The sequence below is a fragment of the Oncorhynchus clarkii genome, chromosome 14 (genome assembly GCF_045791955.1).
Source record: "Oncorhynchus clarkii lewisi isolate Uvic-CL-2024 chromosome 14, UVic_Ocla_1.0, whole genome shotgun sequence".
Lineage (NCBI taxonomy): Eukaryota > Metazoa > Chordata > Actinopteri > Salmoniformes > Salmonidae > Oncorhynchus > Oncorhynchus clarkii.
Window position 1 is genome coordinate 19,388,196 of NC_092160.1, and position 144,179 is coordinate 19,532,374.

At 43.3% G+C, this 144,179-nt stretch overlaps 2 protein-coding genes across 4 annotated transcripts; one reads left to right on the top strand and one right to left on the bottom strand.

Annotated features, from left to right (window-relative positions):
• Positions 1 to 35,537: 35,537 nt before the first annotated feature.
• LOC139366381 (palmitoyltransferase ZDHHC9-like) lies at positions 35,538 to 81,124 on the top strand. Of its 2 annotated transcripts, none has more exons than XM_071103812.1 (9): positions 35,538 to 36,426; positions 52,738 to 52,898; positions 68,036 to 68,194; positions 69,652 to 69,789; positions 70,451 to 70,499; positions 71,042 to 71,144; positions 75,866 to 75,969; positions 77,067 to 77,163; positions 77,658 to 81,124. In XM_071103812.1, the coding sequence occupies exons 1-9, from the start codon at positions 36,263 to 36,265 to the stop codon at positions 77,880 to 77,882; spliced, it is 1,200 nt and encodes a 399-aa protein (XP_070959913.1). In that variant the 5' UTR covers positions 35,538 to 36,262; the 3' UTR covers positions 77,883 to 81,124. The 2 variants fall into 2 exon arrangements, with proteins under 2 accessions (XP_070959913.1, XP_070959914.1); XM_071103813.1 differs by having other exon boundaries at positions 35,572 to 36,426; positions 79,619 to 81,124.
• Positions 81,125 to 87,927: 6,803 nt separating this feature from the next.
• On the bottom strand, positions 87,928 to 105,915 carry LOC139366021 (SAM and SH3 domain-containing protein 3-like). 2 transcript variants are annotated; one of them, XM_071103100.1, is made up of 9 exons: positions 105,713 to 105,896; positions 103,054 to 103,143; positions 101,195 to 101,329; positions 99,221 to 99,328; positions 98,742 to 98,880; positions 98,284 to 98,441; positions 90,017 to 90,235; positions 89,593 to 89,737; positions 87,928 to 88,809 (listed from the first exon to the last, which is right to left on the bottom strand). In XM_071103100.1, the coding sequence occupies exons 1-9, from the start codon at positions 105,779 to 105,781 to the stop codon at positions 88,601 to 88,603; spliced, it is 1,272 nt and encodes a 423-aa protein (XP_070959201.1). In that variant the 5' UTR covers positions 105,782 to 105,896; the 3' UTR covers positions 87,928 to 88,600. The 2 variants fall into 2 exon arrangements, with proteins under 2 accessions (XP_070959201.1, XP_070959202.1); XM_071103101.1 differs by lacking the exon at positions 99,221 to 99,328 and having other exon boundaries at positions 105,713 to 105,915.
• Positions 105,916 to 144,179: the final 38,264 nt, after the last annotated feature.

The following is a 144,179-nucleotide window of genomic DNA, read 5'->3' on the forward strand; positions in this document are numbered from 1 at the left end:
ACAATGACGCACCAGGACCAGAGGGAAAACCGCTGGTAGGCTTGACGAAACAAAACGAACTGGCAACAGACAAACAGAGAACACATGTATAAATACACATGGGATAATGGGGAAGATGGTTGACACCTGGAGGGAGGTGGAGACAAGCACAAAGACAGGTGAAACAGATCAGGGCATGACAAGCACAACATGGTGCATGTAAAATGTTATTTATCATTTGCTACCTCATTTCTTATTACTTGTGTTCATTCACATATTTTTTAGAAATTGAAGTCTTAATTGCAAACAATAAAATCACATTAATGAATGAGTTGATTAGCTGATCTTGTGTGTCAGTTAAGTTTAATATTAAACAAAGGGAACTTCCCTGTTCTTTATTAAGCTTCCCAATAACCCATTAGATTTAGAAACAACCAAATCATACTGAAAATGAATTAAAAATAATTATGATGTCTATTAATTGAGAAGGGGGACTGAGGAATTTCTCCAAGTCTGTATGCTCTTTAATTATGTTAATTTAGCAGTAAAGTACATTTAATCCAACTGTGTTTTATTTTCTCTCTTTCCCCACTGAGACATCCGATTCGACCTACAACCACTAATCCCTCGATAGACCTCACAACCTCTGAAAACCAGGGACCCAGGGACCCAGTTCTGAGTTGCTCCCTGGAAAACAAGCATTAGTCTCCCAACGTGCTTGCTGGGAGTTAGTCCTAAAATGATCGATTAGTCCTTTGTTCCTCCCTACCGTGTGAATATTGTATGGACTTTCCTTTGTCATATCTCTCCCTTTTGAAAGAGACTCCCTTTCCCCTCCCCTCTCTCATCTGTATATGAATGACGAGTGAAGCGATGGGTCTGGCCTGCTGTGTGTGTGTTCATCTCCAGTGCTTCATAACGGCAGTAAATTGGAGAGTTTTGTGGGATGAGGGTGAGTGGAGGGGAGGTGGGATATAAAAGGCTAAGAGAATTTAAAGCTTTGGCAAGCTTTGTGCTAGGTAGTCAGTGTCTGTGTGAGTGCATGAGTGTGTTTGTTTTAGAGTTAATGAATACAATACATCGACAGTGCACTCACTGATTATTATGTCCTGTTAGGAAACCGATTAGCAACCCCATCTAAAATCCCACTCTGGCTCAATCTATGGAAGCGAGGATAAGCTTAAGCCTGTAACTCAGAGTGTGAATTTAATGTGAAAAGTCAGGTAAGGGAATGGGGTGTTGTATGTATATGGCCAAGCAGACAGCTAGAATACCCACCAGGGCCCAGGACTAGCTACATGTAGCCTGAGACACTGTAGTCGCCCATACAAGCAGTTCAGCAGGTCACTCCAAATAAGACAAAAAGCCAAACTTAAAGGATTCGAAGAAACACCAGGAGCACTGTGCTGAGTAGGGTACACCAGGAACATTATGCTGGGTAGAGGAAACCAGGAACACAATGCCAGGTAGGAAACATCAGGAACACTATGCTAGGTAGGAAACACCAGGAACACTATGCTGAGTAGGGTACACCAGGAACACTGTGCTGGGTAGAAGAAACCAGGAACACAATGCCAGGTAGGAAACATCAGGAACACTATGCTTGGTAGGAAACACCAGGAACACTATGCTAGGTAGGAAACACCAGGAACACTATGCTGAGTAGGGTACACCAGGAACACTGTGCTGAGTAGGGTACACCAGGAACATTATGCTGGGTAGAGGAAACCAGGAACACAATGCCAGGTAGGAAACATCAGGAACACTATGCTAGGTAGGAAACACCAGGAACACTATGCTGAGTAGGGTACACCAGGAACACTGTGCTGAGGAGGGTACACCAGGAACATTATGCTGGGTAGAGGAAACCAGGAACACAATGCCAGGTAGGAAACATCAGGAACACTATGCTGGATAGGAAACACCAGGAACACTATGCTAGGTAGGAAACACCAAGAACACTATGCTGAGTAGAGTACACCAGGAACACTGTGCTGAGTAGGGTACACCAGGAACATTATGCTGGGTAGGAAACACCAGGAACACTATGCTGGGTAGGAAACATCAGGAACACTATACTGGGCAGGTAACACCAGGAACACTATGCTGGGTATGGGAAACCAGGAACACTATTCTGGGCGGGAAAAGTCAGGAACACTATGCTGGGTGGGAAAAGTCAGGAACACTATGCTGGGTGGGAAACACCAGGGACACTATGCTGGGTAGGAAACACCAGGAACACTATGCTGGGTAGGAAATACCAGGAACACTATGCTGGGTAGGAAACACCAGGAACACTATGCTGGGTAGGAAACACTAGGAACACTATGCTGGGTAGGGAACACCAGGGACACTATGCTGGGTAGGGAACACCAGGAACACTATGCTGGGTAGGAAACACCAGGAACACTATGCTGGGTAGGATAACCAGGAACACTATGCCTGGTAGGAAACACCAGGAACACTATGCTGGGTAGGAAACACCAGGAACACTATGATGGGTAAGAAACACCAGGAACACTATGCTGGGTAGGAAACACCAGGAACACTATGCTGGGTAAGAAACACCAGGAACACTATGCTGGGTAGGAAACACCAGGAATACTATGCTGGGTAGGAAACACCAGAAACACTATGCTGGGTAGGAAACACAAGGAACACTAGCTACAGTGCCTTCAGAAAGTATTCACACCCCTTAACTTATTCCACATTTTGTTGTGTTACAGCCTGAATTAAAAATGTATTAAATATATTTATTTCCGCATCCATCTACACCTAATTCCCCAGAATGGCAAAGTGAAAATGTTTAGACATTTTTGGAAATGTATTGAAAATGAATTACAGAAATATGTCACACACCTGGCCATTTAGGCTCTTTGTGGATGGGATGTGTATAGTGTCTTACAACTAAAATATCTCTATCCGACCACTGTAGGCTATATTGAATGAGGTCTAATCTATGATTGATGACAAAGCCCATCACCTGTCACACGACACCTGCTCCAATGGTTTCCCTTCTCTATTTTATCAGAATCGCTTGATAGATGGCTGTGAGCATTTAATCACTATAATCTTACCTTAATTAGATCCATCTTTAGCAGCCAGTGAAGGAGTTTGCTGACTGTAGACAGTGAGGTCTCTGATCTTCTACATTTACATGTATATTTTAGTAATTTAGCAGATGCTCTTATCCAGAGTGACTTACTGGAGCAATTAGGATAATGAGTCATCCAGAATTAAGACACCTGAATGCTAATGAAGAGAAGTGCTTCTCCTAGCACCAAAAAATGACCTTCCATGTCCAGGATATCTCTAGGATGTAGGTTAAATTCCCTCATGTTTTTTATTTTACTCCTGATGACATTTATTAAAGATTGAAATATTTTCTCCCCCGTTTCAATTCATGATTGTTTACTGAATGTGTTCAAGGGTCTTGTAACCCAACTCCACATTACATGTCTTTCCTTACTTTTGCTCCATGGCACCTGCAGTGTGTTTAGTGTCAGTATGTTAGTACTCATCTGATGGGGTGTTCCGTATCTCCTATTTGAGAAGTCTCAGCTCCTGGATCTCTGGTTTAAAAACATTTGTGTGAGCCTTCAGCCAGCTTCCCCAAAGTATTATTCAATGTTTTTACCTGGGCTCATAAAATGCATTTTCAATTTGGGTCCCCACTCTGATGCTAAGATGACAGATGCTTCAATATCCTGAGAGGGTTGCAAACAAGGCTGAATGTAGCTCGAGGTCACACAACAGCATCACATTCACAACAGATATAGATAACCATCATTATAGGACAGTGTGTGTGTGTGTGTGTGTGTGTGTGTGTGTGTGTGTGTGTGTGTGTGTGTGTGTGTGTGTGTGTGTGTGTGTGTGTGTGTGTGTGTGTGTGTGTGTGTTGTGTCTGTGTGTCTGTGTGTGTCTGTGTCTGTGTTTCTCTCTCTGCGTCACATCATTTATGCTGCGGCCTGACACAATGATACCTGAATAGCAAGCAGCATCCTTTATGTCTGAGTTGTGGAGGGAAACATGTCATTAAGATCAAGGCGTCTTGTCAAACCTCTTAGCGTGTCTCAGACATTTTCCATAAAGCACCAGCCAGGTGTGTGTTATACAGTGTGTCTGACATTGTTTCTGACATTCTGTACTTCTGTACTTTGGAGTTCTGTACTTTGGATGATGAGCCTCCTCTTTCCTTGAGTTATCGTAGTCGCCCGAGTGTAGAAAGGGCTCGAGAAATTGAGAAAGAGTTGTTGAACGTTTATGGCTATGATATCTAGCTTTTGAAAGTATTATTCATACATCTAGGGTGGAAGTGGGCGACTTACTGTAATTATTTGGGTGTCCAGGGTGCCCACAATGGCTCATTATGGGAGTAGCGGGTGTCCACCATGGCTCCTCTTGGGAGGACAGGGTGTCCACCATGGCTCCTCTTGGGAGTACAGGGTGTCCACCATGACTCCTCTTGGGAGAAGAGGGTGTTCACCATGGCTTCTCCTGGGAGTACAGGGTGTCCACCATTGCACCTCTGGGAGTAGAGGGTGTCCATGGCTCTCCACCTCACCCTCTTCCATGAGCGGACATTTGCCTCTAGCCAGGAAATCCCCAAAGTTTTGTATTTTGGTATTTTTATTTCATCTTTATTTAACCAGGTAGGCCAGTTGAGAACAAGTTCTCATTTACAGTGCCTTGCGAAAGTATTCGGCCCCCTTGAACTTTGCGACCTTTTTCCACATTTCAGGCTTCAAACATAAAGATATAAAACTGTATTTTTTTGTGAAGAATCAACAAGTGGGACACAATCATGAAGTGGAACGACATTTATTGGATATTTCAAACTTTTTTAACAAATAAAAAACTGAAAAATTGGGCGTGCAAAATTATTCAGCCCCCTTAAGTTAATACTTTGTAGCGCCACCTTTTGCTGCGATTACAGCTGTAAGTCGCTTGGGGTATGTCTCTATCAGTTTTGCACATCGAGAGACTGACATTTTTTTCCCATTCCTCCTTGCAAAACAGCTCGAGCTCAGTGAGGTTGGATGGAGAGCATTTGTGAACAGCAGTTTTCAGTTCTTTCCACTGATTCTCGATTGGATTCAGGTCTGGACTTTGACTTGGCCATTCTAACACCTGGATATGTTTATTTTTGAACCATTCCATTGTAGATTTTGCTTTATGTTTTGGATCATTGTCTTGTTGGAAGACAAATCTCCGTCTTAGTCTCAGGTCTTTTGCAGACTCCATCAGGTTTTCTTCCAGAATGGTCCTGTATTTGGCTCCATCCATCTTCCCATCAATTTTAACCATCTTCCCTGTCCCTGCTGAAGAAAAGCAGGCCCAAACCATGATGCTGCCACCACCATGTTTGACAGTGGGGATGGTGTGTTCAGGGTGATGAGCTGTGTTGCTTTTACGCCAAACATAACGTCTTGCTTTGTTGCCAAAAAGTTCCATTTTGGTTTAATCTGACCAGAGCACCTTCTTCCACATGTTTGGTGTGTCTCCCAGGTGGCTTGTGGCAAACTTTAAACAACACTTTTTATGGATATCTTTAAGAAATGGCTTTCTTCTTGCCACTCTTCCATAAAGGCCAGATTTGTGCAATATACGACTGATTGTTGTCCTATGGACAGAGTCTCCCACCTCAGCTGTAGATCTCTGCAGTTCATCCAGAGTGATCATGGGCCTCTTGGCTGCATCTCTGATCAGTCTTCTCCTTGTATGAGCTGAAAGTTTAGAGGGACGGCCAGGTCTTGGTAGATTAGCAGTGGTCTGATACTCCTTCCATTTCAATATTATCGCTTGCACAGTGCTCCTTGGGATGTTTAAAGCTTGGGAAATCTTTTTGTATCCAAATCCGGCTTTAAACTTCTTCACAACAGTATCTCGGACCTGCCTGGTGTGTTCCTTGTTCTTCATGATGCTCTCTGTGCTTTTAACGGACCTCTGAGACTATCACAGTGCAGGTGCATTTATACGGAGACTTGATTACACACAGGTGGATTGTATTTATCATCATTAGTCATTTAGGTCAACATTGGATCATTCAGAGATCCTCACTGAACTTCTGGAGAGAGTTTGCTGCACTGAAAGTAAAGGGGCTGAATAATTTTGCACGCCCAATTTTTCAGTTTTTGATTTGTTAAAAAAGTTTGAAATATCCAATAAATGTCGTTCCACTTCATGATTGTGTCCCACTTGTTGTTGATTCTTCACAAAAAAATACAGTTTTATATCTTTATGTTTGAAGCCTGAAATGTGGCAAAAGGTCGCAAAGTTCAAGGGGGGCGAATACTTTCGCAAGGCACTGTACAGTGTGTGCAAATGAGGTAAGATTAGGGAGGCAAGGCAATAAATAGGTCGTAGTGGCGAAGTAATTACAATTTAGCAATTAAACACTGGAGTGATAGATGTGCAGAAGATGAATGTGCAAGTAGAGATACTGAGGTGGAAAGGAGCAAAAAAATAATAATAACAATATGGGGATGAGGTAGTTGGATGGGCTATTTACAGGTGGGCTATGTACAGGTGCAATGATCTGTATGCTGCTCTGACAGCTGATGCTTAAAGTTAGTGAGGGAGGTATGAGTCTCCAACTTCAGTGATTTTTGCAATTCCTTCCAGTCATTGGCAGCAGAGAACTGGAAGGAAAGACGGCCAAAAGAGGAATTGACTTTGGGGGTGACTAGTGAAATATACCTGCTGGAGCTCGTGCTAGGAGTGGGTGCTGATATGGTGACCAGTGAGCTGAGATAAAGTGGGTTTGGCGACGAATATGAAGTGAGGGCCAGTCAACGAGAACATACAGGTCACAGTGGTGGGTGGTATATGGTGCTTTGTTGACAAAACAGATGGCACTGTGATAGACTGCATCCAATTTGCTAGAGTAGTGTTGGAGGCTATTTTGTAAATGACATCGCCATAGTCAAGGCTCGGTAGGATGGTCAATTTTACGAGGGTATGTTTGGCAGCATGAGTGAAGGATGCTTTGTTTTGCGAAATAGGAAGCCAATTCTAGATTTAATTTTGGATTGGAGATGCTTAATGTGAGTCTGGAAGGAGAGTTTACAGTCTAACCCGACACCTAGGTATTTGTAGTTGTCCACACATTCTAAGTCAGAACCGTCCAGAGTAGTGATGCTAGACGGGCGGGCAGGTGCAGGCAGCAATCGGTTGAAGAGCATGCATTTAGTTTAACTTGCATTTAAGAGCAGTCAGGCGAGGCAGTCATTTGAGAAACCAATGCTGTTGAGTCTGCCGATAAGCATGTGGTGATTGACAGAGTCGAAAGCCTTGGCCAGGTCAATGAATTTCGGCTGCACAGTATTGTCTTTTATCGATGGCGGTTATGATATCGTTTAGGGCCTTGAGCGTGGCTGAAGTGCACCCATGACCAGCTCGGAAACCAGATTGCATAGCGGAGAAGGTACGGTGTGATTTGAAATGGTCGGTGATCTGTTCGTTAACTTGGCTGTCGAAGACCTTAGAAAGGTAGGGTAGGATGGATATAGGTTGGTAACAGTTGGGGTCTAGAGTGTCTCCCCCTTTGAAGAGGGGGATGACCGCGGCAGCTTTCCATTCTTTGGGGATCTCAGACGATACAAAAGTGAGGTTGAACAGGCTAGTAATAAGGGTTGCAACAATGGCGGCAGATAATTTTAGAAAGAGAGATTCCAGATTGTCTAGCCCAGCTGAATATGTCGGGTTCCAGATTTTGCAGCTCTTTCAGAACATCAGCTATCTGGATTTGGGTGAAGGAGAAATGGGGGAGGATTGGGCAAGTTGCTGTGGGGGGTGCAGAGCTGTTGACCAGGGTAGGGGTAGTCAGGTGGAAAGCACGGCCAGCCGTAGAAAAATGCTTATTGAAATTCTCAATTATCGTGGATTTATCGGTGGTGACCGTGTTTCCTATCCTCAGTGCAGTGGACAGCTGGGAGGAGGTGCTCTTATTCTCCATGGACTTTACAATGTCCCAGAACTTTTTGGAGTTTGTGCTACAGGAAACAAATTTCTGTTTGAAAAAGCTAGCCTTTGCTTTCCTAACTGCCTGTGTATATTGGTTCCTAACTTCCCTGAAAAATGAACCAAGGGCTATATCTGTTCCTGGTTCTACATTTTTTGAATGGGGCATGCTTATTTAAGATTGTGAGGAAACCACTTTTAAAGAATAACCACGCATCCTCTACTGACGGAATGAGATCAATGTCCTTCCAGGATACTCGGGCCAGGCTGATTAGAAAGGCCTGCTCACTGAAGTATTTTAGGGGGCATTTGACAGTGATGAGAGGTGGTCGTTTGACCGCAGACCCATTACGGACGCAGGCAATGAGGTAGTGATTGCTGAGATCCTGGTTGAAGACAGCAGAGGTGTATTTAGAGGGCAGGTTGGTCAAGATGATATCTTTGAGGGTGCCTGTGTTTACGGATTTGGGGTTGTACCTGCTGGGTTCATTGATAATTTGTATTAGATTGAGGGCATCTAGCTTAGATTGTATGGCGGCCAGAGTGTTAAGCATGTCCCAGTTTAGGTCACCTAACAGTACGAGTCCTGGAGATAGATGGGGGGAAATAAATTCACATATGGTATCCAGGGCACAGCTGGGGGCTGAAGGTGATCTTTTACAAGTGGCAACAGTGTTTCTGGAAAAGTGGATTTTAAAAAAAAGAAGCTTGAATTGTTTGGGCACAGACCTGGATAGTATGACAGAACTCTGCAGGCTATCTCTGCAGTAGATTGCAACTCCGCCCCCTTTGGCATTTCTATCTTTTCGGAAAATGTAAAAGATAGGGATGGAAATTTCAGGATTTTTTTTTATTTTTTTGTTTGAATTTTACCCCTTTTTCTCCCCAATTTCGTAGTATCCAATTGTTGTAGTAGTAGCTACTATCTTGTCTCATCGCTACAACTCCCGTACGGGCTCGGGAGAGACGAAGGTTGAAAGTCATGCGTCCTCCGATACACAACCAACCAAGCCGTTGCTTCTTTAACACAGCGCACATCCAACCCGGAAGCCAGCCGCACCAATGCGCCGGAGGAAACACCGTGCACCTGGCCACCTTGGCTAGCGTACACTGCGCCCAGCCCGCCACAGGAGTCGCTGGTGCGCGATGAGACAAGGACACCCCTACCGACCAAGCCCTCCCTAACCCGGGCGACGCTAGGCCAATTGTGCGTCGCCCCACGGACCTCCCGGTCGCGGCCGGTTACGACAGAGCCTGGGCGCGAACCCAGGACTCTGATGGCACAGCTGGCGCTGCGTACAGCGCCCTTAACCACTGCGCCACCCGGGAGGCCAATTTCAGGATTTTTGGTGGCCTTCCTAAACCAGGATTCAGACACAGCTAGGACATCTGGGTTGGCAGAGTGTGCTAAAGCAGTGAATAAAACAAACTTAGGGAGGAGGCTTCTAATGTTAACATGCATGAAACCAAGGCTTTTACGGTTACAGAAGTCGACAAATGAGAGCGCCTGGGGAATGGGAGTGGAGCTAGGTGCTACAGGGCCTGGATTAACCTCTACATCACCAGAGGAACAGGGGAGGAGTAGGATAAGGGCACGGCTAAAGGCTATAAGAACTGATCGTCTTGTGCGTTCGGAACAGAGAGTAAAAGGATCAGGTTTCTGGGCGCGGAAGAATAGATTCAAGGCATAATGTACAAACAAGGGTATGGTAAGATGTGAATACAGTGGAGGTAAACCTAGGTATTGAGTGACGATGAGAGAGGTTTTGTCTCTGGAGACACCATTGAAACCAGGTGAGGTCACCGCATGTGTGGGAGGTGGAACAAAAGGGCTAGCTGAGGCATATTGAGCAGGGCTGGAGGCTCTACAGTGAAATAAGACAATAATCACTAACCAAAACAGCCATGGACAAGGCATATTGACAATAGGGAGAGTCATGCGTAGCCGAATGATCATAGGGTCCAGTGAGTAGCCAGGCGAGCTGGAGACACGCCGATTCAGACAGCTAGCGGGCCGGGGCTAACAGGCTAGCAGAAGGGCATTAGCGGACGTCGTGGCGGAAGAGTCTGTTGAAGCCCCCTCGGACGGTTTCTTCGGCAGACCAGCCACGATGGATCGGTAGGGCTCTGTGTAGGCAGTAAAAGGGTCCAGGCCAATTTGCAAAATTGGTATTGTAGCCCAAGAAATTAGCTGATGGACCTCTTCAGCTAGCCAGGAGGTGGGCCTAGCTCAGGGCTAGCTCCAGGCTAACTGGTGCTTGCTTCGGGACAGAGACTTTAGCCAGGAGTTGCCACTCGGATAGCAGCTGCGATGATCCAGGTGAAAAGGTTCAGAGCTTGCGGTAGGAATCTGGAGTTGTGGTAGAGAAAAAGCAGTCCGATATGCTGTGGGTTGAATCGCGCTGTGCATACTGGCAGGAGTTGTCCGGGCTGAGGTTAGCTGATGACCGCTAGCAGTGGCTAACTGACTACTAGCTAGTAGCTAGTTAGCTGGCTAGCTTCTGTTGGGGGTTCCGGTTCTAAAATATAGAAAATAGCAGATCCATACCACGTTGGGTGAGGCGGGTTGCAGGAGAGTATGTTGAAATTGAAGTTAAAAATAATAAAAATAGATACAAAATATATACGAAGAAAATATATATATATACATGGGACACCACAAGACAAAGACAAAGACGTCTGACTGCTACGCCATCTTGGAAGTATAAGGAGTGACAGAAAGTGGAATCTGGTTGTTTTTTGGCCTTCCCTGCTTTATTTTCCCTTGTGGGTTTTAGTCCAGTGCTTGTCTTGTTTGATGTCTTTCCTGAGTGTGTCCCATCCATTACGCTGCTGATGGCCTCCCATTTTATTTTCTTCCACAGGCCATGATTTAGTTTTGTCACCATGTCCTCAGAATGTAATATGTGGAGTTGTTGATGAAGACTTGTAGTTTATTGATTAGGGGTTGTGTGGATTTCCATGTTTTGCAGATACTGTATAAAGAACAGATTTTACATGTGTGTTGAAGTTGTGAAAGTGGCTAAATATTATCAGGAAATATTTTATAACATATTTATGTAAGAAGTGAGACAGGATTTCCCTTAAAAAACACAATTTAGAATGAAACAAGATAACCATCATGTAGAAATATGACACTGTATGTTAGGACATTACAAACGTAATTTTTCCGTGTCATACCTCATAAGAATTTTTGGTTCATAGGTCTTATCAAATTCTCAAATTTGTAGTGATAGTTCTAGACAATGATTAATCTGTGTGTGTGTGTGTGTGTGTGTGTGTGTGTGTGTGTGTCATCTCTCAGTATGGCACAGGCCAGGGGCTCTGAACACACGTTCCTTCTCTCTTTCCCTCACAGCCTTGTCAGCGATGTCATGGCTGCCAATCCAAATGCCTCTCTCCTGCATCAGAGCGGTGGGATATCACTCATCAGCGTCGACGTGTGTTGGCAGACAGACTGCTTGCAAGAGACCCGGGTCACAGCAGGAAAAAGGGAGGAGGAGTGGAGAGAGGCGATGGATTGGTGGAGCAGAAGAGAGCTAAAATGAAGGGATGGAGTGGTGAAGAGGTGGAGGAGAGGGATGGAGGAGTGGAGAGATGGAGGGATGAGGAGTGGAGAGGTGGAGTAGAGGGATGGAGGGAAGGGATGGATCGAGGGTAGAGGAATGAGGAGTGGAGAGGTGGAGTAGAGGGATGTAGAGGTGGAAGGGTGAAGGAAAGGGAGGGCGGGTAGAGGGATGGAGGAGTGGAGAGGTGGAATAGAGAGGTGGAGGAAAGGGATGGAGGTGTGGAGGGGTGGAGTGGTAGAGGGATGAGGAGTAGGGAGGTGGAGTAGAGAGTTGGAGGAAAGGGATGGAGGGGTGGAGTGGTAGAGGGATGGAGGAGTGGAGAGGTGGAGTAGAAGGATGGAGGGTTGGAGAGGTGGAGTGGTAGAGTGATGGAGGAGTGGAGAGGTGGAAGAAAGTGTTGGAGGAGTGGAGAGATAGAGGACAGGGTGGGAAGGGTAGAGGGATCGAGGAGTGGAGAGGTGGAGTAGAGAGGTGGAGGAAAGGGATGAGGGGTAGAGGGATGGAGGAGAGGAGTGATGGAGGGGTAGAGAGGCTAATGGACTCCTGACAGGGCAGGATTATTGCAAAGTGGAGGTGGGTGACGACCTTCCACTAGGTGGGAGATCTATAGCCACGTGACCTCTTCATCTCCAGTCTTTAATTAAGCATGATTTAATCTACAGTACATGTATGTGGTCCATTTTAGCTATATGCATGAATAAACCAACTTAAAATAATTATGTAAAGCCTATTCAAAATACATACATTAGGCTCCACAATTAGAGTGAGCTACTCATAAAAGTAAACTGTTTTGACCACCTGTTTAGTAACAATGTTAATTGTATTTCCTAGAATGTCAACCCTTCTAGAGGAATGGTTATGGTTATCGGTTAGTAAAAGCCATGTCCCATACTACTCATTCACTGAGTATAAATATTCTACAACATGTAAAGTGTTGGTCCCATGTTTCATGAGCTGAAGTAAAAATCCCAGAAATGTTCCATTTGCATAAAAAACTTATTTCTCCCCTTTAGTGAGCATTTCTCCTTTGCCAAGATAATCCATCCACTGGTTGGTCGGGCCAATTTAGGTAGTATGTACATGAATGTATAGTTAAAGTGACTATGCATATAAGATCAACAAAGAGTAGCAGCAGCGTAAAAGAGGGGTTGGGGGAGGCACAAAATGCAAATAGTCCGGGTAACCATTTGGTTACCTGTTCAGGATGGCTTGGGGGTAAAAACTGTTGAGAATACTTTTTGTCCTAGACTTGGCACTCCGGTACCGCTTGCCATGCGGTAGTAGAGAGAACAGTCCATGACTGGGGTGGCTCGGGTCTTTGACCATTTTTAGGGCCTTCCTCTGACATCGCCTGGTGTAGAGGTCCTGGATGGCAGGCAGCTTAGCCCCAGTGATGTACTGGGCCGTACCTTCTGTAGTGCCTTGCGGTCGGAGGCCTAGCAATTGCCGTACAAGGCAGTGATGCAACCAGTCAGGATGCTCTGGATGTTGCAGCTGTATAACCTTTTGAGGATCTCAGGACCCATGCCAAATCTTTTTAGTTTCCTGAGGGGGAATAGGCTTTGTCGTGCCATCTTCACGACTGTCTTGGTGTGTTTGGACCAATCTAGTTTGTTGTTGATGTGGACACCAAGGAATTTGAAGCTCTCAACCTGCTCCACTACAGACCAGTCGATCAGAATGGGGACGTGCTCGGTGCTCCTTTTCCTGTAGTCCACAATGATCTCCTTAGTCTTGGTTACGTTGAGGGATAGGTTGTTATTCTGGCACCACCCGGCCAGGTCTCGGACCTCCTCCCTATAGGCTGTCTCGCCGTTGTCGGTGATCAGGCCGACCACTGTTGTGTCGTCAGCAAACTTAATGATGGTGTTGGAGTCGTGCCTGGCCATGCAGTCGTGGGTGAACAGGGAGTGCAGGAGGGGACTGAGCACGCACCCCTGTGGAGCTCCAGTGTTGAGGATCAGCAAGGCAGATGTGTTGCTATCTACCCTCACCACCTGGGGCCGGCCTGTCAGGAAGTCCAGGATCCAGTTGCAGAGGGAAGTGTTTAGTCCCAGGATCGTTTGCTTGGTGATGAGCTTTGAGGGTACTATGGTGTTGAACACTGAGCTGTAGTCAATGAACAGCATTCTCACATAGGTATTCCTTTTGTCCAGGTGGGAAAGGGCAGTGTGGAGTGCAATAGAGATTGCATCATCTGTGGATCTGTTTGGGCGGTATGCAAATTGGAGTGTGTCTAGGGTTTCTGGGATAATGGTGTTGATGTGAGTCATTACCAGACTTACAAAGCACTTCATGGCTATGGACGTGAGTGCTACGGGTCTGTAGTCACTTAGGCAGGTTGCCTTTGTGTTCTTGGGCACAGGGACTATGGTGGTCTAGAGACTTCCTTAGATTTCGTGCACCAGCTGTTGTTTACAAATATGCACAGACCACCCCCCCTCGTCTTACGGAGTGTGCTGTTGTATCCTGCCGGTGCAGCGTGTATCCCGTTGATGTCCCGTTGGTAGGATATTCGTGATCGTACCTCGTCTAGTTTATTGTCCAATGATTGCTCCTTGGCGGGTAATATTGATGGTAATGGCAGCTTTCCTAGTTGTCTTCTGCAGGTCCGGATGAGGCATTCGGCTCTTCGTCCTCTGAGTCGCTTCCTTTTGTAAACAATTGGGATGTCTGCCCTGTGGGGTGTTTGGAGAATATCGTGTGAGTCCAGCTTGTTGTTGTTGTTGTTGAAGAAATCTTCATCTAATCCGAGGTGAGTGATCGCTGTCCTAATATCCAGAAGCTCTTTTCTTCCGTAAGATACGGTTACAAAACATTATGTACAAAATAATTTACAAATATTGCGGGAAAAAAACACATAACAGCACAATTGGTTAGGAGACCGTAAGACCATTTGGTATGGGCAGGCTTAAGCTACGGACAACAAACACAACTGCATTTAATCGATGGGAATTTGAATGAACAGATACCGTAACGGGATCCTGAGGCCGACTGTCGGGCTAGTCATCCACCGATGTCACTTTGTGTTTCAGCACCATGTTGCAAGGATCTGTTCACAATTCCTGGAAGCTGAAAATATCCCTGTTCTTCCATGGCCTGCATACTCACCACACATGTCAACCATTGAGCATGTTTGGGTTGCTCTGGATCGACATGTACAACAGCATGTTCCAGTTCCAGCCAATATCTAGCAATTTCGCACACCCCATCTACAGACCACAATCAACCAGCCCGATGCAAAGGAAATGTGTCACGCTGCATGAGGCAAATGGTGGTCACACTAGATACTGACTGGTTTTCTAATCCACTCCACTACCTTTTTTTGTTAAGGTATCTGTGACCAACAGATGCATATCTGTATTCCCAGTCAAGTGAAATCCATAGCTTAGGGCCTAATGAAAGTATTTAAATTGATTGATTTCCTTATGAGAACCGTAAACTAAGTAAAATCTTTGAAATTGTTGCATGTTGCATTTATATTTTTGTTCAGTATATATATATATATATATATGTATATATATATATATATATATACACTGTCGCTGCAGTTTGTGTTCATCTGTTTCACACCATCTGTTCCTTCCTGCCTTTATTGCAGGTCATTGAGGGATACCATTGAATTTGAACTCGATTTTTATCCACCGTGACCTAACTGCGATATCGGCACACTGACTCAGTCATAATAAACATTCTAAAACATGGTTGTCAAACATGGCTGTTTGTTGAACGCGGTTATTAGTGTGGACAGGACTAGGCTATACAACTTTGCTGCACTGATCCAACACTTACACAGGCTGCATCGCAAATGGTACCTTATTCCCTATGGCCCATGGCCAACCAAGGTATCATCATGCTGTATGGTTGTGTGCAAGGACACACTGGGTGATTTAAAATGCTTATAGCTGCGATCCAGAAACAGCGAACCATTCATCAGCTACATCAGCATTTCTCATGCTGTTTTTACATTGGGTAATTACACTATCGATCGCCTGATAACATCAAGCAGTACATTATTTCCATAAAACCTCATCAACTATAGATGGTCTTTAAATTAAATTCATTATGAGGTGATGGGAGAGACTATTTAGTGCTGGTAGTCTTTATGATTTTTAACTCGTTGTGCTCTTTTCTTAATGAAAGTTATTTTTCAAAGCTTGTGTCTGGAAGCACAGGCTTGCATTCATCAGGTGAGCAGTATCAGAGATGTTTTCATTAGCCACCAAACGGAAGAAAACTGACTGAAAAAAATGGAGGGACTACCTGGACTTGTCCAATAAGAAACGTTCATTTTCGTTTTCCGTTGCAAAATATTTTGCTACAGTGTTCCCTAATGAACATGACCCAGAAGTGCCTCTGCATATCATAAAGAGAGCGCAGAGGGAGTAGACACAAACCTGTCATCTAAAATTGACAGGACAATCACACACGTTGACAAGACAATTGGAAAAATATGACTGAAGAACTAAAGCAATCGACAGGGTATGAGGCTATTAACTGCATAAGCCACAGAGATGATTCTTGTCTGTTGCTCTCACCTCTTTGCCATAAGGATACAAAAGAAGTGTCTAGAGACATCTAGTGGCCAACGTGAAGCGTGTTTCCAGAATTCATTGCACTAATGCCAAAGGTGTATTTGGATGAGGAAAGGCCATTTGCATTGTCAATACATACAATCCAATATTACTTATGTTCTCCTACTACTACTTTGTGATCTTGAGCTGATGACTATCAACAGAGATGTTAAAAAACACTGTCTGAAGATAGTGAGTTCTGCAGACAAGAGACAAACGGGGAGAGCAGTACGATCGGGTTCAAGTTCACTTTTGCATGAATAGACTGTTCTCTCTGCTTCCGCACGGCAAGCGGTAACGGTGCATCAAGTCTGACACGAACAGGCTGCTGAACAGCTTCTATTCCCAAGCCATAAGACTGCTAAATTGCTAACCGAATGGCTACACAGACAGTGTAGCCTTGTATTGAATTTTTGCGCTGTCTATATGCACACTCACAGGACTCTACACAAACACGCACACTGACACTCCATCACACACAAACATTTATCCTGACTCTACATACAAGTATACACTCACTCTATCATCATTTATGCTGCTGCTACTGTGTTGTATATCCTAGTCACCTTACATATCTACCTCCGTCACTCCAGTATCCCTGCCCATTTTTAAGATGATACTGACCATGTATATAGCTTCTTACTTACCTGTGTTTAAAAAAAAATTTTTTTTTTGCTGTTCTAACTTGTATTTTTGTTAGTACTACATCGATATAACGGCATTGTTGGGTCTGGAGCTGGAAATAAAGGCATTTCACGGTACTTGTGCACGTGACATTAAAACTTGAAACTTGAATTAATGATAGATTACTCATTCATGTATTAATCTTTTATGGATCAATGATCCAAAGAGCCATGTGCCCATTAATCAACACAATTTTTGTCCACTGTCAGTAAACAGATATGTACAGAAAAAGCATAGCCACGTTTGTTGCAAGATATGTTTCAGAGTGATCTGTTGTTTTCTTTCATTTGGTCATTAGTAGAGTCTAGGGAGAGCTGTAGCAGTAGACTCCAGGGAGGGCTGTAGCATTAGACTCCAGGGAGGACTGCAGCAGTAGACTCCAGGGAGGGCTGTAGCATTAGACTCCAGGGAGGACTGTAGCAGTAGACTCCAGGGAGGGCTATAGCATTAGACTCCAGGGAGGACTGTAGCATTAGACTCTAGGGAGAGCTGTAGCAGTAGACTCCAGGGAGGGCTGTAGCAGTAGACTCCAGGGAGGGCTTGACTGACCTTCATGTCTTAAAGTAATGACGGACTTGGTCTTTTACCAACTAGGGCTATCTTCTGTATACCCCTATATACCCCCCTACCTTGTCACAACACAGCTGATCGATTCAAATGCATTAAGAAGGAAATAAATTAACTTTTAACAAGGCACACCTGTTAACTGAAATTCATTCATTATGACGCTAGGTAGAGGATGCCTGGTTGCTCTTCAAAAGTGCTTTCCTCTCCATCTTAAATAAGCATGCCCCATTCATTCCTTGACCAGCACAAAAACATCCTGTGGCGTTCTGCATTAGCATCGAATAGCCCCCACGATATGCAACTCTTCAGGGAAGTCAGGAACCAATATAGTCAGTCAGTTAGGAAAGCTAAGGCTAGCTTTTTCTAACAGAAATTTGCATCCTGTAGCACTAATTTCAAAAAGTTTTGGGACACTGTAAAGTCCCCCCCCTCTTCTCCTTCACCCAAATCCAAACAGCTGATGTTCTGAAAGAGCTGAAAAATATGGATCGCTACAAATCAGCTGGGCTAGACAATCTGGACCCTCTCTTTCTAAAATGATCTGCCGAAATTGTTGCAACCCCTATGCAGAGGAAGATTGCAGAGGGCCTCAAAAGAGTCCGGACAACAGAAGTTTTGTGTTTTGAACTTCTCAGTGGAGCACCCTTCAAAGGAGTCATCTCAAGGGTGATGACGGGTGTTCAGGTTAAATACCTGAAGAGAATTCCTGGTGTGGGTGGTACCCGGTGTCCTAACCGCTGGGTGAATGGAGAAGAATAAGAAAGTCTGTTGGTGCTGTTGTTTTTTGATAAAGAGCAAATACCTACGCATGTGAAGCTTGGTTATGTAAGATACGCCTTAAGAGCTTTCGTCCCCAAACTACTGCAGTGTAAGAATTGTGAGGGATTTTGCCATATTTCAAGTGTGTGCAGACGAACAGCGTATACTGAAGAATGGTGTGTAGAAGGATGACAGTGATGTAATTGTGGTGAGGATCATGATTCTGAGTTTCTGGAGTGCCCTGTAAGTGTGAAGTAGATTGAGGTGACAAAAGTTAGTGGTCAATCGAATCTCATATGCGATTTTAAAATAATTGAGAAAACAAGTGAAGCTAGTGAAGACATTGCAGTGGATACACCACAGCCTGTAGTAAATGTTTGCTGCCAGACAAAAGATACCCGGTGTGTGAAAAAGGTGGATCTTGTTGCGTTCATTGCCACAGTTATAAATTGTACAGCACAAGTCTCAAAGAGGTCTAAGAAACAGGACATTATTGTGGCTGCGGCAGAAAACATTTTGGGACTTAAGAATTTGACTCTGAAGACTTGCAAGAGGTACTGCCACCGGAAGACCAGCCCTCCCAGGTTCCCCTTGAGCCTGTGTCAGATCTGTTTTACTTTTTTAACAAGAAAGTTGTTTGATTTAGTTTATTTTATACATTTCTTGGTCGTTTTTTGATAGTTTGTTCAGTTTTTTGGGGGAATCCTGTTTCCATCCCGCATTGTAGGTAACGGGATGCACATTAAATTATGTGATCGCCAATATTCCATAGAAGAAGATGGGATTGACAGGAAATCAGTTGAGAGATGGATTGAGTAGCCTAGCCTCCACTCTTTTGGCAGACCTATTTGTGTTTTCATATTGGTATAATATTTGTCACAATCAAATTAACATAATATAACCTGCTTGGGCTGGCCGACCCAGGAGTCGAAACAGAGCCTGGAACCCGGTAAGTAGCCTATCTACACTATTCCAACTTCAGAGGGTATATTAGTGGTCAGTGGTTCTGATAAATAATGTAATTTGCGTTGCTGAGCAGTGCCCAGGAAATAAATCAATCAAATTGTTAGATGCTATAGCACCCTGGGACTCCCTAGAAACACACCGCTTTGATACAGGTGACTCTTCGTAGATGGTTAGGAGAGAATTTGCTAACCCAAACCTTTTTCCTAACCTCAACCTAATTCTCCCAACCTGCTGCGTAAGTTATCCAAACCTACTACGAAAAAGTTGGAAGTGGCTTGTTTTTAAGGAATTCAATAGCACCCCCGCAACGAATCAAAAGCAAACATGGATGTCAATTTTTGCACATGCTCTGTTCTACTTCCGGTCTGCGGCAGCATTGGTCCCGTATTGCAAGGCTGATTAGCTAGGACAAACAGGTGTAAAACAGACAGGTGTGCACACAGGAAGAAAGGAGTGAAGTTGAAGAAGTAATGGTAGTAGGAGTAGAGACACAAGATGATGTTCCTTGTCAGAGGGATCCTGACGTGCTGCAGGTTAAGAAGGTGGACTTTCTAGCATTTATTATTTTGGTTAACTGCACAGAGCAAATGAAGAAGAAATTGAGAAAATAGGCAACGTTATGAGTGTTTTTTGTGACTCAGGAAGTTTCTGCAGAAGTCTTACAAGGAATCCTGTCGATGAATGCTCCGTCCTCACAGGCACCTGATCCTGTGTAGGGACGTGATTTGAACTGTGACTGAAGGAGTGGGATGTTTGATTTATTTTAGTATTTAGTATTTTCCTCCTTCCCGCAATGAAATGTATTATTTTTGTTTTGTTTCAAAAACGTTGGTCCGCTTACATGCTAAAAACAGACATTGAGGTTAGCCTACATACCAGTCAGGCAGCCCTCGGACCCACAGACAGTGATATTAGGTTCATCAGTAGGCTGGACAGTTAGATTTGTATTGAACTGTGATCAAATTGAACTCGATGTGCAGATTGATACTGTGACACAGAGATCAATCGTATTTTGGTCAGCATGCCTTCACAATTTGTCTTGCTGTTAGCAATACGTCAAAACAATTCTAACCTGTCATTAGGTTATTTGAAGCAATTACAAAATTGCCTGAATACTCTCCGATCTACAGTAGTTGCCTATATGACGTAATATGAAGTTAATTAGAATTGATTGTCCTTATGTGTAGTGCGTATTGTTATGTGTACATACAGTTAATTCGGAAAGTATTCAGACCCCTTGACCTTAACCTCATTTTGATACATTAGCCTTAATTCTAAAATTGATTAAGAAAAAATGATCCTCATCTACACACAATACCCCATAATGACAAAGCAAAAACAGGTTTTTCAATTTCTTTGCAAAACTATATATTTTTTTTATAGAAATGTAACATTTACATATAGTACCAGTCAAAACTTTCGACACCTATCAGGACACAAGGCGAGACCCAGATGCACACACATGAGGTAGATGGTTGGAGTCTTAGATGTGTATTGATCCAAAAAGGAGTAGAGCGACATCATTGATATATACAGAGAAAAGAGCCCTGTGGCACCCCCATAGAGACTGCCAGAGGTCCAAACAACAGGCCCTCCGATTTGAAACACTGAACGCTATCTGAGAAGTAGTTGGTGAACCAGGCGAGGCAGTCATTTGAGAAGCCAAGGCTATTGAGTCTGCCGATAAGAATGGGTGATTGACAGAGTCGAAAGCCTTGGCCAGGTCGATGATGACGGCGGCACAGAAATGTATTTTATCGATGGAGGTTATGATATCGTTTAGGACCTTGAGTGTGGCTGAGGTGCACCCATGACCAGCTAGCAAACCAGATTGCATAGTGGAGAAGGTACGGTGGGATTCGAAATGGTCGGTGTTCTGTTTATTAACTTGGCTTTCGAAGAGTGTCTCCCCCTTTGAAGAGGGGGGGATGACCGCAGCAGCTTTCCAATCTTTGGGGATCTCAGACGATACAAAGGAGAGGATGAATAGGCTAGTAATAGGGGAGGCCCTCTGCAATCTTCCTCTGCTCTTCAGAAATGCATTTCATCAAAATAAGATCATTCCGAGTCACTCTGACTCCACTTTTCCAAATGCATACTTCACCATTTTCAACACCTCAAGCGGGTGTCCCACATTTGCATCCTTACTCAACAAACAAATCCCAACAAGAAGCGATTCAGTATCATTCACACACTTATCCTCCACTCCAATTTTAGTGGAGGATACGTCCTCTGCCCTCTCTCTCTCCCCTGTCTTCCGTGACCCAGAAACCTGTAGGTGGTCGAGTGGTCGAGGAGAGTATGGCCTTTTCTCAACTGGATTTGCTCAACTCCTGCGTACTCTCCCCTCCGTTATCTCCGAACCTACTTTTTGAAAAAGATCAAAAGTAATCGATGAGAGAAGATGAGGAGAGGGGAAGTGGATTAAAATGCGCTTGTCTGAAATGAGGCCTTTTCTCATTTGGGCAAAAGCATGTCCTCCGTCCTCTCTCCTCTGTCCTCCATGACCCGGAAACTGATAAGTGGTCGAGGAGTGTGTCAATTCGTTAATAGGCAAATGAAAGACGGTCTTCCCCTCTGCCACACCCCCTTTGAATCAGATGTTGTATTGTCAGTTGAGAAAAGCACGCACACATTTAAAAACAATATGCTACTTATCCTTTTATCTATAAAATGTCCTGCACAACTAACTTAATTTTAAAAAATAATAATTTTACACATTTATTTTGGGATCCACCCCTGTAAAGGTTACCATATGCTTCCCGGTCGAAACAGTTTGCACATATATTTATGACAAAAATTTGTGACGTTTTGGTTTGTCTTGTCTTTGGCAACGTTCTGCAGTTTTTATTCCGGCTGTTTGCGGACAGGACATAATTTTATTGAGACTTGTCGAAGTTCAGTAGCCGAAGTCTACGCCCCTTCATTGTGATTAGTAGGGATTCTTCAATTAAGTGTTTGTTGTCATTCAACAACAGACAACTAGTTTTCATGCACAGCTAGATGTAAAATAATGCCTCCTTTGCAAAAACTTCACAAATAATTACACATTTCTTGAGTTGTCTGAGATGAATATAGACTATTTTGAGGAAGTGTACTTATCATGGCGTCGGAGAAGATGGCTGACGTATTACGTGCTCCTAACCGAATGTGTTTTTGTTAGTTTTTTTGCGTTGTTTGTAACTTGTTTTTTTACTTATTCTGTACATAATGTTGCTGCTACCGTCTCTAATGACCGAAAATTGCTTCTGGACATCAGAACAGCAATTACTCACCACAAACTGGCAGAGCTTTTTTTTCCTTTAACAAATCTTACGAGCCCGACATGAAGGACATACTGCTTTCCCAGGAACAAGCCCAAATCCCCGTCATTTGCGTGACGAGAAGACGGAGAAAAAGAGGACGGAGGTCGGGCTGCATTCTGAGAATTCGAAGGCGATCCCCACCCACTGCCTTCCATTATACTATCTAACATGCAATCATTGGACAATAAAATCAACGACCAACGAGGAAGATTAAACTACCAACTGGACATTAAAAACTGCAATATCTTATGCTTCACGGAGTTGTGGCTGAACGACAACATTATCAACATACAGCTGACTGGTTATATGCTGCATCGGCAGGATATACAGCGGCGTCTGATAAGACAAGGGGGGCGGAATATGTCTATTTTAAACAACAGCTGGTGCACGATATCTAAGGAAGTCTCAAGATTTTGCTCCCCTGAGGTAGAGTATCTCATGATAAACTGTAGACCACACTAACTACCTAGAGAGTTTTCATCTGCATTTTTTTGTAGCTGTCTACATACCAACACAGACCGATGCTGGCACTAAGACCGCACTCAATGAGCTGTATTCCGCCATAAGCAAACAGGAAAATGTTAATCCAGAGGCGGCACTCCTAGTGACCGGGGACTTTAATGAAAGGAAACTTAAATCTGTTTTACTACATTTCTATCAGCATGTTAAATGTGCAACCGGAGGGAAAAAAACTCTAGACCGCCTTTACTCCACACACAGAGACGCGTACAAAGCTCTCCCTCGCCGGAAGCACCAGTGACTCGGTCAATTAAAAAGTGCATTGATGATGTCGTCCCCACAGTGACCGTACGTACTGTACATACCTCAACCAGAGGCCATGGATTACAGGCAACATCCTGACTGAGCTATAGACTAGAGCTGCCACTTTCAAGGAGCGGGACTCTAACCTGGAAGCTTATAAGAAATCCCGATATGCCCTCTGATGAACCATCAAACAGGCAAAGCGTCAATACAGGACTAAGATCGAATCGTACTACACCGGCTCCGAAACTCATCGGATGTGGCAAGGCTTGCAAACCATTACAGACGACAAAGGGAAGCACAGCCGAGAGCTGCCCAGCGACCCGTAGCACTCATGTCTGTAACCATGAAGTGCTTTGGAAGGCTGGTCATGGCTCACATCAACACCATTATCCCAGAGAACCTAGACCCACTCCAATTTGCATTACGCCCAAACAGATCGACAGATGATGCCAACTCTATTGCACTCCACACGGCCCTTTCCCACCTGGACAAAAGGAACACCTACATGAGAATGCTATTCATTGACTACAGCTCAGCATTCAACACCATAGTGCCTTCAAAGCTCATCAATAAGCTGAGGACCCTGGGACTAAACACCTCCCTCTGCAACCGGATACTGGACATCCTGGTGCCCCGCCCCCAAGGGGTAAGGGTAGGCAACAACACATCCGCCACACTGATCCTCAACACAGGGACCCCTCAGGGGTGCGTGCTCCCTGTTCACTCATGACTGCACGGTCAGGCACAACTCCATCACCATCATTAAGTTTGCCACAACAGTGGTAGACCTGATCACCGACAATGACGAGACAGCCTATAGGGAGGTCAGAGACCTGGTCGTGTGGTGCCAGGACAACAACCTCTCCCTCAACGTGATCAAGACAAAGGAGATGATTGTGGACTACAGGAAAAGGAGGATCTAGCACGCCCCCATTCTCATCGACAGGGCTATAGTGGAGCAGGTTGAGAGCTTCAAGTTCCTTGGTGTCCACATCACCAACAAACTAACATGGTCCAAGCACACCAAGACACACTCCAGGACCTCTATTCCAGGCGGTGTCAGAGGAAGGCCCTAAAAATTGTCAAAGACTCCAGCCACCTTAGTCATAGACTGTTCTCTCTGCTACCGCACGGAAAGCGATACCAGAGCCCCAAGTCTAGGTCCAAGAGGCTTCTAAACAGCTTCTACCCCAAAGCCATAAGACTCTTGAACATCTAATCAAATGGCTACCCCGAGTATTTGCATTGCCCCCACCCCCTCTTTGACGCCGCTGCTACTCTCTGTTATTATCTATGCATAGTCACTTTAATAACTCTACGAGGCTTCTAAACAGCTTCTACCCCAAAGCCATAAGACTCTTGAACATCTAATCAAATGGCTACCCCGAGTATTTGCATTGCCCCCACCCCCTCTTTGACGCCGCTGCTACTCTCTGTTATTATCTATGCATAGTCACTTTAATAACTCTACCTACCTACATGTACATATTACCTCAATTACCTCAACTAACCGGCACATTGACTCTGTACCGTTACCCACTGTATATAGTCTCGCTATTGTTATTTTACCTCTGCTCTTTAATTACTTGTTCCTTTTATTTGTTATTCTTAATCAGATTTTTTGAACTGCATTGTTGGTTAGGGGCTTGTAAGTTAACAATACCTGTTGTATTTGGCGCATGTGACTAATACAATTTGATTAGATTTGTTGCTATGCCGTTTCAAGAGGCACAAACAGTTATATTGCTGTATTTTGGAGAAGAAGCTTCTCATTTCATTTGAGCGCATTTTCTGCCACAATCACTCTTCTCGCTGCCTCTCTTCAATTACCTTTGACCTTTTTCAAAAGGGTGCAAGAGAGGATGGAGGAGAGGATGCAGTTGAGCAAAACTTATTGAGAATAGAACTGAGTTGTTTGTTTTCTGAATTGTCATGATTATATCTAACCACTAGGTGGAGGCACCTGACACGGCCACACAATACTCGACGCTTTTAGACAAATTACCAAAACTCAGAGTTCAAAACGGGAAACCCACATCCTCAGATCCCAGTCTCACACCCACACACATAGTTAAAGACAGTACAATGGTACATCCAAGGATGAAAGGTTCTACCTGGAACTTAAAAGGGCTCTCCTACAGGGACAGTCGAAGAACCTGTTGGTTCTAGGTAGTCTAAAGTGTAGCCTTTGATGATGTAACAGTTGTTGAAGTACTATGTGAATTTCACCAGGTTCATATATCAATATGTTGTGTTGATTTGTTATGCATGCCTGCATCCTGGGAGAAGGGGAGTGTGTACTTACGTTTTGCCCGGCGTGCTCGTGCTCAAATCATTTTGATGCACTGAGAGAGGTAGGCACGCTTTTTCTGTCTTCAGAAAAGTTTGATTCTTTTAAGTACAAAGTCATACACACAATGTTTTGTTCATGAATAATGATGTATATTTAGAGGTTACTCATAAATGGATGGTATTGTTAAGATGCACTTGTAATTGTACTTTTTAGGATGATATCAATATTCTGAATTCAACACGTGGTTAATAGCTAGCTAAGGTATTAGCAGGCTATTGTATGTGTGAACGATGGCTAGCTCCTCGAATGATCCCAGTCCCTCCTATTGTGCATCTGTTGTAGAAAGAGGCGACGATTCTCAGAACAGATGTGCTCTACAAATGTTTTATTTCCTTTTGGATGCAGGTATGTGGTTTTATCAATGTAAAATATGTTATGTATAATAAGGAGAGAGTGTATTAATTTTTGTATTCCAAAATCATTTTGATGCACTGAGAGAGAAAGAGGCGACGATTCTCAGAACAGATGTGCTCTACAAATGTTTTATTTCCTTTTGGATGCAGATGCAAGATGCAGAGAGTCAGTTCTGCTTGATTAAAACTACCTGATCTCCAAAGTCCACGTTTATGGTCTCTATCAACCACACACAACGCAGAGTTACAGCGGTGGTGAAAGACGCCGGCTACATTGGTGCCTTCTAGACCCGGATTCATCGTTGATCGACGTCAGCTCAATCACCGCGGCGCTGCTGCTCTAGAGACTAAAAATATCATTGAGGTACTCTTGCCGCCTTGTGGCAGAAATCGGAACTACAGTTTTTTTTTTCCTTTTTTTTTTCTGACAACGATGTATTGAGAGCGCTGTTTATCGTTAACCAACATAGAAGTGTGTTCATCAACAGACATTTTAACGTAACTTTAGTGGCATGGCATCTTATAATGGTGATGAACCCAAATTCACTGCTGGGAGGGGGAGGTTTTTCTCATACTCTGATCAAACCCCGGTAAAGTGTGTAGGTGCAGGAGGTTCCCCCATGTTTTGCTCCACAAAAAAATTGGATGAAAGCCCTTCATCTAGTGTTAATCCAAATGCCCCTGTAGATGGTCTAGCTGAGCTGGTCACTCAGCTAGCCCGGGAAATAGGGAGCTCCATTAGGGAAGAACTACAGAGTGGCAGGTCCAGTACTTATGAGCCACCAGTAAGTACAGAAAAGATAAGTGATCATCATTCAGACTCAGTAGGATATGTAGATCTCAGTCAAATTAAGTTCATCATGCAATCAGACATAAAGGAACCTCCTACATATAGAGGAGATGGTACAGACAAATGCTCCATTCATGAATGGGAGGAGTTGATGAGAATATACTTGAGGAGAAAGGGTTGTCTTGTTGGGGAACAATCAGATGAGTTGATTAGTCGATTATCTGGCAAAGCAAGAGACATGGTAAAGATAAATTTACGCAATGAGACAACAGTTGATCCTACAGAGAAGCCAGAGATTGTATTTGACATTCTGAAACAGAATTTCAGTGAATTGGCCTATTCGTGCATGCCCTTGGCTGATTTTTACAATACTAAACCTGTACCCGGAGAGGCTGTTATGGAGTACTGGGTTCGATTGAACAAGGCTGTAGATGTCGCTGACGAGGGCCTTAAGAGACAAGGACAGAAGATTGACAGCTCCAACTCTGATGTCGTTAGGATGTTTGTAACATACTGCCCTGACCCCAAACTGGCAGCAGTATTCCAATACAAGTCTGCTGAGAAATGGACTGCGAGTGAAGTACAGGAGAGAATCTATGAACATGAACGCCGCAGGAAGGCCACCATGTGTCAATCTACCGCTGTATCCTCAAAGCAAGTAACAGTACATCCCCAGATAACTCCATGTGAAGGCGGGGTCAATGCTGGTACGTGCAGTGACACTTCTCTCACATCAAGCGCCAAACAAGATGGGCAGAGTGCAAGTATCGAGAGACTCATTCACCTGCTTGAACGTACCTTAGAGAAGAGCATACCACCCGTTATGGTTTCACAGACACAGGCCAAGGCACCATCTTTCCCCACCCAGCCCTTCAGGCGTAGGGAATGCAGGGTTTGTGGCTCAACAGATCACTCCACTGTGATGCACTGTAGACATGAGAACCTGTGCCTCCTGTGCTTTTCCCCAGATCATTGGAAGTCAAATTGTCCTAAACCGGGGGAACGCTATGCCAATCCCGGTGGTGAAAGACGCCCACCACAACAGCAGAGAAACTCACCACCACAGCAGCAACCGTTAAACTGACACGCCCACAGGTGAAGGGGGGAAATGTGGGTGTTCAACTGTCTACCCCCAAGAAAGAATTTGATGATCTTGAGAAAACGTATGAGATTTTGTGCTCTGATGCGAAAGAAGGAGAGAAAATTGTTATGTTAGGTTCACAAGAAGTTGAGGCTTTTTCAGATTTGTTTTACACCTCTGTGTCTGTACATGGGAAAGTGCAGCTTAAGGGCATGCTTGACACTGGGTCTATGGCCTGTACATTAAGTGAACATGCGGAGCAGAGACTTTTGGAAGCAGGTGCCCTTCCTCAGCATTATCAGCCTCCCACAGAGTTAGTATTAGTGGGGTGTGGGGGGAAGAAGACCTCAACAAAGTGTTTCTATGATTTGGAGATGCAAATCTATGGGATTGATGTTAAAGTGCCCACTCTAGTTGTTCCTGGACAGCGTGATGATCTCATCCTGGGATCGAATGTCATTAAGCATCTATTGCATGAGATGAAAGGCACGGATGAATACTGGAAGCTCGTCAACAACATGGATGGCCAGACCCACTCACCAGAGGGTGAGCAGTTTCTGCAGATGATGACAAGTGTCACAAGATGGAAGGGACAGCAAGTCGATGGCAAGATTGGGACAGTGAAGCTCACTCAAGCTGTGACTCTTTCGCCCAAGACTGAACACTTAGTTTGGGGTAAACTTCCTAAAAATGTGGCATTGTCTCCAGGCAGCACTGTAATAGTCGAACCTACCAGGTCAAAGGTCATGCCCAGAAACATACTCGTGGGTAGAGTTATTACACCCATGTGGGGAGATGGCTGGGTGCCTTTAAAGGTAGTAAACTGTTCTGACAAACATCTCACCCTAAGACGTAACATGAAGTTGGCAGATGTGTCTACATGCTTGGCTGTTGAGGATGCAACAATATTTCAGGGCCTTCATGAGGTGAGGAAAACCCCAATGGAACAGAAGCAGGATGACAATGGCTGCCACAATCTGAAACAAAGACTGTCTGATCTAGGATTAGTAGACATTGACATTGATGGATGCCAGGTAGCTGACCAGTGGAAGGAAAAGCTTGTGAATACCATCACAAAATATGAAGACATCTTCTCAAGACATAATCTGGACTGCGGAGAAGCCAGGGGTTATGTTCACCGTATCCACCTGGTTGATGACAGACCCTTCCGGCTACCATACAGAAGAGTTCCGCCTGCTCATTACCTGAAGCTGAGGAAGGTATTGACAGATATGGAAGAAGTAGGTCTTATACGCAAGTCAGTTAGTGAGTATGCCTCCCCTTTAGTCATGGTATGGAAGAAAGACGGGAGTCTGAGGTTATGCACTGACTTCAGGTGGATGAATGCACGAACGGTGAAGGACGCTCATCCCCTTCCTCATCAAGCAGATTGCCTCGCAGCCCTTGGTGGCAGTGCATTTTTCAGCACCATGGACTTGACCTCAGGATTTTATAACATTCCAGTTCACGAAGAGGACAAGAAGTACACAGCCTTTACCACACCAATGGGACTTTATGAGTACAATCGCATGCCACAAGGTCTGTGTAACAGCCCGGCCTCTTTCATGAGAATGATGTTGAGTATATTTGGGGACCTAAACTTCTCAAATCTCCTTTGTTACTTAGATGACTTGTTGGTCTTTGCACCCACCGAGGAACAGGCTCTACAGCGACTTGAAGTTGTGTTTAGCCGTCTAAGAGCCAACAATCTCAAGCTAGCACCCAAAAAATGCCACTTTCTACGAAGAACAGTGAAATTCCTCGGACATATCATTAAAGAGGACGGTGTGTCAGTGGATCCTGAGAAGGTGGAGGCCATTGCCAAGATGAGCCAAGCTCAGCTGATGGAGGCAGATGGATGCACTCCCTCTGCTCGGAGGCTGAAATCCTTCTTGGGTATGGTATTATATTACCAGCACTTCATTCCTGACTGTTCTGCTATAGCCAGACCTTTGTTTGCACTCACTGGGGGTCAAAAGAGAAGAGGAAGAGATGGGAAGAAGGGCAACAGTGGGATTTTCCGGAAGCTGACGCTATCGGATTGGACTGAGGAGTGTGTCGTTGCATTCCAGAAGCTGAAGGATGCTCTTTTGAATTGTGTCATGCTAGCTCACCCTGATTTCGAGAGGCCGTTCATTCTCTTCACTGACGCTTCCTTGGATGGTCTTGGGGCTGTGCTTTGCCAAGTACCTGAAGGTGAAGATAAGGCAAGGCCCATAGCATTTGCGAGCAAGACACTGAGTAAGTCGCAGAGAAGGTACCCGGCACACAGACTTGAATTTCTAGCACTGAAATGGAGTGTGTGTGAGAAATTCAGTCACTGGCTTAAGGGGCACGAGTTCACTGTCTGGACAGATAGTAACCCGTTAACGTACATCATGACAAAACCCAAGCTGGACGCTTGCGAGCAAAGATGGGTTGCCAAGCTGGCACCGTACAACTTTGATTTGAAGCGTATCCCAGGCAGCAAGAACACAGTAGCAGATGCACTGAGCCGCGATCCCTTTGCAGTGACTGTCGCGCAGAGACTGATGAGGGAGTCCTACCTAGCACTTCTGTCTGAGGCTGTTGGGACACTGAATGATGATGTCCAAGATGCCTTCCGTTGGGCTTCTTATCCCCAGGAGATAACCTCTTTGACCACTGCTGAAGTGAAGGCCATATGTCAGCTCCATATTGACTGGGAATGTTCAATGGAGATGCAAGCAATCCAGCTTGGTTCCAACACCCAACGGCTGCTTTCTCCTGGTATTGACACTTTGCCTGAACTCTCGCACGAGGAACTTCGAGATTTCCAGCTGCAAGACTCTGTGACTTCCAAGGTCATCCCTTTCGTCTTCAATAAGAAACGGCCCACCAGACGAGATCGATACAGTGTTTCTTCTAAAGTGTTGTTGCTGATGAAACAGTGGGATCGCTTGATCCTAAGAGAGGGAGTTCTGTATCGTGTCATTAAGGAGAGTCACACAAACCGGAGAAGGTTCCAGTATGTCTTGCCAGAGGTGTTGAGACTCAAAGCGATGACTGGCATTCACGACCTTGCAGGACATCAAGGCCAAGCTAGAACTCTAGCTCTGGCCAGGCAGAGATTTTTCTGGCCGGCAATGGAGAGAGACATCAAGGAGTATGTGCGCTGCTGCCAGAGATGCGTTCTAGCAAAGACACCAGAGCCAGCGGCTAGAGCCCCGTTAGAGAGCATCAAAACTTGCTCTCCCATGGAGTTGGTGTGTTTGGATTTTTGGACAGCGGAAGACAGTAAGAAGAACTCAGTTGATGTTCTGGTGGTGACTGACCACTTCACTAAACTTGCCCATGCATGGCCATGCAGAAACCAGACAGCCAAGCAAGTAGCTCGTAAACTGTGGGATCATGTCTTCTGTGTCTACGGCTTTGCATCAAGGATCCATACTGATCAAGGCGCAAATTTTGAGAGTGAGCTAATAGCAGAACTGCTTAAGCTCTCCGGTGTCCAAAAGTCCAGAACCACAGCATATCACCCAATGGGGAATGGAGAAACTGAACGCTTCAACAGGACTTTAGGTAGCATGCTCAGGAGTCTGCCCTTGAAAACCAAAGAACATTGGCCTGAACAAATCCAGTCATTAACATTTGCCTACAATGCCACTGTTCACGAGACTACGGGCTATGCTCCATTCTTTCTCATGTTTGGTAGAGTCCCTCGGCTACCAGTGGATGTTATGTTCCGCAATGTTTTGGATGACTCCAGTGTTGTGGATTGCAACAAGTATGTCGAGACTCTGATCACTGGGCTGAAGGAAGCTATGAGTGTTGCCCAAAGGCACACTGACAAGCAACAGAGACGACAAGGTCGGGAGTATGACAAGCGGGTTAAAGGCATCGGTTTGTCCATGGGGGATCGTGTCCTCATCGCCAACAAGGGTGAAAGGGGCCGCCGCAAGTTGGCTGACAAGTGGAACCCCGAGATTTTCACAGTGACTTCAGTCAATCCACAAACTCACACGTACATAATCCAAGATCGTTATGGCAGAGAGAAAGTGGTTCACAGGAATCTACTGCTGCAGGTGAATTTCCTGCCATTTGAAATTGATGATTCAGTACACTTCAATGACAGTGATGCTGCAGGGCCTTCAATCAATGTAGATGCAGGAGAGGCCACCCACTCCGGCGATGGACTGGACAGGGAAGACATGGAGGACTCTGGGGAGGAAAGTGCATCCTGGCTGGCGGAGGATTCAAGCGATTACTCCGAACTCTGGACATCGGATGGAAAGTCAGACCCAGAAGAACCTTGTTTTCTTGAGGAAAATGACCGGGGAAGCACCTCTGAGATTCTGGAGCTGATTCCTTCAAACTCACCTCTGATCAATGATCTAAGGCCAGAGCCACCGTTAGTTACTATGGCCCCTAGCCCAGTGGCAGGTCGCACAAGGGCGGGGAGGGTAGTTAAACCAGTAAAGAGACTAATAGAGTCAACCCACCAGAAGGTGTAAGTTTAACATAGTACAGAGATGATTTAGTACAGGATTTTTTTTTAAGGCTAAGAATGTAGATATAGTGTAAGAGGCACTATGCATCTAGGGGCAGTTGAAGGCCTGACCAACTTTCACTTGCCCTGAACCCTATGGGTAGCTTTGAGCTGAATTCAGAATTAAGCCTTGAGCTTGGTAGGTTATTTTGTTGTTTTACAAGGTTGGTGAAATTCAGGAGGGGTGAATGTAACAGTTGTTGAAGTACTATGTGAATTTCACCAGGTTCATATATCAATATGTTGTGTTGATTTGTTATGCATGCCTGCATCCTGGGAGAAGGGGAGTGTGTACTTACGTTTTGCCCGGCGTGCTCGTGCTCAAATCATTTTGATGCACTGAGAGAGGTAGGCACGCTTTTTCTGTCTTCAGAAAAGTTTGATTCTTTTAAGTACAAAGTCATACACACAATGTTTTGTTCATGAATAATGATGTATATTTAGAGGTTACTCATAAATGGATGGTATTGTTAAGATGCACTTGTAATTGTACTTTTTAGGATGATATCAATATTCTGAATTCAACACGTGGTTAATAGCTAGCTAAGGTATTAGCAGGCTATTGTATGTGTGAACGATGGCTAGCTCCTCGAATGATCCCAGTCCCTCCTATTGTGCATCTGTTGTAGAAAGAGGCGACGATTCTCAGAACAGATGTGCTCTACAAATGTTTTATTTCCTTTTGGATGCAGGTATGTGGTTTTATCAATGTAAAATATGTTATGTATAATAAGGAGAGAGTGTATTAATTTTTGTATTCCAAAATCATTTTGATGCACTGAGAGAGAAAGAGGCGACGATTCTCAGAACAGATGTGCTCTACAAATGTTTTATTTCCTTTTGGATGCAGATGCAAGATGCAGAGAGTCAGTTCTGCTTGATTAAAACTACCTGATCTCCAAAGTCCACGTTTATGGTCTCTATCAACCACACACAACGCAGAGTTACAGCGGTGGTGAAAGACGCCGGCTACAATGACATCATTGTTGTTACAAGGCTCTACCCAATTAAGCATTATTACAGCCTGCTGTATCTGGTCTCAGCTATTAACTGATTAGAAACTCAGAAATTATGTAAGTCTATAAATGGTTATCAACCCCTGTCCCTGGGACTCTTTATTAGAGACATAGAGATAACAGATGATCAAACAATGAGACAATTCTTATATTTCCAGTTAAATAAAAGAACATTGGAACATCAAACATTTGCTGAGGATGTCAAGGACATGAATGCTATCAGTTGTTGACAGTCATTATGAATTCACAAGACTTTGTTAATGGCTACATCCTGCTCTGCATCTCTTCTGTGTGTGGGCAATAACTTACGTAAGTGTCATTGATGTGGAAAAGTGAGCAAACAAGGGAACAAACATGGGCAATTGAATGTCTGTCTTTAGAACATCTGGTTTTATGATGGAGGTTTATATAACTGGAAGGATATCTTGGCATTCTATGTGATTCTGCATGTTCAAATGACAGGTTAAGGGATTCACCATGAAAATCATGTGCAAACGCTATCAATAATCAACATTTATCATTGATATAGTTTTTTTGGTGTGAATTGTCATTCAGTTATCAGAAATACAATTATTTAACATACAAAGAACCTACATGGCATAACCTACAGTATTCCAGAGTGTGTTTTATATAAATTAATTAATTGTTTTTCAATTAATATTAATCCCTGATTTTACCTCACTGTTTAGAGAGGGTAAAACGTTCTAAAAGCCTACATCCTGACATCCCAAGTGACATTATGATTCAGAAAACAACTGTGAATGATGATATCGAATGAAACAATAAACTCAAGTTTAAAACTACTCATCGATGGTAGCTTCTGACAAGTCATAAATTGGCTGATTGAAATAGACAGAATCCCTGGTGGTGATGATGTAGACAGAATGGTTCCCGCTCTGCTTGTTTACTATCTCCGGTCCAGCCCTTCCAGAGGATCTGCCAAACCCCCTCCCTTCTCTGACTCCTCTAGTTCCTTTACGACCCTCTCATCCTCACTGGAGTTCCTGCTGATGCTCTTTAAGCATGGGTTATGCCCTGCACAGTGGATCTCCTTATGTTCTGATAGAATTTGCTAATTTGCCTAAATTGTGAAAATGGGCACTTTAAACCAATACTGATCAATACTAATTTCCCCCTATTTGATGACATGTAATACGATTTTTCCATAGACTAATTTTATTATGAAGGATATAGATTTTCTACCGATGCTTTTCTGTTCAGGAGTAGGCTAACATCGGTGTGCTTTGTTCTCTTTGGAGAATGCATATTACAGACACAATTATGTTCTTTGTTGTTTTTTTATTGACAATGATAATAGAGACTCTAGCCTAGAGTAGAACACAATAGAATAGAACACAGTAAAATAAAACACAGAATATAACACAATAGAATAGAACACAACAGAATAGAACACGGTCAACTAAAACACAATAGAATAGATCACAGTAGAATAGAACACAATAGAACAGAACACATTCTAAAAGGCCACTCTAAAATGTGCAGTTTTGTCACACAACACAATGTTACAGATGTCTCAAGTTTTGAAGGAGCGTGCAATTGGCATGCTGACTGCAGGAAATTCCACCATAGCTGTTGCCAGAGAATGTAATGTTAATTTCTCTATCATAAGTCGACTACAACATTGTTTTAGAGAATTTGGCAGTATATCCAACTGGCCTTACAACCGCAGACCACGTGTACGGCATAGCGTCAGCGACGGTTTTTCTGATGTCAATGTTGTGAACAGAGTGCCCCATGGTGGCGGTGGGGTTATGGTATGGGCAGGCATAAGCTATGGACAACAAATCCAATTGCATTTTATCATGGCAATTTGATTGCACAGAGATACTGTGACGAGATCCTGAGGCCCATTGTCGTGCCAATCATCCGCCGCCATCACCTCATGTTTCAGCATTATAATCCATGTCGCAAGGATCGGTACACATTTCCTGGAAGCTAAAAATGTCCCAGTTCTTCCATGGCCTGCATACTCTCCAGACATGTCACCCATTGAGCATGTATGGGATGGTCTGGATCGACACGTACAACCTTTTTTTAAGGTATCTGTGACCAACAGATGCATTCCTGTATTCCCAGCCATGTGAAATCCATAGATTACGGACTAATTTATTGATTTAAATTGACTGATTTCCTTATATGAACTGTAACTCAGTAAAATCTTTGAAATTGTTGCGTTTATATTTTTGATTGGTAGCGTAATATCCCAATGTTTCAAATAGAGAACTCAACCTCCTTTGTTCCTTGCTTTCTGTACTGCCCCTTTAAAATAAGACATTTTAATCTAGGCGTGTTTCCTGCACCCATTGATTAGAAACGAGACAAACTCGCATCGCGTCTTGCGGGAAATCAAAACCATTACACCTTATTTAGGCAACGATTATTTATGATATAGAACTATTGTTTTTTTTGCTTAAAAAAAATGTGTTATGTCTTACTGAATAGACTAATATCAACATAAACCAAGCGATGACTGTCATGTGCGCGCATGTATTATCAGTTTTATGGATGTCACTCGGTCAAGGTCCACGCTCCTGATGCGAGTAGCAAGACTGGATTTCTTTCCTTTGGGCCAAAAAGATCTGACTGATCTGAAATTCCGTTATTAAAGGGGAGAATTTAAGATACTGATTACTGTTCTACTCTAGAATGGAAGCCCTCTGGCACTGGAAGGATGTGGACGCACTGAAACGAGGAGAACTTTGATTGCCGGAAATATGGATAGATGCATGGATTTGTTAAAATGAATAACACGAACGACAAGTGCTTCACAATCATGTCATTTCAGAACAACTAACGTGGAGTGTTCATAGGAATACGCATATTTGTGAGCTGAATCGCCCGTATAAAAGGTGAAGGAAAAAAACATCTCACGGATATTTCCTGTCACAGGGAAATGTACTTTACCGTATAATTTTCGTTTTGAAAGTCAAGTAAATATTGTAATTTACCTACAGTGGCCTATAAACATTATATGTCACTACAGCTTACTGAGTTGATCGAAAACTGTCAGTATGTCGGCGGTAATGATGACACGGAAGGTACGAAAATGGGAAAAGCTCCCAGGGAAAAACACTTTCTGCTGTGATGGACGCGTAATGATGGCCCGGCAGAAAGGCGTCTTCTATCTAACCTTATTTCTCATTGTTGGCACCTGCTCCTTGTTCTTCGCATTCGAGTAAGTAGATCTGTTTATCCATTGTTTATTTGGGCGATGATCAAACAACCAAGCAAGCTGTCAAAATAATTCGGCCGTGTTTTCTCAATAAATTCTGAACAAATCAATGTCCCATGATGTTTCCTTAGGTGTGTAAAATGTTTTCTAGGGTGAGGTACTTTTAGGGCCACAAGTCCGATGAAACTAATAACATGTAGTAGGTCTAAAATAGCTTTTATTTACCCTGTACCAAGCTATGCATTAAGTGATGAGGCATATAAAATATTGAAGAAAAAAAATTCTCCCCACAAAAATCGTTGGCTGAGTGGTACAAGACAGAAACCATTATTGATTAATATCTAGTATTGCATATTTAATTCCCTTACTGTCCTGTTAAAGGGGCCCTTGCTAAACATTAAGCATTGCCTTTCAGAACATAATAATAAAACGTCAAACCTAGCTTTACAGCCTGGTCTCATAGACGACATAACATAGTAAGTGTAAATCAGTAACACTCAAATAAATTAGTATTATATGTTTAGGAGAGCTACATATGACATATGTTGATTGTGGTGGATGAAAATCTAGGTAACAAAGGTTGCGTGTTTGAATCTCATCATGGACAACTTTAGCATTTTAGCTAATTACCAATTTTTCAACTACTTGCTACTTTGCAACTACTAGCATGTTAGCTAACCCTTCCCCTGACTGTAACCGTTTAACCTAACCTGCACCTGTATTGGACTTGGCAGGGGGCGCTAGCTGGCTGGTGTTTTACAACTGAGGTTTCAGAGTGAAATCGTAGCCCCCCCAGAAACAGACTGGCCAAAGAGCAGTTCGGGCAATGCCTTGTCAGTGTGCCTGTCTAAATAGTTTTTTGTTTGTTGCAGATTTATCATTCATTAATTTAAAAAAAAATGGGGGCCTCAAGGAAAAGTGGTCCAGTGTCCAGGCTGATGACTAGTTTTGCCCTAGAAATACAAAATGTTTCCCTCCATGAAATGTAATGCATGATATTCTAACAGCTGGAATCAAGTTTTACCAAGTAATTCTACTGGACAGGGACCGTCACTGCTAGGCTTCTTGGCCTAATGTAATTATCCAGTGGACTGCTGAGGAGCTACAGCAGTGGCTGCAGACTGTAGCTCCCTGGGGCCTCTGGCCTTACAGTAAATGTGCAGCCCTTTCCATCTCTGTGTGCGCTCAATGGGAGTCTAGGTTGTGTTCATTAGGCACCAAATGTAAGAAAACAGACCGAAACAGGGAGGGGCTATATCTGGAATCGTCCAATCAATAACGCTCAATTTTATTTTACGTTATTGAAACATTTTGGCATAATGAACAGAACATGTTCTCTGAATCTCCACAGAGGGAACTGTTGTCTCGCCCCGGGGCCAGAGTGGAGACTGATATTGCTGATCCCACTAGTTTAGCGCCTGAGGTTGGACCAGGCCCAACAGTAACTAATGGCCAGATCGCCATTAGCACACTACGTTCGTATTACAGTTGCCCCATAATTATCTCTCATGGGGAGGCCTGAATATTAACATAGAGATTGAGCTGGGGAACAGGGGCTGTAATTCAAAACTCTCCATTACGGAGCAATTTGAGCCATATCAGATCTAGCCCCTTGACAGGCTAATGACAATTTGCTGAAGAAAGAGGCACAGTGGTTTTCATGCTTTTCAGGAGGCATGTTTGAGAGAGTAGCTCACTACCACTAACCAACATCTAGTCACTCCTCTATCAGAAACTGAAGTGATATCTGGGATCTTTCACTTCCACTATACTATATCTCAAAAAATATTAAATGTCCTAACACAGTGGTTCCCAAACTTTTTATAATCCCGTACCCCTACAAACATTTAACCTCCAGCTGCATACCCCCTCTAGCACCAGGGTCAGCACACTCTCAAATGTTGTTTTTTGCCATCATTGTTCGCCTGCCACACAAACACTATAAAATACATTTATTAAACTTAAGAACGAGTGTAAGTTCGTCACAACCCGGCTCGTGAGAAGGAGCTCTTATACGTAGGACCAGGGCACAAATAATAATAATCAATAATTTTACTCTTTATTTAACCATCTTACATATAAAACCTTATTTGTTTATTGACAATTGTGAATAACTCACCACAGGTTAATGAAGGGAGTGCTGGAAAGGATACACATAACTCTGCAATGTTGTATTGGAGAGAGTCTCAGTCTTAAATCATTTCCCCCACACAGTCTGTGCCTCTTTAGTTTTCATGGTAGTGAGGGCCGAGAATCCACTCTCACATAGGTATGTGGTTGCAATGGTCATCAGTGTCTTAACAGTGCAATTTGCCAAGGCAGGATACTCTGAGCGCAGCCCAATCTGGCAGTGGCTTCTGATTAAATAAAATTTTCACAGAACCGCTTGTTGCAGTTTCGATGAGGCTCTCTTGTTCAGATATCGGTAAGTGGACTGGCATGAAAGGGATAATGAATCCAGTTGTTTGTCATCTGTTATATCACATTTGACATTGTCTGTAAGCTTGAGTTAATTTGCACACAAAAAATCATACAATGATGGAAACACCTGTGTGTAGGCCTTGTTAATGCGGACAGAGAAGAGCTCCAACTTCTTAATCATAGCCTCAATTTTGTCCCGCATATTGAATATAATTGCGAAGACTCCCTGTAATCCTGGATTCAGATCATTCAGGCGAGAAAAAGCATCACCCAGATAGGCCAGTAGTGTGAGAAACATCATGCAAGCAGTCAGACAAGTGAAAATGATGGCCAGTAAAGAACTTTAAGCTCGTCTCTCAATTAAAAAAAAAAAAAAACGTGTCAATATTTTGCCCCTTGATAACCAGCGCAATTCTGTATGTTGTAAAAGCATTACATGGTCGCTGTCCATATCATTGCATAATGAAGAAAATACACAAGAGTTCAGGGGCCATGCTTTAACAAAGTTAACCATTTTCACTGTAGTGTCCAAAACCTATTTCAAGCTGTCAGGCATTTCCTTGGCAGCAAAAGACTTGGTGGATGCTGCAGTTTACCCAAGTGGCGTCAGGAGCAAATGTTTGCACGCGTGTTACCACTCCACTATGTCTCCCTGTCATGGCTTTTGCGCCATCAATACAGATACCAACACATCTTGACCACCAAAGTCAATTTAATGTCACAAAGTTGTCCTGTACTTTAAAAATATCCTCTCCTGTTGTCCTGGTTTCCAGTGGTGTACAGAAGAGGATGTCTTCCTTAATTGACCCCCCATAAAAGTAACGGACATATACCAGGAGCTGTGCCAGGCCCACCACGTCTGTTGACTCATCCAGCTGTAATGCAAATAATTCACTGGCTTGTATGCAAAGCAGTGCTTGTTTCAAAACATCTTCTGCAATGTCACTGATGTGTCGTGAAACAGTGTTGTTTGGTGAAGTCATTGTCTGTATAGTTTTTTGGCCTTTTCCCCCGTGTTGTCCCAGCCATATCCGCAGCAGCAGGAAGAATTAAGTCCTCCACAATAGTATGGGGCTTGCCTGGCCTAGCCACACGGTAGCTCACCATATAAGACACTTCTAGCCCCTTTATTAATGGGATCTGTTGCTTTTATACATGTCTTACTACTCAAAAGTCGTCTTAATTCTCGCTCAAACTCCCTCTGCTTATTTTTCAAAATGGCATTTTTTCTGCGCAAGAGTGAAGGTTTAATCGAGTTGTGAAGGTTTCATCGAGTTGTCAGATAGTACTTTTGCACATAAACTTAGCAAAAAAAGAAACTTTCTTTCAAAGATCATTTGTAAAAATCCAAATAACTTCACACATCTTCATTGTAAAGGGTTTAAACACTGTTTCCCATGCTTGTTCAATGAACCATAAACAATTAATGAACATGCACCTGTGGAACGGTCGTTAAGACACCAACAGCTTACAGACGGAAGGCAGTTAAGGTTACAGTTATGAAAACCTAGGACACTAAAGAGGCCTTTCTTCTGACTGAAAAAAATAAAAGAAAGATGCCCAGGGTCCCTGCTCATCTGCGTAAACGTGCCTTAGGCATGCTGCAAGGAGGAATGAGGACTGCAGATGTGGCCAGGGAAATAAATTGCAATGTCTGTACTGTGAGACGCCTAAGACAGCGCTACAGGGAGACAGGACGGACAGCTGATGGTCCTCGCAGTGGCAGACCATGTGTAACAACACCTGCACAGGATCGGTACATCCGAACATCACACCTGCGGGACAGGTACAGGATGGCAACAACAACTGCCCGAGTTACACCAGGAACGCACAATCACTCCATCAGTGCTCAGACTCTCCGCAATAGGCTGAGAGAGGCTGGACTGAGGATTTGTAGGCCACAAACCAACTGTCGCTGGACCAGACAGGACTGGCAAAAAGTGCACTTCACTGATGAGTTGTGGTTTTGTCTCACCATGGGTGATGGTCGGATTCGTGTTTATTTTTGAAGGAATGAGCATTATACCGAGGCCTGTACTCTGGATTGGATCGATTTGGAGGTGGAAGGTCTGTCATGGTCTGGGGTGGTGTCACAGCATCATCGGACTGAGCTTGTTGTCATTGCAGGCAATATCAACACTGTGCGTAACAAGGAGACATCCTCCTCCATCATGTGGTACCCTTCCGGCAGGCTCATCCTGACATGTCCCTCCAGCATGACAATGCCACCAGCCATACTGCGCGTTCTGTGAGTGATTCCCTGCAAGACAGGAATGTCAGTGGTCTGCCATGGCCAGCGAAGAGCCCGACTCTCAGTCCCATTGTGCTCGTCTGGGACCTGTTGGATTGGAGGGTGAGGGCTAGGGCCATTCCCCCCAGAAATGTCCGGGAACTTGCAGGTGCCTTGGTGGAAGAGTGGGGGAACACCCACAGCAAGAACTGACTAATCTGGTGCAGTCCATGAGGAGGGGATGCACTGCAGTACTTAATGCAGCTGGTGGCTACACTAGATACTGACTGTTACTTTTGATTTTGAACCCCCCCCTGTTGTTCAGGTACACATTATTCCATTTCTGTTAGTCACATGTCTGTGGAACTTGTTAAATTTGTCTTTGTAGGATATTATGTTCATACAAATATTTACACAGTTGACAGTGAGAGGATGTTTCTTTTTTTGCTGAGTTTATAACACACTGTGGCTGAGGAAAGGCTCTACTCCCAAATATAAGTGAACCCCAAATCAATGTATTTCTCATCATATTTGCCCCTCTTCGATGGTCCATGTCCCTGTACGGAGCTTTCTCGGGTAAGGGGGCAGTAGCTCTTTGGCTGCATCAGCTTCACAACTGTGTATCCATGCTAGCTGGGCTAACAACAAATGTAGAATTACTGATGCTAGCATTGGATGTGATCGTTGACGCAGAACAACTTGTTTCGTCAACAGGTGCAGGTAGCAGTACTACCAGTAGAGATGGTATGTGTCTCTGTGGATGTGGGGCTAAATTTTATTTAGCCATTTATCAATTTTCAAGTAAATGGAAAGAGCAGTAGCTACGGTTTGGCTACATACGGACCGTTCCTGGAATTATTTGACTAGGCTACCTGTATTTGACATTATTTCGCTGAACACTAGATGGTTTAATTTTATTTTTGGCAGTGAAACGTGGCTACTCACATTGGAAAATATAAATGTATGGATTGAAAATGTGGAGGTGAATCACATTTTTACTTGCGGGTACGCGCAATGGGAATACCTGTCCTAACACACAGATGTCGAAATCTTAAAATGCCCATGGATCATGGGCCAGACAAGTCAAAATCACGTAAAAATAGAGAGACATCTCTATAGACAGGACTTCTCCAATTCCCATGGATCTGGCCTTGTCCCATGAGCTCTTTGGACTGTATGTACAACACGAATCCAGACGTGAAAGGCTAAAGGAGGAGAGTGATAGAGTGCTGCATCAGATGACCTGGCCTCCACAGTGTTATTTTATAGTTTTGATGTCTTCACTATTCTACTATGTAGAAATAGTAAAAATAAAGATGAACCCTTGAATGAGTAGGTGTGTCCAAACTTTTGACTGGTACTGTATGTCCATTATGGACTGTATGGCATGACAATAGGAGTTGGCTACAGCACATGGAGTTATGGAATGAGGTTGCCATGGATCATCTGTGGGACAGATTCTGCAGCTGGACACGGAGGGTCTGTGATTATCTGTTGTATCTGGCGACAGTTTGACATTCCTCATTTAGCAAGAATGTTACTAATATTGTAGACTAAACTACTAGTCTTATGTGAGTAAGGAAACAATGATGGGAACCACTTTTGATGGCTGTGCTTTCATGGTTTACACCAATAGGATACTGGTCAGGATAATCATCGCTGGTGTAGCATCCTCTTTACTAGAGGTCGACCGATTTATGATTTTTCAACGCCGATACCGATTTATTAGAGGACTAAAAAAAGCCGATACCGATTTAAAAAAAAAAAAGTTTTTACATTTATATTTTTTTATATATATGTTTATTTAAATATATATTTATTTGTAATAATGACAATTACAACAATACTTAATGAACACTTATTTTAAATAAATATAATACATCAATAAAATCAATTTAGCCTCAAATAAATAATGAAACGTGTTCAATTTGGTTTAAATAATGCAAAAACAAAGTGTTGGAGAAGAAAGTAAAAGTGCAATATGTGCCATGTAAGAAAGCTAACGTTTTAAGTTCCTTGCTCAGAACATGAGAACATATGAAAGCTGGTGGTCCCTTTTAACATGAGTCTTCAATATTCCCAGGTAAGAAGTTTTAGGTTGTTCTTATTATAGGAATTATAGGACTATTTCTCTCTATACCATTTGTATTTCATTAAAATTCTTATAGGCACTTTAGTAATGCCAGTGTAACAGTATAGCTTCCGTCCCTCTCCTCGCTCCTACCTGGGCTTGAACCAGGAACACAACGACAACAGCCACCCTCGAAATAGCGTTACCCATCGCTCCACAAAAGCCGCGGCCCTTGCAGAGCAACAACCACTCCAAGTCTCAGAGCGAGTGACGTTTGAAACGCTATTAGCTCGCACCCCGCTAACTAGCTAGCCAGTTCACATCGGTTACACGAGCCTAATCTCGAGAGGTGATAGGCTTGAAGTCATAAACAGCAGAGCTGCTGGCAAAAAGCACTGAAGTGCTGTTTGAATGAATGCCTGCTGCTGCCTACCATTGCTCAGTCAGACTGCTTTATCAAATCATTACATTGCACATTACATTGTTACATTGCACAACCTTCTGGCAAATTAGGCAGCCCAAAGTTATAACATGAAAACACACAGAAATATGATCCTTAGGTCAGTCATTAATGTGGTCAAATCCGGAAACTATTTTTAAATTTTATTTTTTATTTGACCTTTTATTTAACTAGGTGTAACGGATGTGAAACGGCTAGCTTAGTTAGCGGTGGTGCGCGCTAAATAGCGTTTCAATCGGTGACGTCACTTGCTCTGAGACCTTGAAGTAGTGGTTCGTTCCCCTTGCTCTGCAAGGGCCGCAGCTTTTGTGGAGCGATGGGTAACGATGCTTCGAGGGTGACTGTTGTTGATGTGTGCAGAGGGTCCCTGGTTCGCACCCAGGTATGGTCTAAAGTTATACTGTTACATAGGCAAGTCAGTTAAGAACAAATTCTTATTTTCAATGACAGCCTAGTGGGTTAACTGCCTGTTCAGGGGCAGAACGACAGATTTGTACCTTGTCAGCTCAGGGGTTTGAACTTGCAACCTTCCGGTTACTAGTCCAACGATCTAACCATTTGGCTACCCTGCCGCCCCAACTATCATCTCGAAAACAAGACGTTTATTCTTTCAATGAAATACGTTCCGTATTTTATCTAACGGGTGGCATCTATAAGTCAAAATATTCCTGTTACATTGCACAACCTTCAATGTTATGTCATAATTACATACAATTCTGGCAAATTAGGCAGCCCAAACTGTTGCATATACACTGACTGCGTGCAATGAACGCAAGAGAAGTGACACAATTTCACCTGGTTAATATTGCCTGCTAACCTGGATTTCTTTTGGCTAAATATGCAAGTTTAAAAATATATACTTCTGTGTATTGATTTTAAGAAAAGCATTGATGTTTATGGTTAGGTACACATTGGAGCAACAATACGCACCACATCGATTATATGCAACGCAGGACACTCTAGATAAACTAGTAATATCATCAACCATGTGTAGTTAACTAGTGATTATGATTGATTTTTTTTTTATGCTAGCTAGCAACTTACCTTGACTTACTGCATTTGTGTAACAGGCAGTCTCCTCGTGGAGTGCAATGAGAGGCAGGTGGTTAGAGCTTTGGACTAGTTAACTGTAAGGTTGCAAGATTGAATCCCCTGAGCTGACAAGGTGAAAATCTGTCGTTCTACCCCTGAACGAAGCAGAATGTGTTCTTAACTGACTTGCCTAGTTAAATAAAAGTGTTAAAAATATATATTTTTTAAATCGGCCAAATCGGTGTCCAAAAATATCGATTTTCGATTCCTTATGAGAACTTGAAATCGGCCCTAATTAATCAGCCATTCCGATTAATCGGTCGACCTCTACCCTTTACACTGAATATATGTAGTTGTTTTCAGAGGGGAGACAGATCTAACCATGGGTTCGTTCTTTAGGCAACAAACTAAAGAAAACCGTCTGAATCTGAGTGCAACTGAGCGGTCCTATCTGAGCTTGGCCAAGAACAAAGGCTCATGTTAATTTTCCATTTTCGTTTGCACACTGTTCTGCTTTATGTACCCTAACAAATCACAGCCCAGTTCTGACAGCTCAGGGTCAACAACTTTAGAAGGAATCCTACGATTACATTACTCTAGGAGATCCAGCTTAGTTCTCCTCCCACTAATTATATTGATGTTTGTCCGTGAAGATCCAACACACACATCTTCCTTGGGAATCAATTCACTGCATTAGGGCCAGGATCCTTTCATGTTAGTTTTTGGATTAAAAAGTAGCAACAGGGCATAGATTGGAGGACAGAGAGGCAGTGTCCTCCTGAGCAGGCTGGACCCAGTCCAAAAACAACCAACCAACTGGGTAAACCTCTACTTATCACCAACCATCAGCAGTGTAGTGAGGGAGGCTCCCCCTGAAGAGTAGCTGCCCTACTAATGAGCAACACCTACACAAAACAGATGAGCCAAATTGGTAGAAACAAATTGTAGGATGAAGCGATCTCCATGCTTTTGTTCCTTGTTCCAGCATTGATTCGTACAATAGGATTGTGTGGTCTTTGTATGTTTTGCAACAAACAGAAATGAGCATTTCTTATTGGTCCAGGTCCCTAATTTTCTGTATTTTTTGTATTCTGTTTGATGCTAAATGAACAGGCTCAGGCTTTGATAGTCATTTGGCTCTGTGAACTGAAGGCCTGGCTGCTGCTGTACAAGTCCTCATGGGGGTGGCTAGTCTAGCAGGGAGGCCCTTGGCTTCTTCCAGTCAGATCCCTCAAATATTGTGTGTGTGTGGCTCGGGAGGTGGAGAGATTGCACTGCCAAGTGCTGACCTTAGTGTGACTCTGGCCAGAGGATATCTAGTAACAGACCTGAGGTCCCCCCGGGTATCCATCTTCCCCTCTGTGTGTGTGTGTGTGTGTGTGTGTCTAAATCAGCAAATTAAATGTGTTTTATGATTGAACAGGTAAAGGTAGTCACTCCCTGGTTGTCTGTTTTCTTCTTAATTTTGGTGTCTAATGAACACAACCCAGTCAGTGCCCTGATTTCATATTCAGAACAACTGTATCTATTTCCAATTATCATAAAGTAGTCTTTCTTCCCTAAAATATTTGTTTAAGGTTTTGTTTATAGGGAGAGTGAATTTCAGTGAAATTATCCTGTTCATAACTGTACTTCAAGTCCAGGAGGTGAGCTAGGGGGAGAGACTTTACATGTTTTTCACCTCCATCCAAGTGCTTTGAAATGGAAGACACATGCCACCATTCTCCCAAGAGATGTCTGTCATCTCTATAAAGGACTCAGGTGTGCGGTACTGCCTCATAGCCACTCTGGCAGCATTTTGGGTCTTACGGTTTCGGTCCCTTCTCAATTAGTAGATATTGATCTACTGGGCCCTTGTCAGAAGTAGTGCACTATAGGGGAAAGGGTGCCATTTGGAACACAGCCGTTGTATTGCAGTGGCTTGTTGGGTCCTTATTGATTCTCCACACTACTATGTTCCCTTTTCCTCTCTGTCAGAGGTCACTGGTGTGGTATTTCATGTAATCACATCGTTGTGATCTGATTTATTAATGAATCACTTTGTTCTGCTCCACTGTTACAACTTGTTTCTGAACATTAATATCAGACAGTTTTCAATTCCAACTGGTTTATTTGATTGTCCTTAAGTTGAGTAACCAATTGTAGTGTTATTTTTTTTAAACTGCACCCTTACTGTAGGTTGGGGTTTCTTTCTTATTGTTCAAAGGGCAATGTCCAGACAGCACTTTTAGTCTTGTGGCCATTCTTGGTCTCAAGCCAATATGTCATGAAGACAACCGGGCACAAACCTTGGTAAGTTCAGATAGGAGTTTTATGTCTAGAACAACATGACATGTAGAATAAGGAATCACATACTACCTGCAGAACATGCCCCAGTTGTTGCTGAGATGACTGTGACTTAGAGATCACATAGGGACTCTGGTCAGAATATACAGCGGCGAATATTATGGAACTCTTTCCTCGGTCAGAGAACTGTTTACTGTGTGTGTGTGTGTGAGAGAGAAAGCTTACAAAAGAGAGAGGTTACACAGCAGGCCTACTGCAGATCTGCTAGCGCAGCAGTATAGTACATCATTCACTTCTGCTTTCCAACAGACAGCTAGCGCCGGTGTTATGTATTCATAAAGGCTTGGTATGAGATACTCCGTGAAGGCAAATGTCAGGAGTGGCAAAGCTAAGGCATGACATATTCCTTGGTTCAACTTTTTTTAAGGCTGCAACGTCTCCACCTTAGAGGCCTCTCCTCATCTCCACTCTTGAAATACATGATCGGCCCGTTTCCCAGACACAGACTAAGCCTAGTCCTGGGCTAAAAAGCAGGAAATTGGGCAGATAAGTCTCAAACTGAGAATTACTCCCAATTTCATGGACACCTCAACAAAAAAATATAATTTCTTAGTTCTTGTTACTTAACAAGTCCTGTACCTATCCTCTTATCAGTGTTGAGTGTGAAGTTAAATGGTTTAAAGTCTAGATTAGAGAGCCCTCAATCAAATGTCCCTCCCCCTCCAGTTAAAATGTAACAGTAAAGTGTTTACTCTGCATCTGTTACCTATTATAATTTATACCAGGTAGAGCCAGTGGTTGATATGTTAGCTCTGCTTTCAATGTATTCAAAGAACTGGCTGTTACAAGCCTCATGTGTTAGGAAAGTGTGTGACAAATTGTACAGGTTCTATGGCATGCAGGTTGGGCTCAAGGCCCAATTTTAAAGGGATAGTTAAGAGAAATTACATATTTAGATTTCTTAAAGGAATTTTGTTGCTCAATGACTTGGTTTGATGTTATTTTGAGATGACTTGAGGGCATAAATATAGTCTACTTTGGGGAGCCTTTCTCACCGATGACAACGAGGGAGAGAAAGAACAAACAAGGGAATATATGACAACATATTAAAGGCCCAGTGCAGTCAAAAATTGAGATTAGCTGTTTTTTTTATATATTTTTCCACACTGAGGTTGGAATGGTATTGATAATTGATATTGTGAATAATTAGGATATTGCTGATTTTTAAGTGTAAGATCTGTTTGAAAAGACTGCCTGTTTTGGAGGGATGTAGTTGTGGCCTGCCTTGTGATATCCCCAGGTGGTAAATTAGGTTGTGTCTACAGTTACATGCGACTTCGGCTATCAGAACACAAAGCTTGCAATGAAAAGACTGGTCTAGACCCACAAGTTGCTTTGTGGTCTGATTGTGTTCAGATCTGTCTGACCACTTCAGGAGGTGGTCAGGGATGCATTGTGCGGAGATTTCTCCTCAATCTGGATTCTACCAGAACTCCATTATCAGAATACTAAAGCTGCATGAACTGTCAGGTCCAGAGACATCCTTAGTTAATAGACCAATAAGAGTTCCAAACCCCTCGGCCAATAACAGCTAGTTTTCAGTTTTCCCCTCCCCACCCAGACCACTCCCAGACAGTCCTAGCAAAATTCTTGCTTGAGAAATTTCTATTTTTGTTTCTTTCTCACCACGTTATCAATTTTAAACATCACTGTAAGGTGCTTAATTATAACCCAGCAAGGATTTGATGTTGAGACAAAAATGGCTGCATTGATCATATTGAGAGATTTTCAGAAGGCAAATAATACTGAACACAGAATCTGACAATGAGTGTTGAGTCTGAACGTGATTAATTACGCTGTTGATGAAAATTGAAACAGCAAAATGAAAAGAGCCATGCTTAAATTTGACTGGTTTATCGCATTTTTTATTTAAAACAAATATATAGCTCAGTCCATCTGCCTCAGGGCTTAATCTAGTGGAAATGTATATTGATTGGCTGGATCTCTGCTCCTTTTCATTTTTCCATTTATTGTTGAAAATGTAGCCTGTTCCCAGATCTGTTTGTGCCATCTTTCCAACTCCTATGGTCATTGTCAAGCAAAGGAGTTGGACACAGCGCAAACAGATGTGGAACCAGACTATTAAACAGGTACTGGGTGGAAACGTATAGCACCTGTATGCAGACTTACCTGTCCAATCTACATAGTGCCTTTTGCCCCACTAAGTTCAAAGTAATAAATGCTGAAGTCAAGTCAATCTCCATAATGTGAAAGGAACAGGTAGACTTTGTCACTCTGTGTTTTGTTGACTCACTCTTGTACACTGTAGCTACACCCTTCCCTCTTACCGAACATTTTCACTATGATGTTTGAGTCAGCATAAAATGGCTCCCAAACAAAAAGAGGAAATTCAACATTTTTAAATGGGAACTGAATATGACAGAACCAGCCTAACCAGTCAGTGTCTCTGGGGCTTCCATCATAAACGTGCCTTGTGCATGGGTACCAGACTGATTTGGGAGAAAGTTTGTTTTTCAACTAGAACGCATTTTCTTGGATTGATTATGTTTGGGATTTTGTAGGAAGATCCACCATCTTTATACATCAGGATCCACAAAAAAATCTGGTGTTTTTTTTAAATAATTTCCGTTTGCATAATCAAACCTATATCCTGTTACACCAGTTACACTGTGAAATACATTCAAGACTCATCAACCTGTCCAACATGGACATTGGCCTGTACTGTATGACCAGATGTGGTAATACTTTCCCATTTTGTCTTCATAAGGAATTATATGCGTCATGTATAGCTCATAAGGCGTAATACATGTGCTTATGCATTATGAAGAGGGTGTTCATAGGACATGTTATCATAATACATCTCTCCACATGGGGAGCAGTACATTATAATGCATCATGCACAGCTTATATGGCATTACAAATGTGATTATTATGAAGAGGGAGGTGTTATATATTAGTACCAGTCAAGATTGGACACACCTACTCATTCAAGGGTTTTTCTTTATTTTCACTACTCTCTACATTGTAGATTAATAGTGAAGACATCAAAACTATGAAATAACACATGGAATCATGTAGTAATGAAAAAAATGTTCAATCAAAATATATTTGAGACTATTCAAAGTAGCCACCCTTTGCCTTGACAGCTTTGCACACTCTTGGCATTCTCTAAACCAGCTTCACCTGGAATACTTTTCCAAAAGTCTTGAAGGAGTTCCCACATGCTGAGCACTTGTTGGCAGCTTTTCCTTCACTCTGTGGTCCAACTCATCCTAAACCATCTCAATTTGGTTGAGTTCAGGTGACTATGGAGGCTAGGTCATCTGATGCAGCACTCCATCATTCTCCTTCTTGGTCAAATTGCCCTTACACAGCCTGGAGGGGTGTTGGGTCATTGTCTTGTTGAAAAACAAATGATGGGATGGTGTATCACTGCAGAATGCTGTGGTAGCCATGCTGGTTAAGTGTGCCTTGAGTTTTACATAACTGACAGTGTCACCAAGAAAGCACCATCACAACACCACCTCCATGCTTCACTATGGAAACCACACATACGGAGATCATCTTTTCACCTACTCTGCGTCTCACAAAGACATGGCGGTTGGAACCAAAAATCTAATTTGGACTCAGTCCAAGAGGACAGATTTCCACCGGTCTAATGTCCATTGCTTGTGTTTCTTGGCCCAAGCAAGTCTCTCTTATTCTTATTGTTGTCCTCTAGTGATGGTTTCTTCGCAGCAATTTGACCATGAAGGCCTGATTCATGCAGTCTCCTCTGAACTGTTGATGTGTCTGTTACTTGAACTCTGTGAAGCATTTATTTCGTCTGCAATTTCTGAGGCTATTATCCTCTGCAGCAGAGGTAACTCTGGTAACTCTTCCTTTCCTGTGGCGCTCCTCATGAGAGACAGTTTTTCATCATAGCACATGATGGTTTTTGCGACTGCACTTAAAGAAACTTTAAAAGTGCTTGAAATTTTCAGAATTGACTGACCTTCATGTCTTGAAGTAATGATGCTGCTGTTTCTCTTTGCTTATTTGAGATGTTCTTGCCATAATATGGAGTTGGTCTTTCACCAAATAGGGGTGGTATACAGAAGATAGGGCTATCTTGTCACAACACAACTGATGTACAATGTAGAATATAGTAACAATAAAGACAAACCCTTAAATGAGTAGTTGTCAACTTTTGACTGGTACTATAGATATATATTCTTACATTGTGGATGTGTGATCTCTCCACACGGGGAAGAAGGAGAGCAGCTTCTCTATTAATAGCTCAATGCAGTGGCCTGTGGTGCTTGCCAATCTGCCGCAGCACTTTACAGAATGCCTTTGCCACCATGACAGGAAAAGGGGATTTTTTTTTGTGGGGCGTCCTGGCTGCAGAGTGGCGTCCTGAGTCTATTGGCAGTTTTACAGTTTAGGCGTGCCAATTGGACTCGTGTTAATACTTCTCCTCCCCCCTCCGGAGGGTGAGAGCGTTTAGAAGTGTAAACATGGTCTCCGGCTGTTGTTGATTCTTGGGCCATGGCTGCAGTGTGTGTGAAGCCCTAGGGAAGGGTTGCAGACCAAACTGTTTTAACTGCATGCTGTGTCAGTAAACAACTTCTGAACACCGTTCTACAAGGACGTGTAGAGGCTTGTTTCTTAGTGCCGACTGTTTGTGCAGCGCTTTCGTTGACAATTAGGGGATTCTAATAGTCTCATGTGTAAGACGAGGGCTTCTTCAACCTCTGGTGTAGTTATCTTCTCAGCCGTATTATTGTGCTGCCACAGATTTGCTCCTGGGCCATGTAAATACATATTTTTTTAATCAGATATTGAGTGTGTTTTGATGTGAAATTCAAATGTTCCACTCACAATTCATGAGGATTTGCATCATCATAACTAAACAGAATAATCACATGGTACTGTAACTACCCTGCTTTAGCTTAATGTTTCACGAGTCAATCACATTATCAAATCAAATGTATTTATATAGCCCTTCTTACATCAGCTGATATCTCAGAGTGCTGTACAGAAACCCAGCCTAAAACCCCAAACAGCAAGCAATGCAGGTGTAGAAGCACGGTGGCTAGGAAAAACTCTCTAGAAAGGCCAAAATCTAGGAAGAAACCTAGAGGAACCAGGCTATGTGGGGTGGCCAGTCCGCTTCTGGCTGTGCCGGGTGGAGATTATAACAGAACATGGCCAAGATGTTCAAATGTTCATAAATGTCCAGCATGGTCAAATAATAATAATAATCACAGTAGTTGTCGAGGGTGCAGCAAGTCAGCACCTCAGGAGTAAATGTCAGTTGGCTTTTTATAGCCGATCATTAAGAGTACCTCTACCGCTCCTGCTGTCTCTAGAGAGTTGAAAACAGCAGGTCTGGGACAGGTAGCACGTCCGGTGAACAGGTCAGGGTTCCATAGCCGCAGGCAGAACAGTTGAAACTGGAGCAGCAGCACGGCCAAGTGGACTGGGGACAGCAAGGAGTCATCAGGCCAGGTAGTCAGTCCTGAGGCATGGTCCTAGGGCTCAGGCCCTCCGAGAGAAAGAAAGAGAGAATTAGAGAGAGCATACTTAAATTCACACAGGACACTGGGTAAGACAGGATAAGTACTACAGATATAACAGACTGACCCTAGCCCCCTGACACACAAACTACTGCAGCATAAATACTGGAGGTTGTGACAGGAGGGGTCAGGAGACATTATAATCACTCACTATGGAGTATTCAGTCAACATTGAGAGAGTTGTGTGGTGCTGGAATATTATTAATCTATGGTCCTCTTGTCACATCTGCAGGTGCCCATACCTGGCAATCCACCTGTCCCCTGCCATCCCGGTCTTCGCTATCCTCCTCTTCTTTTTCGTCATGGCCATGCTGCTGAGGACCAGCTTTAGTGACCCGGGCGTGTTGCCGCGCGCACTCCCCGAGGAGGCCACCTTCATCGAGATGGAGATCGGTGAGAAAGTTTACCCTACCTGTGTTATCATCCTTCCATTGGCCCTGTATAGAAACAACCCCTAGGCCATATCCCATATATACACTGAACAAAAATATAAACGTGACATGTGAAATGTTGATCCCATGTTTCATGAGCTGAAATAAACAATACCAGAAGTGTTCCATACACACACACACACACACACACACACACAGCTTAATTATCAACAACAACAAAAAGTTTGTGGCATATCAAGAAGCTAATAAAACAGCATAATAATTGAACAGGTGCACCTTGTGCTGGGGATAATAAAAGGCTATTCTAAAATGTGCAGTTTTGTCACACAACACAATGCTGCTGATGTCTCAAGTTTTGAGAAACCATGAAATTGGCATGCTGACTGCAGGAATGTCCACCAGAGCTGTTGCCAGATAATTGAATTCCCATTTCTCTACCATTAACTGCCGCCAACGTAATTTTCGGGAATTTAGCAGTACGTCCAACCGGCCTCACAACCGCAGACCATGTATAACCACGCCAGCCCAGGAACACCACATCTGGCTTGTTCATCTGCGGGATGGTCTGAGACTAGCCACTGGAAAGCTGATGAAACTGTGGGTTTGCACAACCGAAGAATTTCTGCACAAACTGCAAGAAACCGTCTCAGCGAAGCTTATCTATGTGCTCGTCGTCCTCACCAGGGTCTTGACCTGACCACAGCAAATGCTCACCTTTGATGCCCACTGGCACGCTGCTGTGAGTCCCGGTTTCAACTGTACCGTGCAGATGGCAGACGGCGTCGTCGTGTGGGCGAGCAGTGTCAATGTTGTGAACAGAGTGCACCATGGTGGGGTTATGGTATGGGCAGGCATAAGCTACAATTGCATTTTATCAATGGCAATTTGAATGACAATGATCCTGGGGCCCATTGTCGTGCCATTCATCTGCCACCATCACATCATGTTTCAGCATGATAATGCACATCCCCATCTCGCAAGGATCTGTACAGATTTCCTGGAATCTGATTGGTTTTCTGATCCATGTCCCTACCTTTAAAATAAAATGCATGCATGCATACATACATACAGTACCAGTCAAAGTTTGGACACCTACAGATTCAATTCTGTATACATCTGGCCCTTTAGATACTGTGTTAACAAACCACTGTCGTGACGTTGTATTAGTTAATGTGACGACTGTTGCTCATCGAATGATTACATTTTTCTAATTACATGATTAACTGAATCAAGCAATTATTAACCTGGGGCACCATGGGAAAACTAGTTTTTGAGTTTCTATTTCCCAAATTAACTCATAGAATATCAGAATATCGATTTTACAACAGCCGCTAATTAACCAGTTGCCTCTGAACAATCTCGTTCTGAACGTCTTATAGCCCGTGAATCTGCACGGACCCGGGTCCCACTAATGAATTCGTACCACACCAATCTCAATTTAATATTTATTTACTAAAAAGCTAAAATGATGATACACATTATAGGCTATTGATTAGAACTTAGTATAACGGGCCAACACACTATGGCGCGTGTTACCCACAATGGGAATTTCAAAATAGAGAGAAAAAGAAAGTACACGAGAATATACATTTGGGTGAATTTGTCAGCTATGCTATTCTAACCCTAGCCTTGCCCAAACTGCCCCCCTTATGGGTCAGAATATAATGATGTAATTACGTGGGGACGATCTCCGGGGATTCTTTGCGTGGACCGTTCCGTTGTTCGATGACTCACTTCTCCTGCGCACCTCCCTGCTCGTCCTCCCGGTGTCAGTGTCCTTTTTGAGTCTGTTCCCTCACCCCTTTCTCTGGAAGGGGTCTTCTGAGGACAGACAGCTCTGTAGCTCAGAGCTCACAGCGTAGGAATGAAACCCTTTAGATACCACGATTCGATGGGAGATGGAGGTTAGGTGGTTCGACTTGAATTCAGCCGCTTAGACACAGCTACTCATCCGTAGCTTGGGTAGAAAATGATTTCTTTGTCCTCAAACTTGCGTTGCGTTCTGGGTTGGTTGACTTTTTCAGACCCTGCTGCAGCTGGGGTCACGTAGTCCTGTTGTAAATTCTATACTCACAGGTTTTATACCCTTGGGTCAGAAGTGGGCGTAGCCGCCTTTAGGGCAATTCTCTGGGTGTACCAAGTTAATGAGGCAAGGCCTAGGTTTTTCTCAAATCCAATTTTAGACAACTAACTTTACCTTTCATCTTCCCCAAAACATTCTCTTTGATTTGGATATTTTCCATACAGCGTAGAATGTATAAACATCAAACATATACTAGGAAAAGCCTTCACATTACAATATTTTCGTAATAACGTCATCTATTAACCTTTAATAACAGAACAAAAATGACATACATTTTCATAGTCCATCTATCGTCATGACCACCATTGTGGCTGATGGAAACCATTTTTCCAAAGTCCCTTTATTTCATGTTTAATGTTCTGAGGCTGGTTCTCCGTAGTAACAGGACAAAGGAATTTGTCTGTGGCCTGAGATTTACCAGGGCCGTAAGGGGACATAAAACCACCCGCATCTTCAGACCCCTAGATCTCTCCTCCTCTGTTGGGGTTGAGAGATAATCTGTAGGGTTGTGGTCTCCTGTAACCTGACCTGATCAAGACAGTCATGACACCACCAAACGAGCTTCAACGCCATACAACACTCCCTCATTGGCCTCCAACTGCTCTTAAATGCTAGTAAAACTCAACCGATCGCTACCCGCCCGCCCGACTAGCATCACTACTCTGGGTGGTTCTGACTTATGTGAACAACTAAAAATACCTAGCTGTCTGGTTAGACTGTAAACTCTCCTTCCAGACTCACATTAAGCATCTCCAATCCAAATATAATTCTAGAATTGGTTTCCTATTTCGCAACAAAGCCTCCTTCACCCATGCTGCCAAACATACCCTCTTAAAACTGACTATCCTACCGATCCTTGACTTCGGTGATGTCATTTACAAAATAGCCTCCAACACTCTACTCAGCAAACTGGATGCAGTCTATCACAGTGCCATCCATTTTGTGACCAATGCCCCATTAACTACCCACCGCTGCGACATGTCTGCTCTCGTTGGATGGTCCTCGCTACATATTCGTTGCCAAATCCACTGGCTCCAGGTCATCTATAAGTCTTTGCTAGGTAAAGCGCCACCTTATCTCAGCTTACTGGTCACCATAGCAACACCCACCCGTAGGACGTGCTCCAGCAGGTATATTTCACTGGTCATTCCCAAACCCTACCTTGGTCGCCTTTCCTTCCAGTTCTCTGCTGCTAATGACTGAAACGAATTGCAAAAATCACTGAAGTTGGAGACTTATATCTCCCTCACTAACTTTAAGCGTCAGCTGTCAGAGCAGCTTACCGATCGCTGTAGCTGTACACAGCCCATCTGTAAATAGCCCATCCATCCAACTACCTACCTCATCCCCATATTTGTTTTTGTTTTTCTGCTCTTATGCACACCAGTATTTATACTTGCATATCCTCATCTGCACATGTATCACTCCAGTGTAAATTGCTAAATTGTAATTACTTCGCCACTATTGCCCTATTTATTGCCTTACCTCATTTCATTTGCTCACACTGAATACAGATTTTTCTATTGTGTTATGATTGTACATTTGTTTATCCCATCTGTTTTTGTCGCACTGCTTTGCTTAATCTTGTCGCAGTTGTAAATGAGAACCTGTTCTAAACTGGCCTAACTGGTTAAATAAAGGTGAAAAAAAGGGGTTTCTTTATTTGTACTATTTTCTACATTGTATAATAATAGTGAAGACATCAAAACTATGAAATAACACATACAATCAAGTATTAAACAAATATTCTATATTTGAGTTTTCAAAGTAGCCACCCTATGCCTTGATGACAGCTTTGCACACTCTTGGCTTTCTCTCAACCAGCTTCATGAGGTAGTCACCTGGAATGCGTTTAAATTAGCAGGTGTGCCTTTTTTAATTTGTGGAATTTCTTTCCTTAATGCGTTTGAGCCAATCACTTGTGTTGTGACAAGGTCGGACTAACTCCATATTATGGTAAGAACAGCTCAAATAAGCAAAGAGAAACAACAGTCCAATACTTCAAGAAAAGTTCAGTCAATCTGGAACATTTCAAGAACTTTGAAAGTTTCTTCAAATGCTGTCGCAAAAACCATCAAGCGCTATGATGAAACTGTCTCTGAGGACCGCCACAGGAAAGGAATACCCAGAGTTACCACTGCTGCAGAGGATAAGTTAATTAGTTACTAGACTCAGAAATTGCAGACCAAATAAATGCTTCAGAGTTCAAGTAACTGACACATCTCAACATCAACTGTAAAGGCCTTCATGGTTGAATTGCTGCAAAGAAACCACTACTAAAGGACACCAATAAGAAGAAGGGACTTGCTTGGGCCAAGAAACACAAGCAATGGACATTAGAGTGGAAATATTTCCTTTTGGTCTAATGAGTCCTAATTGACAAAGATTTTTTTGGGGTTCCAAACACTGACTTTGTGATGCAAAGTAGGTCAACTTGTGATCTCCGCACGTGTGGTTCCCACCATGAAGCATGGAGGAGATGTGATGGTGTAGGGTTGCTTTGCTTGTGACACTGCTGGTGATTTATTTAGAATTCAAGGCACACTTAAGCAGCATGGCTACCACAGCATTCTGCAGCGATACACCATCTCATCTGGTTTGCGCTTAGTGGGATCATTTTTTGTTTTTCAACAGGACAATGACACAAATCACACCTCCAGACTGTGTAAAGACTATTTGACAAAGGAGAGTGATTGTGCTGCATCAGATGACCTGGCCTCCACAATGACCAGACCTCAACCCCCATTTGCATAGTTTGGAATGAGTTGGACCGCAGAGTGAAGGAAAAGCAGCCAACAAGTGCTCAGCATATGTGGGAACTTCTTCAGGCCTGTTGGAATAGCATTCCTCATGATGCTGGTTGAGAGAATGTCAAACCAAGTGTGTGCAAAGCTGTCACCAAGGCAAAGGGCGGCTACTTTGAAGAATCTCATCTCAAATACATTTGGGTTACTACATGATTCCATATGTGTTATTTAATAGTTTTGATGTCTTCACTATTCTACAATGTTGAAAAAATAAAGAAAAACCTTGAATGAGTTGGTGTCCCAACTTTTGACTAGTACTGTATATCTATGACCAACAGATGCATATCTGTATTCCCAGTCATGTGAAATGCATAGAATAGGACCTAAAGAATTGTTTTCAATTGACTGATTTCCTTATATGAACTAACTCAGTAAAATCTTAGAAATTGGTTGCAATTTTTTGTTCAGTGTATTTGTAGATTTGAAACCCAAACTGAATCAATGTAATGTGACATTTTCTGTAGCTCTGAAAGAATTTTAGAGTTTAAGGTAAGTAATGTTGTGAGCGTTCCATCTAGCCTATCAGAGGGCAAGGTAGAGCTACTGTCATGCTGCTCAGGCCTATCTAATCCTCTCCGATGTACATGAAGTGCCAAAGGGGGAGGGGCAGGCGAAGTCTCTTCCGGATGTGGGGCCTGGGAGGACTGTGGCCCACCACCCGAGGCGATTTAAGAAGCAAGTGAAGTGTAAAGCATTTTAGAGTCATGAATACTGCAGCAGACGTGTGTGTCAAGCAGCAGTGTGGAGACCAGAGCCCCTGCCTGTTGGTTAATTCATGTTTGTTATGCTTTATGCCGCTAAAGGTTAGCTAATCATCCATGTTGTTCAGAGCTTATCCCCTAGTCAAACCCCTGCATTGTTACCAACTTTTTCTGCAATTTGAGGTGTACTGTTTCGAGCCTTGATGACGTCTGAATTCATCAGTTTGGCCCTCCATGCCGTTCTCATTACCTAGACAACATTAGTATGCATTCATTATTATGACGGCACAACCAAATACGAGGGTTTTGCAGACGTGTCCTTCCTATGTTCCCACGTATAAGCTTGCCAGATGTGGCTCTTAATGAACATGCTGTACATTGCTGCACTTGTAATGGCCTTTGTTTTTGATAACCTTACCACTCCCTAGTGGACTATCCACTCTTTTAGCCAGACTCTCTTTCCTGTCCATCTCCTGAGGGAAAAGCCTGTCTGCTCTGCAGTAGCCCTGCCACAGCCCAACCCTTTCTCCCTCTCTCTCTAGCTGTTCAATGTGCAGGGAAGATTCACAGTGCCCTTCATGCATCCCCCATATGGTCGAGAGGCCTGGGTGGGGGTCTCGTCAGAGTTCCTCTACAGATGAGCGGTCTGGAAATGAATTGCCTATCCTGCAGGTGGTCCACTGAGAGTGCCTTTGCTGGCAGTGCTCCTTTTTTGTCACGGCTCTGACTCAAGCCTTCCAGTCAGAATGCATAGAGATGCTAACATGCTAATGGTTATTGCTTGTTGGACTGATTTGCTTCCTTTGTGATGGCTCTGACTCAGGCCTTCCAGTGAGACAACAGTGAACCATGCTAAAGGCGATTGCCTATTAGGATAACGTGAATTGTTATTGCCTGTTCGGCTAATGGCTATTTAGCTAACATGCTATTGGGCTAACATATTAATGGATGTAGGGATTTTGTCTAACAATGGCCGTAATGGCATTACTTAGAACAGCAAGGCCGTTCAGTTTGTGTGACATGACCTTGTTTAGTATTTTGAGTCACAGATTGCGTTTGGTGTTCTGCAGCAGGATCCTGCCCTCAACCTATTTTGCTCTCAAACTGGTCTTCCTCATCGTACACTAGTCTCAAAAAATCTGACCCTAGGCAACAGTGACTTGGGTCTGTGTTCAATTATATACTTTTTTGGCATAGAGGAAATAAAGGTTTTGCCTGCAAACTTTGATTTTGAATCGTGACGTTCTAGCATGCCTGCCTCGTTTTATTGGTAGAGTCGCCAGAATAGTTTTCATCTTGCCTTTACATCCCCAAAATGTCTTTAATGTGCCATCATTGGCCAGCGTGGCAATCGGTGGGGTCTGTGATGGGAATGTGGGGTGTGTTAAAGGGAGACAGGCAGGTGCAGATGTGTAGGCTCTAGAACCCAGGCTGCCCGGCATATTGATGAAGGCTCAGCTGTGGTGCTCTGTCACTTAGACCCGTAGCTGGCTCCTGGAGGACAACTTATTCGGATGAGAGCCTATCCTCCTGGAATATATAATGGGCCGACCAGGACCAGCTCTTCACAAAGGACCTCATGTATGGTCTCATTCACCGCTGGAGTGCTCCCTTAATTAATTAACAAAGCAATGGTTTTAAGTGGAAAGTGGTTTGTTATAACTTACTGTGATTCGACATTGTGATTTGTTAAAAAGCCTGGTGTTTCTTTAAACATGTTTTGCAGCATTTGATGAAGCCATTTGACCACCGTCTTGTGTCCTGTACAGTAGACTGTGTTGATTTGTCCTGTACACGGTGTTGATTTGTACATTTTTCATCAATGGTGGTAGCAAGATCCTTTTAAACTGTATACTGCTTTCTTGTAGAGCATCTTGTTCAATCATACAAAGACTGTGGGGGTGGTATGGCCTCTATGCTTTTAGAGCAAACTGTATAAATGTTTGATTTGGTTCAAGTTGTGATGTCTCTCCACCTATCCTAGCATTCATTCCCCCTGGCAGTATTCAGTAATGTTATTTGAATAATTAAAATACAAGTGATTTACACTACATGCAGTTGAAGTCGGAAGTTTACATACACCTTAGCCAAGTACATTTAAACTCAGTTTTTCACAATTCCTGACATTTAATCCTAGTAAAAATTCACTGTCTTAGGTCAGTTAGGATCACTACTTTATTTAAAGAATGTGAAATGTCAGAATAACAGTAGAGAGAATGGTTTTTCAGCTTTTATTTCTTTCATCACATTCCCAGTTGGTCAGAAGTTTACATATATTCAATTAGTATTTGGTAGCATTGCCTTTTAAATGGTTTAACTTGGGTCAAACGTTTCAGATAGCCTTCCACAAGCTTCCCACAATAAGTTAGGTGAATTTTGGCCCATTCCTCCTGACAGAGCTGGCGTAACTGAGTCAGGTTTGTAGGCTGTCTTGCTCGCACACGCTTTTTCAGTTCTGCCCATGAATTTTCTATGGGATTGAGGTCAGGGCTTTGTGATGGCCACTCCATTACCTTGACTTTGTTGTCCTTAAGCCATTTTGCCACAACTTTGGAAGTATGCTTGGAGTCATTGCAAACCGTAGTCTGTTTTTTTTAATGGCTGTTTTAGAGCAGTGACTTCTTCCTTGCTGAGCGGCCTTTCAGGGTATGTCGATATAGGACTCGTTTTACTGTGGATATAGATACTTTTGTACCTTTGTTTCCTCCAGCATCTTCACAAGGTTGTTGTTCTGTGATTGATTTGCACTTTTCGCACCACAGTATGTTCATCTCTAGGAGACAGAAGGCTTCTCCTTCCTGAGCGGTATGACGGCTGCGTGGTACCATGATGTTTAATACTTGCGTACTATTGTTTGTACAGATGAACGTGGTACCTTCAGGCTTTTGGAAATTGCTCCCAAGAATGAACCAGACTTGTGTATGTCTACAATTATTTGATTTCTTTTGAATTTTCCATGATGTCAAGCAAAGAGGCACTGAGTTGAAGGTAGGCCTTGAAATACATCCACAGGTGCACCTCCAATTGACTCAAATGATATCAATTAGCCTATCTATTTGTCAGTTTCTTCTGAAACTCGTCAGTCTATTCTTGTTCTAAGAAATTAAGGCTATTACATGGCTTTTTTTCTGGCCACTCTTCTGTAAAACCCAGCTCTGTGGAGTGTACGGCTTAGTGGTCCTACGGACAGATACTCCAATCTCCGCTGTGGAGCTTTGCAGCTCCTTCAGGGTTATCTTTGTTGTGCCTCTGATTAATGCCCACCTTGCCTGGTCTGTGAGTTTTGGTGAGCGGCCCAGTCTTGGCAGGTTTGTTGTGGTGCCATATTCTTTCAAAAAAAAAATATTAAGGGATTTAACGGTGCTCTGTGGGATGTTCAAAGTTTTGTATATATTTTTATAACCCAACCCTGATCTGTACTTCCCAACAACTTTAACTTTGTCCCTGACCGGTTTGAAGAGTGCCTTGGTCTTCATGGTGCTGCTTGCTTAGTGGTGACCCTTGCTTAGTGGTATTGCAGACTCTGGGGCCTTTCAGAACAGGTGTACGGTCGTGGCCAAAAGTTTTGAATGACACAAATATACATTTTTGTTTGTATGATTCTAATTTGCATATACTCCAGAATGTTATGAAGAGTGATCAGATGAATTGCAATTAATTTCAAAGTCCCTCTTTGAAATGCAAATGAACTGAATCCCCAAAAAACATTTCCACTGCATTTCAGCACTGCCACAAAAGATCAGCTGACATGTCAGTGATGACAAAGACAAGGCTGGAGATCACTCTCATGCTGATTGAGTTTGAATAACAGACTGGAAGCTTCAGAAGGAGGGTGGTGCTTGGAATCATTGTTCTTCCTCTGTCAACCATGGTTACCTGCAAGGAAACATGTGCTGTCATCATTGCTTTGCAGGAAAAGGGCTTCACAGGAAAGGATATTGCTGCCAGTAAGATTGCACCTAAATCAACCATTTATTGGGTCATCAAGAACTTCAAGGAGAGCGGTTCAATTGTTGTGAAGAAGGCTTCAGGGCGCCCAAGAAAGTCCAGCAACCCCCAGGAACGTCTCCTTAAGTTGATTCAGCTGCGGGATCAGGGCACCAACAGTACAGAGCTTGCTCAGGAATGGCAGCAGGCAGGTGTGAGTGCATCTGCATGCACAGTGAGGCAAAGACTTTTGGAGGATGGCCTGGTGTCAAGAAGGGCAGAAAAGAAGCCACTTCTCTCCAGGAAAAACATCAGGGACAGACTGATATTCTGCAAAAGGTACAGGGATTGGACTGCTGAGGACAGGGGTAAAGTCGTTTTCTCTGAATCCCCTTTCTGATTGTTTGGGGCATCCGGATAAGACGAGGTGCGTGCTACCATCAGTTCTGTGTCATGCCAACAGTAAAGCATCCTGAGACCATTCATGTATGGGGTTGCTTCTCAGCCAAGGGAGTGGGCTCACTAACAATTATTCCTAAGAACACAACCATGAATAAAGAATGGTACCAACACATCCTCCGAGAGCAACTTCTCCCGACCATCCAGGAACAGTTTGGTGACGAACAATGCCTTTTCCAGCATGATGGAGCACCTTGCCATAAGGCAAAAGTGATAACTAAGTGTCTCAGGGAACAAACATCGATATTTTGGGTCCATGGCCAGGAAACTCCCCAAACCCTAATCCCATTAAGAATTTGTGGTCAATCCTCAAGAGGCAGGTGGACAAACAAAAACCCACAAATTCTGACAAACTCCAAGCATTGATTATGCAAGAATGGGCTGCCATCAGTGAGGATGTGGCCCAGAAGTTAATTGACAGCATGCCAGGGCGGATTGCAGAGGTCTTGAAAAAGAAGGGTCAACACTGCAAATGTTGACTCTTTGCATCAACTTCATGTAATTGTCAATTAAAGCCTTTGACACAAGCCTTTGACACATGAAATGCTTATAATTATAGTTCAGTATTCCATAGTAACATCTGATAAAAATATCTAAAGACACTGAAGCAGCAAACTTTGTGGAAATTAATGTTTGTGTCATTCTCAACTTTTGGCCACGACTGTGTGTATATACTGAGATCATGTGACACTTAGATTGCACACAGGTGGACATTATTTAACTAATTACGTGACTTCTGAAGGTAATTGGTTGCACCAGATCTTATTTAGGGGCTTCATAGCAAAGGGGATGAATACATATGCACGCCCCACTTTTCCGTTAATTCTTTTAAAATACTTTGACACAAGTTTTTTTTTTAAATCACTTCACCAATGTGGACTGTTTGTATGTCCATTACGTCATATCCAAATAAAAATCAATTTAAATTACAAGTTGTAATGCAACAAAATAGGAAAAACATCAAGGGGGATGAATACTTCTGCAAGGCATTGTAGCATGTGAAAATCATCTATCATCGGTTGCAACACTCACTACCAAGTTCCAAACTGCCTCTGGCGGCAATCTCAGCACAAGAACCGTTTGCCGGGAAACTCATGAAATGGGTTTCCGTGGCCGAGTAGCCACACACAAGCTTAAAAGATCACCATGCGCATTTTGCTGGTGTGATGTAATGCTCGCCGCCAGTGGACTCTGGAGCAGTGGAAACGTGTTCTCTGGAATGATGAATCCCGCTTCATCATCTTGCAGTCAGACGGACGAATCTGGGTTTGGCGGATGCCAGGATAATGCTATCTGCCCCAATGCGGTCTGGGGCTGTTTTTCATGGTCCGGGATAGTCCCCTTAGTTCCAGTGAAGGGTAATCTTAACACTGACTATGACATTCTAGACAATTCTGTGTTTCCAACTTTGTGGCAACAGTGGGGAAGGCCCTTTTCCTGTTTCATTATGACAATGCCCCCGTGCACAAAGCGAGGTCCATACAGAAATGCTTTGTCGATCGGTGTGGAAGAACTTGACTGGCCTGCACAGAGCCCTGACCTCAAACACACCAAACACCTTATGGATGAATTGGAACGCCGACTGCGAGCCAGGCCTAATCGCCCAACATCAGTGCTCGACCTCACTAATGCTCTTGTGGCTGAATGGAAGCAAGGCCCCACAGCAATTTTTCCAACATCTAATGGAAAGCCTTCCCAGAAGAGAGGAGGCTGTTATAGCAGCAAAGGGGGGACCAACACCATATTAATGCCAATGATTTTGAAATGAGATGGTCGACGAGCAGGTGTCCACATATTTTTGTACATCTAGTGTTTGTAAAACAGGACTATATACTAGAGGTCGACCGATTTTAATTGGAATGGGCGATTTAATTAGGGCCGATTTTCAAGTTTTCATAACAATCGGTAATCAGCATTTTTGGACACCGATTATGGCCGATTACATTGCACTCCACGAGGAGACTGCGTGGCAGGCTGACTACCTTTTTACGCTAGTGCAGCAAGGAGCCAAGGTACGTTGCTAGCTAGCATTCATTTTATCTTATAAAAAAACAATCAATCTTAACATAATCAGTAGTTAACTATACATGGTTGATATTAATAGTTTATCTAGCTTGTCCTGCGTTGCATATAATCGATGCGGTACCTGTTAATTTCTCATCGGATCACAGCCTACTTCGCCAAACGGGTGATGATTTAACAAGCGCATTCGAAAAAAGCACTGTCGTTGCACCAATGTGTACCTAACCATAAACATCAATGCCTTTCTTAATCAATACACATGTATATATTTTTAAACCTGCATATTTAGTTAATATTGCCTGCTAACATGAATTTATTTTAATGATGGAAATTGTTTCACTTCTCTTGCGTTCTGTGCAAGCAGAGTCAGGGTATATGCAGCAGTTTGGGCTGCCTGGCTCGTAGCAAACTGTGTGAAGACCATTTCTTCCTAACAAAGACCGTAATTCATTTGTCGGAATTGTACATAATTATGAAATAACGTTGAAGGTTGTGCAATGTTAACCCCAATATTTAGACTTGGATGCCACCCGTTCGATGAAATAGGGAACGGTTCCGTATTCCACTGAAAGAATAAACGTTTTGTTTTCGAAATGATAGTTTCCGGATTTTACCATATTAATGACCTAAGGCTCGTATTTCTGTGTGTTATAATTAAGTCTATGATTTGACAGAGTAGTCTGACTGAGTGGTGGTAGGCAGCAGCAGGCTCGTAAGCATTCATTCAAACAGCACTTTCCTGCATTTGCCAGCAGCTCTTCGCTGTTTATGACTTCAAACCTATCAACTCCAGAGATTAGGCTGGCAATGCTAAAGTACCTATTAGAACATCCAATAGTCAAAGGTATATGAAATACACACAGAGAGAAATAGTCCTATAATAACAACAACCTAAAACTTCTTACCTGGGAATATTGATGACTCATGTTAAAAGGAACCACCAGCTTTCATATGTTCTCATGTTCTGAGCAAGGAACTTAAATGTTAGCTTTTTGCATGGCAAATATTGCACTTTTACTTTCTTCTCCAACACTTTGTTTTTGCATTATTTAAACCAAATTGAACATGTTTCATTATTTATTTGAGACTAAATAGATTTTATTGATGTATTGTATTAAGTTAAAATAAGTGTTCATTCAGTAGTTGAAATTGTCATTATTACAAATATATATAAAAATTGTGCGATTTTTATTTATTTTTAAATCGGTATCAGCTTTTTTTGGTCCTCCAATAATTGGTATCAGTGTTGAAAAAAATCATAATCGGTCGACCTCTACTATATACCCTGACACAGCAAGACACATCGTCCCAGGTTCAGGCTAATAAATAACAATAACATCATGATTTTTTAAAATTTTTAATAAATGTAATTCACTGACATTCTTAAGGTTCAACTATTCTGGTGTGTGTACTTCCAAAGCCCTTCATCTTTATCAGCCGGTGTGGCTCAACTCACAGCTTTACTGTGTAGATATTCAACACAATAGGAACCTTGATTTCCACCGGCTTTGAATACAATTCTTTGAAGTGGAGCTGGCAACAGGCAGTGGAGCTGGCAACAGGCAGTGGAGCTGGCAACAGGCAGTGGAGCTGGCAACAGGCAGTGGAGCTGGCAACAGGCAGTGGAGCTGGCAACAGGCAGTGCAAGATTCTCATTACATACACTCTACTATATATTTGTCTAGTAGAGGCACTGTGGGTCAATTTAAAAGAAAAATTTATCCTTTGGTTTAGTCTGGTATATTTAGTCAACTGAAAATGTGTACTGTACAAAAATATAAACACAACATGTAAAGTGTTGGTCCATGTTTTATGAGCTGAAATAAAATATCCCAGAAATGTTCTATACGCACAAAAGCTAATTTCTCTCTAATTTTGTGCACAAATCTGCCAAGATAATGAATCCACCTGACCGGTGTGGCATATCAAGAAGCTGATTAAACTGCATGATCATTACACAGGTGCAACTTGTGCTGGGACCAATAAAAGGCCACTCTAAAATGTGCAGTATTGTCACACAACACAATGCCACAGATGTCTGTGTAATTGGCGTGCTGACTGCAGGAATGTCCACCAGAGCTTTTGCCAGAGAATTGAATGCTCCTTTCTCTACCATAAGCCGCCTCAAGATGTTTGGCAGTATGCCTAACCGGCCTTACTACCACAGACCACGTGTAACCATGCCAGCCCAGGACCTCCACATCTGGCTTCTTCACCTGAGGGATAGTCTGAGACCAGCTGATGAAACTGTGGTTTTGCATGACTTAAGAATTTCTGCACAAACTGACAAACCGTCTCCGTGAAGCTCATCTGCATGCTCGTCGTCCTCACCAGGGTCTTGACCTGACTGCAGTTCGGCGTCGTAACTGACTTCTTCAGTGGGCAAATATTCCCCTTCGATGGCCACTGGCATGCTGGAGAAGTGTGCTCTTCACGGATGAATCCTGGTTTCAACTCTACCTAACCTCCATGTTTCAACATGATAATAATGCACGGCCCCATGTCTCAAGGATCTGTAGACAATTCCTGGAAGCTGAAAATGTTCTAGTTCTTCTATGGCCTGCATACTCAACAGACGTTACCCATTGAGCATGTTTGGGATGCTCTGGATCGACGTGTACGACAGCGTGTTCCAATATCCAGCAACTTCGCATAGCCATTGAAGAGGAGTGGGACAACATTCCACAGGCCACAGTCTGATCAACTTGATGCGAAGGAGATGTTGCGCTGCATGAGGAAATGTTGGTCACACCAGATACTGACTGGTTTTCAAATCCATGGTGACCAAAATATGCATGTCTGTATTCCAAAATCCATAGCGTCTAATGAATTTATTTCAATTGACTGATTTCCTTTTGAACTGTAACTGAGTAAAATATTTTGAAATTGTTGCATTTATGTTTTTGTTCTGTGTAATTTCCCTGTGGTCTGTGACTCCTAAATGTGACCAACCTTGATTAAAACATGACTGAATAAAAATTATTATTCCTGGTTAAAATACAATTTATACCAAGAGTAGGCTAAACCTGTATTTGTGAAACTTGCATTACACAGTATGATAATGACTAGATTTGTTAACTGAGTATAAACCAAAATGGGCACCTTTTGTTGATGTCTCCTTTCCCTCCGTTTTTCACAGAGGCGACCAATGGGAACGTCCCGGCTGGGCAGCGACCTCCACCTCGGATCCGCAACGTCCAAATCAATGGGCAGATTGTCAAACTGAAGTACTGCTACACCTGCAAGATCTTCCGACCACCTCGTGCCTCACACTGCAGTATATGTGACAACTGCGTGGGTAAGGGAGAGCACTCTTCTCCCTCCTGCTCTCTTCAGTTTTTAATTCATTTTGTTATCATAGAAGAATTCACTCTGACACTGGGTATTGTGTTGGGGACTAGCTTTTCTTTTATCAGTGGGTGAAGGACACATTCTACAGAAGTTTTTAAATGTTTGCTCAAGACTTGACCTTGCCTACATTGATTTGTCAATGTTGTTAAAACCACACAGAGGGCAGTTCCATGGAAAATGCCTTCCTTCCAGATAATAACCACGCCCACTAGTTTTATTCAAAATGTGATTTAGATTTTTTTTTTACAAAAAAAATTCTGTGAAATACAACACAGACTTGATTGCATTGAGGAAGAAGTAGTCTATTTTTGTTTCGTCTTGCTCCTGGTCAAAGCTGTATGTACATCAAACCCTCTCCCTTCCTTGATAGTATAGAGCCCTTAGTGCAGAGTATCCTGTAAGGAGACAGGCTGCTGTGTCATGATGGGGGTGTGTGACCCAGACAGACTGTAGCAGGTGCACTGGCCCCACACAGACGGCCCTGTGTTCTAACCATGACTGTGCATAGAGGCACACACTGATCCTCCACCGTCTTCTCTATCCTCACTCTGTACTTGTGGGCGCGGGCGTGTGTGCCATATATGATTTAGTAGTCTATTATCTACACGAGGCTCATATACCGTACATCAACAGACCATGCGTATATCTGATGGTTCTTCCTCATTGTTATTATGCTCCAATGCAGAAGTCTTCCCACCTGCATGCTGTCATAATTTTCATTTAAATAATGTTGTGAAACTATCCAGGGTGTTCTTGTTATCTGCCACAGGGAGAACCGTTTAAAGCAAGATGTTTTGCCTCGGAAGCTATCTGACCCGGCATTGACTCTGGTAATAATGAGATGGGGGTCACTATATTCAGACCAGAGGGAATTATAAGGAAACGGCTCCTATTGCTTGTAATAACCGTGTGCTCGTCTTTGAGGGTTAGTGACCTTTTGTAGCAGAGGACATTTGGATACCTTTGTTGAACAGGTTGTTGTCAGAATTAGTTGTCAATGTCTACCTAGCTAAACGCGTGGAAGGCAATGTGATGCCAATATGTTGGTCTGCCAAATTCATTACGTGTGTGTGTGTGTGTGTGTTTGTGTGTGTGTGTGTGTGTGTGTGTCTCTCTTTGTTATAGCCTGCAGTTTACTCTTTGTTAGTCAAATGTTTTTTACTATCTTTGATACATTAAACCAGCAGAACTTTGGGGAAGGGTCTATCCTATGCACTCATTGGCATCTCCAAGTTAAATTTAACTAAGTTAGTTTTTTTGTGTCTATGATGGAGTGGCGTTTGATCCCATGGCCCCAGAACCTCTTCCCATCGGTCTTTAACCTCATTGGTCTTTAACCTCATCCACCTCGGTCTTTAACCTCATCCACCTCGGTCTTTAACCTCATCCCCCTCTTCTCTACAGATCGCTTTGACCATCACTGCCCCTGGGTGGGCAACTGTGTGGGCAAGAGGAACTACCGTTACTTCTACCTGTTCACCCTGTCCCTGTCTCTGCTCACCATCTACATCTTCACCTTCAATATCGTACACGTGGTGATGCGTGAGTATTCTCCTGGAGCTACAGGGAGGGGTGTGTGTGTGTATGTGTGGGGCTTGGCACGCAGGAATGTTACTGTTGTGTCACAGCCAAGACCAGAGCAGCTTTTGGTATTATATTCTAAGGTAGGTCCAGGTCAGTTTCAGACCATGACAGATTTCAAGACATGGTGTTTACAGATTGGTGGATAGGAAATGCACAGGTTTGCAGGAAGCTGTCACTATTGATAGTTGAGGGAATGTAACCAAACTGGATGGGGCTTGTCAAGTGAGTGATGTGGGCTAAATATGGTGATGAAACCGAGACCTAGTTCAGCTGAGGCTTGACTAAAGCGTGAAATGACATGCAACGCTAACTGCCTGGATGACACACACTCTCTTTTGTGTTCCTATATGGGCCTTTACAGACAGCAGGAGGGCAGGGAAAAGCATAGAGCATTTAAAGTCAGAATAATTAGCTCCAGGCTTCTGAGCTTAATTCAAGCCTCAGTCAGCGTGCTGTCAATGTTGTCCCTAATTTGTATTAATATTTTTTTCTTTTTAATGGTATGGTGGAGTGAGTGAGAGGGGAATATTTAAGTGCATGTCTTAGAGCGTATTAGATGTGTGTTTGAGAGCTTGAGTGTATCACAGAAACCCTCTTAACTATGTACACGTCTCTACAGGCTCGGTGAACTCCGGGTTTGTGAAGACACTACAGGACACACCTGGGACATATCCTTTCAGTTCCACAAAGTTTGGGGTCACTTAGAAATGTCCTTGTTTTTGAAAGAAAAGAAAAATAAATTGTCCATTTAAAATAACATCAAATTGATCAGAAATACAGTGTAGACATTGTTAATGTTGTAAATGACTATTGTAACTGAAAACTGCCTCAATACCATCTGTTTATTAACCTTTAGGGCCACCGTAGCTTCCCCCTTAGGGCCACCGTAGCTTCCCCCTTAGGGCCACCGTAGCTTCCCCCTTAGGGCCACCGTAGCTTCCCCCTTAGGGCCACCGTAGCTTCCCCCTTAGGGCCTCCGTAGCTTCCCCCTTAGGGCCACTAAAAGAAACGAGGACACTGTTAATAATACAGAATTTAGTTTGAGTCAAATTGAGTTATAAGCTGAATCGTCACAGGGACATGGAATGTCAAAAGACCTAATAAATCATTAGTGATTGCAGTAATGTCATGAAAGACCTATCCTTGACCTGTTAACTTTGAGAGCTTGTAGTGCAGTATCTGTGCTGTTGTTTCCTTAACCTGATCCCACTGTGCTGGAAGTGCTGGTGTGCTTCTTCACCTTGTGGTCAGTGGTGGGACTGACAGGCTTCCATACTTACCTGATCTCCCTCAACCAGACCACCAATGAGGACGTGAGTATCTATATTCTCTACCATTCTCTATATTATGTCTCAATAGTTTAAACTAGCGTCCTCTATCACTGGTGATTTAAAGAATGGAGATATGGAAAGGGAGGACATTTTAGATTAACACAGCTGGTCGTCTTGAAAATATTAGACCTAGGGCAGCAGCTCTAGGTCAGGGAATCATGATGGATTATCTTGGTCAATTAGATTTAACAATAATAATAATTATTCTGTGGAGTGTCCTTTTCAGACAGACAACTCTTACAACAAATCACAAGTTTGGGTAGACGGGGCTTAAAATTGTGCTCATTAAAAACTCTTACCATAGCCAGTAGGCAGACCTGCCAGAATGTTGCGATATAAAACCAAAGTTTGCAGGCAAAACCTTTGCAGTGGTTTTAGTGAAGGTGATTGATACAAACTAGCCACTTGTGAAACTCACTCTCTTGCTAGTTACTATTTTGTGTCCGGGGGATGTTTACGCTAGGGCAACAAGTGGATAAGGCAATGTTGTAAGAAAGCCGGATGTCTCCACTCTGCCCTTTCCTCTCTGCCAAACCACGTTTAAGTACAGGCGGGTATGCTGGAACATTGGTGCGTTGCGGGAGGCAAGCCGTCTCTCTAGAGACACTACACAGCTGGACACTTGAGTAAAACGTTTTTACATGACCACAGATCTGGGTTCAGATGAACCCTTCCCATAGTACTTAACCATAAGGAGCTGCAATAAGATCGAACCCTGTGTCAGTTGTTAGGATCTTCTTCACTCCAGGGTACTGTTAATGCTAAAAGGGGAGTACTAACATGACGGGGCTTCATGTGGCTGGACAGATACACACTTAGGGTGGGTAGTGTAAACATTACAGTTATACCACCTGTCACCTAGGCAACCACACACCCTTTTTGTGCTTTGCAGTCTTAGTTGGCACTAAAAGGCTGGAATCAATCAAATCCGTCATAGCAATGTTTACTTTATATGACCATTGCGTATGAACGGCAATGCAGGAGTGACTGAAGTTTGATACCTGGCACTCTTAGATACTCAAATCCGTGGGTATTACATAAACAAAACCATTAAAAAAATAATAATAATTAAAAAACCTTTTGAATATTGAGGCATTTGACAAGTTTGTCAGTGTCGCTACCGCCTCCCCTTGCCCTCACTCCCAGCTGACCTTGTGTTGGTGTGGCGGGAGGATTCTGCTCTGCAGTAATGTCCTGTGTATGCAGCCGTACAGTGCCTTCGGAAAGTATTCAGACCCCCTGACCTTTTCCACATTTTTGTTTACGAAATAGTTTTCCCCCTCATCAATCTAGACACAGTAGCCTATAATGACAAAGCAAAAATGGGTTATTAGACATTTTTGCAAATTTATAAAAAAATTTTTTTAAATGATCACATTTACATGAGTATTCAGACCCTCTCATCAAGTGTGCTTGGGTATGACACTACAAGCTTGGCACACCTGTATTTGAGTTTCTTCCAATCTTCTCTGCAGAACCTCTCAAGCTCTGTCAGGTTTGATTGGGAATGTTGCTGCAAAACAATTTTCAGGTCTTTCCAGAGATTCAAGTCCAGGCTCTGGCTGGGCCATTCAAGGACATTCAGAGACTTTTCCCGAAGCACTCCTGCATTGTCTTGGATGTGTGCTTAGGGTTGTTGTCCTGTTGGAAGGTGAACCTTCGCCCCAGTCTGACGTCCTGAGCGCTCTGGAGCAGGTTTTCATCAAGGATCTCTCTGTACTTCGCTTCATTAATCGTTGCCTCGATCCTGCCTCGTCTCCCAGTCCCTGCTGATGAAAAACATCCCCACAGCATGATGCTGCCACCACCATGCTTCACTTTAGGGATGGTGTCAGGTTTCCTCCAGATGTGACGCTTGGCATTCAAGCCAAAGAGCGCAATCTTGGTTTCATCATACCAGAGAATCTTGTTTCTCATGGTCTAAGAGTCTTTAGGTACCTTTTTGGCAAACTCCAAGCGGGCTGTCGTGCCTTTTACTGAGGAGTGGCTTCTGTCTGGCCACTCTACCATAAAGGCCTGGTGGAGTGTTGCAGAGATGGTTGTCCTTCCGGAAGGTTCTCCCATCTCCACAGAGCAACTCTCAAGCTCTGTCAGAGTGACCATCGGGTTCTTGCTCACCTCCCTGACCAAGGCCCTGCTCCCCCGATTGCTCAGTTTGGCCATGCGGTCAGCTCTTGGAATATTCTTGGTGGTTCCAAACTTCTTCCATTTAAGAATGATGGAGGCCACTGTGTTCTTGGGGACCTTCAAAGTTGCAGACATTTTTTGGTACCCTTCCCTAGATCTGTGCCTCGACACAATCCTGTCGCGAGAGCTCTACGGACAATTATTTTGGCGTCATGGCTTGGTTTTTGCTTTGACATGCACTGTCAACTGTGGGACATTTTATATAGACAGGTGTGCCTTTCCAAATCATGTCCAATCAATTGCATTTACAGCAGGTGGACTCCAACTTAGAAACATCTCAAGGATGATCAAAGGAAACAGGGCACACCCGAGCTCAATTTTGGGGTCTGAATACTTATGTAAATAAGATATTTCAGTTTTTATTTTTAATACATTTGTAAAACATCTGTCTTAAAACCTGTTTTTGCTTTGACATTATGGGCTATTGTGTGTATATTGCTGAGGATTTTTAATTTTTTAATACATAATTTTTAATACATTTTAGAATATGGCTGTAACAACAAAATGTGGAAAAGTCAAATGGTCTGAATATTTTCTGAAGGCACTGTATGTCTGTATCCAAGTCTCTCCCAGATGTGCTGGCAAGAGGCAGAGATGGCAGCAGTAGTAGCTGTTGAGAGCTGCAGAGCTCTTTCTCTACTTTAATGTTTGTATTATTCCTCTTCTTTCTCCCCCTGCGCGCTGCCAGCCATATTTTTACTGGTATTGAGCAGTGTGAGCAAAATGAGCCACTGTCACTTTGGTAGCAACACAGCACCGTGGCTGTCAGCCCGCCTTGTCTGTCATCAGGCTAATAATAGACATATCAATACCTGCAGGACCTTGGCCCGCAGCCAAACGTGTGTCGTAATGTGACTGTCATTAATGCGATGACATGCTATTTATCGAATAATTAACTGTAATTATTACGTGATTCATTTAATCATGTAACAATCAACTCATTAGTAACCTGGGGTACCATGGAAAAAGTTTGTTTGAGTTACCGTTTATCGAATTAACTCAAGAATAGATCAGAATATCTCTATCATAGCAGTCAATCATTTGTTCATATCAATCTTATTCTGAACGTCGCATAATCCATTAAATCTGCACGAACCCTAGTCCACATGACTCAGCGATAGACACATTGGCTTAGTTAGTAAATAAATAATTAACTAAATAATCACACTTAATTACATAAACACACCCACGATAGATTATACATTGATTACTAACAATGCGATAAAACGTCCCTAGTGGACTAACCCGGTATGACGGCTGGTTACACAATGAAAGGGGTGGGGAGAGAAGGAGAGACAAAGGAATTCAACGATCGTACATACAGTTGAATAATACGCGCATCGAACATATGAATATTTAGCACCCTAACAACCGCTCATTTGTATTTAGAAATGCAATGTACATATTTTTCACTTGTATGTCTTTGTCGTCTCTCTGAAATCACCCGATCCGTCTGTGACTAATAGTTTGACGGTGTCTGTTTGGTGGACAACCAGAGACTTATACAGAGGTCACCATGTCCTTAGTAGTTGTAGTAGTGGCTTTCTTTGTTCTGGAAGTGTTCGTTAGACTGGATACATCAGACATTTCTATGGTCCTTGGATAGGGAAATGTGCTTCTTTTCTCGTCTTCGGTCGAGTTTCCTTGTCTACGTTACATGCTGAGCTGCAGGTGATGCATGTCTAGTTTTCTCTGAGTTTGAGGGTCTTACCATTTTCTGGTCTTGATGTTTTTTTTAAAACATTTAAATGGTTGAATGGTTGATTATTCAGGGTACAGCTAGAACCACTCTACACATCGGCAGCAACCCGGCATGTTTTGGTATAATGTAAAGTCCTTTATAAGCACTCTGGCAAAAGGGGTGTATCATCCTTATGACATAATGCCTGTGCTCATGTGGGTGTGGTTACTGACTGGGTAAAACTTTTTAATATAACAACAATTATCTCATTTAGAAGGCTGAAATCACATTTCATCTTCACAAAAGTTTAACAATTCTGACATACACATTTTGAAAGCTCTTAAAGTTACAATGTTTTCGTTAAACCGTCTTTAATGACATCACAAATGATACTGCATAATCATTGTTTGCATCCCCACCGACAATTTCCCACTTTCTTTATGTTAGGAATAATGTTTCATTATCCACTTTTTGATGTTGAAGTTCTTTTGGCAAGAGTCTATACAACTCAGACATTCCATTATTGGAGCGGCAGAGGGAGAAAGTTAGAAACCATTTACGACTGATCGTTAAGCCATAAAACCAACCCAACTTCAGGTCTCTCTCGGTAAGAGTGTTTGCATCTGGCTGAAGCAGGGTTGGGCTAGATTCCATTCCAGTTCAGTAGATTCCAGAACTGAAATTCCAATTTTCTCATTTAAAAAGAAAGATTTGGACTTGGATTGAAATGGAATTGACCCTAGGTGGAATAGATGACACAATAAATGTGTACCTTGCTATATGTGTTTCTACTGTATTTAAAAAAAAACGGATGACTGTATTTTGTGTTAAACAGATCAAAGGCTCGTGGTCTGGAAAGAACCGGGTGCAGAACCCCTACAGCCACAAGAACATCATCAATAACTGCTGTGAAGTGCTGTGTGGGCCTGCATACCCCAGGTACTGTACTGTGCTGTAGGACCACTAGTGCAGTGTGGGCCTGCATACCCCAGGTACTGTACTGTAGGACCACTAGTGCTGTGTGCGCCTGCATACCCCAGGTGCTGTGCTGTCGGACCACTAGTGCTGTGTGGGCCTCCGTACCCCAGGTACTGTACTGTAGGACCACTAGTGCTGTGTGGGCCTGCATACCCCAGGTGCTGTGCTGTCCGACCACTAGTGTTGTGTGGGCCTGCATATGTCAGTTACTGTGCTGTTGGACCACTAGTGCTGTGTGGGCCTGCATATGTCAGTTACTGTGCTGCATGACCACTAGTGCTGTGTGGGCCTGCATATGTCAGTTACTGTGCTGCAGGACCACTAGTGCTGTGTGGGCCCTGCATATGTCAGTTACTGTGCTGTAGGACCACTAGTGCTGTGTGGGCCTGCATATGTCAGTTACTGTGCTGTAGGACCTCTAGTGCTGTGTGGGCCTGCATATGTCAGTTACTGTGCTGTAGGACCTCTAGTGCTGTGTGGGCCTGCATATGTCAGTTACTGTGCTGTAGGACCACTAGTGCTGTGTGGGCCTTCATATGTCAGTTACTGTGCTGTAGGACTACTAGTGCTGTGTGGGCCTGCATATGTCAGTTACTGTGCTGCAGGACCTCTAGTGCTGTGTGGGCCTGCGCTGTAGGACGTCTAGCTGCCTTGTCTCTACTCAGAGGATGAACTAGTGTGGAAAATACTCTGCTTCTGTGTTCTTCTCATGGTCTCTCTCTTGCTAACTTGTCTCTGTAATATTCTTCTTCTCTGTAGCCACCCTCTGTCGTCCTCTTCCGACCCTCACCCATCCCTCCCTAGTCTCTCTTTTTATTCCCCTCATACCGTAGCCTCTCTTCATCCTCCTCCCTCCCTCCCTCCCTCCCTCCCTCCCTCCCTCCCTCCCTCCCTCCCTCCCTCCCTCCCTCCCTCCCTCCCTCCCTCCCTCCCTCCCTCCCTCCCTCCCTCCCTCCCTCCCTCCCTCCCTTGTCTCTATCTCGTTCTCTCTCTCCCTCTCTGTTTCAATAGTGAATAGGGTGTTGTTGATGACTGATTTGTCTGTCTTCCCTTGACAGTGTCTTGGACAGAAGAGGGCTGATGCGGGATGATTTGCCTGTTCCCACATCCGCTACCGAGCCTGCCACCAACAGCAATCCAGTGCCACAGACCACAGTAAGCACACACACACACTAACTTACTGTGTCTGGCACTAAAATCGTTCCAGCTTGCCAGACACAAAGCATAGTACAGTGAGCGTGCATAAAATATAGCCTAAATCAATAGAGCGAGAGGGAAGAGAGAAGGAAAGCAAAGGTGTACAGGGAGAACAATGTACTGTAGAGCAGAAACTGTTTTCCTTTTTTATAGAGATAGTATTAAAGTACTCAGCGTGCGCGTTGTTCTGTAGCCATTTTCTGCCTCTGTACAGATGCCATTTTGCACCTTGCAATGTCTGCAGTTGCCATTCCGTGCCTATGTATAGCTTATCTACTGTTGCACCTCACTATGTCTAGCTATTTTGTGCCTCGCTTTGTGTCTGTATATTTCTACTGGTGCAATGTTTTGCCTTTTCACTTGCCCTGAATTCTAATACAGGCCAGCTATCAATAGTTCCTGGTCTTTGGTTACTATTAGAATCTTCTTATGGTGCCATGTTCCCTCTGCAGAAAACTACAGCTCCACTCATCCCCAACGAGCACACCCCTGACGACGCCAAGCCCAGCATGGCAGACTCTGCCATCGCTCATGCAGAGAAAATAAGCCCCTCCCCCAGGGAGGAGAAGCTGCCCAGTCTACCCAAATCCTCGCCGACTCCCACCAAAGTCCCGCCCTTGGCCTCACCTGAAACTGACGCGGAGGCCTCAATTATTGCCAAGGATAAGGCACTCTAGCTGCATGGTGGGGTTTTTTCCTTGCCCCTCCCACAGTCAGTCACAACCTTTCCCTAAAGCGCTCTGTCTGGACCTGTGAGGGAGACACTTTAATCAGCTGCTATATGAGAGAGAAGCATCTGCCTGTAATGAGTGGAGAATAACTGCAAGGCTCTGACTCCCTGCTCATTCCACCAGATATGCAGAGTTGGTTCCCCCACCAAACCTGCATCCCCCCTAAGTTAGTGACTGCAGGACTGCTTGATTGACATACCAGAAGGATGGTAGCTCGGCATCTTTCTCCTCCCCCTGAACATTGCATGGAAAACACAGATAATGGGGAAACTGGGAACTGTGAACCCACTGGATGCAGGTGACTGTATATCCTGGGTAGTGTTTGGCTGAAGGGGTCCTAAAATACCCAGGCGCCTCTGGATCGTGGCTACCAGTGGACTCTGATTGTTAATGCTACTGTTTCTCTGTCTTTTGTTTTATAGCTGTGATGATTTTTTTAATGTGAAGAAGCCAGTTCTAAAATACTTAGCATTGCGAAATATCTGACAAATACACTTATTGTAAAGCCTCTAACACATCCACACTATTAGTCTGTTCTCAGAACCACACCGATCAGGCCCCTATGCAATCCATGGGAAGCTGGGCAGTTGGCACAACATTTATTAGGATGATGAGGAAATAAGGACTGAGCTAGTTTAGGGTGTGTTGAACAGTAAAACATGGCAGAGAAAGGAAACCCTAACCATCGTTTATGGTTGAGGTACAGAGGCAAACATTTTGTCTCTCTTCAGTAAGTGATTCTAATGAACATCTCTAGAAATGTTGAGATTAAGGTGCCACCTTGGCTACTATCCTTCCATTTGTCAGACACACACACACACACCAGGGTTGGGGGCCGTCATTATACATTCAGTCAATTCAGAGGATAAACTGAAAGGGGAAAAAAAGGTTGAATGATCTTCTGAAATGGCAGGCTGTTTCCAGGGGTACCATCAGAGTTCCTGTATCTAGCATTAGAAGCAGCCACTTTAGTATGTCCCAGAGAGTGTGTCATTGTTGGGGGCATTTTCATTTCAATTCAGTCCATTCAGAAAGTAAACTGAAATTCCTTTTCCAAGTTTTTAAAAAAATCGGAGGAATTTCCGTTGACCCTCTGAATTGACTTTATTTATAATTACGGCCCCAACTTGTGTGTGTGAGAGAGACAGAAGGCCTGATTGCTGTTGACACTAGTTACAGTGCCTTATCAAAAAGCTGCGCTGTCACATGCAACTATAACTAAGATGGTCTAGCTACAGAGACCCTTAGACTCCAGGTCGAGGTACAGAGATCCTTAGACTCCAGTTCATGACTCAGCACTCCAAATCGTACATGCCAACTGTAAATAACGTCCCTTTTTATACAGTTACAAATGAGACTTAGAGACAGCAGAGAATGAAGTAAAGCCATTGTTTAAATGTAAATAATATATGTAGGTGTTGAAAAAACTATTTGGTCTATTGCTGATGAAAAGGGAAGATTGAGAGAAGAGAACCAGGTCGTCTCTGTTTTTGAGTGTATGTGGCCAGTGTTAGATTTTTGCCTGTGAATAAACATCCACCCTGCTTCTTGCAAGTCATGCAACTTTTTAATTTTTCCTCTTAGCTTCCACTCTCAACTTGGTGCCCTTGCTCCTTTTCATCCACCTATTGCTGAGGACAGCTTTCATTATCTCCCTTCCTCTTCCTCTCTGTGTTTCCCAGGGAAGATATTCAGTACACCAGCCATCTGTGGCGGGCTCATTATCAAACTGGAAAATGAGACGGCAGCTGCTTTCTCTTCTCTTTCTCATCTGTTCATTTCACACCAAACGGAGCAGAGGATTGAGGGTTTGTGGGAGGCGGGCAAGGTGTGTGAGAATTTCAGCTGCTTTTCAACTAGGCTAGGATTCACAAATGACGGTCAGTGACAATTGGGGGATATGTTAAACTGCTATTGGTTGACAATGGAGAGAGTTTGTATTACTCATTGTGTTGTATGTAAGGCAGAGTAATTGTGCTGTATACTTATATAGAAACTCTAGTTAACAATGTTGAGTCTTTCAGCCATCTGATCATTTATACATCAATAGAATAATACTTTAGTAATCTGATTTAATTCATATAAAGGATTGCAGCGCTACTGTATATGGCCAAGCAGTATGTTTAAACTTCTGTTAATTTAATTTGATTTCACAAATATTATCCGTTCCAGTGTATTTGAATTAGGAATGTGAGTAGGGGAGTTACTAGTTGTTACAATTTACACTCAATAACATTACAACAGTAACCCAGACTCTATCCTGATTTGAACTATAAGTAAACACAACCATCTAGGCCCTTGCAGTGTTTTTATCACTATTTTAACTGTGCTCAGAAGGTGTAGGGTGAGGTTTCCCTAGATGCAGATCTTGATTCAGAATTTTACTTACTAATGGTTAAGGTTAGGATTGGGGGACGGTAAGCTGATCCTAAATCTGTACCTAGGGGAGATTTCACCCCAGAGCTGCCGATAATGTAAGCTGCCTTTTTGAAACAGACAACAAAGGGATGTTTTAATCAAAAAGTGGTAAAGATTATTTTCTGAATTTCTATGTATGCAATTGTGAGAAGGCCTTTCGGGAAATGTCTTCTATTGTAATCATTTTTTTCCCCAAAAACTTTTTTTCATCTTTCGGAGCATTTCTTAGGCTTTACCCTCAAGCCAATCTTCCTATCAATTGAAGTTGAAAGAGTTTTGTCCCTGAATAGTTTTCGGTTCTGGACAGTTGTAAAGATTCACTCTCGATAGATAATTCCCTGCTGTATTGCTTCAATGGAGAGTGCGACTGTACTTGTGATTGTGATTAACAAATGACAAGGGGAATGTTCATGTTAAAGTTTAAGCTGGTTGAAGGCTAATTGAACGGATCGGACCCTTTTACTATATGCTATCTCTATGGGTATATAGTATATGACCTGAGACGTTTATCTCAATGTTGAGTAAACGTTTGGATGTATGATTTGGATTTATGTTACATGTGCACTACGAGGGTCTCCGATCAGAAGGCTCTGATCTAGATATGAGGGGACATAATGCATACAGTACAGATACAATACCACTGATGGAATTATATTTATGTTCACTTTGTTTAGTAATAGCACTGTGATTATTTATATTTCATGATATTTCCCTCACTTTTTACATGATTGATTGGCGTATCTGGTAATTAAATTATATTGTCTTATTAATAATGTTGTCTCTGAATAATTGCATGGAAAGGATTTTGTCTGCTTGAAACAATCTGTCAAATAATTTGCATACAGGGAGGGGCCAGGAAATCTGTTCACAATCCAGACTCAGTGGAAGGGACACATTTAAATACCATGTTTAGAAGCAGAAAACGTAGAACAGCTAGTAATTGTGTCATCTTGATCAGATCATGAAAACCACGTTAATGCAAAGTGTAAATGGGGTTATAAATAGACATTTTTTTGAGAAAGAGAATCTGCAACATTAGAACATGTGACCTTCTGATCCCTATCTCAGTGAGTACTTTTTAAACATGTGTATTTGTGCATATCAACTCTCTTTTTCAGGACCCTGTCTTTCAAAGATAATTTGTAAGAATCCAAATAACTTCAGATCTTCATTGTAAAGGGTTTAAACACTGTTTTCCGTGTTTGTTCAATGAACCATAAACAATAAATTAACATGCACCTGTGGAACGGTCGTTAAGACACTAAACGCTTACAGACGGTAGGCAATTAAGGTCACAGTTATGAAAATTTAGGACACTAAATAGGCCTTTCTACTGACTCTAAAAAACACCAAAAGAAAGAAGCCCAGGGTCCCTGCTCATCTGTTTAAATGGCAGCAGTTTTACGGGCACCCAACCAATTGTGCTATTATGTGAGTTTTTTTTGTACATAATGTTTCTGCAACCGTATCTTACGGCAAAAAAAGAGCTTCTGGATATCAGGACAGCGATCACTCACCTCTGATTTTTTTCTTCAAGCAGGACGCATAGGACATTACTCGAACACCCGACAAGGCCAACATCCCAGTTATTTGCAAGAGGAAGAGACGCAGGTACAGAGGACACAGAGCGGGGTGCCTCGTAAACATCTGCAGAAGGCGAGTGGGAAAGCAGCTGTTACCACCAATATTACTCGCCAACATGCAATCATTGGACAATATATTAGACGAGGTACGATCACGAATATCCTACCAACGGGACATCAAAAACTGTAATATCTTGTGTTTCACGGAATCGTGGCTGAATGATGACATGGATATTCAGCTAGCGGGATATAAGATAGAACAGCACAATCCGGTAAACAACAGCTGTTGCACGAAATCTAAGGAAATCTCTAGATTTGCTCGCCTGAAGTAGAGTATCTTGTGATAAAACCACTGATGGAACACTATTTGCCTAGAGAGTTTTCAGCTATACTTTCGTGGCTCTTTATTTACCACCACAGACAGATGCTGGCACTAAGACCGCAGTCAGTCAGCTGAATAAGGAAACCGTTCACCCATAGGCGGTGCGCCTAGTGGCCAGAGACTTTAATGCAGGGAAACTTAAATGAGTTCTACCTAACTTCTATCAACATGTTAAATGTGCAACCAGAGGGGAAAAAATTCTAGATCACCTGTACTCCACACACACAGATGCGTACAAAGCTCGCCCTCCATTTGGTAAATCCGACCACAATTCTATCATCCTGATTCCTGCTTACAAGCAAAAATTAAAGCAGGAAGCATCAGTGACTTGGTCTATAAAAAAGTGGTCAAATGAAGCAGATGCTAAACTACAGGACTGTTTTGCTATCACAGACTGGAACATGTTCCGGGATTCCTCTGATGACATTGAGGAATACACCACATCAGTCACTGGCTTCATCAATAAGTGCATCGAGGACACAGTCCCCACAGTGACTGCACGTACATACCCCAACCAGAAGCCATGGATTACAGGCAACAGTCGCACTGAGCTAAAGGGTAAAGCTGACGCTTTCAAGGTGCGGGACTTTAACCCGGAAGCTTACAAGAAATCCTGCTATGCCCTCTGATGAACCATCAAATAGGCAAAGCGTCAATACAGGGCTAAGATTGATTAGGCTCTGACGCTCTTCTTATGTGGCAGGGCTTGCAAACTATTACAGACTACAAAGGGAAGCACAGCCGTGAGCTGCCCAGTGACACAAGCCTACCAGACAAGCTAAATCACTTCTATGCTTGCTTTGAGGCAAGCAACACTGAGGCATGCATGAGCACATCAGATGTTCCAGACGACTGTGTGATCATGCTCTCCGTAGCCGACGTGAGTAAAACCTTTTAAACAGGTCAGCATTCACAACGCTGCTGGGCCAGACGGATTACCAGGACATGTGCTCTGGGTATGCGCTGACCAACTGGCAGGTGTCTTTACTGACATTTTCAACATGTCCCTGATTGAGTCTGTCATACCAACATGTATCAAGCAGACCACCATAGTCCCTGTGCCCAAGAACACAAAGGCAATCTGCCTACAGACCCGTAGCATTCACGTCCGTAGCCATGAAGTGCTTTGAAAGGCTGGTAATGGCTGACATCAACAACATTATCCCAGAAACCCTAGACCCACTCCAATTTGCATACCGCCCAAACAGATCCACAGATGATGCAATCTCTATTGCACGCCACACTGCCCTTTCCCACCTGGACGAAAGGAACACCTATGTGAGGATGCTATTCATTGACTATAGCTCAGTGTTCCACACCATAGTACCCTCAAAGCTCATCACTAAGCTAAGGATCCTGGGACTAAACACCTCCCTCTGCAACTGGATCCTGGACTTCATGATGGGCCGCCTCCAGGTGGCGAGGGTAGGTAGCAACACATCTGCCACGCTGATCCTCAACACTGGAGCCCCTCAGGGGTGCATCCTCAGTCCCCTCCTGTACTCCCTTTTCACCCACGACTCCATGGCCAGGCACGACTCCAACACGATCAATACGTTTGCAGATATCACAACAGTGGTAGGTCTGATCACTGACAACGAAGAGACAGCCTATAGGGAGGAGGTCCGAGACTTGGCCGGGTAACAACCTATCCCTCAATGTAACCAAGACTATGGAGATGACTGTGGACTACAGGAAAAGGAGGACCGAGCACGCCCCCATTCTCATCGACAGGGCTGTAGTGGAGCAGGTTGAGAGCTTCAAGTTCCTTGGTGTCCACATCAACAACAAACTAGATTGGTCCAAACACACCAAGACAGTCGTGAAGAGGGCACGACAAAGCCTATTCCCCCTCAGGAAACTAAAAAGATTTGGCATGGATCCTCAAAAGGTTCTACAGCTGCAACATCGAGAGCTGGCTGACTGGTTGCATCACTGGTTGCATCACAGCCTCTGACCGCAAAGCCCTACAAAGTGGTCTTCACTGACGAGTCAGGGTTTTGCCTCACCAGAGGTGATGGTCGGATTCACGTTTAACGTCGAAGGAATGAGTGCTACACCGAGGCCTGTACTCTGGAGCGGGATCGATTTGGAGATGGAGGGTCCGTCATGGTCTGGGGCGGTGTGTCACAGCGTCATCAGACTGAGCTTGTTGTCATTGCAGGAAATCTCAACGTTATGCATTACAGGGAAGACGTCCTCCTCCCTGATGTGGTACCCTTCCTGCAGGGTCATCCTGACATGACCCCCCAGCATGACAATGCCACCAGCCATACTGCTCGTTCTGTGCATGATTTCCGGCAAGACAGGAATGTCAGAGTTCGGATTTCAATCCCATTGTGCATGTCTGGGATCTGTTGGATCGGAGGGTGAGGGCTAGGGCCATTCCCTCAGAAATGTCCAGGAACTTGCAGGTGCCTTGGTGGGGTGCCAGTGCTTGCTGTGAGATGTTACATCTGGTGCAGTCCACGAGGAGGAGATGCACTGCAGTACTTAACGCAGCTGGTGGCCACTCCATATACTGACTGTTACTTTTGATTTTGATCCCCCCCCCCCCCCCCCCCCTTTGTTCTGGGACACATTATTCAATTTCTGTTCGTCACATGTCTGTGGAATTTGTTCAGTTTATGTCTCCGTTGTTGAATCTTGTTAAGTTTCACATGTTAAGTTTGCTGGGTATATATGTACAGTACCAGTCAAATGTTTGGACACACCTTCTCAAGGGTTATTCTTTATTTTCTACATTTTAGAATAATAGTGAAGACATCAAAACTATGAAATAACACATATGGAATCATGTAGTAACCAAAAATGTGTTAAATAAATCAAAATATATTTGAGATTCTTTAAATAGCCACCATTTGTCTTGATGACAGCTTTGTGCACACTTGGCATTCTCTATCAACCAGCTTCATGAGGTAGTCACCTGGAATGCATTTCAAATAACAGGTGTGCCTTAAGTTAATTTGTTGAATTTCTTTCCAACTTAATGCATTTGAGCCAATCAGTTGTGTTGTGACAAGGTAGGGTTGGTATACAGAAGATAGGATAGGCGTCCCGTCAACCATGCTGCGCCTTGTGTCATGATCGCAGATTTTAGAGAAACAACACATGTTACATATGTACCCTTGTCTTATATCATCTGGAAGCTTAAATTCTTGTTAATATAACTGCACTGTCCAATTTACAGTAGCTATTACTGCAGAAAAATGCCATGCTATTGTGAGGTGACCTCCTAACAACAAAACACTTTTTTCACCGCGATAGGTTTGATAAATTCATCTGAAGATGAAATGTGTACTTACATTATGAAATCTTGCTCTAATTTATCATCCAAAGGGTCCCAGAGATAACATGAAGTGTAGTTTTGTTCGTTAAAATCATTTTTCATATCCTAAAAAGGTCCATATAGCATGCACGGTCGATTTTTGTATTTCCACTCGTTCAATTTGCAAAGAAAGGAATCTGTGAAAATGTAACCCTAAATGTTTCAACCAGCCAAATCATGTTCGTATGTATTCCTCAGAGATCCTAGAACGTTACCAGACTTCTATATCATTAGGGGTGTAGTATATCCCATAGGACACCATATTTGGTCAGAGAGCTACACCTTCAAGGCACGCCGACTTTGTCAAATAAGCACCAATCGGAGCCAAACAAAGCTAGCTAGATAGCCAATGAGGAATGAGGCAACCCTGTATATGTTGTAAAATGTAGCTACTAACCTTGTACGACAGCATGCATTTTCCTTTTGGACAACACTTATAGGGCTACTAATACTGGAAAAGCTAAATCAAAGTCCAAATATAAAGATTTGACGATATTCTTGCAGAAAAATGTAATGTGAATGCAAATGTACCTTTCACAATTTGCCCATATGTACCTGGGTGACTTCACACTAAATGTCATGTAGCTTGCTCATACTTCAAGTTATCCGTCTGATACGTTGCACATACACTGCTGCCATCTTGTGGACACCATCGGAACTACAACCGGAGTGATGGCTGGAACTGGGACCTTTCTCTTGCATTTCAAAGATGGTAGAAAAAAACAGTTTGTGTTATATTCTCCTGCATCCAATTCACATTTCCACAACCTTCAAAGTGTTTCCTTTCAAATGGTACCAAGAATATGCATATCTTGCTTCAGGGTCTGAGCTACAGGCAGTTAGATTTGGGTATGTCATTTAGGCAAAAATTGAAAAAAAGGGGGCTATCCTTAAGAAGTTTTAACAAAAGAGCAATGACCACTTCAATAGAATGTCACTGCAACAACTGTTGATAGATGTAGCTGGTAAATTCACTCTGGCCATCTTCTCCAATTTCAGAGCACTCTCCTCTGTCTGCCAGAGTGCAGCTGAATTGACGAATTTACAAACGCAAATATGGCCAGTGTTAGTAAATGTTGGTAAAAAAAGTGTAAATTGTTGCCAGCAGTACAGTTGCAGTCACCATCGATCTGCATAACATCAAAAACAGCCTAACCAGCTCTGCTAGGGTGAATAAAATGGTCAGTGAGCTGTTCTCTCATTTGTGTCTGGAAGTAGCTAGCAAGCTAGCTAAAGTTATCCAGTTAGCTTCGGTGCTTGATTGTTGTTAGGACAGAAGGCTCGGCTCAAACCTTAAAGAGATGGGTGGGGCTAAAGCTTAAGAGGTTGTGAATGATGCTGAATGGGTGTAGACAAAGAAGAGCTCTCCAGTACGTACCAAAACATTCAAAGGCTATTTTCTCAAAAGTGAGGTTACATGCTTATCAAAATTAGCAGAATTACTTTGCCATTGTTCCGCAAATGCAGTGTATGATATACATTTTGTTGCCCTGCGTCTCTACTTTTATCCAATGTAAAAAACACAATTTCAATTTTTGCTACCTAAGATCAGATCAAGGCGGTAGGTCACAGATAGCCATATTTGGTAAAAGACCAAGTCTATCTTCTGTATACCAAACATACCTTGTCACAACACAACTGATTGGCTCAAACATATTAAGACATGTAGCTAGGTAAACGATTAACCATAATCCCATCTCCTGACGTTACCAACCTGCATGAATCTGCAGGTGGCTAACCCACCAGGCTTTAATGCTAACATTAAGCTATAACTAGCAAAGCAAATGGCTCTGAGATACGAATAATAAGATTCGACCTGGTCTATTTTACCACTAATTGGTCTTTTCTGAAAAAGATCTGTGATTGGTCAAAAATATAAATTTAGTGTACAAAAATAATTGGTCTGGCTGTCTAAACAATCTTTTTCAGAGCTGATCTGTGATTGGTCAAAAATATAAATTTAGTGTAAAAAAATTATTGGTCTGGCTGTCTAAACGCAGCCTTTGTGTGTCACAAACGGTGTTTAACACCCTCAACCCTACCTCCAAACTTCTTCCCTGACCCCCCACACTACCTCACTTACCCTCGAACCTTCCACCCTGACCCTCCACACTACCTCCAATCTATATCCATGACCCTCTAACCAACCTTCCTCCACACTACCTCCATCCTACCCCTCCCTGACCCTCCCCACTACCTCCAACCTACATCCCTCCTACCTCCCTCCCTGACCCTCCACACTACCTCCAATCTATGTGTAAAAGTTATACAGTCCACATATTCATGGTTTTATTTCAGTTTATTTCCCAAATAAAAGATGAAAAAACATGAATGCAAAAAAACATTACAACACAATTAAAATGTTAAATGAACAGAGAACTTGACAGAATAAAGGATTTACAAGTTACAGAAAATGTATATTTCCTACCTATCCGTTGATGGGAATATGAAATACGTGACCATATCAGGTCAAAAACACATTGAAGAATATTACAATTTGTATGTCCTCACTAAGGTCTAATAGTAGCCTGGAAAGATGACAAGAAGGCTCTGAGTTTATACAAAATCCTCTCAGGCCTGCTCAAATTACATGGTATCAGTGAAAAGGATGACACTTGCACAATCAATTCATATTTACAGCTTGACCAAACCAAGCTTTCAAAAGTCTTGTATTCTTCCAAAACATTTCCAATAGTTACTGGTGAAGCTCCGGCTGCAGCCTTGTGACCTTTGTTTTAAAAGTGTGCAGGCCACAAATGAAAAGACACTCCCTCTCAATATATATGGCTTAATCCTGACTATCACTCTATCCTGATAGTTTGAATCAATCAACCAATTGTCGTTGGCTTTTGATAAAATGTCCATCAGTACAGTCAACCAACCAAGGCTCATCAATTCCAGAGCCTCTCTTCAGTTTTCAGGTGACCACCACGTCCACTGTAAGCTCCTGCAGTTACTCCTCAACAGAACTCAGCTGCCCCTCTTCAACCTGGTGCTGCTCTGGCTCCTGGTTAGACTTCTGCTCTGTACCTGGCTCTCCCTCTGGTTCATGGCGCCCGTTCTCCAGGTTTTCTGTGCTCTCGAAGCAGCCCGAGTCCCTGGGTACATCACCCTTCTCCTCAACGCTACTTACCTCCTCCTCTGGCTCAGACTCATCATCCGCTGAGAGGGACAAAGACAAGACAACCATCACCTCAAGTGTTGGTACAAATGCCATTATTTCAGTATGTGCCTCTAACGTTTTGACTTGACTTTTAAATTGCCTTTAAAAGTCAAGTGCAGAGCGGTCAGTGCAGTGTGGTTCGTTTGAATCCTGGCCATAGTGTATGTAATTAGAACAGGGAAGCATGTCGGAGCTGCTAGCCCCTTAGGCTAAGGGCCAACCAAGTGGTTATGTTCCAAGCAGAGGAAACAGCTAGAGAAAGGTGTTTAAATGAGGGCTAATGATCTGGCTGGAGGAAAGAGAGCTTCCATATCAAAAGTGTTTCTGAGGGCCAAATGGGGTTTCCTACAGGCCAATGAGCACAACGAGAAAATGTGAGCGGAACGTTGTACCATTACTGTACAGTGAGCCTCATAATATTAAGCTAATTAGCGAACAGTTTTCCCGGAAAGGAGAGAAAGCTGGTGATAGCACTGTACAGAGAAAAGAGTACCCTTCTAGGCCTTGCTGAAAATGTCCTGCATTACATTACATCTTGAAGTACCACATAAGAGGCTATGAGGGAGGCTCCCAAGTAGAAGGTAAAATTGACTGTATATACATTTAAATATATACAATTTGCTGACTGATTTCAAGTACATTATTGCATCGACTAGATGCAGTAAATAATGGTATCTGTGTGTGGTGGGCCTCCTGTAGGTGTGTTTATGTGTGATCATAATGTGATCATGGGCCTCCTTTAGTGCGAGTACGTTGTTATATGGAATGGATAGTGGACCTACATTCACGCAGCAGCTCAGTAGCAGTCAGGATCTTTGTACGTTGTTCAGCATCTGTGATGTTGAGCTCATTGAGGTGGGACTCCTTCAGTCCGCTAAAGTCCTCCAGGCTCTGGAAGCCATGCATAGACAGCAAAGAGCCCAGCTCCTGAACGACAGGGAGAAGCATCACATTAGCATTAGCATTACACAAAATCCAAAAAGAAAGGTTAATTGACAGGGAATTATGAGTGCTTCGAATGAATTGCAATTATGTGAGATGCGTGGTCAGGTATTTATCCAATTTCACTAAGGTCTTTATACACCTCTCAGTTTAAACTCTTCCCAACACAACTGATCCAAGTTAGTAATGATTGCTCTTTGATTGCGTTCTCTAAGCCACCTGTCTATTTGAATCTCTGAGATTAAGAGGATATGATTGTCTTACGATGAGACCGATCCTCTCCAGAACTTCCTCCAGGGTCTGGGGCTTGTCTTTGGCCATGGAGCGGCGGTTCTTGCCGGAGCACCTCTTCCTCATGGGCGGTGTGGTCTCGTCCGGTAGGATGTTGACGTAGATGAACTTAAAGGTGCCCACCTTGTTGTTGAGCTTCCCCGTCCATGTGCCCACCGGGTCTTTCTCAATTATCTGGATGATGTCACCTTTCTGCAGGAGAAACAGTGAATGATGACTACCTCCATCCAAACACGATCTGCATTCCAGTTACATAAACAGTGAATGATGACTACCTCCATCCAAACACGATCTGCATTCCAGTTACATAAACAGTGAATAAACAGTGAATGATGACTACCTCCATCCAAACACAATCTGCAGTTACATAAACAGTGAATGATGACTACCTCCATCCAAACATGATCTGCATTCCAGTTACATAAACAGATGACTATCCAAACACGATCTGCATTACATAAACAGTGAATGATGACTACCTCCATCCAAACACTACCTCCATCCAAACACGATCTGCATTCCAGTTACATAAACAGTGAATGATGACTACCTCCATCCAAACACGATCTGCATTCCAGTTACATAAACAGTGAATGATGACTACCTCCATCCAAACACGATCTGCATTCCAGTTACATAAACAGTGAATGATGACTACCTCCATCCAAACACGATCTGCATTCCAGTTACATAAACAGTGAATGATGACTACCTCCATCCAAACACGATCTGCATTCCAGTTACATAAACAGTGAATGATGACTACCTCCATCCAAACACGATCTGGATTCCAGTTACATAAACAGTGAATGATGACTACCTCCATCCAAACACGATCTGCATTCCAGTTACATAAACAGTGAATGATGACTACCTCCATCCAAACACGATCTGGATTCCAGTTACATAAACAGTACCTCCATCCAAACATGATCTGCAGTTACATAAACAGTGAATGATGACTACCTCCATCCAAACACGATCTGCATTCCAGTTACATAAACAGTGAATGTTGACTACCTCCATCCAAACACGATCTGCATTCCAGTACCTCCATCCAAACATGATCTGCATTCCAGTTACATAAACAGTGAATGATGACTACAGTGAATGATGACTATCTGAATGATGACATTCCAGTTACATAAACAGTGAATGATGACTACCTCCATCCAAACACGATCTGCAGTTACCATAAACAGTGAATGATGACTACCTCCATCCAAACACGATCTGTGAATGATGACATTCCAGTTACATAAACAGTGAATGATGACTACCTCCATCCAAACACGATCTGCATTCCAGTTACATAAACAGTGAATGATGACTACCTCCATCCAAACACGATCTGTGAATGATGACATTCCAAACACGATCTGCATTCATAAAAACAGTGAATGATGACTACCTCCATCCAAACACGATCTGCATTACATAAACAGTTACATAAACAGTGAATGATGACTACCTCCATCCAAACACGATCTGCATTCCAGTTACATAAACAGTGAATGATGACTACCTCCATCCAAACATGATCTGCAGTTACATAAACAGATCTGCATTCCAGTTACATAAACAGTGAATGATGACTACCTCCATCCAAACATGATCTGCATTCCAGTTACATAAACAGTGAATGATGACTACCTCCATCCAAACACGATCTGCAGTTACATAAACAGTGAATGATGACTACCTCCATCCAAACATGATCTGCATTCCAGTTACATAAACAGTGAATGATGACTACCTCCATCCAAACACGATCTGGATTCCAGTTACATAAACAGTGAATGATGACTACCTCCATCCAAACACGATCTGCATTCCAGTTACATAAACAGTGAATGATGACTACCTCCATCCAAACACGATCTGCAGTTACATAAACAGTGAATGATGACTACCTCCATCCAAACACGATCTGGATTCCAGTTACATAAACAGTGAATGATGACTACCTCCATCCAAACACGATCTGCAGTTACATAAACAGTGAATGATGACTACCTCCATCCAAACATGATCTGCATTCCAGTTACATAAACAGTGAATGATGACTACCTCCATCCAACCACGATCTGCAGTTACATAAACAGTGAATGATGACTACCTCCATCCAAACACGATCTGCATTCCAGTTACATAAACAGTGAATGATGACTACCTCCATCCAAACATGATCTGCATTCCAGTTACATAAACAGTGAATGATGACTACCTCCATCCAAACACGATCTGCATTCCAGTTACATAAACAGTGAATGATGACTACCTCCATCCAAACACGATCTGCAGTTACATAAACAGTGAATGATGACTACCTCCATCCAAACATGATCTGCATTCCAGTTACATAAACAGTGAATGATGACTACCTCCATCCAAACACGATCTGGATTCCAGTTACATAAACAGTGAATGATGACTACCTCCATCCAAACACGATCTGCATTCCAGTTACATAAACAGTGAATGATGACTACCTCCATCCAAACACGATCTGCAGTTACATAAACAGTGAATGATGACTACCTCCATCCAAACACGATCTGGATTCCAGTTGATGACATAAACAGTGAATGTGAATGATGACTACCTCCATCCAAACATGATCTGCATTCCAGTTACATAAACAGTGAATGATGACTACCTCCATCCAAACATAAACACGATCTGCATTCCAGTTACATAAACAGTGAATGATGACTACCTCCATCCAAACACGATCTGCAGATCTGCAGTTACATAAACAGTTACATAAACAGTGAATGATGACTACCTCCATCCAAACACGATCTGCATTCATAAACAGTGAATACCTCCATCCAAACACGATGACATATCCAAACACTACCTCCATCCAAACACGATCTGCATTCCAGTTACATAAACAGTGAATGATGACTACCTCCATCCAAACACGATCTGGATTCCAGTTACATAAACAGTGAATGATGACTACCTCCATCCAAACACGATCTGCAGTTACATAAACAGTGAATGATGACTACCTCCATCCAAACACGATCTGCAGTTACATAAACAGTGAATGATGACTACCTCCATCCAAACACGATCTGCATTCCAGTTACATAAACAGTGAATGTTGACTACCTCCATCCAAACACGATCTGCATTCCAGTTACATAAACAGTGAATGATGACTACCTCCATCCAAACACGATCTGCAGTTACATAAACAGTGAATGTTGACTACCTCCATCCAAACACGATCTGCATTCCAGTTACATAAACAGTGAATGATGACCAGTTAATGATGACTACCTCCATCCAAACACGATCTGCATTCCAGTTACATAAACAGTGAATGATGACTACCTCCATCCAAACACGATCTGCATTCCAGTTACATAAACAGTGAATGATGACTACCTCCATCCAAACACGATCATAAACAGTCCATCCAAACACGATCTGCAGTTACATAAACAGTGAATGATGACTACCTCCATCCAAACACGATCTGGATTCCAGTTACATAAACAGTGAATGATGACTACCTCCATCCAAACACGATCTGCAGTTACATAAACAGTGAATGATGACTACCTCCATCCAAACATGATCTGCAGTTACATAAACAGTGAATGATGACTACCTCCATCCAAACACGATCTGCATTCCAGTTACATAAACAGAATGTGAATGATGACTACCTCCATCCAAACACGATCTGCATTCCAGTTACATAAACAGTGAATGATGACTACCTACATCCAAACACGATCTGCAGTTACATAAACAGTGAATGATGACTACCTCCATCCAAACACGATCTGCATTCCAGTTACATAAACAGTGAATGATGACTACCTCCATCCAAACACGATCTGCATTCCAGTTACATAAACAGTGAATGATGACTACCTCCATCCAAACACGATCTGCAGTTACATAAACAGTGAATGATGACTACCTCCATCCAAACACGATCTGGATTCCAGTTACATAAACAGTGAATGATGACTACCTCCATCCAAACACGATCTGCAGTTACATAAACAGTGAATGATGACTACCTCCATCCAAACATGATCTGCAGTTACATAAACAGTGAATGATGACTACCTCCATCCAAACACGATCTGCATTCCAGTTACATAAACAGTGAATGATGACTACCTCCAGTTACATAAACAGTGAATGATGACTACCTCCATCCAAACACGATCTGCATTCCAGTTACATAAACAGTGAATGTTGACTACCTCCATCCAAACACGATCTGCATTCCAGTTACATAAACAGTGAATGATGACTACCTCCATCCAAACATGATCTGCATTCCAGTTACATAAACAGTGAATGATGACTACCTCCATCCAAACACGATCTGCAGTTACATAAACAGTGAATGATGACTACCTCCATCCAAACATGATCTGCATTCCAGTTACATAAACAGTGAATGATGACTACCTCCATCCAAACACGATCTGGATTCCAGTTACATAAACAGTGAATGATGACTACCTCCATCCAAACACGATCTGCATTCCAGTTACATAAACAGTGAATGATGACTACCTCCATCCAAACACGATCTGCAGTTACATAAACAGTGAATGATGACTACCTCCATCCAAACACGATCTGGATTCCAGTTACATAAACAGTGAATGATGACTACCTCCATCCAAACACGATCTGCAGTTACATAAACAGTGAATGATGACTACCTCCATCCAAACATGATCTGCATTCCAGTTACATAAACAGTGAATGATGACTACCTCCATCCAACCACGATCTGCAGTTACATAAACAGTGAATGATGACTACCTCCATCCAAACACGATCTGCATTCCAGTTACATAAACAGTGAATGATGACTACCTCCATCCAAACATGATCTGCATTCCAGTTACATAAACAGTGAATGATGACTACCTCCATCCAAACACGATCTGCATTCCAGTTACATAAACAGTGAATGATGACTACCTCCATCCAAACACGATCTGCAGTTACATAAACAGATCTGCATTCCAGTTACATAAACAGTGAATGATGACTACCTCCATCCAAACATGATCTGCATTCCAGTTACATAAACAGTGAATGATGACTACCTCCATCCAAACACGATCTGCATTCCAGTTACATAAACAGTGAATGATGACTACCCTCCATCCAAACACGATCTGCATTCCAGTTACATAAACAGTGAATGATGACTACCTCCATCCAAACACAATCTGCAGTTACATAAACAGTGAATGATGACTACCTCCATCCAAACACGATCTGCATTCCATCCAAACATAAACACGATCTGCATTCCAGTTACATAAACAGTGAATGACATGTGAATGATGACTACCTCCATCCAAACACGACTACCTCCATCCAAACACGATCTGCAGTTACATAAACAGTTCCAGTTACATAAACAGTGAATGATGACTACCTCCATCCAAACACGATCTGCAGTTACCAGTTACATAAACAGTGAATGATGACTACCTACCAACCACGATCCAAACACGATCTGCATTCCAGTTACATAAACAGTGAATGATGACTACCTCCATCCAAACACGATCTGCATTCCAGTTACATAAACAGTGAATGATGACTACCTCCATCCAAACACGATCTGCATTCCAGTTACATAAACAGTGAATGATGACTACCTCCATCCAAACACGATCTGCATTCCAGTTACATAAACAGTGAATGATGACTACCTCCATCCAAACACGATCTGCATTACATAAACAGTTACATAAACAGTGAATGATGACTACCTCCATCCAAACATGATCTGCATTCCAGTTGCATAAACAGTGAATGATGACTACCTCCATCCAAACACGATCTGCAGTTACATAAACAGTGAATGATGACTACCTCCATCCAAACACGATCTGCATTCCAGTTACATAAACAGTGAATGATGACTACCTCCATCCAAACATGATCTGCATTCCAGTTACATAAACAGTGAATGATGACTACCTCCATCCAAACACGATCTGCAGTTACATAAACAGTGAATGATGACTACCTCCATCCAAACATGATCTGCATTCCAGTTACATAAACAGTGAATGATGACTACCTCCATCCAAACACGATCTGCAGTTACATAAACAGTGAATGATGACTACCTCCATCCAAACACGATCTGCATTCCAGTTACATAAACAGTGAATGATGACTACCTCCATCCAAACACGATCTGCAGTTACATAAACAGTGAATGATGACTACCTCCATCCAAACACGATCTGCATTCCAGTTACATAAACAGTGAATGATGACTACCTCCATCCAAACATGATCTGGCACGACTTCAACACCACCATTAAGTTTGCAGACGACACAACAATGGTAGACCTGATCACCGACAACGACGAGACAGCCTATAGGGCGGAGGTCAGAGACCTGGCCGGGTGGTGCCAGAATAACAACCTATCCCTCAACGTAACCAAGACTAAGGAGATGATTGTGGACTGGAGGACCGAGCACACCCACATTCTCATCGACAGGGCTGTAGTGGAGCAGGTTGAGAACTTCAAGTTCCTTGGTGTCCACATCAATAACAAACTAGAATGGTCCAGACACACCAAGACAATCGTGAAGAGGGCACGACAAAGCCTATTCCCCCTCAGGAAACTAAAAGGATTTGGCATGGATCCTCAAAAGGTTCTACAGCTGCAACATCGAGAGCAGGTTGCATCACGGCCGCAAAGCCCTACAGAGGGTAGTGCGTACGGGGCCCAGTACATCACAGGGGCTAAGCTGCCTGCCATCCAGGACCTCAACACCAGGTGGTGTCAGAGGAAGGCCCTAAAAATTGTCAAAGACCCCAGCCACCCCAGTCAGACTGTTCTCTCTACTACCGCATGGCAAGCAGTACCGGAGTGCCAAGTCTAGGACAAAAAGGCTTCTCAACAGTTTTTACCCCCAAGCCATAAGACTCCTGAACAGGTAATCAAATGGCCGTTTGTGTTATGTGCCTCCCAACCCCTCTTTTTACATTGCTGCTACTCTCTGTTTTTCATATATGCACAGTCACTTTAACTATACATACTACCTCAATTGGGCCGACCAACCAGTGCTCCCGCACATTGGCTAACCAGGCTATCTGCATAGTGTCCCACCCACCAACACCCTCTTTTACGCTACTGCTACTCTGTTCATCATATATACATAGTCACTTTAACCATAACTACATGTACATACTACCTCAATCAGCCTGACTAACCGGTGTCTGTATGTAGCCTCGCTACTTTTATAGCCTGTTGTTTTATTCCTTTACTTACCTATTACCTTTTTTGCACTATTGGTTAGAGCCTGTAAGTCAGCATTTCACTGTAAGGTCTACACTTGTTGTATTCGGCATTTCACTGTAAGGTCTACACTTGTTGTATTCGGCATTTCACTGTAAGGTCTACACTTGTTGTATTCGGCATTTCACTGTAAGGTCTACACTTGTTGTATTCGGCATTTCACTGTAAGGTCTACCTACACTTGTTGTATTCGGCATTTCACTGTAAGGTCTACACTTGTTGTATTCGGCATTTCACTGTAAGGTCTACACTTGTTGTATTCAGCATTTCACTGTAAGGTCTACACTTGTTGTATTCGGCGCACGTGACAAATAAACTTTGATTTGAGTTACATGCTATAAGATCACATACATTTGTGGTATAGGTCACTCTATACTTCACTGAGCTACTCTAATACTACAGTAATTGTACACTTCACTGAGCTACTTTAATTGTATACTTCACTGAGCTACTATAATACTACTGTAATTGTACCCTACAAAGGGCAATGTCATTGGGATATTTTTTAGACCAGAGGAAAGAGTGCCTCCTACTGACCCTCCAACACCACTTCCAGCTTCAGAAGCAAGCCAGCAGTGGGATGCAGGGTGGTATGCTGCTGGCAATACTACAGTAATTGTACACTTCACTGAGCTACTTTAATTGTATACTTCACTGAGCTACTATAATACTACTGTAATTGTATTCTTCACTGAGCTACTGCAAAACTACTGTAATTATGTGATATGTTTAATCTGATCAGCGCTCAGTAAGATTGGCTCAGCCATGTCAGCCATGGATAATGATTAAGGAACCATTATTTTATTTCACAATCTGTTAACAAGTTCCCTAGGGAGGGTCTTACTTGGTAGTCTGCCTGAACCAGTATAAATGCTGAGGCTAACTTAAATCTGGTTAAACCAGTCTACTTACTTGGAGCTTGAGGGACTCAATGTCGTAGGGGCTGGGGATGAAGTCTGTGTGGACGCGGGCGCGACCACAGAAGGGGCCTGTGTAGGGAGGACTGGACTCCTCCAGCCTCATGCTGTCTCTCTGGCTGTAGCCACTGTCTAGGCTCTGGCGGTCCGCACCTGCAGCACGCATAGACAGACAATTGCAGGCATTGTCAGCTTGCCTAACAGCCTTATAGTCCCATGAAAGGTTTCCCTGAAAATAAGAAGCTGAACTGTCCTCAAAACTTTTAGCCATACCATTCTAATATTCCCAAGCTTGTGGCTGTGCCATGATTGGTAATGGGAGCACCCAGCAACCCTGGACATGTCTATGATTAAAATTCATATCTACTATGGGCTTCTGATTTGAATGTAGTGGGGGTTAGCTTTATGTACTTGACTTGTTAGACAGGTTCAATAAAATATATTTTTGTTTACACCCAGAGAGCTGGCGAGAGAGGGGGCTGTAGATGGTGTCCTCTGAGCCTGTGGAGCACACGGAGGTCCTATTGCCTGCTGTCAGGTCTGGCATCCAGTCTGTGGTGGGGGACGGGGAGCCCTCCTCACCACTTTCCCCCTGTACATAGAGGATATTGATTAGTGTTCAACAACAGGTCAACATTTGCCCTAACCACAGACATACTGTATATTCATTATACAATATACATATATTTTGTTATATATATATATACATATATTTTGTTATATATATATATATATACACATATATTTTGTTATATATATATATATATATATATATATATATATATATATATATATATATATACATATATTTTGTTATATATATATATATATATATATACATATATTTTGTTATATATATATATATATATATATATGGCCATAAAATTAGGCTGTAGTACATATACAGACAGCTTGACAACTGAGGGCCTTACATCAGAAAAGTCTCCAAAGTAGACTGTGCTGTAGTGTGGCCTCATATGGTAGAACATCTTGAAGCTGTGAAAGTCTGAACCTTTTTGGGTGCTGTTTGAATGTGACCACTAGGGGGAGACATTGTCAACCTTTTGAAAATGTTCAGGAAAAGAGGTACTGATACATGTACAGTGCGAAGTCAGAAGTTTACATAGAGTCTGGCCAAGTACATTTAAACTCAGTTTTTCACAATTCCTGACATTTAATCCTAGTAAAAATGTCCTGTCTTAGGTCAGTTAGGATCACCACTTTATTTTAAGAATGTGAAATGTCAGAATAACAGTAGAGAATGGTTTTTCAGCTTCTATTTCTTTCATCAACTTCCCAGTGGGTCAGAAGTTTACATACACTCAATTAGTATTTGGTAGCATTGCCTTTAAATTGTTTAACTTGGGTCAAATGTTTTGGGTAGCCTTCCACAAGTTTCCAACAATAAGTTGGGTGAATTTTGGCCCATTCCTCCTGGCAGAGCTGGTGTAACTGAGTCAGGTTTGTAGGCCTCCTTGCTCGCACACTCTTTTTCAGTTCTGCCCACACATTTTCTATTGGGTTGAGGCTTTGTGATGGCCACTCCAATACCTTGACTTTGTTGTCCTTATGCCGTTTTGCCACAACTTAGGAAGTATGCTTGGGGTCATTGTCCATTTGGAAGACCCATTTGCGACCAAGCTATAACTTCCTGACTGATGTCTTGAGATGTTGCTTCAATATATACATATTTTTCCTTCCTCATGATGCCATATGTTTGTGAAGTGCACCAGTCACTCCTTCAGCAAAGCATCCTCACTACATGATGCTGCTGCATTTAGAAATTGCTCCCAAGGATGAACCAGTCTTGTGGAGGTCTACAAAAAAAATCCTGAGGTCTTGGCTGATTTCTTTTGATTTTCCCATGATGTCAAGCAAAGAGGCACTGAGTTTGAACGTAGGCATTGAATACATCCACAGGTGCACCTCCAATTGACTCAAATTATGTAAATTAGCCTATCGGAAGCTTCTAAAGCCATGACATAATTTTCTGGAATTTTCCAAGCTGTTTAAAGGCACAATCAACTTAGTGTATGTAAACTTCTGACCCACTGGAATTGTGATACAGTGAATTAGAAGTAAAATAATCTGTCTGTAAACAATTGTTGGAAAAATTACTTGTGTCATGCACAAAGTAGATGTCCTAACCAACTTGCCAGAACTATAGTTTGTTAACAAGACATTTGTGGAGTGGTTGAAAAATGAGTTTTAATGACTCCAACCTAAGTGTATGTAAACTTCCGACTTCAACTGTGTGTGTGTGTGTGTGTGTATATGTATATATATATATATATACACCCATATACACACACACACAGTAAAACCCCAAACAGCATTGTTTGCTGTTTGGGGTTTTAGGCTGGGTTTCTGTATAGCTCTTTGTGACATCGGCTGATGTTAAAAGGGCTTTATAAATGAATTTGATTGAAATTGGATCGATATGTAGATATATCCATGATCACTCAAATGAAGTGTCTGTCATTTTCAGGGTTAAACTGAATATCTATGCCTAAAATTGTGTTTTTTTATTTCACACATTTAAAACTATATATGAATATAAATGAATTGTGCAATCATACATTATGTTCATATTTACAATATAATTGTCATTTTTGTAGACAACAGGTCAGTTATGATGATTTTTTTGGTAAGAAGACCTACCCACGATGTTAGGGTTGTGACTAGATTACTTTTCATAACAGGTGACCATTTTAGCTCACCCTAACCCTTTTCCTAACCTTAACCTAATTCTTGTAAACTACCACTTTAATTCTCCTAACCTGTTATGAAAAAGTAACTTCCGGTCATCGCTGTACTCCACCTACCTGATGTTAGCTTTGGAACATTCTTTGCTAAGACCAAACCAGATGTACTACATTACCCATAATACATCACCCTACACTTACCCCCTCTGCCAGAGCCTTCTGTACCCTCTTGGAGGTTTTACGGGTCATGGTGCGGGAGATGACGTTACGCCACGACTTCTTCCCCTGCTTACTGCCACTCTTCACTGCCTCCTCCTCAGACACATCCTCCGGCACCTAGAGGGTTACTTTTGGTTACCATTTCAACATCTACTTAAGTTAATTTTTGTAAGGTGGGGGTGATGTGCACTGCTGTTATCTGTGTATAATCACAAAAATTGTGAATTCTCAGACACAAATTAAGTGCACAGGGTCACCTAACCTAACTGTTTTTATTTGCTAAGTTATCACAGTAACTTGTGTGGGGATGTGCTCTAGTGGTTCACACGCACGCGTGCTAGCGATTCACACACACACACACACACACACACACACACACACACACACACACACACACACACACACACACACACACACACACACACAGAGATTGCAATGTGTGACGTGAATCGGTGATTGGGACACTGTCGGTGAAAGTGCTTCCAGTAAAGCTTGGCTGTGATGAAAGCTTGTGTGTGTCACTGGCAGCAGGCCAGAACATTTTGACCTGAAGGAGCTGTGTTGGTGAGAGAACAGAACAGAGTAGAACAGAACAGAGTAGAACATAACAGAACAGAGGAGAGTAGAACAGAGCAGAACATAACATAGCATGGTACAGTCAGCACCACATTCAGTTATACTAACTCCTCCTCACAGGGCTACAATCAGACAGTACGGCTGTGTAGTTAACATGGAAGCCTTCAGCCCCAACTTCAGCATAACAGACCACATGTGCTGTAAACAAATACTACAGATTTCTCACATACATAGAGCAAATAGAGACATACTCTCTCACGCTGGCATGCATTTGTACACACACACACGAGCACATGCACACAAACACATACCGTACACACACTATACATGCTTGTGCACAGAAAGACAGGACTGCAACAAAATAATCCCTAAACAAAATCATAGGAGCAGCACGTGGGTCGATAGCTCATAATTAAACCATGTCCCTCACAGTTAATGGAACCGATAGGTTCTGGAGATGTCATTAAGTGTAGTGAATGGATCCCACTGTGAAGACAGCAGCCTGCTGTCTCGAAGACAGCAGCCATAAGTTCCCTGCTTGACTTCACAGAGAACATCCTGCTTGTTTATTTCAGTCCCGTCTCTTGACGTTTACACACAATTCTAAGCTTCATCCTCTGTGAACTTCCTCTCCTTGTCGAAAACTTCTTCTTAACTGCTGTCTCTGTCTTCTAACTTCCAGTCATACGGTTTGTAAAACTACAGTAGCAAAATAACAGTGCTGTCTATTTCAGTTTGATGTTATTGTCATCAATGTGAAAGTGAGGAAGTACAGAACTTGGCTATTGGTTGTTTGACAGGTCTTTGTTTTGGGCAATTTTGGGAAGCATAAACTGCAAACTTCCTTCATGGTTAAAGATTCAAACACTTTCGTGAGTTTGCCCTTTGTGTTCATTATATAGACAGTGTGCGGTGAATGTGGGTATGGATGAAAGCAGTATGTCCCCCGTCGAGGAACAACCACTTTTAGAATTTCAGTAAACAGAGAGACTGAAACAAACTATGCATTTCCATAATCAATGGTTAGTATTAAACTGTTACATGATGGAACTGTGATTACGTTTGGCTGCTAATGGAAGACAACAGAGACTTTTCTTTGTAACAGAGGTAGTTTGGTGAACCATGCTCGTGTGATGAATAACCTTGTCTGAGCCCTGAAGAATTGCATTAGCGTCCCAAGGTAATGCCTAGGCTTTAGCTCCGCGCGCTGACACAGCGTAATGGAGACCCGAATTCAAAACCAGTCAGTCACACTGTAAACTTACTGTGTAGTCCAAATTGAACTCCTTGTCCAGCACTACAGGGGACTTGGGCTTCATGAAGTCCTTGAAGCTGCTGGACCTCTGCAGGGTGAGCTGTGGAGACAGAGAGAAATACACAGAGGACTCATGTAGAGGAGACCCAGAGAAATACACAGAGGACTCATGTAGAGGAGACCAGAGAAATACACAGAAGACTCAGGTAGAGGAGACCCAGAGAAATACACAGAAGACTCATGTAGAGGAGACCCAGAGAAATACACAGAAGACTCGTGTAGAGGAGACGCAGAGAAATTCACAGAAGACTCATGTAGAGGAGACCCAGAGAAATACACAGAGAGCCTAGATCCAACTAAATGTATCTGATCATTAGTCCTCAAAACATTTGAAACAGCTGTGTGCAGAGAGAGAGAGAGAGACAGACAAACGTCTAGTCTATTGTTTGCGTCCTGAGATAGCACCTATCACACTGATGTTTCACTATACCTGGTATCATGTCCTTATCTGTAGAGATTCACAGAATACATCTCTACATCAGACAGCCTGAGTCATAATGCTAGCTCGGCTGGTCGTCATGGGATATGTAGTTATATATTATGGGATATGTAGTTATATATTATGGGATATGTAGAATGACCCACTGCTTACGCAGATATAAAAAGCCTAGACACAGATCGATAACATTATGGAATACTGTTCTCAAATGATCAAACAACCGTTATATGGCAAAGATAAAAGCTGAAGTCAGGTATATTGTGTTGGAGCCTAGTCTGTGTTGGAGCCTAGTCTGTGTTGGAGCCTAGTCTGTGTTGGAGCCTAGTCTGTGTTGGAGCCTAGCCTGTGTTGGAGCCTAGCCTGTGTTGGAGCCTAGCCTGTGTTGGAGCCTAGCCTGTGTTGGAGCCTAGCCTGTGTTGGAGCCTAGCCTGTGTTGGAGCCTAGTCTGTGTTGGAGCCTAGTCTGTGTTGGAGCCTAGTCTGTGTTGGAGCCTAGCCTGTGTTGGAGCCTAGCCTGTGTTGGAGCCTAGCCTGTGTTGGAGCCTAGTCTGTGTTGGAGCCTAGCCTGTGTTGGAGCCTAGCCTGTGTTGGAGCCTAGCCTGTGTTGGAGCCTAGCCTGTGTTGGAGCCTAGCCTGTGTTGGAGCCTAGCCTGTGTTGGAGCCTAGCCTGTGTTGGAGCCTAGTCTGTGTTGGAGCCTAGCCTGTGTTGGAGCCTAGCCTGTGTTGGAGCCTAGCCTGTGTTGGAGCCTAGCCTGTGTTGGAGCCTAGCCTGTGTTGGAGCCTAGTATGCTTTTATTTGCTCTATGCCTCTAATCTCTCCAATGCATTTCAACAAACCTCTTCTTTTGCCTTGACATCTCTGATTCTACACTTCAGTTATGAATTTTAAATATTCCCAACTGTATACTCCAACTTGGAGTAATTGCACATATGATTTGGTCTCAATTTGATACTGTACTTGTTGCTGTCCAACATTTTTCATTGTTGCAGTTCCCTATAGAGATATGCAGCCATTACTTTCCACATGAGGCCATGGCCTATCTTCACCTCTCCTTCTTGCCCCTAGTTAAAACCCACAGGAAGTGGGTACATGTTGGCCAACTGTTGGCAGCTAATCGCTGTAGATGTCTAGACAGCCTTGGTGGCTGTGAGAAGACTACATACTAATCAAACCACTGAACCAAAGGAGGGGAACAACCACTCAGAGAAGAGAGTTTTAAGTTTAAAATGATAGGCATTAGTATAATCTAATGTCCATTAGGTGATCTTGCTGAGGAGCAAATAATTTGCCTTCTCAGGCCTCAAAACACACTAAAGCCCATGTTTCAGGTACATTGACTCTACAGTGTCTCTGTTCCTGAATCTATACAGTTGACCTTTCTCATCCAGGACTGATTATAATCACAAACTATCGCATGTGGTGGTGAGGAGGAGCAATGGCATTAAGGTAATGAGGTGTGTTATAATGAAACCTGGATAGGAGCGTGGAACATGGGTTGCGGATGGAAAACAAGGGCACTGGTTAAGCGTAGGAGGTTAGCTGTTACCCAACCAAGCCAGTAGAGCTTTAGAGCATGAAGCCACGAAACTCTGACTCAAACTGAACTTAGCGTATATGTCCAAGGCCAACAGCAATGAATCATACAGCAATATTAGAGAGGAACTAACGTGTTGTGCCGTGAGAAGCATTATTTCATGTTTTTAACCCTGACAACCAAGGCTTCCATCTATTTCAGTTCTAGGTTTTAGAATGTTTTTTCAGGTCACCACAAAGGTTTCTTCCTCTAAGCCTGTGTAGAACATCCTGTCAGTCTTTGCAGCCCATATAGGCAATAGGTTAAGAGGTGTATCTCAATGTTGGGGTTAGTCCAGTATAATGGGATGAACCAGAGAAAGTAGCACTCTTCTAAATTACTCTCCACGCCGTGTTCATTCATCAGCAAGATGGACACTTTGCGTTGCTCTATCTTGTTCTATCACATATTTTCACACAATGTACTTATTTCACTTGTTCACTTCTCATTTGGACAAATAAATAGGCCTATGCGTTTTTGATAGACATCGGAGTCCAAAGCCCTTTTTGCAGTGTGCACACAGCCCTTCTCCTCTTGTCATTGCACTTCGTATCATCATCACTCACAGACAGACACAGACAACCCAAACCTCCTCACCTTCTTCTTCTGCACCTTCTCCAGCACCTGCTCCTTCTCTGAGGCGTTGGAAGGTTTTCGCCGTAACATTGTTCCTCTATGGTTCCTCCTGCAATTCTTTGTGGTCAAAAGTGGAGAGACGGGTACCAATGCAGACTTCAGCGGCTCCTATCACTCTGTTGTCACTGCTAGAGGACAAAAAAGTAGAGACAAAAAGAGTGACTTCCTGTTTGACAGAGTGGAGCCAGAGACTAAGAGGAAGTCACATGACCACACAGGAAATGGAGAAGCAGACTTCTGTAGGCACTTTGGTTTGAGTTTGCCAGAGAAACTCAACTTTGCTTGTATTTTTATTTTCTTTCTTTTTCGTTTCTGAATACCTTTCTGTCCTAGGATTTTTGGTTCTACACCGCTGGTGAAAGAGATGATTCATCTCTAGGTTCACAAAGAGTAATGGTTGATCTATTCAGAAAAAGTAATGGATCTAATCTAATTTCTCTAACATAGGGGATAATTAATATAAAACAGAGATGACCATTATTTCTAAAAACATTTTCTTGTAAAGATGCATGTCCCGTCGTGACAAAAATGCAGAACTAGTGATTGCCTTCCTCTCATGCTGGTCTATATTTGCCTATTACAAAACAAGAAAAAAAATCCCATCTATCCGAGTGGGAGAAATGAATCATCTTCGCATGTTCTGCCAGTCACATTCTGTTAAAAGTCTCTAAAGAACACATCCCTGGGTCGCTCCTCTATTCAGTTCGCAGCAGAAGGTGACTGGAACGGGCTGCAAAAAACACTCAAACTTTTATCTCCATCAATACATTCAGAATAAATCATGGACACTCTTACTGACACTCATATCACATGTGTATATACTGTAATTTATACCATCTAATGCACCTTGCCTCTGCCGCTCGGCCATCGCTCATCCATATATTTATATGTACATATTCTCATTCGGTAGTTGTTGAGAATTGTTAGATTATTTGTTAGATATTACTGCACTGTTGGAACTAGAAGCACAAGCATTTCGCTACACTCCCATTAACATCTGCTAACCATGTGTATATGACCAATAAAATCGTATTATATTTTATTTGATCATCAATTAAATTGTGAGTTTTAATACTTGGTTGCAAATAATTTGCAGTCAATGACTCCCTGAAATCTGGAACGCATAGACAACACCAGATGCTGGGTTTCTTCCCTGGTGATGCTCTGTCAGGCCTTTACTGCAGAGGTCTTAAGTTCCTACTTGTTCTTGAGGCGTTTTGCCTTCAGCAAGTTAAATGCACACTCAATTGTATTCATGTCAGGTGATTGACTTGGCCATTGCAGAACATTCCACTTCTTTACCTTAAAAAAGTATTGGGCTGCTTTCACAGTATGCGTCGGGTCACTGTCCATCTGCACTGTGAAGGGCCGTCCAATGACTTTTGAAGCATTTGGCTGAATCTGAGCAGATAATATAGCCCTAAACACTTCAGAATTTATCCTGCTGCTTTGTCAGAAGTCACAGCATCAATGAATACCAGTTCCATTGGCAGCCATACATGCCCACATCATAACACTACCTCCACCATGCTTCCTAGATGATGTGGTATGCTTTAGATCATGAGCAGTTCCTTCCCTTCTCCATACTCTTCTCTTCCCATCATTCTGGTACAAGTTGATCTTTGTCTCATCTGTCCATAGGATGTTGTTGCAGAACTGTAGACGTATTTAGATGTTTTTTGGCATACTATAATCTGTTCTTCCTGTTTTTGAGGCTTACCAATGGTTTACATCTTGTGGTAAACCCTCTGTATTTACTCTGGGGAAGTCTTCTCTAGATTGTTGACTTTGACACAGATACACCTAAACTCGCCTCTTTCAGGACCCTGTCTTTCAAAGATAATTTGTAAAAATCCAAATAACTTCACAGATCTTCATTGTAAAGGGTTTCAACACTGTTTCCCATGCTTGTTCAATGAACCATAAACAATTAATGAACATACACCTGTGGAACGGTCATTAAGACACTAACAGCTTACAGATGGTAGGCAATTAAGGTCGCAGTTATGAAAACTTAGGACACTAAATAGGCCTTTCTACTGATTCTGAAAAACACCAAAGGAAAGATGCCCAGGGTACCTGCTCATCTGTGTAAACATGCCTTAGGCATGCTGCAAGGAGGCATGAGGACTGCAGATGTGGCCAGGGCAATAAATTGCAATGTCTGTACTGTGAGACACAGTACTGTCCAAGAGTAAAACCCTACCCTAACATACAGTACTGTCCAGGAGTAAAACCCTACCCTAACATACAGTACTGTCCAGGAGTAACACCCTACCCTAACATACAGTACTGTCCAGGAGTAAAACCCTACCCTAACATACAGTACTGTCCAGGAGTAACACCCTACCCTAACATACAGTACTGTCCAGGAGTAAAACCCTACCCTAACATACAGTACTGTCCAGGAGTAAAACCCTACCCTAACATACAGTACTGTCCAGGAGTAACACCCTACCCTAACATACAGTACTGTCCAGGAGTAAAACCCTACCCTAACATACAGTACTGTCCAGGAGTAACACCCTACCCTAACATACAGTACTGTCCAGGAGTAAAACCCTAACCTAACATACAGTACTGTCCAGGAGTAACACCCTACCCTAACATACAGTACTGTCCGGGAGTAAAACCCTACCCTAACATACAGTACTGTCCAGGAGTAACACCCTACCCTAACATACAGTACTGTCCAGGAGTAAAACCCTACCCTAACATACAGTACTGTCCAGGAGTAACACCCTACCCTAACATACAGTACTGTCCAGGAGTAACACCCTACCCTAACATACAGTAATGTCCAGGAGTAACACCCTACCCTAACATACAGTACTGTCCAGGAGTAACAGTCATCCCAATCTCTGGCCAGAAGAAGATGAGTAGTGTTGATATAGAGGTGCCAGTTGAGGTTGTGTTGATATATATATGTATATATATTTTTTTTTTTTGTCATGTTATCAGACATTCTTATCCAAAGCAACTTAGCGTAGTGAGTGCAGACATGTTTTAGTACTGGTCCCACGTGGGAATCAAACCCTGGCGTTGAATGCACCATGCTCTACCAACTGAGCCACACAGGATAGAGGTGCTGGTTAGGAGTTCCAGCACTGAGTCAGCTTTACAAAAACACCCACGGTATTTCTGTCAAAGCAGACCTGAACCCTGGAAGTGAAAGCCTTCACGAGATGACACATTTAGAAACTGAAGCCGCTGGGCTGGTGCAAATCCCTGCCACAGCAGAATCACACAGCCTGCTCGACCCATCCATGTTGATTCTTGATGAGGTATACAATGTGACTGCTCTGTAAGGAGAGAGGTCTGTCAAATCATGGCCATCCATTTGAGTTGCAGGATCAGTTGTCCTTAACCACGGATACAGGGTTAGGTATTTTCTATCCCATAATGGTTAGGATTGAAGGACAGGGTAATATGGTCCTAAATCAATGTTCAAGGACATCTTCTTCCTTGATCCAATAACATCCCAAAAAAAACAACCGATGGAGGATAAAGAAAATGTGTATACATTTGCGTGTGTACCTTGCATGTTGGACAAAACAACCATTAGGATGCCTACCAAGTGGAATTAGACAAAACAGGAAGTCGACGTGTGTTACATGTAGCCTGTTAATTTGGGGGGTTGGTAATGTAGGCTGTTATTTTGGAGGGTTGGTAATGTAGGCTGTTATTTTGGAGGGTTGGTAATGTAGGCTGTTATTTTGGAGGGTTGGTGATGTAGCCTGTTATTTTGGAGGGTTGGTGAACCACATGACAAGAGAATGCCCCAGTTTAGTTCTCTTCATTCGAATGGAAGGTTGCCAAAATGTTTGTGTGTTTGTACAAAAGTTTGAGGAACAAAAGGATAAATAAACAATATTCAGCATAATATATACTGGTTTAATAGAAAGAACAAACAGTAGCTATTCAAGAGGATACACAGTATAACTATACTCTTCATTTTGGGACATGGGCACTATGTGACAGTTGAGACAGTATATTCACTATAACTATATTCAGGCCCTTTGCTCACACAGAGACAATGAGCTCATATTTTCAACATCAATTAGTCGTTGCATTGTTCCTCTTTCTCCAGTGGCCTCTAGCAACAGACCAACCACTTGAAACACAGAGTGTTAATGGGACAGTGTCATCTAACAACAATGGAAGCCCCTGAACAACAGAGCAAAGTTATCTTTCTTTCTCTTCTTGTGAAAACACTTTTTTTTTTTTGTCTTGCACATCAAAGAAAAGCATGCAACAGGGCGTCTCAGAAAAACCCACATTCACAATTTCCTGCAGCTCTGACAGATCTGTTGTCAGGCAATGGCCCCCGTCTCGCTGGCAGCAGTTCTTCACATGGCACAGCTAGACGAACCTCTCGAGCTTGGGGGTTACTCATATCAGACAGTGACAGTGGCTGCTTTTAGAGACGCTGATTAACACTCAACGTGTGATGATGAACCCCATTATCTGTCCCTTACAAAGTGCTAACAGGCACAGATTACACTACAACATTCCCCTTGTCATCATGGCCATCTTGTGCTATATTGAGTTTGTTTGGTTCAACAAAGTATGTTTGATGTGCAATCAAAGCAAACACAGGGAGTAAGTAGTGGACAACATGCTGGTTAACAAATGGTAATCATAAGTATTAAAATTGTTCTTAATAAACTACAAATCCATTTACACTGACTACAGGCAAGGAGACCTGCAATGGAAGCAGCTCTCTCCACCTGCTTCCATGGCAGGGTCTTGTCCCCTGCCATTACCTCCTCCCAGGTCTAGGATGTCCTCCACTCCTCTTTCTCCTGGGTCCAAGATGTCCACTCCTTTTTAGCACGCTGCTTGGTCCTTCCTTGGTGGGTTGTTTTGTCACGGTCATCATAATGAGGAGACCAAGGCGCAGGGTGGTAAGCGAACATAACTCTTTAATAAAAGAGAGAACACTGAACAGAACTAAACAAAACTAACAGTGAAGCAATATGGCTAGTACAGACCAGGCAACTAAACATAGAATAACAACCCACAAAAGACCAAGGAATATGGCTACTTAAATATGATCCCCAATCAGAGACAACAATAAACAGCTGTCTCTGATCGGGAACCAATTCAGGCCACCATAGACCTACATTTACCTAGAAAATACTAAAACCCCATAGATATACAAAAAACCCTAGACAAGACAAAAACACACATACCACCCTCGTCACACCCTGACCTAACCAAAATAATAAAGAAAACAAAGATAACTAAGGTCAGGGCGTGACAGTACCTGTACACAGTCAATCTGTAAATAGCACACCCGACCCGAATAGCATACCTCATCCCCATATTATTACTTAGCGTCTTGCTCTTTTGCGCCCCAGTATCTCTACTTGCACATCATCATCTGCACATCTATCACTCCAGTATTAATGCTAAATTGTAATTATTTTTGCCTCTAGGGCCTATTTATTTGCCTACCTCCCTACTCTTCTACATTTGCACACACTGTACATAGATTGTTATATTTTTATTTCCTTTTGTGTTATTGACTGTACGTTTGTTTATATGTAACTCTGTGTTGTTGCTTTGCCACAATTTTAAAAATAAAAATAAAATAATAATAATACATGCCACATTCCACGTCACATGTAACATACACAGAAGCAGTATTTCTGTAGGTCATATGTTTTTTTACAGTAGACATGGTTTTTACAGTAGATGCATTACAAAGGGAAGCACGGCTGAACATGCAGTAAACATTAGTAGATTACAGATTCGATTACATGTACAAAATGAAATTGCTAGCTTTGTTTTCTCTGAAAAAAATAGAAAGTAATATCACTGCTGATGAAGTTAAAACATGGTTTCTCAGGAAAGCTTGAAAGCTGCCTGTAAACTCTGAGGGGGATTTTCTGAGGAAATAATCTCAACCTGTAAATCTGAAAGTCTAATGTGTATTTACCCCATGCTCTCATAGCTACTAGCTAGATGTCGCAGACAACTGAACCCAATGTTTATTAACCTTCAGTCATTAGAGCTACATGCTATAATACAGTCCTAATAATGCATCACAGAGATTCTATCAAATTGCACACACACAGTAATTCCACTGACCCAGTTTCCGTGGACTCCTTTCTGACATTTTGCAATTGGGATTCTACATAATAAATGTACTGTAATAAAGGAAATTAATTTAAATGAAATATCTGTAATGGGCATCATGTCAGTGTTATTGCATTTGTTCATTAAGCTGACACTAGCTGTGATGACAGGTGCAGATGTTTTATCATGATTGATGATGATGTCTTGATGATATCTGCTGTCATTAGAGTAAGAAGACATCATGACAGAGGATACAAGTAAAGTGTCACCACACCATGTGTTTCTTACTTGTTGCGGCTCATGAGGGAGGTGTCAATCCCCTTCCTGTCATACGGGACTAATGACACGGTCTCAAAGGTGAGGTAATTATGGCCATACTGCAGGAGACAAATACAAAGGGCAGAAAGTCAATAATTGTCCGTCTTTGGCTGTGTTTCTAGCTGACTACATTGCAGATACATGCCAGATCTTATAACATCTGGGCTCTTTACATCTGACAAATGACATCATATTATGTATAGGAAGCATACGGTATTTTCACAGCTTTAATACATTCCCATCATAGTTAAAAATGTATCAGTATTTAGCCACACTTGTCTGATGTTTCCACATGTTCAATATAGAAGCTTTAGTTCTATAGTTTACCTACCTTAGCATGTATGATGACAACAACATCTTCAATACGGGTCCCAAAGTAATTTTCCTTGTAATATCCTGGTTCTGGACGAGATACAATCTGCTCATGAAATAAAGATCTCCATTCTCTTCCTTTTCATGCAAGTCAAAATGGCAGCTCACAAATCTAAATAAACCTTATGGCATCAAGATGTTTATTACAGATAAGGAATCAGGCTTTTACAACCATAAGAAACATGACATTGACATTGGTTTGCTCTTTTCTGACCAAATCAGGAACACGCTTATTAAAATGGTGCCATCTAGAACCTAAAATGATTATTTGACTGTCCCCATAGGATAACCCTTTGAAGAACCCTTTTTGGTTCCAGGTAGAACACTTTTGGGTTCCATGTAAAACCTTTTCCAGACAGGGTATTACATGGAACCAAAAATAGTTCTACCTGGAAACAAAAAGGGTTCTACCTGGAACCAAAAAGGGTTCTCCTATGGGGACAGCCGAAGAACCCTTTCGGAACCCTTTCGGAACCCTTTTTTCTCAGAGTGTACTAAAGATGGTAGACCAAAAAGAAACAATGATAAATGTATGTAAAGCCATCATACGCACATTTCCACGTCGTGGCAAGCCCTGTGGCCGTGGTTCAGGTCCACTTCCCACAATGCCCGGCGCCCCAGCAACTCCATGTTTACAGCCATTGATAAACAAAAGTGTTAACGTGCCCTGAGGGGTATACTACAAAGCAGGATCAATGAGCAGCTAATTTTGATACTTTGATACACAACCAGAAACAACTGTTGATTTTCTGCTTCATTAAGAAAGCTAAAAGTATATATGTGTTTTTGGTTGTTGAGATAATTAGACCAAGCCCATTTCAAACTTATCTTTCTAAAAACTACAAATATTTCAGAATATTCAGCCTTCACAATTACTTCTTGTTTGCATAATTTAAAACAGGGATGGGCAACTTTGATGGGGGTGGGGGCCACAAAAAATCTTAGCTCATCATGAGGGGCTGCAGTTGCTAACGGGTATGCGTACCCACATCCATACACTCCCCCCCACATTGCGAGTAAAACATTTAGGTGGCACCCCTCTTGAGAGCGGAGATTTTCTTTTTAAATACAAAGTTAATTTTGTGCAATTATACATATTTTGCCATGGAGTGTAGAGAACTTTATGCAGTTTTAAAGCAAGTTTGCTGCAATTCTACACATTTTCGATAGGGTAGAGAGAAATGTTCGCAGTTTTCAATAGGATATCTGAGTGAGACTGACAAACAAAATCAATGGGGCCACCCCGGCCAGTAATTCAACTATAACAAGTTTAGATAGCTGGTCTCTAAACTAATTTAGCAATCTGATTGACTATCAGTGACTGACATAACAAGAGAAAATCTGCTGGTGCACAACTACATTTTGAAAATGCATCTTGTGTATTGTACTATTACAACTCTCAACAGTATTGAATTGATCCGAGGACCGCCAGTTGCCGATCCCTGCTTTAAAACATGTATTTTTCCTTCCTTTCTTGAAGTAATCACTGATTTAACACAACTGCATAGGTGACTGTGAAACTACATGTCCTCATATACCTTTCAATACAGTCATAACAGATCAAGAGCCTCAAAGAAGGAAAAATGCATTTTCAAAGTGTTCATTGAACAGGTCCTCAGACAGACCCAAAGTGCTTTATGTAAAACAAATCACCTTGCTGGGGGACAAGTAGACAAAACACCGCCCTCTTGTGGTTGTATTGAATGTCACTCTAATTCTTTTACATATCCACCAGTAGTAACCCCTGACAGTGTGACGAGAATGAGCAGCTGTTTCTGAGCACTTGTACATTGCATTGCATTCACCTTCTGTCCCTGAGGGGAAGATGGTCCGAGAGATGCCAATATTTCCCATGAGCACACAAGTAACGGCCTCCTTTGGTGTGAGAGATATAGACAGGTGTTGATTAGAGACTTGGTTTGAAATTATAATTATAGACATATGAAATACCTGTAGGCTCCATGAAAGGTATATGTACTGTATATAAAGCTGCTGAGACCCGTAGGGTCACCTTAACACATAGCTGTACCATCTGCATGTCAGTGGAGGTCCTTCAGTCAACAGTTGGTGTGATGTCAGTGGTCTCATCTCTATCGGTCACACGAACACGATATCAAAGAACACAAGTCATGGATCATTTGAATCAATATGGATAATAACTGAAGACTAACGTTTTCTTTCTAGGTCTATGGTTTATACTACACCCTCAGCTGTTCTCTACTCACAGATACTGGCCACCAGAGATATGGTTTATACTACACCCTCAGCTGTTCTCTACTCACAGATACTGGCCACCAGGGCTATGGTTTATACTACACCCTCAGCTGTTCTCTACTCACAGATACTGGCCACCAGGGCTATGGTTTATACTACACCCTCAGCTGTTCTCTACTCACAGATACTGGCCACCAGGGCTATGGTTTATACTACACCCTCAGCTGTTCTCTACTCACAGATACTGGCCACCAGGGCTATGGTTTATACTACACCCTCAGCTGTTCTCTACTCACAGATACTGGCCACCAGAGTCCATCATCTCATCAAGTCAGCTTTCTACTGGTTGCATTAGAAGGGCTATAATACAACATTTGTGACAAAACAATAGAGTTAGTGGTACTGTGAGGCAGATACTAAGTAACATTAGGAGACAAGGTGGAAAAGATAGTTCCAGATACCTGTGGTGGGCCAGAGCAGCATTGGGCCCACTGGCAGATATGGTTTCAAAGCTTGGTCCTTCTGCTTGCTGTCAATTGTCAAAGGGGTTCAAGTTCTTTTACTGCATTTCTATACAATTTTAAACTCTAAAATTGTATTTTAAAACAGCAAAAACAAGCAAAAATGACCCCAGCCTAATTTACCTCAGTCGATCTACAAACACATAGCCAATTAGCTATACAGTTAGACACTCCACATTAACCTAGCACCGGGATTAAACACTATTAGTAAAGAGCCCAGTTGCTCTCAGGTCTGTGTGTAATGGGCAGTAATATATATATTTTTTATTTAACTAGGCAAATCAGTTAAGAACAAATTCACATTTCCAACGACTGCCTACATCGGCCAAATCCGGACGACGCTGGGCCAATTGTGCGTTTCATTACGCACACCTGGTTCCCATTCCCCTCTGATTAGCAATTAAATATATGTGCCCTTTGTTCACTATTGTCTGGTCGGTTATTGTTCCCATGTCACGTTGGTCTTGTGAGTACCTGTGCTTTGTTGTTTCGGCTTTCGTGCAGCTTGTATTATGTACTCGCTATTATGGGTCTCGTCCCATGTAGTATTGTGCAATTGTTATTACGAGTCTCATCCCGTGCATTATTTACGGGTCTCGTCCTGTGTATTGTTTACGGATCTTGTCCCGTGTATTTATTAGAGGTTTAACCTCGCTCTTTTGTTTAGGTTACATCCCTGTTTTTTTTTCTATACGTGTTTCGTTTTGGGATTCGTTCCCGTGCCTTTCATGGCATGTTGTATTTTTCCGAAGAGTATTAAAACCCCTTTAATTAACATTGTAAAATGAATGGATTCACATGCAAGGCATAAAGCTTAAGTTACACGCATTAACAAGCATGACATGGCATTATTTCGAGCATATAATGTAAATCCTAAAGTTAATTTACAGGACAAAGCATGAGCAAAGATATGATTATTCCATGGACTGGATACAGGATAACAGCGATATGCTTATTCCAATTATAACTTCTGAAACTTTTAACCCAAAGCCAACCACCACTGACCAATCAAACGAAACAAAGTTTACAGTGTAACCTGACCACCAAGGCCCAATCTTACACAGGGTGTCACAGCATCTAAGTGCTTGTGTGGGGGATGGAACCACTGTAAACGAGAGGACAATAACACTTCTTTGAAATGAATTATACAGATACAAGTAACCACATAGATCATACATACATACAGTATATATAGCTAGCATATAGCTAGCATCAGATATCCTCAGTGAACAAGTTTCCGATATTATAATACTATAGTACCTCACTTCTGGTATCTATCACATTCAATAGTCAGTCCTCTGAATACTGTAACAGAGAGAAACATTTTGGACCCTGTCGTCCTACTACAGGTGTCAAAGAGCAAATTAGGGACGAGCCTACATGTGTGCCCACATTAATAACTTTATGGGCTGCCTTAGGGATAGAGAAGAGGAAGGGGTCAAAGCCGATGTCGTCAGTGACCGTAATCTCTCGAATCAGCCAGTCAGTTGTACTGCTGACGAATGTTGTGGAACAAAAGCAACAATAGGACTGATCAGTAATTTATTCCCCACATTTCTTAATGATTTTAGAACATCAAGTATGACTGTTTAATTAATGAAGGGATTAGCGTGAAATCTATCAGTTTTATGCAGATTAACAACTTTTACAACTTTAAAATAGCTTCACTGATGAACGTTGCTTGCTCTTTGGGGTTTTAGGCTGTAAAGCACTTTGTGACATCTGATGTTAAAAGGGCTTTATAAAATACATTTGGTTGATGCCTATCACTATGAGCTTTTTTTGTGTGTGTTTTCAGTGGAATTCCTCTTTCCATTCATAGTTTTGTTCAGCTAGAGATAGGGATTTGAAATGAGAGAAGGTAGGCAGGAGAGCAACACAGTCTGCAGGTTTAGTCAACACAGGCTGCAGGTCTAGTCAACACAGTCTGTTGTTCTAGTCTAGTCAACAGTCTGCAGTTCTAGTCAACACAGTCCGCAATTCTAGTCAAGTCAACACAGTCCGCAATTCTAGTCAGGTCAACACAGTCTGCAATTCTAGTCGAAACAACAGTCTGCAGTTATAGTCTAGTCAACACAGTCTGCTGTTCTAATCTAGTCAACACAGTCTGTGGTTCTAGTCTAGTCAACAGTCTGCAGTTCTAGTCAACAGTCTGCAGTTCTAGTCAACACAGTCTGCGGTTCGAGTCTAGTCAACACAGTCTGCAATTCTAGTCGAGTCAACACTGTCTGCAATTCTAGTCAACACTGTCTGCAATTCTAGTCTAGTCAACACAGTCTGCAGTTCTAGTCTAGTCAACACATTCTGCAGTTCTAGTCAACACAGTCTGCAGTTCTAGTCTAGTCAACACAGTCTGCGGTTCTAGTCAACACAATCAGCGGTTCTAGTCTAGCCAACAGTCTGCAGTTCTAGCCACTACAGTCTGCAATTCTAGTCGAGTCAACACAGTCTGCAGTTCTAGTCGAGTCAACACAGTCTGCAATTCTAGTCGAGTCAACACAGTCTGCAATTCTTGTCGAGTCAACACAGTCTGCAATTCTTGTCGAGTCAACACAGTCTGCAATTCTAGTCCAGTCAACATAGTCTGCTGTTCTAGTCTAGTCAGCACACTCTGCTGTTCTAGTCTAGTCAACACAGTCTGTGGTTCTAGTCTAGTCAACACAGTCTGCAGATCTAGTCAATACAGTCTGCAGTTCTAGTCAACACAGTCTGCGGTTCTAGTTTAGTCAACACAGTCTGCGGTTCTAGTTTAGTCAACACAGTCTGCGGTTCTAGTTTAGTCAACACAGTCTGCGGTTCTAGTTTAGTCAACACAGTCTGTGGTGTTAGTCTAGTCAACACAGTCTGCGGTGCTAGTCTAGTCAACACAGTCTGCGGTGCTAGTTTAGTCAACACAGTCTGCGGTGTTAGTCTAGTCTACACAGTCTGCGGTGTTAGTCTAGTCAACACAGTCTGCGGAGCTAGTCTAGTCAACACACTCTGTCGTTCTAGTCTAGTCAACACAGTCTGCAATTCTAGTCTAGTCAACATAGTCTGCATTTCTAGTCTAGTCAACACAGTCTGCAATTCTAGTCGAGTCAACACAGTCTGCAGTTCTAGTCTAGTCAACACACTCTGCCGTTTTAGTCTAGTCAACACTGTCTGCAATTCTAGTCGAGTCAACACAGTCTGCAATTCTAGTCGAGTCAACACAGTCTGCGGTTCTAGTCAACACAGTCTGCGGTTCTAGTTTAGTCAACACAGTCTGCGGTGTTAGTCTAGTCAACACAGTCTGCGGTGTTAGTCTAGTCAACACAGTCTGCGGTGCTAGTCTAGTCAACACAGTCTGCGGTGCTAGTTTAGTCAACACAGTCTGCGGTGTTAGTCTAGTCTACACAGTCTGCGGTGTTAGTCTAGTCAACACAGTCTGCGGTGCTAGTCTAGTCAACACACTCTGTCGTTCTAGTCTAGTCAACACAGTCTGCAATTCTAGTCTAGTCAACATAGTCTGCATTTCTAGTCTAGTCAACACTGTCTGCAATTCTAGTCGAGTCAACACAGTCTGCAATTCTAGTCGGGTCAACACAGTCTGCAATTCTAGTTAACACAGTCTGCAATTCTAGTCTAGTCAAAACACTCTGCCGTTCTAGTCTAATCAACACAGTCTGCAGTTCTAGTCTAGTCTACACAGTCTGCAGGTCTTGTCAACACAGTCTGCGGTTCTAGTCTAGTCTACACAGTCTGCAGGTCTTGTCAACACGGTCTGCAGTTCTTGTCTTGTCAATAGAGTCTGCAGTTCTAGTCTAGTCAACACAATCCAGTCTCATCTCTTCTCACCATCTCTCTCCAGCTCACAGTTGTAGTCCATTTAGCGTTCAGCCTTGACCCAGTAGTGACTGTCTGTCCAGAGGACTGTTGTTCTGGGTCACCACTGCTGTGCCTGCTAGGGAGGGTTACATTACTGGCTGAGGCAGAGTTAAGTGTACTTTTTAATGCATAGGCTACCTACAGGACAGGTACATAACAGAGGGACTTACAACACTTCCAATGATTACAAAATGTATCAACTCATTCACAGCATTTTCATAACAGCATCATAATAGTTGTACTCTTTGTAACACTGGTGTTGACCTCTGTGTTTATCGTAAGCTGCCAGACACAGACTAATCTGGATGTCTGGCACATTCAAATATAAAATAAAATAGCCTCTTATTCTCAGGGGAGAGATTCTAACAGTACTCAGAATGATCCATTATTCTGCCTGAGCTCTAGTACAGAAATGGCTTTGATCATCTGTTCATGTCAGTCATTAGTCCAGGAATAGATCTCGCCATCAATCTGTCTATGGAAGCTCCCTGATTCAAATCTCATCTGTCACTCATCAATGGCCCTTTTATGGTGGGGAGGGGTTAATAGTTGTGAGAAGGAGAAGGAGTGAGGATGGGGGAGTGGGGGACAGGGGTTGGTGGGGGGGTGGTAGGAGAGGACAGGGGAGTAGAGGAGGAGGTAGAGGAGGAAGAGGAGGAGGAGGGAGAGGACAGGAGGAAGAGGAGGAACGGGAGGTAGTGGGGAGGAGGAGGAATAAGGGAGAGAGGAGGAGGTAGGGGAGAGGAGGAGGTAGGGGAGAGGAGGAGGTTGTGGGGAGGAGGAGGAATTTTGGGAGAGGAGGAGGATGAGGTAGGGAGGAGGAGGTAGGGGAGAAGAAAGATGAGAGATGATGTGGAACTGAGTAGTAAGGAGGTGAGATGAGTGGGAAGGACTGATACTGAGCCACAGGAGGAGAGGAAGGGAGTGTGGTATTTTAGGATGGAGAGGAGGGGAAGTAAGGGAGGAGGGGAGAAAGGGAGAACAGAGGAAAGAGAGACACCCACCTGCAGAGCCTGTGAAGCCTGTCATAAAGGCCATCTGTGCGTCACATGTACTCACTCTGTAGGAGATACACACTGTCAGCACCACACACACACACACTTAGTCACCACGCGTGCACACATGCGCAAACACGCACACGTACGCACACACACAAACACGCATCTGTCCCATGGATTATGTAGGCAGAGATATTAAGGGAACTCATAGCCTCCCTCAGGCCCTGCAGCCATATGGTAGTATTGACGGTGCGGGGCAGGTACTGAAACAAACAATAGAGTGTAACGCTTGTCGTCTGGGGAAAGAGAGGAGGACCAAGGTGCAGTGTGGTAAGTGTTCATATTATTTAATGAAATATGCAACACTAGACAAAACAACAAACACGACAAACAAACAGTCCTGAAAGGTGAAACAAAAACACTAAACAGGAAACAACCACCCACAAAACACAATGGAAAACAGGTTACCTAAATATGGTTCTCAATCAGGGACAACAATTGACAGCTGCCTCTGATTGAGAACCATACCAGGCCAAACACAGAAATAGAAAATCATAGACAAACTAACATAGACAACCCACCCAACTCACGCCCTGACCATACTAAAAGAAAAGACCAAAACAAAGGAACTAAGGTCAGAACATGACATAGAGAGAGACAGAGGGCTGAATTCCAACCTGAAAATGTATGTGTGAATCGCATATTGTCATGAAGGTATGATTAACATCAAAGTCACAATGTGGGATTTCTCAAAACAGGATTGGACCCAAATAGAGAGTTTCCTGGAACCTAAATTTCCTCTATTTGTCCTGACTGAATGAATGAAGTAAAACAACAGTGCAACAGAGCAATATTTAGTGTAGATTCCAGGGTCTGTGTTCATAAAGGGTTTCAGAATAGGAGTGCTGATCTAGGATCAGTTTAGACTTTTAGATTCTAATGAATTAAATTATATTGACAGGCAGGACCTGATTCTAAATCAGAACTCCTACTCTGAGTGTCAGATTTTACTAGGAGTGGTGGGTTGGAGTCAGGCGCAGAGAGCAGAGGGTTCGTTAAATCGTAATTTATTCTCCGGCACAAGACGGTCACGCCAAAATACAGGGCACATAAAACAGACCAGCCCAAACACAGGACCAAACAGTCCGGAGAAAACAAACACGAAAATCACATCCACAACCAACAGAGTAGCAATCCTTCACAAACCTAGGCGGACCTAACAGGCTTAAATAGACATAAATCAAGAAACGAAACAGGGAACAGGTGCAACCAATAAGACGAAACGAAAAGGAAAAAGGGATCGGTGGCGGCTAGTAGACCGGTGACGACGACTGCCGAGCGCCGCCCAAACAGGCAGGGGAGCCACCTTCGATGAGAGTCGTGGCAGTACCCCCCCCCCCCCCCCCCCCGACGCGCTTCGAGGGCGACCCGGGGGACGAGGCGCAGGGCGATCTGGGTGGAGGCGGTGGAAGTCCCTCAGTAATGAAGGGTCCAAAATGTCTGTTAAAGGAATTCAATTGCTCTATGTTTTAATACCCAATTAAAATTAAACACTCTGTCAATTCATAAGGATTTGTAAGACCCTTATTCTATAATAATGGACAGAGCCCAGTCTTAAAGTCAATCAGCAGAGTTTATTCACGAGAGTACTGCACACGATACAGTTTACCAAAGGTTATAAAAAATGACGTCATTAGTTTCAGCACCAACCCGTGCCATCTCCGTTCCAGTACAAAGGCTGTATGGTTCTCACATCGTCTCTCCCTATTAAGATAATATACGACCGAGCTTAAGACAGCTTGTAGATAAGCCTTACAGCCAGACTGGAGATATAATTCATTCATTTCTACCAAGGAACAGACAGTCATTGTCCTAATTATTGATTATATTTATGCACATTATACTCAGTAATAGGATTAAAAAGATAATTAGTACATGTACAGTAACATAATAGTATTCTGATTAGTACATCCTGATTGAAATGTATACATAATTAGTCATTATAGATAAAAATTCCCTTAACAATGTCCTTCACCGGTACCCAGCACCTTTCTTCCGGACCGTGCCCCTCCCAGTCCACGAGGTACTGTAGGCCCCTCACCTGGCATCTAGAGTCCAGAATCCCCTCGATGTCCAGAGGGGGCGGAGGGAACTCCGGCACCTCACCTTCCTGCAGGGGACCAGCCACCACCGGCCTGAGGAGAGACACATGAAACGAGGGGTTAATGCGATAGTAAGGAGGAAGCTGTAACCTGTAACACACCTCGTTTATCCTCCTCAGGACTTTAAAAGGCCCCACGCACTGCGGCCCCAGCTTCCGGCAGGGCAGGCGGAGGGGCAGGTTTCGGGACGAGAGCCAGACCAGGTGCGAACACGGGGGCCTCACTGCGGGGCTGGTCAGCGCTCCTCTTCTTCCGTCGACTAGCCTGTTTTAATGATTCCTGGACGGCTCTCCAGGTGTCCTTCGAGCGCTGCACCCATTCCTCCACCGCAGGAGCCAGGACCGCTTTCAGCCCAACACGCACTAGAACGGTGACATGTTAGTAGAGAAGTGGCAGAGGGAGTTCTGAGCCACCTCCGCCCATGGGACGTACCTCGCACATTCACCAGGCCGGTCCCGGGAATACGACCGCAGAAACCTACCCACATCCTGGTTCACTCTCTCCACCTGCCCATTACTCTCGGGGTGGAAACCCGAGGTTAGGCTGACCGAGACCCCCAGCCGTTCCATGAACGCCCTCCAAACTCTGGACGTGAACTTGGGACCCCCATCAGAAACAATGTCCTCAAGCACCCTGTAGTGCCGGAAGACATGGGTAAACAGGGCCTCCGGAGTCTGTAGGGCCGTAGAGAGGCAATGGGGCAATGGGATGAGACGACAGGACTTAGAAAACCGATCCACAACGACCAGGATCATGGTGATTCCCTGAGACGGGGGAAGGTCGGTGAGAAAGTCCACCGACAAGGGCGACCACGGCCGTTGTGGAACGTGGAGGGGCTGTAACTTCCCTCTAGGCAGGTGTGGAGGAGCCTTGCTCTGGGCGCACACCGAACAAGAGGAGACATAAAACTTCACGTCCTTAACCAAAGTGGGCCACCAGTACCTCCCCCTAAGACTCCGCACTGTCCTCTCGATCCCAGGATGACCCGAAGAGGGTAGTGTATGGGCCCATCGAATCAACCGATCACGGACACCAAGCGGCACGTACTGAACACCTGCTGGACACTGAGGGGGTGCAGGTTCCAACCGTAACGCCCGCTTGATCTCTGCATCCACCTCCCATACCACCGGCACTACCAGACATGAAGCTGGGAGGATGGGAGTCGGATCAATGGGCCGCTCCTCTGTGTCATATAGGCGGGACAGCGCGTCGGCCTTCGTATTAAGGGAGCCTGGCCGATAGGAAATCGTAAAACGAAATTGGGTAAAGAACATGGCCCACCTGGCCTGACGCGGATGCAAACTCCTCGCTGCCCGGATGTTCTCGAGATTACGATGGTCAGTCCAGATAAGGAAAGGGTGCTTGGCCCCCTCAAGTCAATGTCTCCACACCTTCAGAGCCTTGACTACAGCTAACAACTCCCAGTCCCCCACGTCATAGTTCCGGACCGAGCTTCCTCGAGAAGAAAGAGCAGGGGCGGAGCTTTGGTGGCGCGCCCGAGCGCTGTGATAGCACGGCCCCCTCCCCAGCCTCGGACGTGTCCACCTCCACTATAAACTCCAAAGAGGGTCCGGATGAGCCAGCACGGGAGCGTCGGTGAACAGCTCCTTCAGATGACTGAAAGCTCTGCACGCCTCTGCTGACCAGCGCAAGAACGCTGGCCCCCCCTTCAGCAGTGAGGTAATGGGAGCAGCCACCTGACCAAAACCCCAGATAAACCTCCGGTAGTAACTGGCAAATCCTAAAAACTGCTGCACCTCCTTTACCGTGGTCGGAGTCGGCCAATTACGCACGACTGTAACGCGGTCACACTCCATCACCACACCAGAGGTGGAAATGCGATAACCCAGGAAGGAAACGGCTTGTTTGGAGAACACACATTTCTCAGCCTTTACGTACAGGTCATGCTCTAGCAGTCGCCCAAGTACCCTACGCACAGGTGCGCGGTGCGTGTGGCAGAATAGATCAGTATATCATCGATATACACTACCATCCCCTGCCCGTGCAGGTCTCTGAGAATCTCGTCTACGAAGGATTGGAAAACGGCTGGAGAATTCTTCAACCCATACGGCATGACGAGGTACTCATAATGGCCAGATGTGGTACTAAACGCCGTCTTCCACTCATCTCCCTCCCGGATACGCACCAAATTATACGCACTCCTAAGATCCAGTTTTGTGAAGAAACGCACCCCGTGAAATGATTCCACCACCGTGGCAATGAGAGGTAGTGGGTAACTAAACCCCACTGTGATGGAATTTAGACCTCTATAATCAATGCACGGACGCAGACCTCCCTCCTTTTTCTTCACAAAAAAGAAGCTCGAGGAGACGGGTGATGTGGAGGGCCGAATGTACCCCTATCCCAGAGATTCAGTGACGTATGTCTCCATTGCCACTGTCTCCTCCTGGGACAACAGGTGCACGTGACTCCTGGGAAGTGCAGCGTTTTCCAGGAGGTTTACCGCGCAATCCCCTCGTCGATGAGGTGGTAATTGGGTCGCCCTCTTTTTACAGAAGGTGATAGCCAAATCGGCATATTCAGAGGGAATGCGCACCGTGGAAACCTGGTCTGGACTCTCCACCGTCGTCGAACCAATGGAAACTCCTATGCACCTGCCTGAACACTCCTCTGACCACCCTCTGAGAGCCCCCTGTCGCCATGAAATCTCAGGATTGTGATTAGCCAGCCAGGGAATCCCCAGCACCACTGGAAACGCAGGCGAATCAATAAGGAAGAGACTATTCCGCTCCTTATGATCCCCTGCGTTACCATGTCCAGTGGTCGGCTATCTAAGGAGTGCACGTGGAAAGGTTGGTCTAACGACACCAGGGGAATCCCTAGCCTTAACGCAAACCCACGATCCATAAAATTCCCAGCTGCGCCTGAATCGACTAGCGCTTTATGCTGTAGAGAGGGAGAAACCGTCTCAGGGAAGCTCATTTGCGTGCTCGCTGTCCTCACCAGGGTCTTGACCTGACTGCAATTTGGCGTCGTAACCGACTTCAGTGGGAGAATGCTCTCCTTCGATGGCTACTGGCACACTGGAGAAATGTGCTCTTAACAGATGAATCCCCGTTTCAACTGTACCGGGCAGACGGTTAGTCAGCCTCTCGTGGTCTGGACAGACGATAAACATTTGGAATATCTCCGTACAGCCAAGCGCCTTAACTCCAGGCAGGCCCTGGTGGGCTTTATTGTTCACCAGATTCAACTTCACCATTTCCTACCGCCCAGGGTACAAAAATGTGAAGCCGGACGCCCTCTCCTGCATATACAGTTCCTCTGCCACACCCTCGATCTCTGAAACCATGCTCCCTACCTCATGCCTTGCTACTTAAGTGGATTGGGTTATTGAAACCTTGGTTTGGCAAGGCCCAATGTTCCCAGCCTGAACCTGAAGGGGGCCCGGCTAACCGGTTATTTGTTCCTAACTTAGTCCAGTCCCGGGTCCTGTTTGGCCACAGGACTCTGTCCTTTTGAGTGCTCTTTGGGGTGTCGACCTCCACTCTTCCCAAAGCAAGATCAGGAGGTCAGCGTACCCTTGGCCCAGATGTTTGTCCGCCGCTGTCAACGTCCCTGGAGGAGAGCTCGGGCGGCAATTCTCAAGACCAACTCCAGGTATCATCAACAAGAGGACCGTCGTCGGACCCCAGCTCCCCGCTACCGCATTGGGCAGAGGGTATAGCTTTCCACTCGGGACCTGCCCCTTCGGGTGGAGTCCTGCAAACTGTCCCCCCATTTCATTGGTCCTTTTCCCATCTCTAGAGTGCTTAGTTCCATTGCTGTCCATCTTGTGTTACTCCGTACCCTCCGTATTCACCCTACCTTCCATGTGTCTAGGATTAAGACTTAAGTCTCTTACAATCCTTTGTCTTCTGTTTTAGGAAATAATTGACTCCTTCCCCACCGACTGTTAAGGGACAAGACATAGATGTAGTGGAGGAGTATCAATACCTTGGCGGTGGACTAAAACACAAGCTACAATGGAGAAAGTGCACTGAGAAGATTAATAAGAAAGTACAGCAAAGGCTCTACTTTTTAAGGAAACTATTTTAATGTTGATTGTGTTCTATTATCACTGTTTCATTCTTCAGTATCTTAACATATTGTATCATTTGCTGGTACAGAAATGCTAATGTATCTCAGAAATATGTTAAGAACTTTTTTTTAGCTGTGCTAGTAAGGTGCTCGGGGTCAAGCAGACAGGTCTGCAGGTAATTTATGACTTTAGAGCCTTCCCAAAATCCCACAAGATACAGACCCAGACATCCTATTTACCAGGAGTTTGAGCTACTCCCCTTGGGGCGATGTTACAGGGCACAAAAGACATAGGGCCAAACAATCCTTTGTCCCAGCAGCAGTAATGCTCCTGAATGTTTAAAACCAGACCAGAGGGCTGGCCTACATCTAACATTGTAGTTGACAGTGTGTTCTGTTGTGTATATAGTGGACAGATGATCATTGATCGCTCGTGAATTTTCTACAGTTTGTATTGTCTGTATATGACCTTGTCTATCTTCCATTATGCATTTATATTTTTGTTCAGATTCATTAGTACACACCGTAGCACACAGTAACAAAACATTTTGCAACATAAACAAGAGTTTGTTATTGTACACATTCAGGTATTCCTGTTTTCGGCCTATTTGCTTCCCTTTGGTGCCTAATGACATTAACCCTGGAGAACCACACATCCACACTGAATGACTAGGCCTACACTGGGCGAGGTTGTTAATGGAGCTGTTAAGTTAAAGATTAACTTGTGATGAACTTGGGAAGCTCAGCTGTACTTCAGCCTCTGATCAAAATAGGCTCTATGGGACCCGGGAGGCAGAGTTATGATATGCAGATGTTAATGTTTGGTCAGTGACCGCCATCTGTTGTGTACTGGGAAAGATGCTTACAGGTCAATAAAAACACACAGAGCACAGATGTTTTACCGTTGCTCAACTGCTAAACACAAATGAACACCAGAATACATAACCTGGCCACAATAGCATCATGTGATGAGCACTAAATGGGATTTTTGTTGTTGTTGATATATATTAATTTATCTAATGATATAATTGAGAGACAAGTGATCCATCAAGCTACCAGAAGGGGTATTTGCTCCATGCGTGTTTCATGCAGAGAGCATCTAAAGCACTTCAAGTGTTTTCTTGTTACTTCATCACTTCATCGGTGGCTCGGTTGCCTTCATCTGCAATGGATAACAGTGAAGAACCTATATACAGCCTTTTTCATGTGTGTTATAACGTGTTGTGTAATGTGTGTTATAGTGTGTGTTGTAATGTTATAATGTGTGTTACAATGTGTGTTGTAATGTGTTATACTGTTTGTTGTAATGTTATAATGTGTGTTGTAATGTTATAATGTGTGTTGTAATATGTTATAATGTGTGCTGTAATGTTATAATGTGGGTTGTAGTGTGTTATAATGTGTGTTGTAATGTTAGAATGTGTGTTGTAATGTTAGAATGTGTGTTGTAGTGTGTTGTAATGTCTGTTGTAATGTTGTGTGTTGTAGTGTGTTATAATGGGTGTTTTAATGTTATAATGTGTGTTGTAGTGTGTTATAATGGGTGTTTTAATGTTATAATGTGTGTTGTAGTGTGTTGAGTGTTGTAATGTTATGTGTGTTGTGTGTTGTAATGTTATGTGTGTTATGTGTGTTGTAGTGTTATAATGTGTGTTGTATTGTTATACTGTGTGTTGCAATGTTATAATGTGTGTTCTACTGTATTATAATGTGTTGTAGTGTTATAATGTGTGTTGTAATGTTATGTGTGTTGTTATGTGTGTTGTAATGTGTTGTAATGATGTATAATGTGTTCTGTAGTGTTATAATGTGTGTTGTAATGTTGTGTGTGTTGTAGTGTGTTATAATGTGTGTTGTAATGTTATAATGTGTGTTGTAGTGTGTTATGTGTGTTGTAATGTTATGTGTGTTGTAGTGTGTTATAATGTGTGTTGTAATGTTATAATGTGTGTTGTAGTTTTATAATGTGTGTTGCAATGTTATAATGTGTGTTCTAGTGTATTATAATATGGGTTGTAGTGTTATAATGTGTGTTATAATGTGTCTTGTAATGTTATAATGTGTGTTATAATGTGTCTTGTAATGTTATAATGTGTGTTGTAATGGTATGTGTGTTGTAATGTTATGTGTGTTTTAATGTGTGTTGTAATGTTATAATGTGTGTTGTAGTGTGTTATAACGTGTGTTGTAATGTTATAATGTGTGCTGTAATGTTATAATGTGGGTTGTAGTGTGTTATAATGTGTGTTGTAATGTTAGAATGTGTGTTGTAATGTTAGAATGTGTGTTGTAGTGTGTTGTAATGTCTGTTGTAATGTTGTGTGTTGTAGTGTGTTATAATGGGTGTTTTAATGTTATAATGTGTGTTGTAGTGTGTTATAATGGGTGTTTTAATGTTATAATGTGTGTTGTAGTGTGTTGAGTGTTGTTATGTGTGTTGTGTGTTGTAATGTTATGTGTGTTATGTGTGTTGTAGTGTTATAATGTGTGTTGTATTGTTATACTGTGTGTTGCAATGTTATAATGTGTGTTCTACTGTATTATAATGTGTTGTAGTGTTATAATGTGTGTTGTAATGTTATGTGTGTTGTAGTGTGTTATAATGTGTGTTGTAATGTTATAATGTGTGTTGTAGTGTGTTATGTGTGTTGTAATGTTATGTGTGTTGTAGTGTGTTGTAATGATGTATAATGTGTTCGTGTGTTGTGTGTTGTAATGTTATAATGTGTGTTATGTGTGTGTTGTAATGTTATGTTATGTGTGTTGTAGTGTGTTATAATGTGTGTTGTAATGTTATAATGTGTGTTGTAGTTTTATAATGTGTGTTGCAATGTGTGTTTCTAGTGTATTATAATATGGGTTGTAGTGTTATAATGTGTGTTATAATGTGTCTTGTAATGTTATAATGTGTGTTATAATGTGTGTAATGTTATAATGTGTGTTGTAATGTGTGTGTTGTAATGTTATGTGTGTTTTAATGTGTGTTGTAATGTTATAATGTGTGTTGTATAACGTGTGTTGTAATGTTATAATGTGTGTTATGTGTGTTGTAATGTTATGTGTGTTGTAGTGTGTTATAATGTGTGTTGTAATGTTATAATGTGTGTTGTAGTGTGTTATGTGTGTTGTAATGTTATGTGTGTTGTAGTGTGTTATAATGTGTGTTTTAATGTTATGTGTGTTGTAGTGTGTTTTAATGTGTGTTGTAATGTTATGTGTGTTGTAGTGTGTTTTAATGTGTGTTGTAATGTTATGTGTGTTGTAGTGTGTTATAATGTGTGTTGTAATGTTATAATGTGTGTTGTAATGGTATGTGTGTTGTAATGTTATGTGTGTTTTAATGTGTGGTGTAATGTTATAATGTGTGTTGTAATGTTATAATGTGTGTTGTAGTGTGTTATAATGTGTGTTGTAATGTTATAATGTGTGTTGTGAAGTGTCCAGTAGTTTCAATGAACTGATAACACAGGATCTGAATGCTATGTTTGAGCCATTGGTGTCTCTGTTGTGAGACTTTATGGCTTAATGGGAGCACAACTCAATGGATGTCTCTTAATCTATAAAGAAGGAATATGGAGTGTTTCTATCTGAACAGAGCAGACTGCATCGTGTGTGTGTGTGTGCATGTGCGTGTGTGCTTCACACTCAGGAAAACAGAAACACTCTGGGTCACCATCATGACCTTTAGTTTTCCAGCCTCCCCATTTACCAACTGTCTTGATAATAGAAGCTAAAAAGGTAGGACCGTAGAGTAAACAGAGAACTATCAGGGAATATTAACAGGGAAACAGACCCGACTGACTAATGGAGCCAACCCCTCTCCCTGACTCTCTTCCAGAGTTATTACCTGCAGTGATAACCAGCCATAAACAACTGAATGGAATGTTTATGGCAGTATTTGTGATATGCTTCCATTACCTGACCAGAGGGAGGCACATTTGCACCATACTTGTTTCACACAGAGAGCAATACAGTGAGCATAATGCATCTTGTCCTTCTTACTTTATTTCATTTTTATAAAGATTTTGTATTTGATGATAATGTTGATGGGGCAGTGGGGTTTAAGTTATCACTACTGTCACAATATTAATTCCTTGAAAAAGTGAAATGGCAATGAGGGCAATTTCAAAATGCATTTCCAAAAAGGTCAACCTGTCAGCTGTTCCTCAGTTGCTTTACCCACATAAAATATGGGAGAATCTCAATTGATTTTCCTTGATTCCTCGCGTCCTCTCTCCTCACCTCCTTCTCAAAACTCATTAGATGAGAAGGTCCATCCCCTCTGACCATCTCATCCAATAGGTTTTGAGAAGGAGGTTAGAAGAAGGGATGTGAGGAATCATGGAAATGAGATTGAGATTCTCCCTAGGAAACAGGTTGAAATGACATGCCTCTACCTATCAAACCAGTAGGGGGCACTAATTACCAACAGAACCTAGAGACAACACTCCCACTAGTCGTGTTTAAAGTGTACCCTGGTCTGATAGATGCATTGACCACAGTCTAATACAGTATGTGTGGGGTATGTTCAGTATGAAGGTCTATAGTCAGGATTCAGTGGCTGTCTCTCACTGTTATTCGTTCAAATGAGGCTGGTGGCAGCTCTCAAAGTTATGGACTGATATTAATAAATGGTAGCCCTGGCAACGCTTCCCATGTTCAGTGGGTGAGTCGGAGTAGCTAGCACAGAGGAGGGTAGGGGGCTGAGGTGGGTTGGAGTAGCTAGCTAGTGCAGACACAGAGGAGGGTAGGGGGCTGAAGTAGCTAGCTAGTGCAGACACAGGGGAAGGGAGGGGGCTGAGGTTGGTTGGAGTAGCTAGCTAGTGCAGACACAGAGGAGGGTAGGGGGCTGAAGTAGCTAGCTAGTGCAGACACAGGGGAAGGGAGGGGGCTGAGGTTGGTTGGAGTAGCTAGCTAGTGCAGACACAGGTGAGAGTAGGGGGCTGAGAGGCCACAGACACCTACTGTACTGTTAGACCCAGCATGGCTGCTTTCTAGCAAACCAGCCCAACCTATAGGAAACTGGCAAATGTCTTTGGACGAGACACAGTAAACAAAACAGAGCAATACATCAGAAATCTCCAAGAATGCTGGTACCATATCTATAATTGTAGTTTTCAACACTAGCTAAAACAAGTAAACATAGGTTTACAGTCTACCTTGCAGATATTCCAAAAGCAGGAGGCATGAGGGTTGTTAGATGATGCAGAAAGGCTGAGGGTTCTTAGGGATGCAGGAAGGCTGAGGGTTGTTAGGTGATGCAGAAAGGCTGAGGGATGTTAGGGGATGCAGGAAGGCTGAGGGTTGTTAGGGATGCAGGAAGGCTGAGGGTTGTTAGGGATGCAGGAAGGCTGGGGGTTGTTAGGGGATGCAGGAAGGCTGAGGGTTGTTAGGGGATGCAGGAAGGCTGAGGGATGTTAGGGGATGCAGCAAGGCTGAGGGATGTTAGGGGATGCAGGAAGGCAGAGGGATGTTAGGGATGCAGGAAGGCTGATGGATGTTAGGGGATGCAGGAAGGCTGAGGGTTGTCAGGGGATGCAGGAAGGCTGAGGGTTGTGGGTGATGCAGGAAGGCTGAGGGTTGTCAGGGGATGCAGGAAGCATGAGGTATGTTAGGGGATGCAGGAAGGCTGAGGGATGTTAGGGGATGCAGGAAGGCTGAGGGATGTTAGGGGATGCAGGAAGGCTGAGGGATGTTAGGGGATGCAGCAAGGCTGAGGGATGTTAGGGGATGCAGGAAGGCAGAGGGTTGTTAGGGATGCAGGAAGGCTGAGGGTTGTCAGGGGATGCAGGAAGGCTGAGGGTTGTCAGGGGATGCAGGAAGGCTGAGGGTTGTGGGCGATGCAGGAAGGCTGAGGGTTGTCAGGGAATGCAGGAAGGCTGAGGGTTGTGGGGGATGCAGGAAGGCTGAGGGTTGTTAAGGGATGCCTGAAGGATGAGGGGACAAATGGGGTTGTTTAGTCCTGGACCTCAGTCTCTCTCCACAATCCTTCACCCTGGGTGTCCTAACCCAGGGTTTCCCAAACTTGGTCCTGGGCCCCGCCCCCCAGGTGCATGTTTTTTTCATTCTCCCAAAGCACTACACAACTGATTCAAATAACCAATTCATCATGAGGCTTTGATTATTTGAGTACCTCAAGTATCTCCAACAGCACACATTTTTGTTGTAGCTCTGGACAAACACACCTGACTCAACTCATTGAGGGCTTGATGATTAGTTGACAAGTTGAATCAGGTGTGTTTGTCCGGGGCTATAACAAAAATGTGTGCTGTTGGAGGTAGTTGAGGACTGGAGTTGGGAAATCCTGTCCTAACCAATACACAATGAGATGTTGGGATGTTGGGATATAATTGTTGTTTTGGTCCAAATTCCTTTATCTCTGTGGGATTGATATTTTAAATGTGACCATATTTTTTGTGAAGCAACAGAGACTGTTTGGGTTCTGTCAACGGAATAGAAATCAGAGACAGAGCCACAGACAGTAGTTGCCAGAGAGTGCCCCTCACTCTCTTTCCGACCTACAGGACTCATCCATTGTAAACATCTGAAATATGTTATATATATATTATATTATTTAACATGGATAGAGGGAAAGAGAGAGGGATGAGTGTCAGTATGAGAGAACTATCTAGGTCAAGTAGGGGAGATGCATTGTGCTGTGAGGTGTTGCTTTATCTGTTTTTTTAAAACCGGGTTTGCTGTTTATTTGAACAATATGAGATGGGAGTGCATGCAATAATGGCTCTATATAATACTGTACGCATTCTTGAATTTGTTCTGGGCCTCCCGAGTGGTGCAGCGGTCTAAAGCCCTGCATTGCAGTGCTTGAGGCGTCACTACAGACCCAGGTTTGATCCTGGGCTGTGTCGCAGCCGACCGTGACCGTCAGACCCATGAGGCAGGGATGTCCTTGTCCCATCGCGCTCTAGTGACTCCTGTGGTGGGCCGGGCGCATGCATGCTGACACGGTCGCCAGTTTACGGTCTTTCCTTGGACACATTGGTGCGGCTGGCTTCTGGGTTAAGCGAGCAGTGCGGCATGGCAGGGTCGTGTTTCGAGGGACACATGACTCTCGACCTTCGGCTCTCCCGAGTCCGTATAGGAGTTGCAGCGATGGGACAGGACTGTAACTACCAATTGGAAAAAAACTGGAGACGCTGGTGGCATGTCTGGTGGGGTAAGTGTGTGTGTCAGAGCTGTGTGTAAGTTGATTATGCAAACTATTAGGAATTTTCAACACATTAATGTTTCTTATAAAAAGAAGTGATGCAGTCAGTCTCTCCTCAACTCTTAGCCAAGCGAGACTGGTATGAATGGTATTTATATCAGCCCTCTGATTACAATGAAGAGCAAGCCATGTCGCTCTGTTCTGGGCCAGCTGCAGCTTAACTAGGTCTTTCCTTGCAGCACTCGACCACACAACTGGACAATAATAAAGATAAGATAAAACTAGAGCCTGCAGGCTTTATGGGGTGTGGTGTCAAAAAAGCAGAACATCTCTTTATTACGGATAGGCATTTCCCCATCTTTACAACCATTGAATCTATATGTTTTGACCATGACAGTTTACAATCTAAGGTAACACCAAGGAATTTAGTCTCCTCAACTTGTTCAAAACCCACACCATTCATTACCAGATTTAATTGAGGTCTGGAATTTAGGGAATGATTTTTACCAAATACAATGCTCTTAGTTTTAGAGATGTTCAGGACCAGTTAATTACTGGCCACCCATTCAAAAACAGACTGCAACTATTTGTTAAGGGTTTCAGTGACTTCGTTATCTTTGGTTGCCAATGCGTATATGGTTAAATCATCAGCATACATGGAGAGAGAGAGAGAGAGAGACAGAGGGGGAGAGACAGACAGACACGCAGACAGAAACAACAAAACAGAGACAGAGGTAATACAACTCCTCTTATGAGCTGCTGTATCAAAGATCTGGTAGCTTTGTGACCTCAGTCATGTATACAGAGTACAGTAGTAAACAGCTACTAGCCACTGTGGGGTCACTCACGTCTACAACCCTTTGTTTAAAATGCCACTTCAAGGTCCTCGGGAAGCACATTACAAATCAAACTGTTTCCCTTTGATTACATCTAGCCTATATGAATGTACAGATGTCGGATCTTAATTTGATCACCCTGTTGCAGAAGAACTTTACTGAAATGAAAACTTTTTGTGTATTTGAGGTTTAAAAAGGCTTCTGAAGTTTGTAATTTCCACTTTGAAATTTCAGACCTGATTTTCCCTTACTAAATATGTATCAAACTCTACAAAAAATTCACATTAATTCACATTTCCTCTTGCTGCAGGAATATTTTCGTGCTGTAGCAAATTGGTGCAAATTAAGATCTGTAGCTGAATCTTGGCATTGCTTCTTGGACAAAGTTTTTCTCCCCTCAAAATGTCGACAGCCGCCCCAAAAAGTCTTAAGTGCTCAAGATAAACGACGGAAATCAACACACTTAACATTTTGGTCAGCATTGCAGAACAATTCAGATGTGATTTTATTTTGCCGCGTTGGAAAAATACAACCTCTTACAACTTATTTTTATGTGCACCATAGAGTGTCCAAAAGTTTCCAACATCTTGAAGGCATTACAGATTTCAGCACTGGCTTCGTTAAATAACCCTTCTCTTTCTCTGGTACACAAAACATAATTTTGGGTGCTTCAGCTGAGTAGGAGCAATATCTCCTCCTTTCATTCTGTTGACAAATTGCTCTTCAATGTAGCCAGGAGCCAGGAGCACAACTGAAAGCAGATTGTGCAGACAGATAGGTGAGGCGAGGGATAACGTGTGCTGTAAATCTGGTGAGATAAACTAACACACTGAGGCTGAAAGCCACAGATAGAGACAGAGTAACACCTTGGCATAGTATCACTGGTGTTGTGCTACATTGCGTTGATTACACCATTTGAAATTAAAGCATTTTTGACCTTGTAGATTGTTGGAGTGCTTTGATGGTCAATCTTGAGCTATGTTTAGGCAGTACTTTTCCTATGAACATACTAAGGTAACACCAGACACTACTGGGCTGGACACAGGAGAGGACTGAAAGACTCCCATGACTGGAATGTAGAAGGATGACACTGGTGTCTGGTCAAGGGTGGATACAGAGGAGGCATGGGTGATGTTGTCTGCCACTCTGTGTGCTGGATGACCAGGCAAGCTTTAAGGCAGCTCGAAGCTCTGCTGTGTTGTGTGTGTGCGCATCTTAGGTAATGGGGATGGGATAGTGAAGAATAGCGGGATTAGGAGGAGGTCGGGAGGGGTCAGGCAGGACTTCCCCCCTCAGTTATTTTGCTCCACACACACTGAGGCATTTTTTTTTTTTTACAAAATCAGCGGGTGGTCCCTGGGGTGCCGACCCCTCGCTACGCATATACACATATAGAAGACACACACACGCATGCACACACGTACACACACACACACACACCTCATGCAACTGAGCTACGTTCCAATCAGCAGAATTAATGAAGAAGTATCATGTTTTACCGTCGAGGGGTGTGTGAGTCTCAGGGGGAACAAATGGGTGGAGACTGTTATTTCTCACGTCTGTCTTCAATAATGTAATGGACCCCGGGTTACGAGATAGCATAGTGAAGGCAGAACTTTGTGTCACAGCTGAATTATTTTGGCTGACAAGCCCATCACATGTAATCAGTAATACAATGTAAAGATCCTAATGCTACATCCTCATAAATATTTAGTCTATTCAACATACAAGGAAACATGGTGTTGAGATTCATCAGGGGTTATTTGCTGCAGGTGGTGTGTGTGTGTGTGTGTGTGTGTGTGTGTGTGTGTGTGTGTGTGTGTGTGTGTGTGTGTGTGTGTGTGTTAGTGGAGGCTCCTCAGATGAGGAAGGGGAGGACCATCCTCAGTGGATTTCAGATTTTCTTTTATAATGAAACATTAAAAGGTTATCATTTTTAGGTAAAACTATACTAAATATATTCACGTCACCAAATAATTGATTTATACACTATGTTTTGCAATGAAGGTCTACAGTAGCCTCAACAGGACAGTGTTGAGGCACCATGGTGCAGCCCGGAGGACACCCCCTTCCATAGACTTACACAGTAAACATGACAACTTCCGGAGGACGTCCTCCAACCTATCCGAGCTCTTGCAGAATGAACTGACATGTTCTCCACCCAATTAGAGGATCAGAGAATGAATCTAGTACTGAAAGCATATGATACAGCTAGCTAGCACAGCAGTACATAAAATGTGGTGAGTATTTGACTCAAAGAGAGAGAAAGACAATAGTTGAACAGTTTTTAACATATTAATTTCTTCAAAAAAAACGAAGGAGAAGCAAGAGAGAGAAAGAGAAATAGTGAGAGCTATCTATATACTGTCTACATATATATATTTTTGTAACTTTCACATTCACTTACTTAGCTAGCAAATACAGCTAGCTAGTTTAGCCTACTCAAACACCCAGCTCAAAAAGAGAGGGATGCTATGTTACCAAGCTGGCTATGGCTATAAACTCTTCCAAGTCAAGGTAAGCTTTTGGTTTTATTAATTTATTGCCACAGGGGCCCTCCTGTGTAACTGCTAAACTGCTTGCTGTACACTGTACTGCATGATTGTAGCGGGTTTACTAACACCTTAGTTCTAATAGACTATGACGTGACAACAATGTGTGTAGCAGTTAGTGGTTATGATATGAAGATATGATATGAAGATTTGGCTTGGAAAGTTTTTTTTGCCTGGTCACAGACTGCTGATGTGTTGTGCACTGAAGTCACCAGCAAAGGGAAAATGTGAGAGGAGGAAAGCGTGTAGATGCGAGAAGTAATTATCTAAAGATCAAAGCGATCAAAGCGTTTGTATGTGGCTGCTATGAAAATAAACTGTTTTGCGTGTAATCAGGGGTATGTATTCATTCCTGTATTCATTCCTCCAATTCTATTGAAAAACTTTTCTTTAACGAAAGAAAATGTCACGAAACATGGATAAACATACCTCAATTTGTCCAGTAGAAACTCTTGTTTGCAACTGTTAGAATAATGATTACATCCTAGTTCAGCTAGATGCAGGAAAGAGTGTGCAAGGCGGTATTGAATGTGTCAATGTCGGTCACTTTGATTACTCAAATTTGTCTCGATCTGTGCACCTACATTGTAAATGTTCAGTAAATGTTCAGTCATGTAGCAACCTCATGATGGGTCGAGGGAAAATTTGAGTATCATATAGTAGCCTAAACCTATCGATGTTACATTGAACTGGGTGAACGGAATATGAATGACAGTCATCCAATATGCTGTAATAGAGGCCATGCTCATTAACAAAGAAATCTGCACTGACCGCCACTGGTGTGTGTGTGTCCAGGAGCATTTGTGTGTATGATAACAAGGAATCTGTAAGACGTTTTTGCTATTAAGTATTCATGGCTAAAAGTGTTACATTTGGTGATAAGCACACACACACACACACACACACACACATCCAACGTCATCAGAAGCCTAAATTAACCGTACTTTGGAATTACACTGTATGACAAATAAGAATAGTGTCAGAATGCCATCATTCTACATTCAGCGCAATTAATGTAGAAGGGGTTAGGCAAGACTTATTGGCAGCGACCAGTATAGCAGAGGAGAAAAAAACTCTCCTGTATTTTTCCTTTACTTGATACAGAGCCACCTGTCAGCTGACGTTATTCTGTCCAACAAGCTCTCTCTCGCTCTCTCTCTCCTCTCTCTCTCTCTCTCTCTCTCTCTCTCTCTCTCGCTCTCTTTCTCTCTCTCGCTCTCTTTCTCTCTCTCTCTCTCTCGTTAAGGACAAGAGCTGCGACTCACTGTAGCCGAGGTTCAGGATTTACAGCTGGAGCTGCTGAGGTGCTGCTGGCATGTTGTTCACAGAGCTTTTGGGAGATAACACTGTCGACTTGGTGTGGGGTGACAGGGTCTCACTCCACTAGCCCAGTGCTATGGACACTCCCCAGGGAGCCTGGTCCTGCCTCCCCCACTCTCCCAGAGTGGCACATTCCAAACCGTTGAGGGAATAACCAACAATTGTAATGAGGAATTTGAGAGACAACAAGGGCTCATTTTCCAAATGTATTTATGGTTTCGATAAACATTTGGAGACTAAATATAGTTTGCATGTTGTCAACATGGGCTCCCGAGTGGCATAGCGGTTTAAGGCACTGCAGCTCAATGCTTGAGGCGTCACTTCAGACACCCTGGTTCAAATCCAGGCTGTATCACGACCGGGCGTGAATGGGAGTCCAATAGGGAAGTGCACAATTGGCCCAGCGTTGTCCGGGTTTGTCTGGTGTAGGCATTGTGAATAAGAATTTGTTCCTAACTGACTTGCCTAGTTAAATAAAAGTACAATTAAACGCCAAGCTCAAGTAATCTGTGTTACTTGATCTTGGGTCTGGATGAAAGGACAGCTGGGGTGTCTGTCAGCAGACGGGGACAGCGCAGTGTGCATGTAGCCTAGATACTGAGCCAATTTTTACCTTGTTTTAGAAAACATCTCTGTGCAACATTTCCACCCTGAGCTCTCCATTACAGAGTGATAAAACATGTGAACGCAAAGGCCAACCAAAAGGACCAATAAGTGACCTCGATACTGGGCCTGAGTGCACCTCATCTGAGCAATTTCACAGCAAAGGCTCACGGAGGTCATCGAGTCAACGGGAGGATTCTGTGTCCTCCCTTGACTGATACTGGAGTGCTGTAGTGCATAGCAGTCTAAGAGTGACAATGCCAACAACAAAAACATTCAATCAGCCATTTTGGCAAAGCCAGCCTTATTGTTTATTACCACTGTAATTCCAATGCACCACCATTCATTCATAAGATTATATTATCTGTAATTCCAATGCACCACCATTCATCCATAAGATTATATTATCTGTAATTCCAATACACCACCATTCATCCATAAGATTATATTATCTGTAATTCCAATGCACCACCATTCATCCATAAGATTATATTATCTGTAATTCCAATGCACCACCATTCATCCATAAGATTATATTATCTGTAATTCCAATGCACCACCATTCATCCATAAGATTATATTATCTGTAATTCCAATGCTCCACCCTTCATCCATAAGATTATATTATCTGTAATTCCAATGCTCCACCCTTCATCCATAAAATTATATTATCTGTAATTCCAATGCACCACCGTTCATCCATAACACTACATTTGTCAAGATGTGTATGAAGGCGAAGTCAGGTGCAGGAGAGCAGAGTATGATAAATAAAGCGTACTTTATTATAGTTCCAAACCGAGAGCACAACAAAATAAACGCGCTCAAAAAACGGAACAATAAAGTAAAGCGCTAAACGAACATCACTAGACATGAAAACAATTACACACAAAACATGTGTAACGATCGTCTTCGGGAGAAAGAGAGGAGGACCAAAATGCAGCGTGATGATTATCCATTTTTAATGGGATACTTAAACAATGAACAAAAACAAGAAAAAAACAAGAACGAAGATGAAACAGTCCCGTAACGTGAATACCAACACAGGAACACTGGATACAGGAACAATCATCCACACCCCACAATACAAAACAGGCTACCTAAATATGGTTCCCAATCAGAGACGACTAACGACTAACACCTGCCTATGATTAAGAAACATATCAGGCCAAACACATAGAAACAGACAAACTAGACATACAACATAGAATGCCCACTCATATCACACCCTGATCGAACAAAACATAGAAACAAACAACGCAAACTATGGTCAGAGTGTGACAGTACCCCCCCCCCCCCCCCCCCCCCCCCCCCCCAAGGTGCGCAAAACCTATAGGGGAGGGTTTGGGTGGGCATCTGTCTGCGGTGGCTGCTCTGGCGCGGTACGTGGACCCCACTCCACCATAGTCATTGCACTCTTCATTAGCCTCTTAAGAGCGGCGACCCTCGCCTCCCACCTAGGACCGAGGACCCTAATCAAAGGCCCCACTGGACTGAGGGGCAGCTCCGGACTGAGGGGCAGCTCCGGACTGACTGACGGCTCTGGCAGCTCCTGGTTGACCGATGGCTCAGGACAGACTGGCGGCTCTGGCGGCTCCTGGCTGACTGGCGGCTCTGGCGGCTCCTGGCTGACTGGCGGCTCTGGCGGCTCCTGGCTGACTGGCAGCTCTGGCGGCTCCTGGCTGACTGGCGGCTCCTGGCTGACTGGCGGCTCTGGCGGCCCAGGACAGACTGGCGGCTCTGGCGGCTCAGGACAGACTGGCGGCTCTGGCGGCTCAGGACAGACTGGCGGCTCTGGCGGCTCAGGACAGACGGGAGACTCTGGCGGCTCAGGACAGACGGGAGACTTTGGGGGCGCTGGAGAGGAGGAAGGCTCTGGCAGCGTTGGATAGGCGGGAGCACCTGTAGGCAGAAGACGGAGAGACAGCCTGGTGCGGGTGGCTGCCACCGGAGGGCTGGTGCGTGGAGGTAGCACCGGATAGACCGGACCGTGCAAGTGCATTGGAGCTCTTGAGCACCGAGCCTGCCCAACCTTACCTGGTTGAATGCTCCCCGTAGCCAGGCCAGTGTGGCGAGGTGGAATAGCCCGCACTGGGCTGTGTTGGCGAACCGGGGACACCATGCGTAAGGCTGGTGCCATGTACGCCGGTCCGAGGAGATGCACTGGAGACCAGATGCGTAGAGCCGGCTTTATGACACCTGGCTCGATGCCCACTCTAGCCCGGCCGATACGAGGAGCTGGGATGTAGCGCACCGGGCTAAGCGCGCGTACTGGGGACACCGTGCGCTCCACCGCATAACGCGGTGCCTGACCAGTACGACGCCCTCTTTCTCCACGGTAAGCACGGGGAGTTGGCGCAGGTCTCCTACCTGCCTTAGCCAATACATTTTTGGGGCTGCCTCTCGGGCTTCCTTGATCGTCGTGCCAACTCCATACGCCGGTATCCCTCCTCACACTGCTCCAGAGAATCCCAGGCGGGCTCCGGCACTCTCCCTGGGTCGACCGACCACCTGTCTATCTCCTCCCAAATAGTGACATAGTCCAGATCTCGCTCCCATGTCCAGGAGTCCTGATATCGCTGCCTCTCCTGCTGCTGCCCGTTACCACGTTGCTTGGTCCTTTGGTGGTGGGTGATTCTGTAACGATCGTCTTCGGGAGAAAGAGAGGAGGACCAAAATGCAGCGTGGTGATTATCCATTTTTAATGGGATACTTAAACAACGAACAAAAACAATGAACCGACAAAAAAAGAACGAAGACGAAACAGTCCCGTAACGTGAATACCAACACAGGAACACTGGAAACAGGAACAATCACCCACACCCCACAATACAAAACAGGCTACCTAAATATGGTTCCCAATCAGAGACAACGACTAACACCTGCCTCTGATTGAGAACCATAGCAGGCCAAACACATAGAAACAGACAAACTAGACATACAACATAGAATGCCCACTCATATCACACCCTGACCGGACAAAACATAGAACAAACAACGCAAACTATGGTCAGAGTGTGACAACATGATGGGAAACAGAGGGTTAACTTTTTCGATATAGGGGGCGCTCTTTTAATTTTTGGATGAAAAACGTTCCCGTTTTAAACAAGATATTTTGTCACGAAAAGATGCTCGACTATGCATATAATTGACAGCTTTGGAAAGAAAACACTCTGACGTTTCCAAAACTGCAAGGATATTGTCTGTGAGTGCCACAGAACTGATGTTACAGGCGAAACCCAGATAAAAATCCAATCAGGAAGTGCCGCATTTTTTTAAACCGCCTCATTCCAATGACTCCTTATACGGCTGTGGAGGAGCTAGGAGTCAGCTTACGTTTTCCACGTTTTCCCCAAGGTGTCTGCAGCATTGTGACGTATTTGTAGGCATATCATTGGAAGATTGACCATAAGAGACTACATCTACCAGGTGGTCGCTTGGTGTCTCCAGCTGCAGTATTTTTCCGTTTGTCTTTGATGAGAAACCGACTGCCAGGAATGATTTTTCATCGAATAGAATTGTGAAAAACACCTTGAGGATTGATTCTAAACAACGTTTACCATGTTTCTGTTGATGGAGCTAATTTGGAAAAAAGTTTGGCGTTGTGTTGACTGCATTTTCGTTTTTTTTTTCTTAGCCAAACGTGATGAACAAAACGGAGCTATTTCTCTTACACAAATAATCTCTTTGGAAAAAATGAACATTTGCTATCTAACTGAGAGTCTCGTCATTGAAAACATCCGAAGTTCTTCAAAGGTAAATTATTTTATTTGAATGCTTTTCTTGTTTTTGTGAAAATGTTGCCTGCTGAATGCTAGGCTTAATGCTATGCTAGGCTATCAATACTCTTACACAAATGCTTGTGTAGCTTTGGTTAAAGCATATTTTGAAAATCTGAGATGACAGTGTTGTTAACAAAAGGCTAAGCTTGTGTTTCAATATATTTATTTCATTTCATTTGCGATTTTCATGAATAGGAAACGTTGCGTTATGGTAATGAGCTTGAGGCTATGATTAAGCTCCCGGATACGGGATTGCTCGACGCTAGAGGTTAAATACAAGTAGATTGATTGGGGAAATGAAAAACAGGTGTGTATGAAAACAAGACAAGACAAATGGACATATGAAAAATGGAGCGGCGATGGCTAGAAAGCCGGTGACGTCGATCGCCGCCCGAACAAGGAGAGGAGCCGACTTCGGTGGAAGTCGTGACAGTACCCCCCTCGCCTCGACACCGGCCTCGAGGACGACCCGTAGAACGAGTCGCAGGGCGATCCTTGCGGCGACGGTGAAACTCCCGCAGTTTAGTGTCGGTCTGACCGTGATGCCAGAACCGGCTGTTACCCCAATACACACTGAAAGGGGGAGAGGTTAGTGGAGGAGTGGCGAATCGAGTTCTGTGCCATCTCGGCCCAGGGCACGAACGCTGCCCACTACCCCAGCCGGTCCTGGCAATAGGACCACAGAAACCTGCCCACATCCTGGTTGACTCTCTCTACCTGCCAGTTATTCTTGGGGTGAAAACCTGAGGTAAGGCTGAGCGAGACCCCCAGATGTTCCATGAACGCCCTCCAAACTCTTGACGTGAACTGGGGACCCTGATCCGACACTATATCCTCAGGCACCCCGTAGTGCCGGAAGACATGTGTAAACAGGGCCTCCGCAGTTTGTAGGGCCGTAGGGAGACCAGGCAGAGGGAGGAGATGACAGGACTTAGAAAAACGATCCACAACGTCCAGGATCGTGATATTTCCCTGTGAGAGAGGAAGATCTGTTAAGAAATCCACTGACAGATGTGACCAAGGTCGTTGTGGAACGGGTAAGGGATGTAACTTACCTCGGGGCAGGTGTCTCTGAGCCTTACACTGGGCACACACCGAGCAGGAGGAAACATAAACCCTCACGTCCTTTGCCAAAGTGGGCCACCAGTACTTCCCAGTCAGACAGCGCAACGTCCGGCCGATCCCCGGATGACCAGAGGAGGGAGACGTGTGGGCCCAACAGATCAACTGGTCACGGACAGCAGATGGAACGTACTTACGCCCAACGGGACACTGGGGGAGGAGGCTCCGTACGCAGCTCCTGCTCAATGTCCGTATCCAGATCCCACATGACCGATGCTAACAGGTAGGAGGCCGGGAGTGTGGGAGTCTGATCCATGGGCCGCTCCTCTGTGTCATACAGTCTGGACAGTGTGTCTGCCTTCTTATTCTGGGAACCTGGTCTGTAGGATAAGGTAAACACAAAAAACATGGCCCACCTTGCCTGACGAGGGTTCAGTACCCGCTGCCCGGATGTACTCCAGGTTGCGGTGGTCAGTCCAGATGAGGAAATGGTGTTAAGCCCCCTCAAGCCAATGTTTCCACGCTTTCAACGCTTTACCCACATCCACTCAT

Coding starts and splice junctions, on each gene's coding strand:
- LOC139366381 (XM_071103812.1), top strand. CDS start 36,263: ATGTCGGCGGTAATGATGACACGGAAGGTACGAAAATGGGAAAAGCTC. Junction 36,427..52,737: donor TCCTTGTTCTTCGCATTCGA/GTAAGTAGATCT, acceptor TCACATCTGCAG/GTGCCCATACCTGGCAATCC. Junction 68,195..69,651: donor TATATGTGACAACTGCGTGG/GTAAGGGAGAGC, acceptor TCTTCTCTACAG/ATCGCTTTGACCATCACTGC.
- LOC139366021 (XM_071103100.1), bottom strand. CDS start 105,781: ATGTTACGGCGAAAACCTTCCAACGCCTCAGAGAAGGAGCAGGTGCTG. Junction 103,144..105,712: donor AGAAGGTGCAGAAGAAGAAG/GTGAGGAGGTTT, acceptor CTGTCTCCACAG/CTCACCCTGCAGAGGTCCAG. Junction 99,329..101,194: donor AGAAGGCTCTGGCAGAGGGG/GTAAGTGTAGGG, acceptor GTCTCCCCCTAG/TGGTCACATTCAAACAGCAC.